Genomic DNA, 144,179 nt, shown 5'->3' with positions numbered 1-144,179 from the left:
TACTAGGTGTCAGCTGGCTTCATTGGCCACATAGACACCCAACCACAAGAACACACAAGAACACACGTATGCTCTTGTAGAGCCAGACCACCGCTCAAAATGTGTGGATGTTTTTTTTATGCAAGCAATCACCACCGCCTCCTTCCTAAATATGTTTCAAGAACTCTTTCAACATGAAGGATACCCCAAGTGCAAACTGTTGGGCAATGGGGTCCAATTCACTGTGGACTCAATTGCCTTATATCTTAAGAATTATGGAAAAGGCCGTAGAAAGTCGAACGGACAGCTTGACTGAATGATGGGTTCTTCAAACACTGCCTTTGGAGAGCGCAAAAAAGATTTAGGGCAGGTAGTGAAAGAAGTTGCAGGCATACACAGAGTGGCCCCACACTCCACCACAGGAGTTCACCAGTTTCATCTCATGAGAGGACGCGTGCCAAATACCAAGTTATGTCCAGCACAGAATATCTACTCCACCTGCCACATGTCACTCACTCCAAGACATTTACAGAAAAGTAATTGTGGTACAAGCAGGCAGAGGAAAAGGTTACCATGATTGCCATGCCACTGCGGCACATCCTATATGGAAGAGAGACTGGGTGAAAACTAAAATACCCACCAATCCAAAAGGCATAGTTTCCAAACACAGCTTACAGTGGGAATTGCAAAGAAGGTGCGACAACACTGTTCATCTGCAAAAGGAGAATGGAATATAAGCCGGATAGCCACAGTGAGACAAACGCGTCTCCTTCTATGGTTGTCCAACTCCAGACCTCGAGGGCCGGGATCCTGATGGGTTTTCAGGTTATCCCTCATTAATATTCATGAGGAAAATGTGCATACATTTAGAATCATCGTATGCAAATGCATCTCATGAATATTAATGAGGGTATCCTGAAAAACCTGACATGGATCCGGCCCTTGAGGTCTGGAGTTAGACAACATAACCAAGCCCAAAGCTGTCCATCAACCGTGCAGCAACCTGAGGCAATGGGAGCCCACAGAGCATATTAATAAGAGCACAAAGGAAACCGCATGCATCTCTCCGGAAAACTCAAGACTCTTTGAGTAAGAAGAAACCATTGTCGAAACCACACCACAGACTGATGGAGAAACGCAAGACCAGTGGCTCATCAAGGTAAGGGGAGATGAAGGATTGACGCATAATAGTGAAGACGGCAACGCTATGAAGGGAGCGACGAAACGGTTGATAGTTTATGGACTCTGCTACTGACTTTCTTTTTTCCCCTCGGGGAAATACTGTAGTATCACGCTTTACTGCGTCTGCACCTGATTTTCCACAGGCAAGTATATTGACAGCACAATATTATGGAGCGTGATTGTCCTGGGTGAGTTTGCAGTAAGAGAGTTAGGGGAGAGCAATCGCCCCCACCCCCACCCACCCATGTTCCGCTCTCTGTTTTTCTTCCCGCAAATACTTTGGGGAGCCCTATATTATATGGCCAGCAACCTGGGATGAAAATGAAAGCATCTTTGATATTGCTGATACAGTTGTACTTAGGCCACGCCCTCTAACGAGAGCCCTCACCTAAGGGGGAGCTGGTGAAAGAAGTAGAGCCTGGGCCCACTGGCATTGTTGCCTCTGATGTGCCCATTCTCTCCTTTTAAACTAAAGAAGTGGCTGGGTGCTCCCAGAACCGGCCCAAGGCATGGGCAGTGTGTGCGCTGGCACAGGCCCGACTGTCAGCAGCTGTCAGAGGGGCCCTCACAAGGCACTAGTGTCGGCCTCAACTACTGTGCACCTGCCAGGTAAGAAGCTCGCATGAGGTCATTGGGTCGCCTCCCAACCTCCTGGGAAAAGAGCTTTAAATTAGCTACATTCTTTTCTGATTTTCATATTTAACGCACAAAAAAGAGTTTATTTTTGCTAGAATGTGATGTTTTCATCACATCATATATGAACTCTTCATTTGTCAAACACTGAAACACAGTAATGTAACCTTTTCACACATTACATGTAGTAGTTATACGTCTTGAAAATACATTTTCAAAACCCAAAGGCCATTTGTTTGTATTTCGCTGAATTGCATTCTGGTATTTGCGGGATCCCAGTCAAGTTGCAGGAATAATGCCACAATTGTACACTTTTTGCTCAACGCATTTCTGTAATGATTTATAGATGATATAAAGAATACTTGAGTGAGTACCTTACTATTGTATGTCTACTTTTCAAGTATTCTTTATAAAGCAGAGTATTGTTGAAAGCCAGATGTGGGGCCGAGGAGGGGGAATGATGAGGGGGCAAGCGAGTCCTAAATATTTGTCCAGGATGTCCCAAGAGAGGTTGCAATCATGGAGACTGGTGCAATTATTTTTCCCTGATTGTGGCCATGTGCTGCTGCTTTTCAGGTCACAAGTAAAGGATACATGTGGGTGGAGAGCATAACTTTTATCAGAGGGAGGTCACAACCCCCTTGAGTGTTTTTAAGGTTGTCAAGCTTGCTCAAGCATTTTGGCTACCAGGATTTTACGCAGGTTGTCATGTTTTTAGTGCAGACACCCAGAAAACGCATCAAAGGATCATCAAAGCGCATGCTCGTATTGGGATTTTGTTTTCTAAGGAATATTTCACTACATATTGCTTTGTTAAAAAGGTGAGCACCTTTTATACTTGGCCAGCGTATCTAATGAAAAATGTCCTCTCTCAGGTTGTTTTTCTGTTGTTGATTACTATTTTTGAAAGGCCTATGCTCTTTTGTCTGGTGCACTTTCATCTAAGGGGAAAGGGCAATTGAACTAAATTTGTATCTTTCACTTTAAGATATGTTCACTTACTGTGCGTACATTCTTGGGTGCCAGTTTATGATTTTCGCCATGGGGGCAAAAGTTCCCACACCAAGTGAAGCGCAGCAGCCATACTCATCCCCATGTCAAAACACCACATTTTACAGCACGTTTATGGTTTTATGTAGTTTTACATTTGTAGAAAGCACACAAAGCCCTTGGGCATCTAGGCCCTGTTGCCGCGGGAATAGGAAAGAAGACATATGAATTACAGGAAGGTCTGAATGTATAACACCTCAGAAACAGTCTCCCAACGTGCTCATTTGCTTTTGCAACTTTCTGCTATTGGATCCCCTGCTATTCTACACCAGGCAAATAGTTTTGCCTGCTCACCCCTTCCAATCAAGTCTCTGTGGGTACATTAATGAGGTTCACTTTTCATTTTGTAGTGAGCAGCACTTGATAAACGTAGTTATTGCTATTATTTTGTAGGACAGCCAAAATAATCCTTATCTCTAGCTTCCAAAATAAACAAGATTAACAGTCAGGGAGAGGATAGTTATCAATTTATCATTCAGCCTAAAGTGTTAGATAAAGTATGTTTTATCACACATAGAACCCTTCTGGAGGCCCACTGTATTGACGTGGGATTACTTGTTAATTTTCGATTAGTGCATTACCTCAGAAAGATCCTGAAAAAAGGGGGATACCCTCACCTAATGTGAGGTGTCTGTCCCTAGGGGAGGGGTGGCATACAGTGCTGGGGGTGATAAGAACCTTTAGTGAAGGCTAAGCAGTGTCACAATCACTGGGGCCACATTTCTGTGAGGAACTATTTGAGTAAGGGCCGTGAGCCCCTCTGTCTTTATTCAACCTTCGAAGAAGTGTGTGGGTCCTAAGTTGTAGACTACTTGCTGCATTTAAAAGACATACATATAAGACAAATTAGAAGAAACCATGAATAATAAAAAGGCCCTTTTTAGTGAGGCCAGGGATTGGTTATGGCTGGATGTGCTCAGTTGTCCAGCCTTGGAGTGGTCTCACAGTGATGTTACCTATGGACCACTGATTATTTCAGAGTTCAGATGAAAATGTCCACGTTAGTAAAAGAGAGTTTTTGGAGAGTCCGTTCTCCATTCCAGGGGCATCACTTCTAGTTGGTATCCCTACATGCTCTTCGGGATATCCTGTTTAAAAAGGGTCGACCGGTTTCGATGACTTCCTAGTTTGATATCTTCTTCAGGACCAGGTGGTTTTGCTCTGTCTTGTGTGAGATCAATGTTTCAGGTGGATATGGGGATGCATCACCCATCTACCAGAGAAAGACCAAAGACTAGTTTTGGTGTATATTCATGAGGTAAGCATTTCTTCTTTTTGCATATTACCATACTTGGAATAATTCTCATATAGTAATGACTTCTAGTATATTACATAGGAACAGGATGAGATCAGTTGCCCACAACCCTTCATGCTGCATTGTCATTTTCATATGGTATTTTCACAACTCTGATTATAAGTTACCTTATACCCCAGACCAGATGGTTAAGGTCTATGTGCTGTTTTGTTGGCTGTCCAGTCATTCACAGGTCATCAGTTTCTGGAACAACCCCATTCTGGTCATGGGCCTCCTGGAGTGTAAAGGTAAACATTGATTGCCTATCAGATATCTGCCGGGGTGCCTACTTTACCATTATTTGCGTGTTATAGTCTGTGTCTAGTTCAAGTACAAGTAAACTCCCCAGTCTCTCCTGGTCATTTGAGTGCAAGCAAATATATATTCAACAATGGGCTGGTGGGAGAAAACAACAGTATGGACCGAAATCAACAGCAAATACACCGATCAGGTGGTCCTTTGGCTAAGATTTATTGATGATCTTTTTATCCTATGGAATGGAGATGACAAAGATTTGCTTGACTTTGTGAAAATTTTAAACATTAACAATCAGAAACTACACTTCACAGAAACACATAGTCGTGAGTCAATCATTTTTCTTGATGTTGTAGTAAAATCAAACAAACATAAAATAATTACTGAACTTCATCGGAAACCGACTAGCTCCAATATGCCGCTATTAGCAAGCACTAACCATCCTACTGCATTAAAATGGAGCATCACATATGGCGAGTTTGTTAGAATTCGACGAAACTGTTCAAATCTGGACTGCTTCGATAAAGAATGTAGATTAACTGCAACAAACTTCAAGAAACAAAGATACCCAAAAGCCATATTAGAAAGAGTGTATCCAAAGGCTCGAAATGTGAACCGAACAGAGCTACTTCTAACAAATCGAACTTTAGAAGAAACTGACAAAGAATTCGGCTCATCTTAACGTATGGCACACGTTCTGGTGCCATACGCAAGATACTCCAGCAACATTGGAATGTGCTGCGATCGGATGAAGTTTTGTCATCACACCTAGGAGAATGGATCAACATTACATATAGAAAGTCTTGTTCCATCAAAGATTTACATGTCAGCAACTATATGCCCCCTGTAACGAAAACATTAAACACCGGTACATGGCTAACTGGGAATGGAAATGGGTTCTTCAAGTGTTTAAGTGTAAAGCCTGTTAATATGCCATGAACAGTACCACTTATATACATCCAGTATTGGGCCATATAGTGGAATTCAAAGCAAGAATGACATGCAACACAGAATTTGTAGTATATGCTCTCACGTGCTCGTGCAAGTTATGGTACATTGGAAGTACCATTGGGAAGTTAAAACTGAGAGTTCTACAGCACATGAGAGCAATCAAGAATTTTGATGTTTCATACCCAATGGCAGTACACTTTAAAGAAGTCAATGGAGGAAAAATTGAAAGTTTCAGATTCTTTGGTTTACATCACGTGAAAGAAAACCCTAGAGGGGGCAACCGAGAATTAGAACTCCGACAAATGGAAACAAGATTCATTTTAGATTATGAAATGAAAAAGCCAAAGGGACACAATTTGGACAAAGAATTGTACACGTTTTTAGGAACTTAAATTGATATACAAGTCTGAAGCAAGTGTGGCTGTTATTAACATCTTTTCCCTAACCAGGTCTCTATTTGCGTCTACATATAGTATGGTTAAGAAACAAAGACAAAAAGTGTATCCTATCATCAAATAGCAAACTGATGCTAATGAAATTGTTAGAATTTTCCTTATAGTATGGTTGTAGTTTCACTCCAGAATCTACAGAGATTGCTGTACGCCATTCTCTGGTTTTAGTGGTGATTAGGTGGAGCAGCACAGTCTCGTTTTGGTTTCTTATTTGATTTGTCTACAGTTGCTAAATTAGAGTCATGACATATATCCATATGGTGGAGATGTATAATGCAGGTGATAGCTGGGATCCTGAGTACAAATATAGACTATTGTTGAAATGTCTAATGCACGCTTAGTCTATTCTCAGTTTGCCCCAAATATGGGGCATATGATACATACTACAGAAAGGCACTAATATAAGTATCATATGCTCCGTACTCAACTGAAACCTGAAACTGTTATTCATGTTTCAAATCTGAAATGCATTATAGAATTGGCATAGAGCATCCAATTGTGGCAACAACCCTCATGGCAACAATAATGATTATGCATGATGCATTGTAGGATGCAAATTTTGAAAGGAGGCACTAAGCACTTTTACAATCAGAAGGAAACAAATATGGGCAGCTATGTATTTACCCTTATGCATTAAGCACTTTATAATTGCAATGACAAAAAAGTGGCTGCTATGTTTTCATTAACGAACCAAGCACTTTTTCAAGCATTATGCATTTTATTATGCGATTGCTGCTGTTATGGTTCTGATGCACTAAGCACTTTATAATCTAAACGAAAATATGGACAGTTATGATCTTTTTCTTATGCATTAAGCACTTTATGATCACAAAGTAAAAAAAACTGCTGCTATGACCTTATTGACGAACTAAGCACTTTTCAAGCACTATGCGCTTTATTGGATAAATAACGATTATTGTTGTCATGGCTCTAATGTATTTAGCTATATAAAAAATGCCCTTTTTGAAAAACTGCATTTTCTCCAAAGGAAAATAGCCTCTTAAAATGGCCAATTGCGTTTATTAGCGACAAAGCATGCCACAATCAAGCTTACATAAGAGTTTTACAAGTATATCAGTAGTGATTTAGAAACCAGCTTAAAATTCCCGCCATGGTATTTGTGTTTAAAACATCAAACACAATGCATTGAATGTGGAGAAAAGAGGAAATAGAAATAGGACAACCGTGGAGTGGAAACCATAGAGACTTAGAGTGTGTAAGAGTATATGTATCAGCCTTGGTGCTTTAAACATTTGTATGTGAACAAGCAGCGAGCAAGCTGCGAAACGCGTCATACGAGCGTTCTTCTTCGCAACGCAATGGTGTGGTTGGCACTTCTGCAGGAAAAGCAAACTGTAGCTTCCTCTGGAACCCCGTCAAAGGGGTCACTAGAGGAAGTAACAGTCTTCAGCCACAACACTAGTTAGTTATTTATTTATGCAATGTTTGTCGGATACCTGCATCCGACAAACATTGCATAAATAAAGAAATACCACAATTAACATTGAAACTATCCCACACGATGCAGCCACCAACATGCTTTCAGAGGGGAGCTGCAGGAGCTGCGCCGGGTGTGGTTCAAGTTAAAGAAAACATTGCTTATGGCGAACAAAAATCAGCAGGTTTTAAGAATGAGGTTGCAGGACAATCCCTCAGTTTAAACCAGGATTTCCCCACAGGTGATCTGCTCTTTCACTATTAGCTGGAGCCATTGCTCTTCTTAATGATTCTTGCACAGTCCTCCTCTGCATGAGCTCAGATCGCAGTACAGACTAACATTGCTGTTGCTAGTTTAGGTGCACAGATGCCTGGTAGGTACGGTTTGCTCCCATGTACATGTGCTGTCGAACATCCTGTGTACTAAGCATTTGTGGTCATCAATATTAATGACACGTTACTTTTCAGGCAATGTTAGTATACGTTGTGATCCTTTGAAAATGCTGTTTGTGTATTTGGACATGCATATGTACACCTATTTCCGGCGAGGTCACTTCCCGTTGGCTATGCTAATGTGTCCCCCCACTTCTTTTTTTTTAGGACTTGACCCATGATTAACTCTCATATTAATCTCAAGAAATTACATCACAACGAGTGAGATCAAACACATTGATACTGGAAGGCATCATGTGAAGTCATATTACATGAAATAGAATCATAAATTGGCATCAATGAAAATGGATTATGACTATGGAAGGACCTGGCCTGTTATCTGACACACGGAAGCATCTTCAGGACCCACAAGGAGTTGGGGAAATTAATTTGAAGGGTAGTTGATGGAGACTGTCTGCAATAAACTTGGGAACTATTTTGCTTTTACTCATTAAAAGGGCTGGTGGATATTGCTTGATGCTTTCGGTGAAATTGTGGACTTAACCCTGTCGCACAGCATCCACAGAATCTTTGCAAGAGGGTGGGAAAAGGGACTACGCATGCACAAGGAAAGAGCTCGAACTCGAGCGGAGTCGCCGGGATGAGACTCCGGTGGTTCATGCCTTCTGCACTTCTTATGGGCTAATACTTAGGTTAATATCTTCCATACTTTGTAAAGGAACACCTGTTCCTGAGATTCTGTGTCTACCTTATCATCAGATGATTCTTGAATGCTCCAGGAAGTCCCGACCCACATTTGTCGACAAGGTCCAGTGGTCCATAAGCCTTAAACCTGCTTTCAAGATGGAAGACGCCTCTTCTCCATCGCCGTTTCTTCAGGTGTCTGGTGAGCCATCGATATCATGGGATCACTGGCTTAAGTTTTTCGCAGGTAGGTACCATAGAATAAAGTCTTGTTATTAACATCCTGGGGTGAAAGGACAGAGGGAAATTGGAGGAATGAACGGCGATACCTCCACCATGAGCAGCTGATGGCGACACAGAGGATCTTGAACCAATTAGGAGAGTAGCAAAGAATTTTATCAATAAAGAAAACATAGTTTTAGACAAAATCAGATTCTGGTCACGTGTGCTATATCCCGATAATTGATTGGATGACTATGTGGTTAAATTAAGAGAACTAGGGCTGTTTTGAAGCACTGAAGACAAGTTGGAGGCCATGATTACAGACATCCTGATCATTCACACTAACAATAAAATACAAGAAAACAACAGCAAGGAGAAGCAAGTAGAGACAAGGAGAAACAAGTATTGTGAGACAAGGCACTGCAAATTGCCAGATCGCTCCAGGAACCACTGTCAAGGAAAAAGGATGTGACCTCACCCCGCCACCCCTTGGAAATACAGGTCAAATCATTAACAGAAACGCATGATCTGTGGTGCAAGTCATCTCATCCCCGCAGGGAACCTGAAACGAAGAGTAGGCAACTAGTACAAGCAACTACCAAACAGCAACATCACATGTGTGGTAGTGAATATCACACAGCCATCGACAGCACGGGTCTGGCGAGAAGCAAAGACTGTGCGGTATGTGGCAGTGTAGGCCACCTCACCAAAGTATGACAACAAAAATCCCAAAAATTGGTTGCCGCTGTTGAAAATAGCCAACCACACATGGGCTACTCTAACAAAGAAGATTCCACCAAGCTGGCACTGGATCTCACTCACAGAAGAAGATCAAAACCCCATTGCACCCTTCAGTATGACAGGAATACCGTTGATCACATGGCAGATTCAGGCGTGTACTTGATGGTGATTTCTGAAAAAAAATATACAACCAAATGCTCAGTGGAGGTGAAGAAAATCATGGCCAGCCCCAGTGCATATGAGGGACACAAAGTGAATCTACTGCGATACGAGAGATGTCAGTTGGAATTTAAAGGTCAAACGTCCACCATTACGGGGTGCATTTTGTGACACGGTCTGGCTGTCTAAGTCTGGCACGATCAAGCCAAGCTCTGCATTATCATAGATCCCAACAGCGACCAGCAAGTAATCTGTGTAGATGGGTTCCAATGGGAGAATGTAGTGGAGAAATACAAATACTTGTTGAGTGGAAAGTTGGGGTGCGTCAAGAATGATGTCCAAAAAGAATAGAGCTACACCATGGGGCAGGCCCTGTTAAAAATAGGGTTCTCCCTATTCCAGATGCCACCCTAGAAGCGCTCAAAGAACTCCTACAAATAATGCAACAGGACAAATCCATTGAGCCGATGTTTGACCCACAGTGGTTGAGCCCAGTGGTGCTCATTAACAAAATCCAAAATACTCCATCTGTGCGTGGACACGTGAGGCTTAAATCAAGAAATCTTCTCAGACAACTATACCCATTAGCCAGCATATCCGAACTGGTTATGGAGCTGAGAGATGCGCGTGCAGTCAGAAAGCAACATCTGTGAGATGTATACCATCAAGTAAAGATCCATGAAGACACGCCATCCCTCATCTCATTGGTCACACCATTGGGCAGTTCTACATACACTATTTTGGTTTTCTTCAGCGGTGCCAGTATTTCAGCAAACGATGGAACTCCATGCTTAAGAATGTAAAATAGTTCACTTTCAGGATTATGTGCTTGTATATGGAAGACATGTCCACACGACAATGATTCGTTGGGACAGAGGCTATAGAGTAGTTGGGTACACCCTATTGGCTGAAGTCATAAACCCGTAGTTGAAGCTCCCGCGACCATGGCGGAGAAAGAGCTGATGTATTCCGGCCAGGCAGGATATTATGCAAAATGTAAATCTGACTTTTCTGAAAAGGCTGAGCAGCCCCACTCTCTACTCAAAAAGTGTGCAGACTTTGAGGAGATGAACAAACAACAAAGATTTTGATGTTGTAAAACCGCATTTGGTATCCAAGCTGGTTCCAAAATATCGACCTGTGGACATGGGATATAACTATGGGTGCTGCTGCTGTGCTGGGTGTGGGTGCTAAGCGTTGACAGGGAGGGCGATGCAGCCAAGGCCCTACAGGATGGGGGCGCAGCGGCACTGCACCCCCAGGAGCAGCAGGCTGCGGTGTCTTCCTTGCAGTGTTGCCCCAAAGGCTGGAAGCTGTTCAATAAGGAGGCTTGCCGGCAAGACGTAAGCTGCACACTTGGAATAACACCCTGGCAGTGCTCTACTGTTTACAGGATGCGCGTGAGGTGAGGTGTAATAGTGGTTTTACAACACTGCCATTGTTAGGTTTCGGGAATAGGTAAGGTCCATGTCGGTGAATTGGAGTGTCCGCTCTGAATCTGGGGTGCCAGGCATTGTATTGGGGTTGGGAGCTGCAGGAGGTTCTTTACATTTCCAGGAAAAGGCCGAACACCAGTGTGGCAGAGGTAGACTCTTGCCAGTGAAAATGGGAAGGCCCATTAGTCTTTTGCATCACAAGCCATTTGATCAATTGATACTGTCCTAGAGTGAGTTTCTTATTTCAAGTTTTAAGACTCACACTAAATGAGTGACAGATGCAGAGTCACTTCACTCATGATATGTGGTGCACAGCTTGTGGCATGGATAGCTACTCTCTATGAATTTAGAGTCACGCTGTTGCTTAAAGACATCTGAGACATCTCAACCAATGCATCAAAACAGGCGACCAGCACTGAGACTATGATTCCTGACCCTGAGGTGCTGTGTAGGGCAGCCTGCAGCCATCTGTCCAGCTTCGCTCGCCGAACAGTTTGCCGCCTGATACCTGCAGCTGTCTCCCATCTCGAACTCGTTCACAGAAGCTGCAAAGGGCCCTGAAACCGACTTGACCCTGTCGAGCACCAAGGACACCTACAAGCACAAGGTACATTGTGGTTCTGTCCCCCTGGTCCTTCTCCGAAGGCCCCTAGAGACATTTTAAGACCCATTATTCCCTTTGTGCTGAAGCCAAGTATCCTTGAACTGTTGCCATTATTTACTATACCAACTACCCTCCTGTCAGTATACAGAATACATCCCATTTCCTTCTTTAAAACTGTCTGACCTTTCATTCATTCACAGGGTGGGTTGTATTTCGTAGTTTTGCTAGAACATGTCTATGTGATAATCATAAAGTCGAGATTTTTATACAACCTTGACTGGGCAGTCCCTTTTATCATTGGGTATTAGTATTTTCGCTGTGTTGCAACTAACCAATGATCCACGTCCTTTCGGAGATAAGCCTGCCATTCTGTCCACGTTACCAACATTGGACAAGGAGGTTTATAATTTGATTGTGTTTCCAATCTGTGCGGATCCCTTATGGTTCACTAGAGGTGTGGGGCTGATTGATGGCTTAGGAACCAATATTCATCTCTGGACCACTGGTGCCCCGGAAGTTGATTCATCACAGGTGGGTGGGCGTGGCTTGATGGCGGCAGCTTGCCTTTCCTTTCCTGGCACTGCGGGAGCAAACACCAGCGCACCTTTCCCCGCGGGCTTCGCACTCGCGGGGGATGCCGGTGATATTCAGGAATCCGGTGTGGCGGGTGGGCAGGGCTTAATGGTGGCGGCATTGCTGCAGGTATGCTCCTTTCCTTTTCTGGTGCTGCGGGGAGCATACACCTTTTCCTCTGCGGGCTTCTTACTCATCCCTGTACTCCTGTGGAGCAGTAGTCATTTTGCTGCCACAATCAAGTAGTAACTAATTTAGTGAGATCAAAGTCAGAGCAACTGAAAAAGGGTGTAGTGGTTCCCCAGGGGCCATTTTAAGGGGTAGCAAACCAGGCATCTGCCTGAGGCACAGAGTGGGAAATGACACTGCAAAGGTGTGAATCAGTCCTCGGACTGATGTTGTTACCCAAGTAACATACTAATCAGGCAGGAACAAAAGACAGAGGCCTTGAAAGAAAGTAGGACAGAAACCTGCAGAATGTAATAAAGCGCAGTAAAAGGGGACCTGTAAAGAGCAGAGAGAAAGAGATGAAGGGACAAACAGAGACAGAGGAAGGCATAAAAGAGACAAGGAGAAATGGCGGGAGTGATGGTTGACAGACACTAAAGAAGGAAAAGCAGGAAGGAAACTCAGGGTGAGAGATGGGGAGAGTGGGGAAAGCCGAAGAATTGGGTAGGGAGAAAGCAGAGTTAGTGGTATGAAAAGGAGCTACGCGCGCCTGAGGGCAGCTGTGGTTTAGTGGTTTGCTCCGGGCAGCACATCGCCCAGAAGCTGCAGCCTGGCTTTCGCCTTCACTAATCACCAGACCAGTATCTTTGCCCACCACCAGGACTGACCATGAGGGAACGTCTCTCTGAAAGACCAAGGCAGCAGTCTCTGAGAACCGCCCATTCCTCTCTCAATTTCCTATGACAAAGGTTGTACGCTCTGCCTTACAAACAGCTCGGTTGGATACAAACAACTTTAATTCCATAATTCCAACTCATTTAGAATTGGGTTAGACAACCGCGCGACAGAGTTCTGCCTGAACCGTAGGTTGGCCCAAAGCGATGGAACATTGGAATTCCTGCTGCTACGCGACCCATGTTCGTTCAGAATAACAATAGTGATATGTTTGTTATCTCCCGAACCTCTTAATGGCAGTAATTAATTATTTTTTTTTATTTTTCTTGATTGATTTTTAATTCATTTGCATTTCATTTAAATTAATCTCCCAACCGTGTACATAACGAAACATTGATGACAAAGAAAAATAATTACAAGGCGGAGGGAGTGGTGGTCGGTGGAATGGGGGGTATTGGGGTGGCGGTACTGCTTTCCTACCTCCTTTGTTCATCACTTAGAAAATCCTCCAATTCCCTCCATATATTCTTTAGCTATATCAGGCTTCTCTCGCTTAATACTTGTTTTTTCGATATTATTATAATATTGGTCATGTCCAATTTAATCGCTCTACCTAGGTTCTGCGTGAAAATCCTGCACGTTGAAGGCCCTTCCATAAAAGGCTGCTTTTTTAGGCCGGTTTGGAGAAGCCTTCAACAAGCAGCAAATGCCGTTTTTGGTGGTGGCGGTTTACTCCCCAAACCTCCCCAAACCTCCTCCTTTGAACTTCTCCCCCAACCACCCTCTGCCTTCCACCCCACTTTTTTCTATGCATTTGCAGGACTTTCCTCTTATCAGGGAGTTTTACCCCCCCCCCCCAAACTCACCTTTTGCTCCTCTACGCCCTCCCTCCCTGCCACAAACACTGCACCCCCAAAAATGCCCACAAGCGCATGCATATAAACACACAGCCCATCCACCAACATTGCCCCAACAAAGAATCACAAACACGCATACATACACGCATCCCTGCCACAAACATTTCACCCATGCCCTCAAACACTCTCCGCATCTTCCGTCTTCTGGGCCGCCGAGTAAGGGCCTGCCAGCCCCTGCACAACCTATATACAGCGTGAGGCGGGGCTCTTCCACTGCAGCCCACGAGTATGCAGCCTTGCCCGTGATCAACAGACCGTTTATCCTTTCCCTAATGTTGGATCCCGCCTAGATGGATCGTGACAGGACATCACAAACACACACTACTACTCAGTTACCTTAGCTAGCTTGAATCGAGTGAGTCTCTCTCTCTAGTCTCCCACTCCCTCGATGATCAAACGCCGTCGCGAAGGCCGGCCCAGTTCTCAGTCAGCACACGTTGCTGCCTGGCTGCCCCACTTCGCTCTCACCTCTGGACAAATGCAGGTGGAGGCTGCACAGGGACACATGCAGTTTTTTACCTGGGCACGTAACAAATGCCAAGCGCGGCACACAGCAAGCAGAAGTACTTAGCCTGCAGTCTGCAGAACTTGTACTTTTGCACGCTGACGGATGTAGTCTGCAGAAGTATTTTTACACAATGCAGTCTGCAAAACTTGTACTTTTGCACACTGACGGATGTAGCCTGCAGAAGTATTTTTACACAATGCAGTCTGCAGAACTTGTACTTTTGCACGCTGACGGATGTAGCCTGCAGAAGTATTTTTACGCAATGCATGAAGCTGCAGACAGTGGCAGAGACAAAGCACACTGCGCACTGTGCAAAAAACGTACATATTATGGGGAAAATTACAATTGTGGGGGGGGGGGTTTGTCCCCTCTCCCCCCCTGACACGTGTCTGGATCATGGGGCAAGCTCAAGGAACAGAAGTTCAGAATCAGCACACCAGATCATTGGGTTGGTGTGGGTGGCCTGCGCCTCAGACAGCTCCATGCTGTGGTTATGTCTGCACTAAATCACGACAGGCTACTTCCCCTGCAGGTGAGTGTTATGTGTAGTGTGGCAGTGACCTTAGAGTGTTCAGTACAAGTTGGGTGAATCTGGGAGATGCTCGTCACTGGCTGATCATGGACAGCTTGTCTTTTTTCATGGGTAATGGCGACCTGGTCTCACACAATACCAAAGAAGTCGTGAGGACCTGCCTCTATGCAAAGGCCTTCCCTGTGTTGGTTAGGAAATCGGACGCGCATAAGCCTTGTATGACAGTCTATGCTGGACATTTGGGAAGCATCCCCATGGTCTCTTCGTGTGGTAACACACGTTCGCTATGCAGGGCGTGGGTCCCTCTTTCTATTGAGGGGACCAAACCTTTGGAGCTGAAATTCTGCATCTTTTAAGACTGTGTTGGTTGTGGGGCCAATGTCACTGCCGGGGAATCAGCAGCTGACCTGTACACAAGGCCTGAAGAGTGATGGGTCTTTATTACAAAGCAGAGGAATGCGCGGGAATTCACTAACACCGTTTGACACAGGGCAGGGCTGTTGGGGCTATGCTAATTTTGGGACTGTCGGGACTGGGGGCTCTCTAGCCTTTTTGGTTGCAATCCCTGAGCTTCTATCCGCGGCTACAACCAAAAGACCAGGACTATAGCCCCCACAGCCCCCCCCCAGGAGCGCCTCTGACACAGGGCATGAACGTTAAGAAGCAGTACTCATGCTTTCTGGAGGGCCATTGAGGATCAGTCCTTCTCATTGGATCCCTTAGGCTCTGTCCACTGGTGGTCAAAAGAATCACTCGGCCTTTTGAGTTTTAACCTCAACACTTCTTCTGTGTCACTTGAAGCAGTGTGATGTTTTTTCGTTGCACTTACCAGGATGTCACCTTCTCTGAGATCGGAAGTCACCAGCACCACCTTTGATATCCAACATAGTAAGCCCTTAGGCCCAAGGGTAGGACTGGGTGAACCTTGGCAGGGCAACTGGACAGTGGGTAGCCTTATTGGATGGGCTCTGCCACACACTTCCACAGGACCAGGATCCTAACCACCTGAACCCCGTCTTTTCACTTAGAACTCTTAGGGTTAATTTCTCTACTTTTGATGATACATGATGTGGTGCGCTTCGCTTCCTTCCAACTCAACTAGTCTTCTGTCACAACCACCAACCCCTCTATCTCTCTCGCCACCACATGGTGTAACTCTTGCCACTTACTCAGATGCATACTACACCACCACTTCTTTCGCCTTCTCCTCTTATCATTTCCCACAGCTCCTTTGCTTTCTTTATCACCAGTTCCTCTCCTTTACCTCTCTGTTCTCTCCTACTCTGTTGTTTCTCTCACCCTCACCTTCGCTGTTATACCCCCGTCATCTGTCTTCATCTCCTCCTTCTCTGTTGTTTCTCTCACTGTCTCCTTTCACATCACCTCCTGCCTTTCCGTCCTCCGTTGTTTCTCTCCTTAGGGTCTATCTATGTGGCCTCCATCCCCGCCTCCTCTTCTCTAGCCTCATGCTGCTTTGCCACACACTTTCTCCAGCTCCCTTTGTATCTGATGCCTAACTCCCACACACTTCTCAATTCCCAGGGCCTTTCTATAGATGAGTGGGACATCCTATAAGCGTTATAGTTGTGTGATAGCGTCCTGCTGAGGCTCCACATTGTGCAACGGCTGTGATTGGTGTGTTTACCCTTAAACCACGAAACCCTCACCTGTTTCCCATTTCCCAGAATTAGTCAATGTGGACCCATGACCCACAGTGTTATTGTTGGGGCTGCCATCTTGTTTTCATTCTCGTTTGGCGTCTGCATCTGTTCGCGACTCTGTAGCCGTTCGCCAGTGCAAGCATCTCCAGGACTATACCCGACTTCCTTCCAAAGTGACTTCCAAACACCAGCAAGAAGTTACCACATGTCATGAACAATTGCTGGCCATTGTGGCGGCCATGGCGGATGTGCTAGAATACTGTGCTCTCTAACGTGAGGCAGCATTCTAGTCTTTTGTCAAGATGGTGCTGCGCATCTTTAATTGCAGACACCGCATGAACGGAGCGTTGCAACCCTCACAGTTTGTGGGGTAAGACACTGTTCCTCTGCATTCTGTTTTGCTTTCCATTCTCGTGTCTATTTGACCACTCTTCCTCGCCTTCCCTTTTTGTCTGTTTCCCGCTCCACGGGTTACTCTTTTACCTGGCATTTATCGCACCTTTCATTGCCTTCTTCCTTGTTGCTGCTCATTGTTTTTCCCTGTTCTGACTCTTCCTTGCTGATGTGCCTGATTGGTTTTCCTTACCGCTGGAGACCCTTCCCCAGAACCCTTCTTGTCCAGCCTTGTCCTGTATATTGCTACTCTTTCCTGGACTTGCGACTTAATTAAACGAAACCTTTGGTAGGCTACACTGAAAAAATACATAGAAGAGCAGGTCCAGTCATACCATGTATGCTCTCAAAGCAAATACACAACTTCCAAACGCTTAGGGGCGCTCCAACAACACTCTACTCCCAAGGGACCTTCGTTGCATGTGTCTACCGACTTCATAGTGGATCTGCAACCTTCACTGGGCTGTACTGCTCTCATGGTCACCATTGATTCGTTTAGCAAGATGGCCTATTTTACACTTTACAGGAGTTCCATCTGCCCCACAAATGGTCAACATTTTTCTGAAGGAGATCATCCATTTACATGGGTTTCCCTTGACTATATTGTCCCGATAGATGACTTCAATATACTTCTAAATTTTGGAAGGCCCTTTGCAACCGTCTTGGCATAGAAAGGGCTCTCTCCTCTGGCTATTATCCACAAACCAATGGCCAGACGGAGGGGCTCAATCACACCTTAGAACAATACCTCTGTTGCTTTTCTTCTGTAAGTCAAGATTATTGGGTTGAACTTTTACCAACAGCATAGTTTGCATTCAACAATATAGTTCTCTCCGCTATGAAGATGAGTCCTTTCTATTGGACCACAGGCATTCATCCTCGATCTTTACCCTTCAACGTTCCATCCTTTACCAATCTACCTACCATCAATTCTGTTCTGGAAACCATATCATACAATCATCGTACCACTTACGCCAATCTAGAAGCAAGCAAATATAATAAGAAAAGGATCGCTGATCAACATCGAGGTATGACTCCTAATTGGGACATTGGAACTAAAGTTTGGCTGTCCACTAAATTCCTGCCCAGGTGGATACACCCATCTAAACTGTCTCCCTGACACGTCGGACCTTTTGAAATCATCACCAGGATTAATCCTGTTGCTTACATGTTATATCTACCCAGGTGTTGGAATGGCATCCACCCTGTCTTGCATTTTTCATTGTTATAAGAATAAAAACCTGACAAATACCACAGAAAGAACAAGACAAAACCTGTTCCTTCATCTCAGGAACCAGAAGAGTACAAAGTATCTATATTCTGTGATTCTCCAACTTTAGGCGTTCTCTTCAGTATCTCATTCACTGGAAGGGATATACTGTAGCGGAACATTCTTTGGAACCCTATTCCAATGTACACGCACCCTGTCAGGTGTGCCATTTTCATCTGCAACATTCATGGAAACCCAGACCCCCCTCCCCGGATAAAGAAGGGGGCATACTGTCACGAACAATTGCTGGTCATTTTGGCAGCAATGGAGGACCCCCTTTGGATGTGCTAGAACACTGCGCTCTGTAATGTGAGGTAGTGTTCTAGTCTTTTGTCAAGATGGTGCCGCGTATCTTTAATTACATACACAATGCATCTTTCAGAGCGTTGCAACCCTTGCAGTTCGTGGGGTAAGACACCGTTCTATGCACTACGTTTTGCCTTCCATTCTCGTTTCTACGTGACCGCTCCTCCTCGCCTTCCCTTTTAGTCTGTTTCCTGCTCTTTGGGTTACTCTTTTGCCTGGCGTTCATCGCAACTTTCATTGCCTTCTTCCTTGTTGCTGCTCATTGTTTTCCCCTGTTCTGACTCTACCCCGCTGCTGTGACTGGATGGTTTACCTTACCGCTGGAGACCCTTCCTTGGAACCCTTCCTGTCCGGCCTTGTCCTGTATATTCTTAGTCTTTCCTGGACTTCTGTTCTGTCTCTATCTGGAGATTTACCAGTCATTCAACAAACGAAAGGTACAAGTGCAGGTCATCTCTAACATCTCTGTGCCTGAGAGGTTTCAGCCTTCATTGGCTTTTCCCCCTGTTTTTTGGTTTATCTACTCGACATCCTCCTTGATCGTTCTGAGTGGCTACTGAGAGGGATTGACCATACCTCTAAAAGGAACGTAAGGCTTTTCGAAGCAGAAGGGAGAAAGAATCGAGTAAGGAAAGGACTCACTCTGAAGCACCAGGTGAGAGTTCTGACGAACAAACTGAGAGCATTGAGACCACAATGGATTTAAAAACAAGTGTTCATGTGGGTGTTTAGTGGCTTTTCGCAGGACGTGTTGTTTCATGAATCCTTTTACAGTTATTGTTCACGGTAGGGTGTATTTAAAATGGTTGCACACTAAATAACTCGGATGTTAATGAAGTTATGTTCGTCTGAGTTGGTTCTAAAGAAAAATTATGTTTTTGAAAAGGCAAATGTTTGACAAATTGATAAGACTTTTTTTTGCACTGTGTAATTGATGCAACAAGAAAAGAACCAATGATATTGAAAAATGTGTTAAATAGCATATAATCCAGAGAAATCAATTGGCATACAATACATCATAAATTGTCATACATTGGCATTTGAGTAAAATGGGCTCATCGAATTGTGTAAGAATGTTTATTTGAACCCCAAGTACCCAACATTAGGGGTTTCCCTTATGTAATGGGGTTACCATGAGGGAGAGCACAACATACATGGACAGTCATCTAGAAAACCGGGTACTCTTCTCCAAACGGTTTAGTCCATGGGAGTCTATGGCGGTCCCATCGATATGCAAACGCCAACATCCATGGCCATGAGCATAGTCATTTCTGTGAGTGGCCCAGTCTGCGGCTCCCATCAGTGGCACAAGAGCAGACATCTTCATTGGTCCTCTTTCCATTGAATTACAAACCCGGATTCCTTTTCCATTAGAGCCAACTTCTCTAGCCATATCATGAGAGGGTCTGTGACTGAAGCAGTGATTCTTTGTTGCTAAAGTTGGCAGCACTTGAAAATCTTGAAGGGCCGTTGGTCTCTCGTTCCCTTTTGCCATGGCCCAGGTAAGGTGGGGGGTCTTTCCATATCATCTGTCTAGTCTACTGCTAGATGTCTCTGGTAGAAATCCAGAGCTGTGGAAAGGCAGCAGGGGTTCTAGCTGGATGTCTTTAGTATCACGCAGAGACTGCAATTCAACAACAACCCGATTGACAAGGGAGCGCGGGGGAAACCGTGTGTTCTCCTCTGGACTCAACATCATGAAGCTTGTACTTTTCTTGGATCTATGCGATTACTGCGTGGCCCAAAATCCCACATATGGTTATTTCGAACGTGAAAACAGAGTCGCGCAGTAATCACATAGATCGTACTTCTATGTCCTTCTGCCCCAATCCCTTCCTTGTGACTGTGGGGAAAACCTCTGCAACCCCCGAACCCATTTTACCATACAATGGGAGTGGGGGACACCCCCCCCCAAAGCCCTGCTGCCCTTGTTCAGTATAATGGCTTGCTATTCTACCCTTTCCCTTGTCGTTTTTCCAGGCGAGTGATTGGGCCAGCTAGTTAAACCACCTTCAGGTGCTCACCTGCCACCAATAAATTGGGATGTGAGAGCTAGGGTGACGTCACTGCCCTCGGAGATGAAAATTGTCGGTGATTCCACTGTATACGTGATTGCAGGCATCTGCATTGCCACACACTTCGTAGATTTTCATTGAGGAATTTGTACTGTAACAGGTGAAGTATATTTTTGGGGGCCCACTGAAGAGTTTTGTGGGTCACATGTTGTATACAATTGTGTTAATATTATTGTCAACTATTTGCTGACATATTTTATGTGTGCATTGTGTTGTCTTCCTGTGTGTTAATGCTAAACGCAATATGTTAGTTGGGACTAGCGTTTCGATGCTAAAAGATGTTGGTGTCGGGCACTACTGGCAGAAAAACTGTGACGCCTGTGCAGTCTATGTCGAAATCATTGTCCGGCCTATATCCACAGCCTGGACACAACTGATTCATTCCAACCCCACTATTCATGCACTTTCCCCTTTCCAATGCACTTGCACGCTCTTAATGTTACAGGGCCTAGTAAGATCGTTGTTTTTGTGCTCCCCTCCCTTTGCCTGGTCGCGCTCTGGAACCTTTGTGTACGAGCGCGATATAAATATCATATCATATCATTATTATCAGTCGCATTTCCCCATCACATCACCACATTGTCATTTCTCTGTATAAACACCTGTCTCGTCAGACCATGCTCCTCATATCCCACCTCAGCAGCCCATCTTTCATCACATATTTTGAAATCCCTTTTTAAGAAGAACGTGTCTCAGTCCCCACTTTGGATCCATCCTCACTGGATCAGATGTGCCAATGGACCATCTTTGATCATGCTCCTACCTCTGCAAGAAGGAGAACTTCCCCCCAATTATCTTGGTCCTCGTGACTCAGGATCCCTTGAACCAGCATTGGTTCCTCTCCATAGGACCATCCTCTGAGGGGCCAACTCTTCGCCATTCACCACCAACGCATCGCCAGCTGAAGCTATGCCAAAGCCCTTTGGTAGGAGGGTCCTTTCGCCAAGTGTTATACTGGATAATTGAGCCTCAGAAGACCGCTCAAGTGGGCTGGGAGCTAGCGATTTGAGTCACATGTGTATCAGACTCAGAGCAGAGGCCAGAGGAGGAGAGCATGACTGTGAGGCGAGTCTAAAGGCTGCATGTCCCACAGGTGAGGTGCCTCTATTGTTGCCATTGTTATTGTAGAGGAGGCATGCTATTGGCACAGCCTCGTTAGCATGATACCCAGAATGACGAGGGGAAAATACTGCTGATTAGAATCTGCGAGGAAATTCCAGAATTAACCCTGCTTTGAGTATAATGGCATTGGCCATTTTGCAGTGGGCTTCCTAGTCATCAGCAGACAGAGGAGCCTTGTCGACATACCCTGATTTCTGATCGTGCCGCAGCATCACATCAAACAGCTCCCTCCACCATGGTAGGACAGGCCACTACCTTGCAGTCCCTGGCATTTCTGTTAGGGTGAGGAGGCAGGGTGCGCCCAATACTTTCAATACCTCATACTGGGCAGCAGAAGGCAGGAACACAGTTGATGTTCCATTGAGCAGTGGCTACTGAAAGCAACCCTGTAGTTATGGTTAAGTTGCCCAACTCATAGAAAGAACACTCTTGGGTGGCTTATAATTTGTGCGATGGTGTGCATGTGCAATACAGGTTTCTTAATAATGCATGGCCTAGAGTGAGGACTGCAGAGACCTCGAAAAGTCATAAAGGGCCATGGATTATGATGTTTATTGTATGCTAGAGAAAAGTATTTGGGAAAGAAAATTGTTTCTGTGCTTTTTTCTTTTTCTCTAGTATACAATTGTCCATTATTTCCATTAGTAGAGTACACAATGCTAATGAGAATGTTGGAGAATCTTATTGGGTCTAACTACTTTACTGAAAAACTTAAAGTAGATGGACTTAATAGGCTTATTTGTTTCTCTTCAATTTTTAAACTCTGAAAGGTGGTTCTGAAAGGACCCTTTTTTGTGTGTTTTGATTTTGTATTTTTTTCTTTTTTTTGCAGGAGAGGTTAGGAAGTAACGGGGGAAGGGAATAAGGGAAGGGACACCAACCACAGATATAGAGGGGCAGGTCAACAGGGGGCGATGTTGGGTGTGCCTTAATTTTAAGGTAGGGGGGCAATGTTTCTCATGCTCCTTGATTAGAGCCTTGAAAGCACTTCGAAACTGCTCCCACCTGAAGAGTGGTGTCTTGCAGTATATACACAGTACTGTTGTCTTGGAAAGATATGGGTCAACAGCTTCTTTTAAGGCTTGCAAAGTAGCTGGTGGGACTTTCTGCCCCAGAGGAGTAGCGTGTGTGATGGTAGTAAGATGAGGTAGAGGAAGACAATGTACTACTTCCTGAAAAAGAAACAGCCTTTTTGAGAGCATTCCGCTGGTTGGATTTAGTGTGGCGGCGCATGGAGGTGGTCCTTTAGGAGGTGGTCCTTTAGGAGCCAGGTTGTCCACAAATTAGTACAACGTTGCACTCAATGCATTTACCCTTGGTAGCCTTAGCCTTTGGTTCACCCCTAACGGTGGTCAAGAACTTCCACACCCATTATTCTCTCTGAGTGCTAGAGGTAGCCATTTCCTTGACTTCATCTTCCTGGTCCTCGTTGTTTTCTGCATGATTGCCCTTCTTCCGTTTTGTAGGCACTCCAGCTGGTGGTGGTGGTGGCTCCTGAGGTGAAGGGATGACAATAACTGATGCTATTTTTTTTTTTAAATAAATAGTAGTTCTGCTAATAGTCTCCCAAGCATGTGCTCTGTACTAGATTGCAAATGGATAATCAGTAAAAAAAAGCAGTCCAAGGGCTGTGCAAGGGTACATTTCCAGCTTGAAACTTCCTAGATTGGCTAAAAATGCAGTTCAGAACTGTTAGCGAAGCACAGACTTGTTCGCGAACACGCCATCATGCCGCACGCGAGCGCACGGTCATGTGACAATGCCCCAAAGTCTGCGATAGCATCAGACTTTTGTGAACATCGGCAAACACAAAAACAGTGGAAAAAATTGCAAAAGGTTTGTAGAAGTGTTAACAAGGCGGTGGGAAATGGCACAGTTTTAAGGTCAAACGTATGATATTAGGAAGTTGTAACAAATTAGGTTGCACTGGAAAAAACCAATGAAATTCAGTGAAAAATCTTTGTTAAAGGGACATCATGGTTACATGTACAACCGAAAACCCCCAGGAATCCGCCAGTCATTTATGATGTAATCTTTCATGTCCTTGGTGTTAGTCTTGGCAGTGCACGGTGGTGGCACGAGTTATGGTTGCTTAGCTTACCATAACTGGCGAATTTCTGGGGGGTTTCGGTTTTACTTGTAACCATAACGTCCCTTTAACAAAGTTTTTTCACTGAATTTCATAGGTTTCTATTAGTGCAAATTAACCATAACGTCCCTTTAACAAAGTTTTGTTCATTTAATTCATATTGTGGATGAAGGAGGCTGGGTGAGTTGAACAAAGTGAATTATGGGTTTAGAGTGTTGTAGTCTCCCCATCGTTATACTGGTACAATGAATCCTCTAAAACCAGCAACGAGAACTGGTTGTACCCACATAAACCCACTATATCCTGTCTTTCCCCGGCTAATCCTTAATTGTGTCTTCCTGTCTGTTCATGTGTGTGGATACGCGGACCTTTAGTACCATGAAGTATTGACACATCCTTATGGAATTCAGCACAGGTTTTCATGGAAGAACCAGATTTGTTCCACAGCCACGGTTGCAATCCCCATGGCTTACTTAATGGTTGCGGGGGCATGGGTCTCTTCTCCTCACCCTCCCTTCCCTTTTGCCTTTTGCCTACATTACTAGTCATTTTACTTACCTTTCTCTTCCAATGAAAAATTGGAAGTGACGGGAAGGGCCCCACGCTCCAAACCCACACCTGAAAAGTGCAGGCGGAAACAAAGAGGACCTGATTTTGAACTAGTCACAGTGCAAAGAACCACCTGAAAGGTCCTATTTTCTCAACCTTTTCCAGATCCTGATCTGGCAGGAAAGCTTGCACATAATATACAATAGTCAAATCTGTCCTGTATAATGTTTCCTGTGCAGACCAGTGCACACGCTCTTTCTTAATTTATTGTCACCTGTCAAGGGAAGCCTTGGCTTGATAGTTGCTAATTCATTTTCTCAAGTGTGTCATGTGGTATTGGGACCCCTAACCCAGCAGTTCTCAAAGTAAGTCCCAGTAGCTACATCTCACATGGTCCACAAACTTCTCTAGGTCTAATAGTGAAGCAATTACATTTTAGCCTGGGTTCTGACTTGGTGTGTTGGAACGCATGGTTCATGGTGGGTCTTGGTTGAAAGTGGGTCCTAGGTACTTGTTAACATTGCTATGGCTTCTGAAGTTTTTGGAATCAAATGGGGATTCACTGTAAAGGTAGACAGACGGGTGGACAGGCAGGCCCACTCTTATAGTAAGAGTGATGGCTCAAGGTTCAACTGACTCATATGACACACAGCTCCACAATCAATGGCAACATCTAATGTGATTCCTAGACCCATAATTACTTGTCTAGATGCTTGTACAGCACATGTCCATTGCTCATTTGGTGTTTAAAACTAATCAGAAGCACTGTAATCAAACAGAAATTAAAAAATAAAAAGCGAAAAGGAATACAAAACTGCCAAAATCACAGCAAATCCATTGCGGAACATACCTCAAAGACGTAAGAAGGGGGTATGTTGAGGGCATGCTTCGTCGTGGGCCTCAGATTCTATTCTCGTCTGCCACTCATTGGGTATCCTTGGCTGTCTCTCAACTTCTTAGCCTTTGCAGGTCATAGGCCCGATTCCTGGCTGCCAACCAGACTCACCTACACTAAGCACCTAGATCACACCTACTACCCCTACTCTACTCACATCTCATACTGTATCAACTGTGAGCCCCAGGATCGACGGTGGGTGGCTATATTGCATATGTCGACAGAGCCTTTCCTCATAGCTCCTGGGAGCTGATGAGCCTTCTCTGAACTGCTCAACGCTGCACTGCGGCTTTACATGCAAGGCCAGGGCGCAAATTCTGCTACAGGCCAATACCAGAGTATGTTCTTACGTGATACAGTTCCTTCGTAGCTTGCGCCACAGGAAATGTCTTCTGAGATTGTTGAAAATGGCTGCAATTATCAGGCTGCCCATTGTCACGAGACACCCACTTGGTAGTTGATGAGATGCATTTCTCTGGAAAAATATGCAATATGGCTCTCTGCCTCGTACCCGCTGCTAATTGTACATATAGGTTAGACCATCCTCTTCAATTCAGCGACTCCAGAGTCAGCCGATCCACAATTGGTTTTAGCAGATCTTGAGAGGTCTAATTGTCAGCACAAAGGATGCTGGTCTTTCCTTTTCAGTTTATGCCTTCAAAACTCATATGATGCATGTGGTGTTGTACCTATTGTTATATCTGAGTCCCAATTTCGATTGGGTAATAATAATAATGTATTTAAACATGTTCTATCTAAAGCGCTTTGGATAAAAGCGATTTATGAATAAAACGTTTTTATTATTATTATCTGACAAAACATAGGTTCCCGAAAATGTCTTCACATCTCAAAGTAGATCTCTTATGGCTCATTTGATGCATGGGCCACAGCACAGAGCTCATATAATGAATGGATTCCATTTCATAGATTTGCCGGGCTTCCAGCAATTTCTATATAGTCTCTTAGGTGCACATTGCTGCCATCTTTTAACGTGGCGTTAACACCTGATCCGGTGGGTCGGATTGGGTGTTATTGGCCCGGGGCCCGAGTTAAAGGTCCGAGCCGGCGTTCCAGAGAGGGTGTTAAGGCTTTAAGCACCCTCGGTTAAAAAAGTATTTTTCATTAATTGAACAGGATGCCGTGCGCCTCCCGTTGAATGAATGAAAAAACTGTCCCAAGATGGCCACCATGGATATGGAAGGCAGAGCGCCATATGACATCCCTCTTCCATCTCCATGCTGGCCATGGATCCAGAGCAGAAGCGCGGCGGCGGTGGCAGAGTGGCCATTGCAGCTGAAGAAAACAGGTAAGTGGGGTGGAGGGGTTGGAGGGGAAAAAAAAGAAATAAAGTTAAGGGAGGGTGGGTGAAAGATGGTGGTGCAGGCAGGGGAAGCAGCCTCCTACCTGATTAGCTGCTCCCCCCCCTCTGGCAGAACAATAGGCTACTGGGAGAGTAGCTACGGAGCACTGCACTTAGTTGGAATCATACAAATTAAAGACCATTCTGATGGCCCTCTAGACATCCCATCTGTCAAATAGGGCCCTCGAAGGCTTTCAGGGAAATCAGCCTCCTCAGGAGCTTAGGGCCCAGTGGTCCCAGCGGAGAGTGTGTTGTACAGATGCTTGCTCTGTTTACTGTGACTGTCTGAACCTTTCCTTTTGCTCACAGTACGGTATGCTGCAGGGTCCTCGTCATTCGGAAGCAGCCTAACAGCAGGGTGATAGCGCTATACATATATATATATATATATATATATATTTTTTTTTTTTAAGAAAAAAGGACAATAAACAATTAAAAGATAACTTTTTAATGAACCTTCATAGCCCATATAAGAATTTGCAGAGTGTGAAAGAAGAGTGTGGTCTGCTGTGGTCCGCGGTGGGCGGGTAGCGACACGCTTCAAACATCTGTGAAAATTGTTCTTTCCGGTGTGAATAACAGACTGGGTGGAGGTTACTCGTGTTGTTCAATCTATCACAAAGCACAAAGTACCTAGCTGCATGGAGCGAAGAAAGAACCCGCTCTTGAGCCTCCGCGAATAAGGGGCCAGCTGAGTCTCCAGAGTGATGGCAGCAGTACCAACTGGAGCATGTCATGTAGTGCTGTGCATCTGCGACCAGTGATGGAGAGAGACCGCAAGATCTCTAAAAAGGCCTCAGCTAATTCTAAATACGGGAAGTGTCTAGAACTTTTCAGCAAACCCCGTAGTGAAGTTCCACCTGAGACGCATACATCTATCAGTGACAGCCCATTCGTCGAGTACATGCGGGGGAGAAAGAGGAAAGGGCCACAACTGCCACCCCCAACAGTAGCGGTAACTCTTCCCTGTTAGTGCTGCCTAATAATGACATTCCCATGGGAGTGCAAAGGGACGAGAAAGTTGTGGTGTAATTAGGGCAGGGTTTCTATACTCATGCTGGTGGGTGGGAGAAAAGTGGAATGACCTGAGGGATCAGACCTTGCCCTCCTCCCAGCGACCTAATGCAGATCCTGATATGGACAGGACTTCTGACTCCATGCAGAGTCAAAGCATAACTGGGTCATTGACTCCAAAAGTGTGGTTAGCTAAGCTGACATGGTTGGGGCAGGATGCTAAGTCTAGCGATCCTCAAGAATGTTTGAGTGCTGATTTAATAGTTGACTCCAATATGTATCTTCAGAGTCTACAACCTAATAGGTTACCTACAAGGCCATCTGACCCCACTTCAAGCAACGTTTTTTTTTTTACAAGGGGGCTAAGACGCAATGTGGCAAGAGTTTGCCTTCGATAAAAATGACAGAGCCTTCAACTGACCCTCGAATAGGAGACAAAACAGGGGGTGAAATAGCTGATACATGTATGATAGAAACTATGGAACAGCTGGAGTTCTCTGCTATGGTTGAGGCGCTTGAAACCACTACCAACATGCAAAAGTCACCAATCACTTCTGAGCTAATTAGCCCCGAGTCAATCCCAGGCGAGGCAGACCAACATAAAGATCAAGTAGGGATTACCACAAAGCCATCAACTACTGGTCCTGGAACTCTAGCTGCCACCTTGATCAATGAAATTGTTAATATTTCAGAGCAAATTGAGGACGTGCCTTATAATAGAGCTTGTTTTGCCAATAAAAGGCCTGGTTTGGAGGAAGGTGATCCAGTAGCAGTGCCGAATTGGTCTACAAGGAAGAATTGTTCCACAGTTGAATAACCCTCAAGGGGCCGTTAACACCAGCACAATGTCGGCGTTACGCATTACACCGGCCCCCTTTTTTAAAGTTAGATAAATCTCTGAATGATACTTGTAAGGATCACTCAACTTTATTGGCAATGTTTCATTCAAAGTTAATTTATATGGAGGGCTTTTTCACTGCTGTCTAAGGTGATCTGGATAATAATTCAGATCAGACTATCCTTATGTTTGAAAGAATGCCGGAATCTATAAGAAACGAGCGTAATGAACTGAGGGAGCTTAGAAAGCGGTCGGAAGAGAGTAAATTGACTGAAGATATTCTGACATCGTCACTAAGAGAGTCAGAAAATAGAAGGTTGGCTAAAGTAGAGACACAGGAGGCGCACCGACAAGCTGCTGAAATTAACATGGCCATAGAAGAACAAACAGAGTAAGTCCATGATTCATCACCTGGGGAGTACTAGCTAGCGAGAGCTTTGATGCACAAATTGCCTTTCTCAGATGTATCCATGCAAAAAGTGGAGGAATCAATCCCAGCTGATTTGGTCATCAATTTGTCTACACAAGAGATTACCCTATCTTTGCAGGAAAAAAAATGTAAATTGAATGGGTCGAGGAAGTTTCTTAGAAATGTAATCATCCCAATTAGCCCGTGTGAAGCTTCAGCGAGTATAAGACTGAGGATCATTCCCTCCCAAGAAGAGGTAATCCTGGTTCAGGCATTGTGGCTGGACAGAGGGACTGATAACGTATTAAATGACTTGCAGACCTTGTCAATTAAGTTGTTATTGGACCTATCAACTCATCCAGTAGATTATGAACCATTAAGATCTAAGATAGAGGGCGGTAAACCAGTAACCCCTGAAGATGGGGCAGACCAGTTCGGAAGGTGGAATGGAGAGTTCATCCAGACGAGTGTGAGAGCAATATTTATACTTAATTTGGTATTTTTAACCTTAGAACAAAACATTTAGTAACAACCAAGAAGTTAAGGGAACAAGGGAATGTCAGGCCAAAAGATGCAAATACTGTGGGGTTTAAGGCCCCACACCAACAGAACTGAAGGGCCCACTGGAAAAATGACCTGCCAGCATTCAAAAATCTTCACACTGAAAATGGGCATATTTAGGCAGACTATATGGGTGTCGTTCTGCAGTTGAAATCCAGCGAAAGCTAAAGAAAAGAAAATCTAATCCGAGTGCAGATTGGAAAAGCACATCACATTGCTGGTTGAGAAGTAAATGCTGCATTTTCACTGAAACTGACACCCATCAAAATGTGGTGCACTGTGACAACTCAGACCCACTTTTCAGCATTAAAACAAGCAGCACATAATTAAAAATGTATTTAATTAATGACTGAAAGAAACAGCCCTGTACTTTTAGCTATTATATTAAAAAAAAACAATGTGTGAAAAGAAAGAAGCAATACATCGACGCAAAAGCAAAGTGGACACTGATCAGTACAACACACAGTATATCAAGGAATAAAGGCTGATGTTAGAAAATGCAATATGTGAGTTAAATTCAGCCAAGGACAATCGGTGGGTCTCTGGGCAGAATTCGCAAATGGCTTCCACCACTGCAAGCTTGGCTCGTGCATCCCAACTATTTACTTTACAACTGCAATAAAGTGTGGCCTGCCCTGAAGGGTGTTGAAAATATATGTTCCCCAGACCTGCTGTCTCTGAAAGCTCATTTCTGTGCAGAGCAAATGGCATAGCCAGTGCATGACTGGAATGTGGGAAGAGCTGCAATCAAGGCAAGCTGAACTCTGTAAAAAATAATGCAAGAAAATAGTAGTTTTTCAGATTGAAATGGTGGTCTACTTCAGATAACAGGGCAGGATGCCGTATATCAGCAGGGCCTCATGACATCACAGGGACGGCCTTGCTCGTTATCTGTGGTGGGGGATCTCTGTGTAGCTTTTGCATCCCAAATATTCATGATTTGCAGCCCACCAACTTTAAACAACAAAGAGGCTAATAAAAACAAAGTCCAGGAAGATCTGGTCACATGCTTGTCAGGAATGGCAACTAGCCTGGGGGAAGGTGAGCACAGAATTACATACACATGAAGATTTCCCATTGGATTAAAAGAATATATGCATTTTTCTCAGCAACCACAAGTAGTGCTGCATTCATTTATGTGTCATTTTTGAGATAAATTCCAGGCAATTTTGTTGAAATAAAATTAATCCACCTGTGACTTAGGGAATTCTAATGGCAAGCTAAAATGTGTTCATGGCTACTCTGAAAATGTCCCGAATTTAAGAGTTGGCAAACTAGTGGAGGGTAAAATTAGGTATTCAGAGAGTAAAATGCATGTTTATAACTATTATGCTTTTGTATGAACGGCAGAAAATTGCCACACCCCTGTGCAACATGTTGCGGGCCCGGCCGTTGCTTTATTGAATTCCCCATGATTAGCTGTAGCAGAATATATATATTTATATTATGGCAGTTACTAGTAAATTATGAAGTTTTGCCACATAACTACTTTTTGCCAAATAGTAGACATAAAAAAGGGGGATTTCAAATGGGTGTTGCCATATTTCAGCTCTAGGCTCCTAAACCAATACTTAGAGAGAGGCTGGACTTTGGAGGGAGAGTGAAGGGAAACTGTCGAATCCTGGTTGCGAAGATTCTTGCAGGGTACTGCCCAATATTGAAATCTTGATGGTGTCATCACTGGTATATAAAGTGGATGCGCTATGAGAGAAGGGAAGAGCTAGTAAAAATTACCAACTGACAGCTGCAAGGAAACACCAAAAGACATTGGCTGAATTTGCATCTGGGTGCAGCTGTCTATTGTTGGGGTGGCCTAAAAGCTCACTTGGCCCTATGATGAAGAGCTGCGGACCACAAAACTGTGTAGATCCTTATCCTATTTAACACAAAATATACATTTAATTAATTCCCCTTAGCAGAACAGCATGGGGTGATTTTGTTAAAATTCAAAATTAACAAAGCTCATTCCCAGTGCACTGAAAACTATAGACTGCAATGTAATTTGGTAATCCTATTTTTCCAGTTGATCCCACCTTCTTTAAGGAAGAGGGTTGTCCTGGTCCCTGAACTAAAATCCAAATTTTCTGTCTGTCTTCCGCAAAACAGTCCTTTAATTGGTGGGGGGTCTGAAATCCCAAAATTCCAAAATCATCCCATTTTTCAGTCCAGCTTCCCCAACACAGGCCTTTAAGTGGAGGGGGGTCGGTCTGAAATCCAAAATTCCTAAATCATACCAATTTTTATTTCTGACTTCCCCAACACAGACCAAATGAGGGGGCAGGGAGCCTGCAAAACAAACAGATATATCACCCTGTTTTTATTTAAAGCAAAAGTGTGGGTGAAATAATAATTACCTTCTGCATTTGTATAAATCTGTAAACCAAACTGCTAGCCTTTTAAGCATGCAGGAAAATCGAAATTGCACAGCATTGCATATGTAAATTGATGTTGTTCATTGGCCAGTTCTGATTATTCCTTGAAGTGAAATCTGTATAAAGTAAACTATTGTGATTTGTGTTTTCCAAACCAAGTTTATTTATGTAAAAAGAAGTTTAATTCTGAGCCACAAAGAAGGTGGGTTGTGCAGTTTTAATGCGATTTCCATAACCTGTCATTCAAATAAATATATTTTCTGTAAACCGGCCTGGTTCTTGTCTCATTAGTGGCATATGGGGAGGGATCCCAGGGGCATTATATAAGTCTGAAATAGGGCTGAACAAAGAATTTGTTCAACAGTTTGTTGTGTGACACCTTGATTGGGGAGGGTAGTAATTCCCTGTGTTGAGTGTGGTCTCTCAATAACCATTACAAATTGGGGGCTCGTGCCAGGATTTGGCTGGCTATCTTGGACTCATGACAAAACATTGTGACAGACTATTCATTTTGACATAATTGCATTAAGGTGGGGGGCAAGTCATTTTTGCTTTGTTAAAGTACCACAAGGACTTGATCCCTGAGTTTCAGGGAGGTGTATGGGTGAAACATTTAAATTAAGTAAGAATTGATTTTGATTTGACATTGTGAGTGACAATTAAGTGGGAACGTGGTGATTTCTGCCCTGTGCAAAGGAAGTTCTACAAAAATGGCAAAAAGCCATTTTAAAATTACTGCCAGAGATGTGGGTGATACCAGGAAACATCTCCTCACCAAGCTGTTCATTCATGGTGAGTGGACAGAGACAGATGACGGGAGCTGGCAAGCTAAAATGATACAAGAGATTACATCAGAAGGAATTGACATTTGGCTTGAATCTTTAGAAGCTTTAGAAGCTTTAGAGGCATTTTACATGACATTTTACGTGACCCAAACTACACATGAGGAACAGATTCAAATTGCTCAAGTCATGGCTCATTTATATTTATATTTACAATTAGCTGAAGATTGGTTGCAAATAAAAGAGACCAGTGTCTTGAGTCAAACTGAGGCCCTAAAAATGGCTCAGGAGTCATGTGAACAAATGAAGGAGAAATGGCAAAAGAGCCATATTTTAGTGGTGAAACATGAAAGTCTCATAGAACAACTGCAAGATGAGTTAAAACCCCATTACAAGCCAGTGCAGGGCGAGAAACAGTTTGCTCCACCCAAAGACACCTTTTTGGGGAGTGTGCATAAATGGTAAACCACAGTGAAGGTAAATTGAATGATCAGGTGGTTCATAGTAGTACATTGATGGATGAAATAGTTGCTTCCAAACAAATCATCAAGGAACTAAAATTTGAAAATAACCAGTTAATTATAAAAGGGGTTGACTCCCAGAATTAATTTGACCATCAGCACCAAGATTTAAAGGATTTAAAACAATAGAAAATGCAACGGGTGAAAGAAAGAGAAAGCTTGCAGTAACACAATAGTGTCCCATTACAAAAAAGTTAACCAATTAAAGATGAATACAGAAAAGGGGGATCCTGGGTTGGAACTCACCAAAGTGAGAGAAGAAAGAAATTAATTTGTAGAGCATGTGAGACAAATAGAAGCTGAACTATCAGAGGCAGCCCATTGTAGGGGTCTGCAAGAGAAGGAGATTAGTCTCCTGAAGGAAAAGCGCCTTGACTATACACGCAGCATGCAATGTGCACAGAGGTAGAAGAAGCCCTTCAGCATGAGGTGCAACAAACAAAAGATCGGTTGGTAGCGCAGAGTACGGTGCTTGAGACTAATCAAACCTTACTGTCTGAATTAAAAGCACAGCTCTCTGAGTACCAGAGGGAAATCTGGACAGAGAAAGGCAAGAATGAAAAAGTAAATGACGAAATTAGGAAATACAAACAGGCTCTGAGACCCCCTGACCAATCAGGATACGGGAGAAGGCCCATTGATTAAGGTGAAGCGGCCTTTCCATAAGGGGCCTCAGGCTGGCCATTTACAACCTCCCAGGTGCAAATAGAAACTGACCTCATGCATGCCTCTGAAAAAGACCAAGGGAACATGAGACAGTTGGACTTACCGGGTTTAGCCTAACAGATCCAAAAGGCCTCTCCCTGTCTGATCCTGATGAGTATTCATCTCTACCATAAGGAAGGGAAGGGGCCAGAACACTGTGTCCTGGGAGACTAAAAGGAATACTGTAAGTATTTCAGACCATGAAAACTCCTATGATGAGAAAGTCAGTGAGTTGTATTGGATGAGAATACAAAGAGACCACCTTGTGCGCTTGCTGGAGGAGAAAAGCCAGACCCTCAGCCTAGGCAGGGCATTCTAAAAAGCTGCATACATTCAGGGGAAGGGGGGAATTCCCCAGAATCCCTGGAAGGAGGGAAGATGAAACTGTATTACATCCTATGCCGAAAGGTAACTACAAGGGAAATTACTGTGAGAATTCACAACAGCACAGACAAGAGGAGTCCAGACCCAGTGGTTCTGGGAGATATTCCCAGTCTCATAGAGATAGGGAGCGCCTAAAAGAAAGGCAATGGAGTACCAGTAGCAGTTCTGAGTCCGAAGGTGAATGTACTCAGTGCAGAGGACGAAAAAGACAGGGAAACAGAGCAAGGGTTTCGTGAAAGACCAAATAAGACAGATCAAGGCCATAAAGAGCTTCCTGACCCCATGCCACAAGAACGCCAGGTATTCGATATGGGAGCACCTGGAACTTTATGAGCAGATGATGGCATCATTTCAGATTAGAAATTATGTGAATTGCATTGCATTTGCGAAGTAGAAATTCTCACCTGAGTACCCCGGTTTCTTTGCAGGACTGGAGGATCAGGATCCTTATAAATGGTCCACCTATAAGGACATTTCTCCTCACAGAGAAACCCATAAAAGGCTCGTAAGGCTGCATATAATTTGCAATACAGGGAGGATCAGGCGCCTAGGGAGTTTGTGCAGGAGTTAAAGCGGGCATTTGCTCAGACTTCACGGCGGGTGAACACAAATAGTAGGGAGTTCATAACTACATATTTCCATGCACACCCCAAATACTTAATGACTCAGTTGGTGCGTGATGTTCACAAGCAGAGGACCTTAGATTGGGTGATTGAACAGGCTGCCAGGATCGATGAAGTTTAGAAGCCAGCTGAGAGTAACCCCCCCAAAACCCCAAACGATCTAACACGCCTGTTGCTGTGAAGGTGCCCGAGGTAAAAACTATCCCTCCATTGGATCTGGAGACAGGGGTGCCTACAAATACAGAATAAAAGGCAGAGGTGACCCTCAGACCCAGCCCAATCAAAGGGTAATCAGGTGGGGCACAGAACAATGATCCCTCAGACCGTGCAACGTATGGAAGCCCTAGGTACAAGGGTACCAAGCCAATACTGGGGTATGTGTGCTGGGAGAAACCAGGTGTCTCACCCACTAGTCCCCGGGATCTGTCATCTAGGTGGCGAGGACAAAGCCATTGCTTTTGGATCCAGTTCCTGGGGGTGGACCAGTGCAGGAGGATCACCTGGGTGAAGGGTCTTTGGGGAGTGGGAGTGGGACACCGGATGGTGAGACATGGTATTCCCCTTCTCTGTAACACCTTTACCCCATCGTACCTGGTAGGATATTTAGAAACTTTGCCCCCCACCATTCTATTACAACTCAAACACTTTCTCACAGACAGCCCGCTATAAAGGAAAACAAACTTAACACCCAAGCCGTATACCTGACATGTCCCAATACTATGGTCAGGCGAGGTCAGGCAATTATCGACAATCACTCACACCTGACTTCTATTATACTTCCCCCCACTGATAAAAGGGGGAGCATGAGAGCACACTGAGCGAGGCAAAGCACGCAAGGAAACAGCAGTTCCGAGATGGCAGCTGAGCAAGAGGGGAAAGGTGGCAAAACCGAAGGGGATCGCAAGGTGGGAAATTCCCTTGACCTTTTTTGACAAGGAACCATTGCTTTCCAGAGACCTAGAGAACAGAAAGCGTAAAACCAGGAAACCATGCTAGAGAATCCTGCATTGTGTATCGGAGATACCAGGGGCCCTCCACATCAGTAATCAAGGCGGGGAGAATCACCAGCCGCTGTAGTACCGTACTTGGTTCCAGTTACAAAGCAGCTTCAGTGAAGTCAACACAGCTTGTGAGTTAGAGAGACCAATACAAGCCCGGTCAGTGTTGAAGCCAAGGTTGCAAGCAGCAACATTGTATGGCGAGTACTCGAACAAACATTGTTGACATGTATGTGATAAGAGGCGCAAGTGATGTTAAACTGCTGATAAGTGATTGAACTTTAAAGCAAGCTACCCTTTCATGGAGTGGTACGGCACCGCGTGGGTGTTTAATCAAAGGTTTCTGTAAGGTATCCAGCTGAGAAGTGATAACAGTAGATACATTTGGTACGAGCCCGGAGGAGGGAGACCAATTTAAAGAGAACGAATAACTGTGAATCGAAGTGGTCCTGCGATGGGTCAAGCTAAATCCTGCACATTGGAAAATCTTAGATTTTGATGAAATAGAGAAAGTTTGGAAAAGCATGTGAATTTGGTCCGATCCCAGCCGAGGGAGACCAATTGAAGGGTTTGTGTTAAAGTGGGTCTCAGCCCGGCAGAGGAGGACCCGGGGTGAACAGTAAATCACCCGAGAAATTGTATAAATGAAAATCCTGAGAAGAAAGTAACTTGACTGTTTTGTTGTGTTGCATCAGGACCTCTGCAATAAGAGACTTTGAATGACAAAGAGACTTTGGCACAGAATGCCCTGATGTTGAATTCTTGGACTGCATCCTCATGCTCGAGAAGCCAGATAGTGTGCTAAGCTCGAGTGTGCCACCTTGTCCTGTACTGAAAATATGGGGAAGGGGAACCAATGGCTTGAATATCCTGACATATCACTTTTCTTTTGTATAACATTCTTTCCCACACTATTGGTATTTAGAAGTAAGGATTGGCAAAATGTTTATTAGTATAGGCCCTTTTATTTTGATAAGACACCACTAGGACTGCGTTCATATTTTTTGATGGTCGTAGCTTGCTCCCATCTTTACACTTAAGATAACATTGGCGTTTTCAAACCCAATTGAAGTTAATAAACACCCTTGAACTGTGATCACTTGTGTCTGTCTTACTGTTTGATACCATGCCTTCCTTATAGTCCCCTCCCCCTTTCTGGGGGGCGGGGACCAATCAGGTAAGTACTGCCCCGGGAAACATCCCTCCAAACTTCCCCCAGGGGAGCAGTATCACTCCACCTCCTAATTGGAACTTTCGCCCCCAGATATCCCCTGATCTAGTACTTCCAAAATAATCCTCCTCTCTCTCTCTCTCTCTCCGTTTCTGGGACAATAGATCCCTGAACTCAGGAGAAGAGAGATTCAGGATGGAAAATTATGGGGAACATTTCCAGTACCTGAGCCACACTGGGAGAAGGGTGAAGGGACAGTTACCCTTTTTGGAAGCAGCAGAGGTATGACTCGAGACCTCACCACAATCCAGAAAAGGTCTTGCAGCTGGAGCGACAGGTCCAGCAACTGACCTATGACCTGGTGCACATGCTGAGGGCTCATTCCAACCCTCAACCTAACCCTCCTTCCCAGAATCCCCTACAGCCATGGCTGATGCTCTGGTTGGGAAATGATGGGAGGAAACATCAGACAAATCACAGGTTCCTGAGGTTGGGGCCCGGGTGGAGGGAATATGCCAAACCCTAGAGGAAGCTTTCTTTCTCACCCAGAGAGAACCCCTATAAACCTCTCAGCCTGCAAGTGAATCTTCTACCCGCGGAAAGTTAGAACCCAAAGAGCAAAGGGTAAGTAGGGGGGGGGGGCCAAAGAAGAACACATTTGGTGGAAGAATTCAAGATAATCCCCTTTGAAAGAGAAGAGTCTCTTGGGGGACTCAGGTAAACAGACCTTCTCCTTCAGAAATGGGGCGTTCCCTTCCAAAGAAGAATGGGTTCCAAAAGATCCTGAGTGGGACTGGGTAAGTATGGAGACCGACCCAGATCAAGAAACTATTCTACCACAAAAATGTAATCCAGATAAGGTAGAAATGGAGGTGTCCAGCTACCAAACAGATTCTGAGAACTGCCTCCAGAAAAAGAGGGACTGCAAAGAATCGGATGAGAAAGAGGATTCCCCCAAATACACCCATTAGTTATTTGTAAAATTTTCTTTAGAGATTCCTGATCTCCGACACAGAAAGTCACCCAAGAACACCCATTGATGGAGTTCAATATCAAAAAAATTACCACCGGGCTGTCAAATAACTCACACTTTCTTTGTACTTTGTAGGAAGGAGATAGAAGGCTGATTCTATGCCCCGGATCAAGATGCAAGGTCAGTGTGAATTATCAGCTCTGGTTGACACTGGACTCCATAATTTCAACTGGAATGACATTTCCATCTAAGGGATTGCGGATCTGGAAATCAAAATTGAATGACATTGATTAAAACATCTGGTGATATTCGTGACTCCAGAGGGCACACCTTGTTTACTGGGGAAGGATCTCCTGAGGAGGTTATCACCTCTGATCGACTGTGTAAACAAGGTTCTCTGGAGCCAGACTAACCAGCCTATAAAATTAAAAATGAGTACCAATTATCTAAGCATGAATAGTATGTGTCATTTGATTGATCGACTTTCTGAGAATGTAGAATTCCATTTCAAGAATAACCAAGTTCTAGACATCACTATAATTGTCACAATCACGGGTTTGGGTTCCGGTGGCCTGTTTTCTTGCCCAGTCTTAGTGCCCCAAAACACCATTCTAGTGCTCCAAAACACCATCTGAGGCTCTGTGGGTGGTCTCAGGTCAGGTTGCAGGCAGGGGCAAGGTGGATTAAGGCATGGCGGGTTTGGGGGCATACCAGAAACATTTGAGTGCATTGTTTAAATGGGGGCATTTCACTGACTGGCATTTACTGATATGCTTGGATTAATACTGAAAACTGAAACACCTTCTGGGATTAAGTAATCACACGAATCGTATGTATGCAGTTCCTGTGCTCCCTTTAGATAGGCACAACTTTTCTGTAGCAGGCCAGTCCCCTGGGCGTGGCTGCTGACTACTATAAAAGCCACACCCAGACCACGATCCCTGCTTCGCGTCGTTCTGCTTCTGCAGCAGCGTGACGCTCCCGGCACTGTTCTCTGGAAAAGAAACAAGAAAGGCATTATATTCTGCTCGTGCGCGGCCTCTGATTCCTGACAACTGCTACCTGCATTCTGTCTTCACCACAACACCCTTCCGGACCTTCGTCTTCGTCATCCAGGAATTCTTCTGGCTCTTCACGCATTGCTGCCCATCAGCTGCTTTCTCCCGCGGCCCTGTTCAGCTCCATCAGCTGTTTTCTTCCGTTGCCCATTTCGCTTTGTGAGCAGCTTCAGCACAGCAGTAACAGTAGTCAGCGCTGTCCCTGAAGAGACAAGAAGGTTAGTTAAAGTCTCGGATATTTTGTGCTCACACCCTCAGCGCCAAGAAGACACAATAAGCTCCTGCTTGTGAGATGACGGTAATTAGAGGCGCTATACCAGCAAGGGTATATTTGGACAAGCAGTGACATTTAAATTAAGTCGAGACTGCAGCATTGGAGATTGGTCTCCATAGACTCCCAAATAATACTGCATCATCATACTCTGAAACAAAAATCTGGTCTCACTGCTCCTACGAGAACTTTGTATAAACTACTGGGGAATCCGGTTTACAGAACTTACCACTGCCGCAGGTCTGGGCGGAACCCAGCAGTCAGTGAAGGTACTGGTCAAGCCCCACAAGCGCCCCTGTTGAGAGATAACAGGACGGAGAGCTTCCTGACACATTTAAACAGGTGAGAGAGAACTCCAGAGGTTGGGCAAAGGGTGGTACCGGGTGGTGGTTATTGCCTGAACACAGTAGTAGCTGACATTGTGCGCATTCTTTTCTAGATACACGCTTCCCTGTCCAGCACCCCAGTGCATACCAGAGTGGTAGCTGAGGTTTCCAGGTGCCCCTGCGGAGAAAAGGTGAGCGTTACAATCATCTCTGTAGGAGAACAGGTGATGGGATCCCTTCTCGATTCTTGAAAATCAGGCTTCCGCCCAGTTTTAAGTGACAATCCACACTGAAAGGGGATACATTGAAATTTTACACCAGTCCAAAATCAGAAGAAACCTTGAGTCCTGTGAAACCGGACAAGGAAGAACCTGCTGAAAGTCTGACAGACATTGAGAAAAAGGGAAAACTGTTTTTCCCCATTCAGTTAAATGATGGGGAGGTGCCAGTGCTTGCCAGAGTATGCCTGAATAATGGAAGGATTCTTCAGGAAACTCAAAAAACCAGACCATTCCCACATTTAAATTGATTGACAAATGGGGAGTAGGTCTGGAAACCCCAAACCCAAACATCTCCTAACTAGCAGGTTTATGCTAAAAATGTCCATTAGCAACAAAAGCATAGCGCATAATTGTTGGGTCATAAGAGATGTCCCTTCCGCTTTTCATCTGACAAGTAAAATTCTCAACCAATTTGCAACCACTTTGGACCAAATTAATAATAAAGCATGCCCCCAACTGGGGGGTAACCCTGTGGGATTTGACAACACTGAAAAAGCATTCCGGTCAGTTAAATTGTTGCCTTATGCTGTTGACTTTCAAGTACGAGAAGAGGTTACCATCCCAGGACAGGTGTGACAAATCAATATTCCCCTAAAAATTAGGTGGGGACAGAACCTCAAACATCAGGACGCCTACATAAATTTGAATTCCCATCTCCAACAACAAGGTTTGTATTTAAATTCGACACCTCTAGTACACCTAGAACACAACACCATTTAAATATTGGTGGACAACAGCCACCCTCGAAAGATCACTTTGGGCGCAGACACCTTTATTGGAATGGTTGTTGATACTCAACATTATTCTGTTGATTTAGGTAATTAAATCATGGGACCATTCCCAAATGACTGTTTCGACATCAGCAACGCTATTCCTTCAAAAAAGATTTTTACTAGGCATGGGGGGAATTCCATGGTGTACTTTTCCTGCCTGTACGGGATGGAATAGTTGACTTGTGATGTCAGGTGGGAGGAGGTAGTGTTCAGAGCCACGTATCACTACATCGATTCCCTTGAACCCTCTTTCGAGGTCAACACCATCAAAAGAGATCTCTCCACCTAACTGGAGCATACCGCTGAAATTACCAAGCTCGAGGTCTTTCCAGGTTTCCAGCAGATGCTCAAGGAAAGGATCAATCTTGGTGATGCCTGTGAGACCCAAGAGCCAAGACAAAAGATGAAACAGGTCTTCCAGGAATTCCAAGATATCTTTTCAGTGGACTCATATGATTGTGGACGCATGTCTATTCATTCAACCACCATACCCACGGACCCTGAGATGGCTCCGGTATTTGTGAAACAATACTAGTTACCTCTCGCATCCATGGAGTCACCGAGTTTATTAAGAACTTCGAATCCCCTGGGCTAATTTGTCCGATTCACAGTACCTTTAACAACCCGGTACTGGGGATACTCAAAACAAACTGCCAATGGAGACTATGTGCAGATCTGAGGGAGTTGAACAAATGGGTCCACATGTCAAGATGGCCACTTCCCTACATTGATATGGGCTGGCACAGGCACAAGGGTCAATGGCGTACACCACCATTGACCTGACCAATGGCTACTGGACAGTACCAGTGAGTAGTGAAGACCAGTGCAAGCTAGTCTTCACCTTCAGGGAGGCAGCAATACACGTGGACCCGAACCCCCTTTGGATACATAAACTCTGTGTGATATCTCACTGGCAGGTTTGGTCTGTGTGGCGCTATTGGAGGCGTCTTGCTGCAGTTCGTTATGTTCATAGCAAGATGGGGTTGCATTCTGCGAGCACTGTTCCAGGCATCCTGATCGAGTCAGCTGAGCCGACTCTGCCCACGGCATCGGACAGAATACATATGGCGTCTCCAGCTGCACATTCTTGCGTTGCTACTCCTATAGTGGCCGCGTTTCGTAAATACGCTACTCCTTAGATTCGAGCTCCCACTTTCAGAGTCTAATATCTAAGCTTTTGCTTCTCTCTCTTTCTCTCCACTTAGCTCCTGTTCATGTTCTGTGGCTTACCGTGACTTGCACACTACATAGTTCACTGTACGGCTTCCCGAGACGCCTGAGGCCTTCTGGTACTGTTTCTCGCTTTGTGTTCCCTTTCATCACGCCATCTCCTACGACAGACACTCACTCGTGTTTCCTGCTCTAGACCCCACGGATCATACTTTCAAGCCTCTTACCAACGGACGCCAAGAGTTTCTTCCCCGAAACTTACAACCACGGAATCACTCTCTCACGGCTGTTCAAAATATGTGCCCCCCAGCTTATTAATTCTGGTAGGAGACTCTCCTTCAGCTATCACGTTCGTTTTCCGTAGTTTTCTCTACTAACCCTCTCTTCCCTTTGCCAGCTGACATCAGGGGTCACAAGTTCCTTCCCACGCCAGCCATAGAAAGCCTTCCACAACGTTTCTGCAGTCCCTTCTTCTTCCCTGCTATGAAGGGTCATTTGCCTACTATAACTTAAGAACGGTTTTCCACTCCTTTTCCTGAATTAACCCGTTCCCTTTGCATCACAGAGTAACATCACATCCTCCCACAATTACACATCAGGAAAGGGACCTCCCACGCTGTCCTCTGAGCTGTTCCTGCTACCGGATCAGGGTTTTCTTCCCATAGAGGATTTCCCTGGAAGCCCTGCTCTTCCTGATAGGTTTCGCTGGGGAGGTGGAGGGTGACCAGGTGGATTCTCCCTTCGTCTGGACTGCTGCACCTGCTCCAGGTTGGTGTTTACCTTTGTGCATGTTGGTATATTGTAGTATTGCAGCCTTGACTTTTGACACTCTGGCAGAGTGACAGAGTTCAACATCTTTCTATATAAGGCCATGCCTGACTTGGGTGAAAGGGGAAACATGGCCTATGTAAATGATGTTCTGATCAAGAGTTCAACTGTGAACATATAGCAGAAATCTGCTTTGTTCTAACACAGTTGCAGAAAGCTTGAGCAAAATGTTCCTTTCAGAAGGCCCAGTGGTGTAAGGCCTGAGTGAACTTCTCAGGGTACGAGATCATCCCTGAGGGTCTTAATCCCCATGCGAAGAAGGTGGATGCCTTATTGAAATTAAAAGACCCTACGACTCACAGAGAATTAAGAAGCCTTCTTGGACTCACTAATTATTGGTGGAAGTTCATTGAAGACTTAGAAGAGGTCACTCGACTCATGTTCCATTTATTAAAGGTCGGTGTCAAGTGGGAGTGGTGTCAGGAACAAGCTGAGGCAGTTAAACAGCTGAAAAGAAGACTTTCCCAGGCTCTTTGTTTGGCTTACCCCATAAAGAACAAGGAGTTCTTCTTGGAGATGGGGTTCTTAGATACTTGCCTAACAGCAGTGTTGTATCAAAAGCATGACAGGGTCAACAAAGTAATCTCGTACGGGAGCAACACCTTTTCCTCTGTGGAGGATAAATTCAATAGCTGCAGGAAGTCACTCCTGGCAATGGTGTGGGCATTGAAAAATTACTGACCATTCATCCAGAGGAGCACATCATTGTTGAGACTCCTCACCAACCCTTGCAATATCTCCACAGTGACAGAATTTGGGTGGGGAACATTAGTAATTCCAGAATTACTTCCTGGATTCTGTCCATGCAAGGCTTTTCTGTGGAGGTCAGATTTAGTCAAAACAAGAAGAGTCCTCTAGCACAAGGGTTGGCGGACTTGCATGATTCTGTTCAAGAAAACTGTGTTGAGGTCGAAAGTCTAATGACCAACAACAACATGGATGTGTACTGAACTTCCCCACACAAGGTCTATGAAGAAGTCACGTGTCAGGGGATACCCACAGTTTATGTGGATGGGTGCTCCTACCATTTTGAGAACAATGGGGAGAAATAACCAGTGGCTGGCCTTGGGAATGCCTGAGTGAATATTATCCCGAACACTCTGCTGATTACAAAATAGGACTCTAAAGTAGGTTGCAGAGCTGATGTCCGTTCATCAAGCCACCCTCACTGCAGTGAACCACGAACTCAAGGAACTGGTCATAATCACTGACTCTGATTATGTCAGGAATGGGTTTGTGGAGCACCTGATTAACTGGAAGAATCAAGGCATGCTTTCTGCCAACAATAAAACCTTAAAGCATGCCAAACTGAAACTGATCCAGTCAATTGATGATCTGGTGACCTCCAGTGAGATGACCATCGATTGTAAGAAGATACGAGGTCATTCCAAAATAGAGGGCACAGATAAGACTGGAATGCCCTGGCTGACCTGCTGGCTACAACTAGAGCTCTGCAGGGTGATTTCATAGAAACAGAATTCCTGCTGGGGAAAATCCATATGGCGGCCATCATCGGGTCACAAACACGTGCGAACAGCAAACTCGGGACTGCCCAATGGAGTAAAGATTCCTCCGGATGCAGATTTGATCACTGCACAGAAAGAGGACCCGATCATTGTGAAATGTTATCGACACATTGAAGACTCTGTAAGCTTTCCTCTAACAGAGTAGGATTATACTGGTAACGAGGATCTCCGGGTGCTGAAGTTTTCCAAGATGTTCGGGATCCAAGATGGTTTGTTGGTAAGGAGAGCCCTATCTGGCTGGACCTCATTCGGGGGCTTCATTTTGTACCATGTCCCATGACGCAGCTACTGCCGGTAATAGAAGGTTTCACATAACATTAGAAATCTTGCACAAGTTTGCCTACTGGCCACACATGGGCCAGGACCTCGACGCTTACCTAAAGGGGTGTCTTGTGTGTACTCAGTTTCAACCCTGTTCACTCACACACAGAACTCCCCTACAAAAAAGGGGAATGGTATTGCCTAGTCAGATTTGTAAGTCGATTTCATTGGGCCAGTGATTCACTCCCTAGAGGAAACAAGTACATGTTGACTGTGACTTGCTTGTTCACAAAGTAGGTAGAGTATCTTCCAGCCCTGAATTGTAAGGCAGAGACAGCTGATGCACTAACAAGTAACCACATCTTCATTTCGGTCCCCCGCAAAGGATTGCGTCAGATCGAAGAAGTCATTTTACCAGTGAAGGGACGGCAAATATGTGGGAGATCCTAGGGGTAAAAAGAAAATTCCACATTTCCTACCAACTGGCCTCAAGTGGTGGAGTGGAGAGATACAACAGGACAGCTGTGAGTATTTTAAAGAAATATGTTGTGTAAAAAATACTAAAGATTTCTTTTCTTTCTATTGCTAGATAATTAACTTCATTCATTTCCAGCCTGGACGCAAGAGGGGAGTACAGGGAGGATCGCAGGGACCCCGGAAAGAAGGTTGAAAGAGGGTCCGTCTTACACACCAAACCCAAAGACGGAAGTGACGGTCCGAGTGCCCACTCACTGAGGAAGGAAATTGAGCTTGAAGGGCTCCAACAGAAAGAAAAAAATATCAGAAAAAAAGGAGGATTTCGGATGAAACACCACTCAGCCCTGCTCTTCCCCACTAAAGAATCGGGAAAGAACTTGGGGGGGGGAGGCATGTGGGGTATAATCAAAGGTTCCAAGCCAATAGAACTGGAGGGCCCACTGGGAAAATGATCTGCCAGCATTCAAAAACCTTCATGCTGAAAATGGGCCTATTTAGGCAGACTATGTGGGTGTGTTTCTGGAGTTGGAATCCAGAGAACGCAAAGAAAAGTAATCTGAGTACAGATTGGAATAGCACATTACATTGCTGGCTGACAAATGCAGCATTTTCACTCAAAGTGCCATCCATCAAAAGGTGGTGCACTGTGGCAACTCAGACCCACTTTTCAGTATAAAAACAAACAGCAGCTAATTAAAAATGTATTTTATTAATGACTGAAAGAAACAGCCCTGTACTTTCAGCCGTCATATTTAAAAATCAGTGCTATCTGGAAAGAAAGAAGAAATCCATCAATGTTAAAGCAAAGTGAACTCTGATCAGTAAAAAACACAGTATATATAAAATAAAGGCTTATGTTAGAAAAGGCAATATGTGAGTTTATTTCAGCCAAGGACAATCAGTGGGTCTCTGGGCAGAATTTGCAAATGTGTTCCCCCCACTGCAAGCCTGGTTTGTGCATCCCAGCTATTTACAAGTGCAATAAAGTGTGGCCTGCCCTGAATGGTGTTGAAAACATACTTTCCCCAGACCTGCTGCCTCCGAAGGCTCATTTCTGTGCAAAGCAAATGGCAGAGCCAGTGTGTGACTAGAATATGTGGGGGGGTGCAATCAAGGCAAACTGAGCTCTGTAAAGAAACACAAGAAAATAAGAGTTTTTCTGATCGAAATGGTGGCCACCCTGCAGTTAACAGGACAGGATGCCATACATCAGCAGGGCCTTGTGACATCACAGGGCCGGCTTAGCTCACTATCTTCAGTGGGGGATCTCTGTGTAGCTCTTGAATCCCAAGTATTTACAACTTGCAGCCTACCAACTCGCAGCCTACCAACTTCAAACAACAAAGAGGCTAATAAAAACACAGTCCATGAACTCTCTGGTCACATGCTGGGCAGGAATGGCAAATGACCTGGAGGAAGTGGAGCACAGATTTACATACACATGAATATTTAATGGGGAGGAAGGATAGCTCAAGGGCAACGCATTTGTCTTAGAAGCAAAATAACACAGCGCAACACAGGTTCGAATCCCGATCCCGCACTTAGAAACCACTTGCTGGTATTAAGCATGTTATAAATGAACAATAAATAAATAAAGATTTCCCATTAGTTTAAAAGAACTACCATCATTTAAGCATTTTTCTCAGCAACCACAAGTCGTACTGCATTCATTTATGTGTCATTTTTAAGATAAATGTTAGCTGATTTTGTTGAAATAAAATTCATCCACCTGCGACTTAGGGAATTGTAGTGGCAATCTAAAATGTGTTCCTTGCTGCTCTGAACATGTCCCGAATTTAGGAGTTGGTGAACTAGTGGAGGGTAAAATTAGGTATGTGGAGAGTAAATTGCATGTTCATAACTATTATACTTTTTTAATTAACTACAGAAAATTGCCACATGCACATGCAACATGGTACAGACCAAGCTGAATTTCCCATGATTAGCTGAAGTGGAATATATATACTAGTAAGTTTTGCCACATAACTACTTTTTGCCAAAGAGTTGACATTAAAAAAAGGTGATTTCAAATGGGAGTTGCTATATTTCTGCTCTAGACTCCTAAACCAATCCTTAGCGTGAGACTGGACTTGGGGACAGAGAGAGAAGGGTAACTGTCCAATCCTGGTTAAAGGAATTCTTGCAGGGCACTGCCCAATATTAACATCGTCATGGTGTCATCTCTGGGATATAAATTGGATGCACTATGAGAGAAGGGGGAAATCCTTGAAAATCCCTTGGGACCCGTGGTGCGGAGCTGCGTAGATTGCAGTCTGAGCAGTTGGCACAGTTGTGCCGTTGTGACGGTAACCAGTACACCTGGTAAGATCTTTGATTGACTGAGACAGTGCTTTTGGAAACTAGTACTAAACCGAGCGGCAAGTGTAGGATGCTCTCTTTGTCAAACGACGCGCTCATTACAGATGAGGAAATGCTGGCAGTGGTTGATCTCCCGCTCCCTCTTTCTCCGGAGATGACTGTACCTTCCTCCATAGTGTGTAGGGGGGCAGGGATTGAGTCTCTTATTGTATCGCCGGGCTAGGACAAAATGATCAGTACAATTGCTTAAGTTTTGTCTAAAACCTCTCTCGCTAACTCTGAGAGAAAGATTACAGCATGTTTTCCTTCCAAGGGACGGGTGGTTGTAAAAGTCATAATAGGGTCTACTTTTATTCAGCCAATGCAAGCTGTTTCCCAGGAGATGTTTGACCAAGTGGGATGTCCTTCGGCTTTGAACATTGACACTAATCAGCACACATTTTTGCACTCACCCCGTGTTAAGATGGATTTCTGAACTCTGACCTGGAAGGGCAGAGGTTCAGAAGGCCAGCCTAGTTTCTTGGAACAGGGTAACCTGTGGACAAGCAAGACCAATCAGGGTAGCGATGGCGGCAGTCAAGACTAAGTCTGAAGAGGGGTGAGGGAGACGGAAAGACCTCAATGAGCTCACAAAGCAAGGACACTTACAAATTACTCCAGACAGGTGTTATATTAAAAATATAGACACATTTATTACAAGGACTTTGTAACATCGACCATAGCAAAGAATCACAATAATACTAAAGTAAACCAACACATCACAATCAATACAGTACATATCCAAGACCGAGGGGTCTAAGGAGTTAGGAGCACGTAATACGTAGACCACCTAGATGGGGAGGAAAACAGGCAGTGCAAGTAATCATTAGGCCCAGTTCGACATCCGAAATACACCTAACTAGGAGGAAGTCCGAACCCTACGAAGAGAGGAGCCTTATGCTCAAAAGTACCCGCATGCGCTGGTGCCAATGGACAAAAGAGGGCCTCTTCAAGGATATCAGGCAGTTCAGGAAGGTGAATGAAGTCAAGCGGAACAAGTCCCCACTACTCAAGCAGGGCCTCCACTTGTGGGCAGAGGCAGGGTGAGAGTGCGGGATAGAGTCGCTATTTAGCAACAGCGGTAGAAAAGAAATGTGCTTCTGCACAAGGGGCCACCGGTTGGGGTATGGACTACTCACCGGTCCCCGACGCAGGCAGACCCAGACTTCTCCAGTTCAGTTCACAATGCTGGCAGGATCAGCTGCGATCATCAGGATGTCTCGACACTGTGGAGATTCTGTGTAGCAGGATGCAGGGTAGAGGGTGTCCTAAATGCAGCGGACGTGCACAGGTTGTTACCACAGCAGGGCAACACGGCAACCACGTTTACTCTGGTCCGGGCGCACTCATCTCACTTCAGACCTGGGAATGCCAAGTGTACGAAATTCAAGTGAGGGTGCCGTGGATGCAGAGCAAGCAGTAGACCAAGTTTCGAGGGCTTCCCCGAAACGGCAGCGGGCACAGAGCAAAGCGTCCTGCGTAAGCTGGTCAGCCCACTGGTTGGCCCAGGGACACTTCCGAATAGGCTTACTTGCAGGGTTTGATGAAGGTGCCGGGAATAGTTGATCCCACTATTCCAATGGGTCGAAGCGCCTTGCCAAACCTTCAGCAGGTCACCATCGGTTCCTCGACTCAGCTTCTTGTTGTAGAATACTTGGCTCCTTAACCCTTGTTCGGTGTGAACTCAGGAGATCGACATGGTAGTGGTGTTTCCAGCATCCTCTAATCCAAAGTTCCCTTCGCGCCAAAACGGAGAGGACTCAATGGGAGATCTGCTCACAAACACTCACACCAAACGTGGACCTATTACAGACCACGGTGGTCCAAGGCATCCAGGACACTCCAGATTCTCTGGCACCCAGGATGTGTATTGGGACCAGACATCCCAGGCCATATCCTGGAGGCACACACAAAGCATGTGGAAGCCCGCCAAAGCTTTGGGGTGTTGTGGGAAAGTGAATGACCAAATAAGGACTGCCCCGGGTCGGCTCGACCTGGGGGAAGGTGAAGGGGCAAGGCGGTCAGCAGACAGGACAAAGAACCTTGTGGCATGGCCATTTTGGGAGCCAGACCACCTATTTGTGCCAAACGCGGTAAGCTCGGATAACATGGCAAAAAAGGGTTCAACACACAAGAGAAACGATAGCTGCCACCAGTCCCGTCCGTGACACACTTGCACAGTTCATAATAAGTCCAGCGAGAGGTTTCTATGGCCTTTGGAATGACTAGAGACCCAAGAGTGCGGTAAAGTAAGTTGCAGTGCACTCTTGTTTCATGTTACACAAAAGCTGCAACATGAGAAAAGGACTAAGGGAAAACGAAGTCTCCCCGTACTGACTGTCTTAAGGGCATGTCAGTTTCCCCATAAGAATTGAGTGAATGCCTAGAGGAGTGCGGCGGAAGGCTGCGCTTCTCTGGCAAAGTATAGATCAGGGTGTAAAACAACAGCAAAAAGTTTGGGGGTTACCATATGGAGGGAAAATTACATACAATATGAAATATTTCCTTACACTCGCCCCTCCCAGACTAAGGACAGGGGGAACTAATCCACCCCTGGATGAGTTTCTTGTCCAGGTCGTTTAAACATTCTGGACAACCCATCAGCATTGCTATGTTGGACACCTGGCCTATACTCAATAGTGAAGTCGAAGCCTTGTAGACTTATGGACCACCTAAGCAACTTTGGATTCTCTCCCTTCATGTTCATCAGCCACTTTAAGGGCTTATGGTCAGTTTGCACAGTGAAGTGGGTCCCATAGAGGTAGGGCCTCAGCTTCCGTAGGGCCCACACAACAGAGAAACATTCTTTCTCTACTGTGGACCATCTGAGCTCTCTGTCCTTAAGCTGGAGACTAATGAAACCAGTAGGGTGTTCCTTACCCTTCTCATCTACTTGTGATAGTACAGCTCCTATCCCAGTGTCAGAGACATCTGTCTGCACAATAAAAGGTCTTTGGTAATCAGGGGCCCTGAGGAGAGGAGCCTGGCACAAGGAGTCCTTTAAGCCATTGAAGGCCTTCTCATACTCTTCAGTCCAAGTTAACTTCTTGGGTTTCTTCAGAGTGGTGAGAGCAGTCAGAGGGGCAGCTATGGTGCCATAGTCTACCATGAATTTTCTGTAATACCCCGTGAGTCCTAAGAAGGCTCTCACTTGGGTCTGTGAAGTGGGGGTAGGCCAGTCTTGTACTGCTTTTACTTTACTGGGTAGAGGCTGTATCCTCCCTCCACCCACTTCATGTCCAAGGTAAACCACTGAGCCTTGTCCTCCCCAGGTGGCACTGAAAACTGCTATATCATCCAGATATGCAAGACAGAATTCATCCAACCCATTCAACACATGATTCACAAGCCTCTGGAAAGTGGCAGGTGCTTTCTTCAACCCAAAAGGCATTACCCTGAACTGGTAAAGACCATCTGGAGTTGAGAACGCTGTCTTCTCCTTGGCATGTTCTGCAAGGGCTATCTGCCAATAGCCTGCAGTGAGGTCAAACGTGCTGAGGTACTTGGAGGCACCCAAGGTATCCACCAGCTCATCTGTTCGAGGCAAGGGGTGGGCATCTGTCTTGGTGACAGCATTCAGAGCACTGTAATCCACGCAGAACCTCAATTCAGAAGTACCTGCTTTTGGAATCAAAACCACAGGGCTGGACGAAGGACTACTAGAGGGTTCAATCACCCCAAGATCTAACATTTTGTTGACCTCCGTCTTAATGTAAAGCCGTACTTTGTCTGACATCCTGTATCCCCTACTTTTGGTAGGTACACTGTCTCCTGTGTCTATGTTATGTTTGCACCAAGGTGTCAAACCAGGGGACTGTGAAAACAGGGGGGAAAATTGCCTAAGCAAACTTTTCACCTCAGCCTGCTGATCAGAAGTCAGGTGAGGGGCCACTCGGACACCCTCAAAGAAGCTATCTGAAGAACTACTTTGAAACAGGTCAGGGAGAGGTTCAGACTCATCTTCCTCAACATTGGAAGCCAATAGCAGTGCTGCGATTTCAACCCTTAGGATGAAAGCCTTCAGCCTATTTACATGGAACACTTTTGGAGCCTGTCCAGGCCTTCCAAGGTCCACTAAATAGTTGACCTCACCCAGAGGCTCCACCACTGTGTAAGGGCCTGACCACGTATCCTGTAAAGTTCTAGGCCTATTGGAATTCATGATCAGGACTTGCTGACCAGATGTGAAGTTGATGAGGGAAGCTTTCTGGTCATACCAATGTTTCACCAGGGCTTGTCCTGCCTTCAACTTGTCACTAGTCAGACCCATCATGAGTACCATCCTTTTTCTGAGCCCTAACACATAGTCTACTATGTTGGTAGTAATAGGGGGAGTGAGCATCTCCCATCCCTCCTTGACTATGGCTAAGGGTCCCAGCACAGGGTGACCAAACAGAACTTCGAAAGGGCTGAAGCCAACCCCCTCCTGTGGTACCTCTCGGTAGGCAAACAGTAAGCATGGTAAAAGAAGATCCCATTTTCTTCTTTGAGGTTCTTCCAGAGCCCCAATCATACTTTTTAACGTTCTGTTAAACCGTTCGACCAGACCATTGGTCTGGGGGAGGTATGCAGAGGAGAACTTGTAGGTGACCCCACATTCTTTCCACATAGCCTGCATATACTTCGACATAAAGTTTCTGCCTCTGTCAGACACAACTTCTTTAGGGAAGCCAACCCTAGTAAAGATGCTGAGTAAAGCTTTTGCGACTGACTTGGCAGTCACAGTCTTCAATGGGATGGCCTCAGGATATCTGCTGGCATGGTCGACCAATACCAGGATAAACCTATTGCCTGAGGATGTTTGGGGGTCAAGGGGACCAACAATGTTGATCCCTACCCTCTCGAATCGTACTCCCACAACTGGGAGTGGTACCAATGGAGCTTGGATTGTTGAACCACCCTTACCAGATAACTGGCAGGAGGCACAACTCCTGAGGTGACTTTCTACTTGCACCCCCATCTTGGGCCAGTAGAAGTGCATGGATAACCTTTGCTTGGTCCTCTTAATACCAAGGTGACCAGCAAGGGGCACTTCATGTGCCAGCTGCAGGAGGAAGGGTCTTACAGCAAGGGGAACCACCAACCTCCTATGGTCTCCTTCTGTAGACTCTGTGGGCTCACTATACGGGAGTCCACCTTCCCAATAAATCCAATGCTTCCCAGGAGGTTCACCCTCAAGCTGGGAGATGGGCACTCACGTTGGCCTTTACTGAATTCTTCCCTGTCAGGACCACCTTCTACTAACACATCGTTTAGTTCAGGATGGTCATTGGGGTCAAATACTTCAGGCATCACCACCTCCTCGTCAGGTCCGGGTGATTGACTAACTACCTCCACCGCAGTGGTAGGTGAGTTAGGGGGAATATTCTCTTTCCCTCTTCTTGGTTTCTTGACTCCTTTAGCCTTGGGTTTCCCCTTTGGCTGAGGCAGGGCATTGGTCTTGGCCAATGCGGCCCTCGTTTGAGACCTTGTGCAGGGTCTATCAGCAGTATCTCCCACAAACCCTAAAGCTCTGAGATCATTGCCCAACAAGACCTTTCCTGGGACACTCCTCTGAATGCTCACTGGAATCCAGCCTGCTGTACCATTGATAGTAAGATTTACAGGTATTACTGGGAACATGAGAGGTGGGCCGTCAACCAATTTAGTGGGCATCAGAGTAGCTCTGGCAACTTCCTCTGAGTCTACCAAGGTAGAATCCACTACAGTTCGACTGCACCCACTATCCCTAAGAGCTGAAGTATCTACTCCATTGATCAGCACACTGTCTTTAAAGTAGTGCTTGGTGTTATCTGGAATCCTAGCATAAGCCTCTGCCACTTTAGTCTCCCAGGAACCCAGGGAAACTAAAACTACCTCAGCTTCTATCCCACTGGGGAAGGAGTCTGAGGAGAAGGATGCTCCGGTAATCTCTTCCTCCTCATAGGAGGAGAAGGCCAGATTAGCAGAGTGGACCCCCAAGGTTTTGACCTTACATCTGGGATCCCCTTCACGTGGTCAGTTGCTCCACAAGCAAAACAAGATCCATTGGGTCTGTTTAAATGGGGAGGCTTATTACAACCAGAGTTCGGTTTTGGAGGCTGACCTCCACTACCCTGTGAGTTCTCTTGTGTCTTACCCTTATTTTTCTTTTTGTGGCCCTTTTGGGAAGAAGATTTATCAGTTTCCCCACCCTCCTTATCTTTGGACTTTTTCCCTTCCTCCTGCTTACCAGGATGAGTCTTGTCCTTATGGGACACTTGATGTGACACCCATAAATCTGCTGCAATGGCAAGTTTCTTAGGATCTATCTCCTTTGAATCTGCCAAATGCTGCTTAAGATCAGGGGAAGAAGATTCAAAAATATGTTCCAGCATGACAAGACTTATTATACGTTCAAAGGTAGAAACCTTATAACCTTCGACCCAGCCAGTCAAGTTTTTTAAGGATTCAGTTACATAAGATACCCAATTACCACCTTCTTCTTTCTTATACTCTCTGAATCTTTTTAAGTATTGGGCAGGAGTCTTTCCAAACTTTAAAATGAGAGTCTGCTTCAACATTGCATAATCTGCTCTCTCAGCCTTCGACATTTCCATAATGGCACTGCAGCCAGAATGGGTCAGTCTGCTGAGTAACCAAGCCATTTTATCGGCATTGTCAACTTGTTGAACTTCACATGCATACTCAAATGTATTCAGCCAGTCCATAATGTCATTCTTTTCCTCATACACACTGAGCAGATCTTTTGGAAACCTTGGATGAGAGGAGGCCCCAGACCCATGTCCAGGACCCTTGGATCCATTGGCAAATTGAAGCTTGGCCAGTTCCAACTGGTGATCCCTGTCTTTCTGTTTTTCTGCCTGTTCGATTTTTAGTTTGGCCATATTGAAATCAAGCTCCTTCTGCCTAAACAGCAGCTCTTGCTTCTTGAATTCAAGTATGGCCTCCCCATCAGCAGTGGCAGAGGAAACATTGGACATTTCATTCTCCCTGTCCTCATGGTCGCTGTGGACCAATGCAGCGGCAGAACTGTCAGTTCTACCAGTGAGAGCAGCCCCACCTCCTTCTGCACTGTCCTCTGAAGCTATAGCGCTAAGCTGAGCTTCTTGCCACGCCATGATTCTTTGGATCATTTCCATTTTGGTGCCTTGAGAGGAGACACCTCTCTCAGCACACATCTTTTTCAATGTTTCGGATTTAGAAGTATTTAAAGTTAACAAGGTACTTGTTTCCATACTGTTAGATATGACTATGGCCTTTAAAAAGTTATACTACAACAATTCACTACGTGTCCCGTTAGAAAGAACTTGAAATGCCCTTGTTCGTGCGCAACACTGGATTCCTTCAGTCGTATCCCACCGCTGTACACCAATTTGTTAAGATGGATTTCTGAACTCTGACCTGGAGGGGCAGAGGTTCAGAAGGCCAGCCTAGTTTCTTGGAACAGGGTAACCTCTGGACAAGCCAGACCAATCAGGGTAGCGATGGCGGCGGTCAAGACTAAGTACTCATTACAAGGTTGGTGGTAAGGCAAAAACGATGCCGGTATGGTAATACCGGCATCGTTTACCGCTCTGGTGTATTCTGACCTGGCAACCCGGTATTAGCGGCACCCTAAATAACGGCGCCGCTAATAGCGGCATGGGCGCTTACACGCGCCCCTTCGGGGAGCAAATACCGGCATGCCGGTAATAGGGGAACATCCCAACCCACGCGGACATGCAAATACCGACATCGCGAAGCTGGTAATCACAGGCTGCGCAATGCCAGCCATACAGGCATCGCGGACCACCCGCAAACAACAATCAGGTAACAAGCAAACTGCCACAGGTGCACACAATCCCCACAGGTGGAGGCAATGGAGGCTGGGCCAGTATAAAATGAGCACACCCACACACCACACCCCTTCCAATACCAAAATGCCACCACTAGCTGTTGCAATCATGGGGCTGGAGGACATGCCAATACTGCTACAACTACAGCAACAACACCAACTACAACAACAACTACAGCAGCAACAACAGGCAGCACAGAGGAGACGCAGGAGGAGAAGGAGGGTGAGACAGGCCCAGCAAATACCACCAGCGCAGCCAGCAGTGCCTCGTAGGCAGCCACCAATCCCTCGCACCAGACCCAGCCCATTCAACCTAACCCCTGAGCAGATCCATACCCTGTACCGGTTGGACCGGGACACCATCACCACCATAGTGGACATGATACACAATGACATAGGCAGCCTCATAGAAATACGCATTGCCATCCCCCCGCTACTAAAGGTGGTGTCCGTGCTCCACTTCCTGGCCACAGGCACCTACCAACACACAGTGGGGTAGCTGCATGGCATTTCCCAACCACTTTTTTTACTCATGTTGAACCAAGTGCTGGATGCCCTCCTGAAGCACGCAAGCACCCACATATCCCTACCACGGACTGGCCAGGAGATAGCCAACACCAAAGTAGGCTTCCATGCACTGGCAGGCATGCCCAATTTTGTTGGTGCCCTGCACTGCACCCATGTTGAATTGGTAGTCCCCCATGCCATAGAGGTGGTGTACCTCAATCGCAAGCAATACCACTCCATCATTGTGCAGATGGCATGTGACTCCAGCAAGATCATCACACATTGCTGCGCCTAATATCCCGGATCAACACATGATGCCATGGTACTGCGCAACTCCACCCTACCCCGTCACGTGGAGCTACATGCTGGACCACGTGCCTGGCTGCTTGGTGAGTTGCACAACTGGGCCATGGCAGTGCTCTGGGGTACTGATGTTTAGGGATGCATACTCAACCTGGTTGGGAAAGGGGTGGGGGAATGCATACCCCACCTGGGTGGCAATTGCCGGTGATTGGAGAATGCATGCAGAGCTAAACACTCCAGACCTGAACCTCACAAACGGAACATGACACATCACTGGCACAAATTAAACAAATAATGCATATCGATGACAACAAGTAAGAGGCACTACCAGGCCACCATGGTGATGGCAAGCAATGCATGACGTAACAGGATGGCAACTGGGCCAATGTGGCTAGTGTGACCATGCATGGAACTAACTGCTTGAATGGGAGGCTAAACATTGTCGTATTACCACAGTGCATCCGCCTCAGCATGCATGATTACACCCTGCATCATCTATTGAAAGCCATCCAGACTACCACACCTCATAACAGTTTAGAATGCATCTAGGTGGCAATTTTGCATACGTACAGGGACATGTGCATGTCCACACCAAATTGATGCCGCCATCACTGTGCTTTCTGAAGGTGCCAACTCAGAGCGACACACATCGATTTGTATTTGCTTGCAGGTGACGGAGGATATCCCTCGAGGCCGTGGCAACTTACCCCTCTGCGGAACCCGCAGAACAGCCATGAAGAGGAGTACATTTGTGTGCACACCTACACCCGTGTTGTGATAGAGCAGACCTTTGGCCTGTTGAAGGCGCGTTTCCGCTGCCTAAGCAGGTCTGGTGGGGCACTCCTATATAGGCCTGAGAAGGTGGCAAAAATCACCATGGCCTGTGTCATGCTGCACAACATGTGCGTCCGGAGAAATGTACCACTGCCACCTGACATTGACATGCATGCCCCGGGTGAGGATGATGAGGATGGAGACAGAGGTGAAGTAGCCCCCCTGCTAGTACATGATGCATGGGATGGCCATGCAGTATGCCAAGAACAGATTCACGAATACTCCTGACCCACAGGGACTATGAAGGACATGTGTCAGTCAGACACTGAACCAATGTGGACATGCACACAGGGAATGTTGGGAGTTGGGCACTGAACACTGTAGCACATTAAATGGCTGCATACGAAAATAACAATGTCCAGCCATGGATTTTTCTTATCACAACGTGTGTATTATTTACAACAGCAAAAATGTGCCCACTCCCCCCTCCCTAACCCCCCCAACAAACTCCCAGACCCCCCAACAAACTCCAAACCCCCTCGACAAACTCCAAACCCCCCCAACCAACACCAATACCCCAATAGACTCCACAAGATGCACCCCATCAACCGCAACCTTGTGTCCCACTCCCATTGTCCGCCCACACTACTTCCGGGACTTCTTCCTGTCCGGAGGCGGCATTTCAGTGTGCCTTGCACTCCTACGTGTCTGGCGCACTGGGCTGGTGGGGACAGATGAAGCTGGTGTGGAGGTAGTAGGTGAGTCGCTGTCAGGTTCCACACCTCCTGCAAGCCGTGGCCGCTGCACATGGAGCAGCATTGAAGTCAGCACCTGTGTCACCGCCCCCAGGCAGTCCCTCATTAGCCGAGCCAATGCATTAACAGCGGCTGTGTTGGCTGCGATGGCCACTGTGGTCCCAGCAATTGCTGTGGCAACACCCCACCTGGTTTCCTCCCCCGTCCGCTATGTACTGGTGGAGTAGGTCTAACATGGCCTCCTGTCGGGCCTCCTCCGTCGACAATCGTGTCTCCAGGGTTTTGGAGGGGGCTGGAGTAGTGGGTTGTGCAGTCACGTGGACGGCATTTTCGGGACTGTACTCATCAGAGGTGGGTAGGTCACAGTCATGGAGGTAGGGATCAGCTTCACTGCAGGTGCGTGACTGCAGGTGTTGGGGCGAGGGGGTGGGCACGGGGCTCGGGGTGGCCGGACATGTCACCTCGGTGTCTCCCTCAGCCTCAACTGTGGAATCAAGTTCTTCCCCAGTGGATGCGGGTGCTTCCAGGAACTCCCCTTCAACAGGTGTGGGTGTGGCCTGCTGGGTCAGTGGTGTGTCAGGCACACTGGCAGCAGGTATTGCTGGCTGTGTCCCAGCTCGCACAGGCAGACTGGCAGTGGCTGTGGCCTGCTTGCCTCCAGCGGAGGTGGTGGTGCTAGCCCTCTTCTTAGGGTGTGAGGTGGATGCCCTTGCGTTGGTCTCCTGGGTTGCTTCTTCCTCATCGGTGCCTGGGGGGTAGAAGAGATGCAGGGCATCAGTGATGGCGTGACATGGCAGAGGCATACGATGGTGCTGTTCATTATTAATTTGATCATGCATTCATGTCTTACAGGTGTGTCACGCAGGGTATTCAGACGGGGCATGTTAGCATTCACTGCATGGCAGGTGGCATACCGTTGATATGGGGTTTGTGTGTTGGGTTACATGGGCACAGTCCTGGTATGTTGCCCGTATGTAGGTTATGGGATTGGAACTCAGCATGCATTTCTGTGTTGCAGGGTTTGGGCCGCAATCTTGACTTGGATATGTTGATGTGGGTGTACGGACATGCATTGCCTTGCCTAGTCTCACATCCACGTCACTAGTGCTAAGTATATTTTCCCCTACAGGGATGTGCAGGGTCACAAACCTCTTTCTGTGGATGATGCCGCAACCATCCCCATCTCTCCGTCTCCTCCCAGGGCATCAGTTTAGCAGGTGAATGTGGACCCCACCTGTCTCCATGGCCGCCCTCCTGTTGCTCGATAGGATGTTTTGCACCCTCAAGCGGAGGTCGTCCCACCTCTTGCGGCAGTCACGCACAGTGCGTGGGGTGGTCCCCAGGGCCGACACCTTCCGGGCAACCTCCTGCCAGATTTCCTTTCTCCTCATCTGGGCTTCTCGCTTCATATCATTGCTTTTCATTATGGCTGCATGCGCCGCCAGAGTGTCAGCAAGCATATTGAGCTCAGCATCTGAAAAACGCTTCTTCTGCTGCCAGGTGGTCGTCTTCCGGGTGGCCTTAGACATCCTCAGGGTTTTCCAACACAGCACGACACGAAAAGACTGGTGGTTAGGGAGGATGGCAATGGATTGTGTTTTTAAAGATGGCCGCCGGCCCATTTCCTGTTCCTGCACGATGACGTAATTTCCGGGTCCGGTTTTGTGAACCCGGTATTAGCATGGTGGTATTACCGGGCCGGTATTTAGGGGTTGCTCTGAGGCGGTGCTGGTATCGGCGGGTCCCGTGATGCCGCTATCGGGGTGTTGGAGGGCCTTTAGCGGCATGCCAGTATTACCATTACCGGCATGGGGGTTCGCGCGTGCTTGTGCACTCGTAATCGCCTGCTATTAGCGGGTTCATACGAGCACGGACCCGCTCTTACCGGCATGCCGGTAATGAACCCATTTTTACCGGGCTACTCGTAATGAGGCCCTAAGTCTCAAGAGGGGTGAGGGTGACGGAAAGACCTCAATGAGCACACAAAGCAAGGACACTTACAAATTACTCCAGACAGGTGTTATATTAAAAATATAGACATATTTATTACAAGGCCTTTGTAACATCAACCATAGCAAAGAATCACAATAATACTAAAGTAAACCAACACATCACAATCAATACAGTATATATACAAGACCGAGGGGTCTAAGGAGTTAGGAGCATGTAATATGTAGACCACCTAGATGGGGAGGAAAACAGGCAGTGCAAGTAATCATTAGGCCCAGTTCGACATCCAAAAAACACCTAACTAGGAGGATGTCTGAGCCCTACGAAGAGAGAAGCCTTATGCTCAAAAGTACCCGCACGTGCTGGTGCCAATGGAAAAAAGAGGGCCTCTTCAAGGATATCAGGCAGTTCAGGAAGGTGAATGAAGCGATGCGGAACAAGTCTCCACTACTCAAGCAGGGCCTCCACTTGTGGGCAGAGGCAGGGTGAGAGTGCGGGATAGAGTCGCTATTTCGCAAAAGCGGTAGAAAAGAAACGGGCTCCTGCGCGAGGGGCCACCGGTTGGGGTATGGACTACTCACCGGTCCCCGACGCAGGCAGACCCAGACTTCTCCAGTTCAGTTCACGATGCTGGCAGGTTCAGCTGCGATCATCAGGACATCTCAACACCGTGGAGATTCTGTGTAGCAGGATGCAGGGTAGAGGGTGTCCCAAATGCAGCGGACGTGCACAGGTTGTTACCACAGCAGGGCAACACGGCAACCACGTTTACTCTGGTCCGGGCGCACTCGTCCGACTTCAGACCTGGGAATGCCAAGTGTATGAAATTCAGTGTGAGGGTGCCGTGGACGCAGAGCAAGCAGCAGACCAAGTTTCGAGGGCTTCCCCGAAACGGCGGCAGTGACAGAGCAAAGCGTCCTGCATAAGCTGGTCAGCCCACTGGTTGGCCCAGGGACACTTCCGAAGAGGCTTACTTGCAGGGTTTGATGAAGGTGCCAGGAATAGTTGATCCCACTATTCCAATGGGTCGAAGCGCCTTCGCAGACCTTTTAGGACGATCAGATGCAGAGGGGCCTCGCAGGACGACAGCGGCTCAGGGTGCCAAACCTTCAGCGGGTCACCAGCGGTTCCTCGACTCAGCTTCTTGTTGCAGGATACTTGGCTCCTTATCCCTTGTTCGGTGTGAACTCAGGAGATCGACATGGTAGTGGTGTTTCCAGCCTCCTCTTATCCAAAGTTCCCTTCGTGCCAAAACGGAGAGGACCCAATGGGAGATCTGCTCACAAACACTCACACCATACGTGGACCTATCACGGACCACGGTGGTCCCAGGCATCCAGGACACTCCAGACTCTCTGGCACCCAGGATGTGTATTGGGACCAGACATCCCAGCCCACATCCTGGAGGCACACACAAGGCATGCAGAAGCCCGTGAAAGCTTTGGGGTTTCGCGGGAAAGTGCATGACCAAATAAGGACCGCCCCGAGTCGGCTCGACCTGGGGGAAGGTGAAGGGGCAAGACGGTTAGCGGACAGGACAAAGAACCTCGTGGCATGGCCATTTTGGGAGCCAGGCCACCTATTCGTGCCAAACGCGGTAAGCGCGGATAACATGGCAAAAAAGGGTTCAACACACAAGAGAAAGGATAGCTGCTACCAGTCCTGTCCATGACACACTTGCACAGTTCATAATAAGTCCAGCAAGAGGTTTCTAGGGCCTTTGGAATGACTAGAGACCCAAGAGCGCGGTAAAGTAAGTTACAGTGCACTCTTGTTTCATGTTACACAAAAGCTGCAACATGAGAAAAGGACTAAGGGAAAACAAAGTCTCCCCATACTAACTGTCTTAAGGGCATGTCAGTTTCCCCATAAGAATTGAGCAAAAGCGCAGGGGAGTGCGGCGGAAGGCTGCGCTTCTCTGGCAAAGTCTAGATCAGGGTGTAAAACAACAGCAAAAAGTTTGGGGGTTGCCACATGGAGGGAAAATTTTGGGAACGTGAGGAGGCAAGTTAAAAAATCCTAGGCATTTTCATGTGTATAATATGTGGGTTGCTACAAAAGAAGCGTGGAATGAGAAAGGCATATAGCCTGTTAAGAAAACGGCCTGACTTATCATTGGTCAATAGCAAGCTTTTGATAAAGGGGTTACGTCAGACATAACAGAATTGGCTAAGGCAGAGTCAGGCCCAAAGGTGCCTAAAAGGGATGCATAAACCATTCTCCCAATCCTAATCAACAAAAATACCTGGGTTTATTGGGGCTTAATGAATAACGTTGAATCTTCTCAGCGCTGTCATCAACTTAATGCAGTTGCTGAGTGTGACTGGGTGTCCCATTTTCAAGCTCTGTATTCCCGACCACCAGGTGAATCTATCAGCTTTTCCCCTGAGTGGGGGTGTGAAGATAATTTGAAATTGTCTTTGTTTGATCACAACACAGTTTTAGAAGTAATTAAGAGGATTAGCTCTTCTCGTGCTCTTGGCCCTAATCAGTTATCATTTTGTCTAAACAAGAGTCAGTGGTCTGGGCTACTACTTTGTCTACTCTATTTGAAAGTGTGGTGAGTACTGGTCTCTTTCCTCCTTCCTGGTCTACAGCTTTTGTAGTGCCTATGTTCAAAAAGGGAGTCAGATCTAATCCTCTAAACTACAGACCGATCGCAATACTGGATGCCGACAGTAACGTTTTTGCATCTCTATTACTGTTGAATCTTGAGATATAGGCGCTGGAAGTTGGACAAATGGCATATTGGGTTTGGCCGGAAAATGGGAACATCCCTTAACGGTCTCATTCTGAAGTGCATCCAGCATCTTGCTTGGGAAAGTTCCAATGGATCAGTGTTTATGGCAGCAATTGACATTGCTGCTGCCTTTGATGCCGTGGATCGAAATCTTTAATGGTCCAAATTGGAAGCATGTCGCATCCCTTCAGGCCTCTTAAGGTTGATTGTTGGCCTGTAAACTAATTCCAACATCCAAGTTCATTTAAACCAGGCTGGACAGTTCTCATGCCACATCACTACCTCTCGTGGTGTCAGGCAGAGGTGTGTGTTGGCACCCTGCCTGTTTAATTTATACGTGGCTGATCTAGGAGACTATCCGAAGCCAGCAGCCTTTGTTTCACGAAACATCTTCATGTGAGACCGTTTTGGTTGGCATATGCTGATTATGTCCTTATTTTTTATTGTACTTCTGTTGGACTTCGTCGTCTGATTAATGCATTTTGCGCCTTTGTCGATAAACATTCCCTGCAAATTAATTCTGTGAAAACCAAAATTCTCTATTGTTCCTCGGGTAAGAAAGTAGGTTTGTTTAGTTGGAGCATTGGGTCTGAGTTGGTGGTTAGAGTGGAATCTTTAGTTTATCTGGGGTTTCTGCTCTTCTCAAAACCTTCCTTAATTAAGCTCCAAGATTGGTTAAAGAGTCGTGCCCTGGCTTTCGCTAATCAATTGACCAGAATCGACTCCCGATATGGTAGGTTTTCCATTTGGCCGTGTTTAAAGTACTACGAAAGGAAAACTATTCCCAAGATCTTATTTGGAATTAATGTGTATCCTTTACCCATTTTGGAATATTTATCAACCCTGGAAGCACGTATTTAGAGAAGGACACTACATCTCCCTAACTCTATTCCTATATGTGCAATTAGATATGAGCTTGCTATAGTCTCTCTGAGGGCAATAGCCCATTGGAAAATGCTGTCACTCCTAAGTAAGATCAATTGTCCACTGGATGGCTCGCTGTTCGTTGATTTGAAGTTGATCTTGGAGGGGAATGGTAGTACCTGGTCGGGTGAGATACAGAGACTCTTTTGTGACATCCTTGCAGTGATGGGTAGTTCGCTGAGGGACTTAGTGGACAATCCAGTCAAAGTTAAAAAGCTTTTATTCAGTTATGATTGGATTGGAACCACAGAGAAAATGCATTTGTACCCATCCTTTAGTCATCTGCATCGAGACCATAAGAAGCTTGGCACATTAGGCCGCTACTTAGCTATATATCCTGCCAAATGTATAAGGAGCTTCTTCTTGCCTTTTCCCTGGAACCTGATCCTGACTAAACAGATTTTGCTAGGATTCGGGATGTTGGGGATGAATCAAGCAGCTTGTCGTGTTTGTAAGGTTGAAAATCAATGTGAAACGCTTGAACACTTGATGTTGTTTTGTCCAGCTGTTCGAGGCTTAAGAGGAACCAATTAAAAACACAAAAAAATGAATTTGTTGTTTTGGGAGACAAAGAACAGATTTGGTAAATTTGTTTGGCGGGCCACATTCCTCAACAGTTCTTGCAATGATTAATTTCCTAAAGTCTTTGAAATTGGAAATCTTTTAGAATGGTTGTTTTAAGATATATATGAAATTTTGACCATGGTATAGAAGGAAGGGAATTTAGTCAAGTTTTTTTGGGGGGGCCGGAATTATGTGCTATTGAATCTATGCCAATTCTCATTTTACTTCTTTCCTTCTTTTATTATAATGTTATGAATTGGATATATTGCGTTCCTTTTCTTTCCTTGTAATTGTATTGATGTTTGTGTATTGATGTATTTTTCGCTTTTAATGTTTTTTTCTTATTCTTTTGTCTTGAATGTGTTGAATGTTAAGTTCGCTTAGCCATGTAACAGTAAAAAAATTCAAACATTTAAAAAACATTTTTCTTTAATTTTAAGTGAACCAAATCCTAAAACGAAATATACAAATGCCATTCAAATTGTCTCTCATGACTGAGAAAGTGGACAGCCCAAATAAAGCATTTGCTAAGAGAACACATGTTAGTATTACACTGCAGGCTAAATATAAAAGACATTCATTTTAGAACAAAGAATCTTTAACACAAAATGTCAATATACAACATCTCAGAGGTCAGTGCTCTGCTGTTTATGTGGTCTTGTGGCTAAGTATCTCGTTTCCGAACCTTGCGGTTCCCGGCCGTGGTTAATTGAGTACATCTTTTTAATTACAATTCCTTACACACATTGGGGGGACGGGGTCCGCCCTTCCAAATAAGTGAGTTGATGTGGTACACCCGGCTGTTCCCTCGACTTGAGCCCTGAATCCCACCTTTTCGTTCCCGGTGAGGTACACCAAAAAACGAGACAGGCGGAAAAGGAAACTGCATCTGGACTCTTTCTTCACTCCAAGAAAGTACCTCATCCACGCTGAGCCAGAACAGTCGAAAAACCTCCCCCTCTTCCTTAAGTAGCAGGGTTTGTTCATGCAAAACATTTATCTGCCCTTACAACCACAAAGAACGAACAACAATTATACATTTCTGAGCAAATTAGAAGTACACCCCAGAAATTTCATATTTCCCGGGTATAAACCCTTTTACTTATATTTCTAGGATGACTGGTTCTTTAAAAGCCACACCTCTCTAGTTCTGAATCCGTGCTAAAAAGCTTCACTCGCAATCAGATCACTGCAGAGTGCACCCGACCATCCTAGCCACTTGGGGTGAAGATACCTGGCCCAGGCCCTATAAAAGAGGCTCTATTTCCTCAGTCCAAGTGAGTGGAAGTGGGAGAGTAGATATGCTATGAAGGGCAGTGAGGACAGAGTCCATTGATGGTCCAGGAAAGCTTGGAGGAGCCAGAAGGGCCATGGGCCTGGAGAGACTTTAAAGAACGGGGCACCATTCTCCTCATATGGTGGGAAGGGCACCCTATCCCTTGAAGAGTGAGCGATCTGGAAGCGAGTCAGACCCAGGAAGAGAGCCAGAACTGGGAATGCATGTAAACAGTGGAACAAGCCAACACAAAGAAGGGAGCCAAACTCTCAGAGAAAGCCAACCCAGAAGAGAGGCAGCCCTATGAAGGAAGCCCGCAGGTTTCCACCAAATGAGTTTACGATTCACGCCATATAATACTACGGCAAAAGAGTCTTCATGCATCCTGCGACAGCGCCATAGAAAGCTTTGTGCGAGAAGCAAAGAATCTTAATACAATAGTCCTATACTTTGTTGACAGCTAGTGCAGGGTCTTTTGTGACAGTTGTGATGTCTTCTTCAAGCTTTAGGTTGAAGAGAAACCTTGCAACATACTTCTGGACCCTTTGTAATTTGTTTAAGGCTCCTGCCGCTAGGCCTGCCTAGATGCTGTTGCAATAGTCAAGCCTAAGAAAGACTAGTGCAAAGGAGGAGGGTATATGGATATGCATGTCCCACTTGCCAATAAGGCGAAAGGCTCATGTTCGGCCACATTGGCAGCATACTTTCTTGTTGTCACCTAGATAATAATGTCCCGCTCATCCTGAATGCTGTCATTAAAAATGGCAGGTGGTCTAATCAATCTTCTGTCGAGATTTTTTGTCAGTTGCACCCGTATGGAGACATTCTTGCATCAGAACTGTTTGTACCATTCTAACACATCATTTCATATTGGCACCTGCTCGTTGGCTGTATTTCTGTATTTATTTGCGTCTTTATTTGTGACTTGCCATGCACTGCACTCAGCAAGGTTTGTTTCAAAGGTTAAATGGAGCACGTTTTTATTACTGAATGAATAACACACAAATACATACAAGGTGGGGGCTTCCTTGAAAAGCCATGCACTCTAATGTGTTTATCGTTTCCATTTGGAGCTAATCATATTCATTTGTGGGATGAAATGCAAATGCAATTATTGTGATACATTCAAAGAAGTGAGACACGAGGCATGTGTGTATCTTATAATGTGGGGTTCTCAAGCTTGTTTGCTATATTATGCATTTCCTATCAATCAAGCAAATATGAATAGTAGCCTTTGAAAATGAAAATGTTTTTCTGTGAATCAAAGACACCATAGAAAGGGGTATATTAAGACTACAAATGACGCAGAATGATCAACATTTCTCACAGGTGCTAAGCATGGTTGGTTCCTTTTCTTGTCAAAAATGTCTTTTTTCACAGCGAAGGTAAGCTGGGCTGAGCGTGATATCTCGTTTGATTAGTTAATTCCCCATTTCGTTTCCAAGGCTCAGACAAGAGTAAGAGACGCCTGCCACTTGCCGCCATTAATGCGTCTCCTGCGCGGGAATTTGGAAATGACCCCATTAATCCCTTTCATGAGCCGCTCCAGTAACTGAAAACAGGGGCAGTTGCTCCGGGCCAGAGATGGAAGGCTTGGGGACTGACACTGGGCTTCCAGCTGCCACCTGTCCTGCGCCTGGCCGTGCCGGGGGTCTGGCTGCTGACAGGAGACACCGCAGAACCATGATGTCAAACTGTCCAAAGAAGTCACAGACGAACTGGGGTAGAGGGGTCCTGTGGAGGGGGATATATATTGTATTCCCCAAAAGTGGTGGTGTGGGGGCCTGAATTCCTCCTAAAATTACACCCGATTCAAGTCACCTCAGAGTTCTTTAACCTTAAGAAGGCATCGGCATGTTCTTCTGCCTCTGTATGCCAGTATCCTGGTTACATACAATTGGGGTTACATTATGACACACATCTTGTTACCTTGGAGTACATACACACACATCCCAATGCACACTGCAGCCTAACACCTGCTAGCACTCCCACCTCCACACTAACCACAACAGAAGCCAGAGGAATTCTCTCTGCAGGTCCCAGCAAACCCTGTTCCCTCTACCACATGCCTCCTCTTGTTTCAGACCAGCAGCACTCTCATTATTTGGCAATGGTAGCTAAGTGTTCTTGGACTCTACTTGTATGGTTTAAAGAGCGGACCTTGCTCGAGAGCAGTACCGCTGTACAGAGAGTGGACAACGAGCATTCATGCTGGCATCTTTTAACCCTAGAGCAGTACTGTGAGTTGAGGTCTGTGCATCAGTATGTGCACCAGTTGGAATTAGCCCTTTCCTCTTATTATTATGATTTTATGATTGGTTATTTATAACGTGCTTGAGGTTTCTAAGCGCGAACCCGGGGATCGAACCTGTGGTGCTCAGCATCAGCTTGCTTCCAAGGTGAGCGCGTTGTCCCTGGAATGGATGGACAGACACCCAAACACCACTGCCGGAAATGAAGTAGGAGCATACTGGCACACAGGGCGTGGGTACTTCCGGCCTCCTCCCGTCAACACCTCAGGTTTCACATTTTCTTCTCTGTCGTCTCCAACTAATCCTCCTTCCCCACCCCTTCTCTTCCAGAACCATACACCTCAACATTGCCTGAATATCAGAAGCTGCTCCCTATAAGACCACGTTACACACATGACATGGGCGGCTGCATATGTCCCCACAGCTGCACGCTCGGTACACACGATGCAGACTGTAGCTCCACGGTTTATACAGAACAGAGGCCCCAGTGTTGCTGCTGCAGTGAAGCCCTCGTTTATTAACATGTCTCTCGGTAGTGAAGGCCGAGCTTCACTGAATGAAAGGCCTTTTAGTGACCGGATGACTGCCAACAATGGCCCCTTTCTTCCTTTCAATTTATTTTTTATCCAAAGATAAATGGATATATTGGAGAGCAGACAGTGAAAAGTGAAACATGCATGGAAGACGTCCAGTGTAAAAGCGAGAAACATAACTTCCTGGAAATGATAACTTGCTGAACACTTAGTAAAGTGATATGGTTGTCTCCAGCAGTCGCAGACTGGCAGTGCCACTTGAATGCACACCAGACGGGATGAGCACCAGGGACAGTGCGAGCTTGAAACTGAGGGAAAGGCTGTAAGCACATTGTGGTAGGGTAATCTCTGGCCGATAGGGTACTCTGGAGATTTCCGGGTAGGCCTCTGCACCCTGGGCCTCTTTTGTGTGTTATTTGCCAATTTTCTCATAGGAAAGGGTTGGGCTTGCAGAGAATGTGTAAAATAGGACCACTTTGAACATTATTTCCAAGGCCTCTTTTGGGCTCTGTTAATTATTTCCAGGGCCTCTTTTGCCCCCCAGTCCACTCCTGGCTCTGTGAGTCCATGATGCAAAGACAAGGGATGCAAGTAACACTTAGAAGTGGCTGCAATCCTTGACTACTCTATATGCCTATAAGGGGCACATCCCTTGTGACTCAAAATCTTTTTTTGTGCCACTGTCAGCTCTCCCAGAATGCCATTGATGTGGAAGGCAGGTAAAGTAGGTGTGGGTGCCTCCTGGTGGTGTGGGGCAGTCACTTCTGGGGGCGGGGGGATATTGGTAGGGATGGTGATACTCTGGGGCTAGAAGAAGACACTCTCTCTCTGATGCGCCCCCTACAAGTGGTACAAGCAGCATCGCCCATAGTCCAGCCAGCCTCACCTCTCGTTCTGTGCCCTAAGCCCCAAGGGAACATCCGGGCAAGGAGTTGACCATCAACACAGAGATGTGGGTCCTTGGACCGTCTGTGCTGGTCTTGCCCAATCCAAAAATGGCAGCTGGTGCATTTGAGTCTCCAGCCCATGTGTACACCTTCAAATAAACTTTTGAAGACACCTGGCCAGCGGAGAATGCATAAAACATTAATTTAATGGGGAGAAGTGGTGACCCATGAACAGGAGGTTGGGCTACAAAGAGTTAGCCAATCTGACGACTAATAGATAACAAGAAAAAATCCCAGGCACTCTGAACTTATGGAGAAGTTTGAATCCAGTAACACAGTATAAAGGAGCAGAAATATACTGGCATTATGCGATTTAGAATGGTGTTCCAGAGAGTTGGTACGTGTACAGCAGGGGCAAACGTTGCACTCGCCATCAGCCGTTGGCTAATGATAAATTACTTTTGGCGAGTAATAAATGGTGGGCTATGTGTACGTATACAATTGAGGCGGCAAGTGACTTTCTATGGCTGGCTAGTAGCTTGCAACTTGAACTTCTGCCCCCTGGGTACAGAGATGTCTGCAGCAGGAAGGGAGTAGAGCAGGTGACTATATCAGCTAGCCATGACCCTGAGCGAGATAACGCGTGCTGGAGCTTTTACCGAAACCCTTGCAAAAGTCAGTAGCCATGGAAAAGAAATGTATCAGCTTGCTGTGGCCACATTCCATAGGAGAACCTTGAATTTCTGAAGGATAAACTCGGAGCTTGGGATAGGTTCACATCTACAGAGGGGAACTGTAAAGACCGGAGGGGGTGTCTGTGGCAACACCCACTATATGGTTGGCGTAGAAGCACATAGGCACCCCAGCCAAGGCTCTCAAAGGGTAGCAATGGACCAGCAAACAAGGCTGAGACTCAAGGCAGGTGGTGCAGGCTGGTTCTTAGGTTCAGTGAATCCCCACAATGGAATGTCCACACACTATGTTATGTGCTACACAGTTCTTTTCTTAGATAAAATTAGGTTTAGGTTCATATATATGAGAAAAAAGACTCACTTTGTACTTAGAAATCTCTACTCCAACAGTTCACACAGTATATACAGTTAGATGAGGTAGCACAGTTATGCTTAGATTTAGTAATAATGCACCTACTGGTATATGTCATAAAATGCACTAAAATTACTAAGCACTGTTTAATTTAAAAACCACAAATGTAGAAATGCAGGCAAATTACTTTAGAACACTGGCAGAATACTTTTCAGGGTAAAATGCAATTCTGTGTGGGGATCCCCCACCTGGGCAACCTGCAAATAAAGGGTACGTTATACTTTGCTTTTATATTAATGCCCAGTCCTTAAATGTTCAGTAATGGACTGCTTTTCTCTTTACAGGTCCCACCACCCCAAAGTACCTGGGAAGCAACAGGAGAGTCGGGCCCAAGATGAATCTGAGACCCCTGGATGGATCCTGAGGTAGGAAGCCCCTCTTCCTCGTCACAGTACCTTGGGTGTCTTGGAAGGTGAAATGGTGCAGCCTCTCAACTTTACTCAATGATGCCCCATAAGGATGGAACCGTCCAGAAGAAAAAGTCACTGGGTCATCGCTGTCGAGCAGGAGAAGAGAATCAGGCAGTGTCGGAAAGGCAGCAGTGAAGGTCTGCCGTGGTGGTCTCCTTGGTCGGGTTGCTACGCTGGCTGTGGATGTCCCATAAAGCTGACATTCACTGTGGACCTCGACAAGGCTTGTGAGGTTAGGATGAGTCCTTTGGCTTTTGTCAATGACCACCAGTGCCGACGGGTGCAGTGACAGAAGTAGGTGTCGGGTTTTGTCGGTTCATGGTTTGTCGCCATTTGATTCTTTGGTGCGGCAGCCTCAGCACGGATGACAGGATGGCTTCTGGTGACTTGGACTCGAGCACTGGATTTATTTCTCTACAGGCCACCACTATGTTTGGACCTTCAGGACTCGTTCCTTGATGCTGAGTGGCAGGAAACCCACCGGCAGGCACTTCTGTGCAGGCGGTGACACTGGACTTCCTCATCCGCAGATGTTGTGGTGGCAGTGCACCTGAAGATTTTCTTGGTTGGTTGGATCTTTTCCAGCTCCGGGCATCGATCAGCAGTATGCTAGGGTACCCCCTTCCTTGGGTCATTACACAGCAATCTGGGTTTAGAATGGTCACAGGCAGCCTCTGGACTTTGGACGATACTGGGGGAGTACATACACACATCCCAATGCGTGTGTATGTACTCCACCAGTATTGTGGATGTCCCCTCATAGCCACTGGAAGAGGTTGCCTGTCTGGGTCCTCTCATAATGTGCATGATGTCCCCTCATAGCTACTGGAAGAGGTTGCCTGTCCGGGTCCTCTCTTGATCAGTGCTTGAATAAGCACAGCAGCCTTTGGATTTGATGGATTTCCTACAGCTGGATTCAGGATATGCCTCCAGGATAATTCCAAGCTTCTGACACAGAGGTAAGTGCAGGGACTTCTGTTATACACAAATCCCCTATTCACTGAGGATGAGCTAGGCTTCAGGTTATTCACCTAAAATCAGACACCCAAAACAATGGATGTGAATTAGGGGCAACTCCCAACCTTTCTGAGCACACACTTCATTCACTCCAGTTTCAGACAGGGCTGGCTTATGCAGAACACAGGAAGGGAAAGGCAGGAAGCCTATAGGCTTTCAGGGGCCATCTTGCCTTTGATCAGGAATCCATTGATTCTTATGGCAGGGCCTTGGTGTCTCAAAATGGAGGCGCCCCAGAGCCACTGCAGAGTCAGCATGTAGCTGCCACAAGCCCATACCCTGCTCTGTGGGCAACACACAGGTCCCCAAAAACACACACCGGGGATACAAATTGTACCCCTACCCATGGGTCCCATAGGGGTATCCCATGGGTCCTATTCACCAACAATAAAAATGAGGAGCTGTACTGCCAGAGGTCCAGAGTGGACTCCTGTGGCAGAGGAATACCCAGAAAAACACCAACAGGGAAGTAGTGGGAAAGGAACAAGGAGGCCCATGGAGGGCCAAAGCATTTTCAGTATCACAAGAGCCAAGAGCATGTGGCAATCTCACAGCTGCAGAAGAGGCCCAAGTGCCAGAGGCAGTGAGAATATCTTCCAGGATGTCAGCTTGTCCACTGAGTACCTGCAAGCAAGGTTAGGAAAGAAGCATGCTGGTGTGCTTTAAACACCCTAAGACTGAGAGTGAACTGAACTGAAGGACACTTCCAGGGTGAGGCAACCCTGTTATATTGCTGTGCGGAACAGGGAATCTAACATAAGACTAAAACAGCGGGTTCTATTAATATAAAGCACTGCACTTGCTTTCTCTTATACACCAGCCTGACCCCGTTGACCGTAGATCCTCCATTTTATGTAGGTGTTTCCCCCATCGTTCCTGCTAGTGTGGACTGGAGAGAGGATACTGCAGCAACAGCTGATTCCAGCCCGCGTTTCTCCCGGTAGAATGTGGAGAAGCGCGTGTTCCCTCAGCCGCCATGGACAGATGCCTTCATAGGGCCTTAATGCCTCACATAACTGACGTGAGTCTCATAGCACTCTAATATGGAAATTCCAGCCTAGTCTCTTCCTTGGAAGCTAGACCCATGCCCTTCCTGCACCCGCAAGCCTCTCGCCAGGAGAATATGTTTTGGGGACCATGTCCCAATAAGGACAGCAAGAGAAAAGGACAAAATCCTCTTCAAATTGTGGTACTTCAGAATCACCGTCTCCATTTTCCCTCTCCCCAGAGTTTGTTTTTAAATACTCTGCCAATGGCGCATTTCAAATCACATTTTGAAATTACAAAAAAGCCATGGGTTTAAGAGGCAGATCTAATGGGAGCAGCTGAAGCAGTTCAGTATTTGACCATCTATCGCTGGTCTACCCAAGAGCCCTACGTCACAGAAAATGCAGGTATGTGTGCATTGGGGAAATATCTGTTCACTATAGATATTATGTACGGTTCCTAGTGATAGCCCCGGCATCCAAAGCATCCAATGCAAAAGCCTTGAAAAAAAATGCATCGAACAAATTCATTTTTTTAAAAACAAATTTAATGGAGGGCCCCCCCCCGCAGCTCCCTTTTTTTTACCCCTTAAAAGCCATGTTAATAAATTAGAAAAAACTTTACCTACAAAAAAAATTCATTTTTTCAATGCATTTATTTCGAGGCTTTTGCATTAGATGCTTTATATTCGAGGGAATCACTGGATACCATTATGTACCAGTGCCCATGAAACACCCTAGAAACATATGTGTTCAGGCGCGTTATAAATGCCATATCATATCATATCATGTGCTTGATCAGAATGCCCGGGCCAAGGAAGGCAGAACTCGCAATACCATACCACTGCCATAGACTCCTCCAAGTTATTGGGCACAAGGTCAAAGTAGTGACACCCCTTGATGGTAACAGTATAACTGAAGAACTTCTTTTATAAATGCTAATGCCACAATAAATACACCTATACATATGTTACTCTGTGGGAAAATGCCTTATTCGGTTACAATCATTACATTGCCCCAGCATTCCTAAGCCCTTCTTCTGGGTCACTGAATGCCTGCCCGTTAGTGGGTCACTGAATGCCTGCCCGTTAGTGGGTCACAGAATGCTCCTTCATTTGCTATCCCTCTCCCAAATGCCTCCTCATCGGTTGCCATGAGATGTGTATGCCAAAAGATTCATGTGGCACAGACCATCAGCTGCTGTGCCAATGCAACCTTTCCCCTCAATTCCCAATTTCTCCCTAACTCTTCCCCATCTTCCACTGCCCTATCTCTTTCTCCATGTCTCTCTTTCTGTGTTCCCTGTCTTTGTGTCCCCCACCTCTATGTGTTCCCTACCGCTCTCTCTGTGCCCCATCTCTTTGTGTCACATTTCTCTGTCTCGCTCTCCAAACTCTGTTTCCCACGTCACTTGTCCCTCTCGGCACCCATCTCTCTGTGCCCCTTCTGTCTCTCTTCTCATTGTATTTTTTTTTTTTTGCAGAGCTTAAACTATTTGTCATCTTGACGCTATGAGACACATAACACAACTCATTCTCTTGACAATAAACAAGAAAAGAGCAAGATCTCCAGACTCGTAACTCAAAGGACAAGGAAGTCTGCAATGTTGCTGTCAATATCGAGAAGGCATGGCCTCCTGTCCTTGGTTTTCTGATTCATGGAATAAATAATAACAGTCATCGGAAGAGCATAATGTACACCCACCTACATACAATCTGCCTATTCCTCTATAATGTTGAGCCTTGGCAGGAACGTCATTTCACCAAAATGCCAGGGGTAACAGAAGTGACATCACACAACCCTTGACCTCTGATAACATCACAGGAAGTGATGTCATTTGACCACACCCCGAAGTGACATCACAGGAAGCGATGGAACACGACCTTTCTCCCCTTGACAAAACACGAAGTGGCATCACATAGCATTGTTCTCAAGTACACTACGGAAAATATGTTATGATGTCACTGTAATGTGATATACATTTCCTACAAGAATGGAGCACCATATTTATCGTTAATATCAGCGTGTACAGGCCATATTACAAAATTACTGTGAATGCAAGCAGGCGTCCTAGACCAAATGATAATGATGTGTTATTATATAGCACTTATGCTTAAGCGCTTTATATAGAACAAGTATACATACAATAGTACCTAACCTGTGTCGGTACTCATTTATCAACCTCAGAAGGATGAAAGGCTAAGTTGGCCTGCTGGAATTCGAACCTGCAACCTGCAGATCACACACACATCGCAGCAGTGAGCGCTCAACACTTCATGTGTTATGGTCAAATATTTCTACACTGTACACAAACTTTTAGGTACAAGGATTTGTCAAGTGACCGAGGACACAGAGATGGAATGTCTTGTGATGATCGTAACAGAGACAGGGGCAGAAAAAAACATGTTATAACTGCATTTTGCGAAAAGAAAAATGCACAGTCCGAAATGGATTCTTATTCTACTCTAAATGCTTTTCTGAGGTTTTTGTCTGCATTGTGAATTTGAGGTATTTAAGAACAGACTAAATCAGTGACTCAGCCCCTAAAGTGTGCCTGAAATAAACCTCTAATGAGTCTAGCAATTATTGTATAGAATTCCATAAAGACAAATGATTTGTTATTCCTATTCTTTCTTATTTAGGGTCACTGCTAAAAGTGTTACACTTGTGGAACACTCTGTTTTATTAAGAGGTCTGAACAAGAAAGTCAGCCACTCCAGAAACAAAGAGCCACCTGGTGCTGGCCACAGCCCAGGACCTTCAATTAAAAAAAAATAAAAAAATAAAATCTTTTTTTAAGAGGTGAAGATGGAGGTCCAAGCCTGTCCCCCATGACCCCCACATGACTCTTGGCCCGCAGACAGAGAAACAACCGATGCACCTAACTCTTAAGCCCTTTATCGCCATCATCAATGCATCGCAGATGTGAGAAACGCTACTCTCTCAGACAGTCATTCAAAGCATACCCAACCAATGATCTGGAGGAGGTGGAGATGTCATCAATCGAACAAGTTGACTTACCGCAAATCGAGTAACTAATGACATCATCACTGACATCACGATGTAGCCACACTTAGACATGCAGTACATAACCATCCATTCATAAAAGTTACACAAACATGCATTAGTTGGTTGCATATAGACACGAAACACATGCTTATTACTCACGCAGGTAGATGACTGATACACATACATATTGCTATATATGTCTATATCCTTCGCCAAAGCTGGACCGCAAGACGCCATGTATACATATACCTATTTCGCACATGCTTGATTGCCACTAAAATGTAAAGTCATAAAGATGAGTATTGAAGCTATAGGCACACTGAGGTTAACGGAAAGGGGGAGACAGACTTCGAATACATGGAAGGGCTGAAAAGATCGCTGCAGTCAGAGGTAGGCAGATGCAATGTACCCCAGCAAAGGATGAGGAGAGATGGAAAGTTCCTGGTTACCAAAAGGATAAACCACCTGCAATAAATTCAGGCTAAAACCCTCATAATTACAATCAGGAGAACTCCATTTGGTGGTCTCAACACATGTGACCTAGCAGAGTAAGACAATGCCCATTCAATCAAGGTAGACAGAGATAAGTTGTTCCCATCAAACCAGAGGTGGAAAGATACAAGTGTTGCTCACGAACCAACAACTGAATGCACTCTCCCAGGCTTAGGTGATCAGAGATTGCAACATTAGGGAACACACAGCACCTCCGTGTTCATTCTCATTGCCTCCAGAAGGTACAGCAGGGTCCCAGGTCTGGGGGGGATACATTATGCCCAATCCAGAGTCACCTTTCACGGAAGACATAACATGTTGCAGGATCCAATAATCTCCCTACGGTCCTGCAGCTTTGTATTTTGTAGAATCTAGAGGTAGTCGCAGGAGGAGCCACCAGATATGGCTACTCAGTAGTAGGACTAACCCTTATAAAATGTGTATATAATTCGACTAAACTGACCAATCTGAATGCCTGATAGGTTTTGGGGACGGAACTTGATTTTGTGATGTCACTTCTGGATAAAACTGGGTGACACACGCTCAGAAGACGAGAGCTCTGGAGAATGTATGTTTTTCTGATGTGATCCTTGTCATTTTGTTAGATAAAAAAGACAGTAAACCTTTCCCTATGGCTCTGTCTTCTGTTATTGTGGCACAGAGTTTTTGATTTGCCGAGTGTCTCTTTGCTGGTAATTGGGGTGACTGCTATAGAGCCTCTGCCGTGCCAATACAGGGGTAGCAAGGGAAACCACAGGGTTAGAAAGGGAGACCTCGGGAGTCACAGGTGCCGCCCCTGGTGACCCACAAATGACGTCCCTGAGCCATAATGCAGGCAAAGTATTAAACAGACCATTTTGAATTGCACCCGTGCAACCAATGTACAGGCCACTAGTCAGGGGTTATGTGTTTGAATTTTCATTTTCCCATCAGAAGGGGTTGGGAAGCAGACAGCATGCTCTACAATATATGAAGTAAAACTGTTTGGGGACCCTGAAAGATACTATTTGCTCATGCAAGTGCAAAAGCACAAAGGCAATCACTGCCTGGTCTCTTCCAGGTGAAGTGAGAAACTGGAACATTATGTTTATGCAACCACAGTTTGCAAAAATCCCTGTTTGGGACTACTGCTATCGGAGTAGTTTTGGAAAGATCATCATCAAACCAAACATAGTCACCCAATTATGCTGCCCAAATAATCTTGAAAATAAAATGTGCATTGTGATGAACTGTTTCTATTTCAGTTGTTGAATATTTTATAGCAATTAGACACGTTGTACGCTTTTTCGGAAACTCTGGGTTGGTGATCCTGAGCCTACAAAATCAGCCGAATATAATTGGAGCAGTTTTATATGTCTTTGCCAAAGGATCTAATCAGTGTAATCTGCTGAGTAAGGTAAGCATTGATCAGGCAGGCAACAGCGTTCATCCCTGAGGGACTCCACCCTCCAGTTTCCATGGGCAAGCACATTTCTAGTAATCATCCAGAAAGGGCTGTGTCCACTTCAGGGCAAGGTGGAAGAGCAGAAGGGAATGGCTGACCATGCTGAATGCCAGAGACAGGTGCCATAAGGCCAAAGCTCTACACCACGTATATAAGCCTTCTGTTTGAGGTCAAGCATCAAGACTAACACAAACTGTGTTCTGTGGGTGTCCAGTCGTTAATTAGAAAACAAAAGGATTGAATGCAACACATTCGAGTCAAAAGGACCGGAGAAAAAAAGACTGAATACCTTTTTTTTAATGTCTTTCTTTTGGGGGGTTTTGGTATAGCTAAAATTAATGGTTTTTGGCCAAAAAACAGGGGATTGGGGGGACCCCCCCCCAAAAAAAGGCATTTGGTCTTTTTTTCCAGTCCTTTTGACTCGAATGTATTGCATTTCGACCCTTTGTATTCGATCCTTTCACCCACAACCGTTCTGTGGAGTAGGCCAAAGCCCACCCAAACCCACTCTACACGGTGCCCTGTCTCCACACATCTTTGCCATTGTGAAGTGAAGGTGCGCTCCAGTTGCTTAGCGGGTTAGGCGATTAAAAATAGGCTAGCAGTTAGCTAACTCATCAGGGTCAGCCTGGGGGTGTTCTCCGCAATGGTCTTATAGGCTATTTCAACGGCCAAAGGAACAGTCCCTGACAATAGGAGCTGTTCAGAATATTTAACTCATGTACTGACTGATCGTTGGATGTTTTGTCAAAGTTTTACAAATGCCTGGTTGGCAAATCTCCATGGATGAGTCCGAGCATTTGCTTGATAATAGAATGACCATAAATTCTTCATCCTTAAGAGACTTGGAAACCGAAAGCTTAAGAGACCAAGAAGACTAAGTGTAATTATGTCTGAGCATATACTGACTTCTCCATTTGTCTGGGATTTTATGCTGTGCTGTCAGGTTTCGGTGTCTGTATACTTTGTTTTGATTTAAAAAAGGAATAAAGTGGGATACATTGTCACAGAGGGATTACGTTGGTGTGATAGTCATTTTTAAAGCAAAAGGATTTCAAAATAGAATTTCGTTTTAAACCGTTCTCTCCCTTTTGATTTCATTGTCCTGTCGTTCTCCCGCTCTTTGCCACTACACTCTGTGTGTCCCATCGTTCTCTGTCTCTGCACTTTCTCCCTATGTTCGGTCCTCTCCCCTTCTCTTTGTCCAATTTCTGTGGCCCATTTTGTATCTCCATTCCGTTTCTGTGTCCCACCCCTCCCACTCTCCCCATCCCTCTCTTTGTCCTGTCGCTTTCTATCTGTGTCATCTCCTAGTGTTGCACGAACTCCACCTCTCTCTATAACCCTGCAACCCATCTCTCACAATGTATTTCTCTTCCTTTTTTAGCACCTTCTCTTTCTGCCCCTTCTCTGCGTCCCCTCTCTCTCTCTGCACCCCATCCCGCCATACATTCTCCATCACACTCTGCGTCCCATCTTGGTGTCCTATCTCTCTGTCAGTCATTTTTTCTTGCCTAATATTTCTCTCCCATCTTGGTGTCCTATCTCTCTGTCAGTCATTTTTTCTTGCCTAATATTTCTCTCCCATCTTGGTGTCCTATCTCTCTGTCAGTCATTCTTTCTTGCATCATATTTCTCTCTCAGCTCCATCTTGCATCCTGTAAACACCAATGGGAAAAAAGAGACAAGTGCACTCTCTGCAAGATCATGACACAAGTGAAGCCCTGGCTGACCACTCTATTCCATGGGGACCAAACTCAAATAAAGAAGGACTGGACAACTCTCGCCTCCCCCATATCCGGTGGAGCTAAGGCCCTTTCTCGCTACTATAAGGGACGTAATATGGCTCTGTGATTTATACACAAGCACACTCCACATTGACTACAAGGGGCAAGATTACAGAAAAGTTGCACCGGTGCAAGTGCAAAGGTGCACGATATTAGCACTAGCTTATTCATTTCATTGTACATTTATAACGCGCTTAATATCAGCGAGTGGTTTCTAAGCGTGGGATCGGGATTCGAACTTGTGTTGCGCCGCACATTGTCTTGCTTGCAAGACAAACGCATTGCCCTGTGCTATCCTAGGGAAAAGATTGCCCTATTTTTAAAAACACTGGGACGATTAGAATACAATTGCGCCATGACAAGTGCAGTTTTGCATAGTATAATGACACGGACAAATATTGCCCTAGTGGAAACAATATACATTTTTACTGCATTTTTGCACCAGGGCAAAGTTTGCCAAAGTGCTAAGCACTAGATCAAACTTTGCCCTGGTGCAAACATGCATCAAAAATGTATCTTTCTTGCACTAGGGCAATTTTTGGCCTTGGTGCTAATACCATGCCAAACTGCACTTGTCATGGTGCAATGGTTTTGTAATATGTCCCAGTGTTTTTGGATATAGGGCAAACTTTATACATAAGCGCACGTCTAGTCTTGTAGATTCAAAGAGAACTTTAATTTTAAATTAATCGTATCCTCTCAGAGTATTATTTCATAATTTTCTATAGCGGACAGAATTGACTCACTCCTCTGTTGAAGGGAAAAGAGGATGAATATGCAGACTGCAACTTCCACTCCATCTAGTTTTATCTGACAAATTAAGAATTTAAAATTACATTATTCCATATCACTTGGATACAGCTAACATCGCTTTATTTAGCAAAATATATACAGGAATATACATAGATGGAAAAAACAAGGAAAGGTGCGCACTCCAGTTCTCTGCATAACCTTCCAGACCACTGGTATTCTCCTCCGACCGGGTTCTGTGCCAATACACGTCATCAGGGAGGCTGTGTTAACTTGCAGCTCACCGCAGGTGCAGGTGATAATAATCTGCTGCAAGGGCTTCTGGTGGATGTAGTCATCAGGTTAGCAAAGAAAACGCTCACGCCCAATCCCACAGTGGAGAAAGGGGGAATATACATAGTTATGTATGCAATTCGCAGCGTTTAAAGGTTAACAAAAAGAGAATCCAGGGCACTGATCTTGTGCAAAACACATCCGTAATTTATTCAAAGATCATGGGCATCCCATTCATTAAAACAAGGACTTACTCAAAAACATAGTCCTGGAGTCAATACTCCGTAAACAACGCGTTCATCCCTTCACAAGGATTTCGTCCGGTGAAATTCAATAAAATAAAGTTATGCACCATTTTAAAAATATGCAAACTGTCACAAGATCTTTTGTTCCCATCATGTGATACACAACTAATGTGAGCCTCAATACGTCATTGGTCAGCGCCATCTTGGAACAGTGTGTTCACTATATAACATACTGTTACTTTTACTAGGATTCTGTGTAGAACATCCTATTTTATAAACTAACATCACTCTTATGACATCGGCATGTGTTGTAAGTCAGTATTTCTGTGTCCAATGCCCTGGCTTTGTATCAATGTTTTATAATATCATCATAAAAATCATAATGTCGACACCCTTCTCTGTGGGTCTAGGCAATTCCTCTGGTCTACCATCTCAATTTATACGGAAGCCTTCATCAGGACATATGCAGATGGGCATGGCTGTCTCCAAAATCGTGTCCGGGTCTGGGCTCCCTGAATGGGGAAATACCGGGCCATTCCGAGTTTGGAGGGCCCGGTATTTCCTCCTTCAGGGAACCAGGGCCCGGTCCTTCCCCATTCCCATTCGAGCCCCCATAGGGCTTAATGGGAATGGGGAGGGAGCTAACAACGGGCCTGTTAATAACGGGCCCTTTGTTAGCTCCCTGGTCCCCTCGCGGGACCCGCTATGGACATCTGGAAAAACCAGACGTCCAGAGCGGGTCCCGCGAGGGAACCTCGTAATAGTGCGGAATGGGTTTAACAACGCAGGCACCATTACCGGCGCCGTTAGACCCATTCCGCACTACTTGTAAAGAGGCCCTAAGTCTACCTCCCACATTAGCTATGTTGTTAATATGGAATTCAGACTATCCTATTTAGCTCAACTCATTTCTATCTCAGTTTTCATCAATACTGAAAATGGGCGACAGATGTTTATTACAACATCATGTTGAATCGGGTATACTACTATCATTTGGTATACTCACTCTCTCCCAACATGATAAAGGGTTGTGACTACTCATGGCCACAAACACTCACAATCGTCCTGCTACAGCTACACGAGGGCTCCTTTATTTGTCGCCAGACACTCTTTGTTACATTTCAGCAATAGAAATAATGAAGGTAAGACACTTTTAAGTGACAAAGGATGTTATCATTCATATCATAGTAGGAAAACACAATCAGTGGTTTTGGAGAACAAGTTAAAAATCCCAACTTTATGTTGAATGTTAAGATCGAAAAAATGAACGCTGTCTACACCCACATTGATGGTAAAATGTATGGCTTGGTGTAATATATCAGCCCAAGTCATGAAACCCGGGAACTAGGGAAGAGCCTATCGCTGTCCCAGTCCCTTGACTAAAGAATCTCTCTTATAACTGAAAGTCATTATATGTCAACCCAACTTCCAACAAAATGATAAAAACATATGATAAACCTCAGTTTTAGTACCTGACTGAAACAATTTGGTCCAAATACCCGCATCATGTAGATTATTTGTATATAAACATAAGCATTCTCGCCAAGCAACAGTTGGACCACTCCTTCTGGTGATCACCTACATTTTCCAAACAATGGAAGATGTCTTCTACATAGCCCCCACCTAATAGAACTAATCGCTGTATGAAATGATCAATACGTTCGGCCAAAAGGCTCAAACACACTGCTCTTTGATTGACAATGGGAGGCCGTCTGGGATATGCCAATTTTAATTAATTTTTGGTAAACAGTAAATTGACAGAATCAAAGAATTCCCACCCATGGGATATCTGTCTGTAGAATCAGAGATCCATTTATCTTCAAAAGATAATGTTACTGCTTCTTGAATGTGATAATTTGCTCATTTTTCATAAACAGAATCCTCAATTAGCTGAGCTGAAGTTGCATTTAGTTTAGATGTTGAAATATGCCCTGTACAACAAGTGACCCGCCCTCTTTTGCAGGCTTTTGTTTTTTCTAATGTGCAAAGGGGGATAGAAAAAGGCATGTGAATGTGTGCACATTTTTTTGTTTGGTGCAAGTGGTGTGATGTGCTAATGAAGGATAAGAGAGGGTCAGAAAGAAGCCCAGGATGTTGTCTTTGGATGCCTGCTGGCATCAAGGTACCTGATAACCTAGAGAACGCATCTTGAAGGACGCGAGTGCTGCCATGTTTCTTACGCTTGGACGTTTTCCCATATAAAGCAGGGATTCTCCGATCTGTCTTGAATCACTACTTCATCACTCCTGAAACACACATTACCACACGCTTTCTGAATATGTAGAAGCCTAACCTTAGCAGATCATTATTTCTCCAAACCGCATGGGATCACGCCTTTAGAAACAAATATCTTGTGCTCTCAGAGCTCTCAAATGTCGATTTCAACTCTCCTTCCGTTCTCATCCTTCTTAATCTTTCCTCTGCCTTCGATATGGTCAATCATGCCACCCTTATAAAACGGCTCAGTGATACCCTTGGCATTACGGACCTAGCACTGGACTGGTTGACGCCCTTCCTCTCTGACCGACCATCCCAGGTTCAACTGGGCTCTTTTCTCTCCTCCATCACACTCTATACCTGCAGCGCCCTTCAGGGCTCCATTCTCTTGCCATGTTCTTCAACATCTACCTTGCCCCTCTGTCCCATTTGATCTCAGCCTCATCTCCTCACTTCCAATGTTTTGCAGACGACACGCAGCTCTCCTTCAAAATTTCCTCCACTGGCAGGGAGGTTACAACGAACATCAACGGACGTACTCCTAGTCTCTCAATGATTTCCACAAAAAATACACTTCATTTACTTCATTATGCGTCAGAGTGACATCATACTACGTGGCAATAGTGAACAACCTATGAAGGGTCGGGATTGGTTCAGGGAAACATCTAGATATACAATTATATCGGAGCTATTATTGTTACTGCCTGTTCTTTATCTGGTGGACAGCTTATGCCTACCTCTTCAAACATGTAATTTAAGAAAAAATAGTTACACTGTGTTTCATTGTTCTACTAAGCTATAAGGTCCTTTGTTATACAGTCTATATATAATTGGCTGGCACGCTTGTGCCATGTCTGGAACATTCGGTTAATTTAGCACGTAAGCCAAGGCCCTGTGCAGGGAGATAGGCCATGAAGCTACCGCACCACCTAATTAGCCCAGCATCTCGCAACACCCATGCCTTCTGCTATGAAATTGTCTTTGTACGTTGGCCTTGCAGAGTATTCTCGTCCTGAGAATGCACGGAAGTGAAGGCAATCGATATCGTGTCTGGAACTCCAAGTCCTAAATCTACCTGCCTATACTCTCGCCCTCTGCAACTAATCCAGAACAGGATGGCAAGCCTTATCCTTGGCCTCAAGCCCAGGTACCGCATCTCTCCAGCCCTAACATCTCTCCACTGGCTCCCGTTTGTTGTGAGGATAAAATTCAAGACCCTATGCATCCTTCACAAGGCTGTCTGGGGCCTGGGACCCCGCTACATCCAACTCTCTCTCCTAAATACCTCCCTCCTACAGCCCTTCAGTCTTCTAGCTCCAACTCTCTGCAGATCAGATGCTATTCCAAGGTGAATGGCCTCCCTGCCCATCTCAGGCTTGAGCCAGATCTCCTTAAGCTCCAGAAGCTTCTCAAGACCCTCTTTGTCTGTTCTTCCTTCCCTTTCCCCCTTCACCTGCTATTATCCCCATCTGCTGCATTCTGACTGGCTGCCTGGTACCCTCTGAGTCATAGAGGGTACCAGGCCCTCCTCGCCCAGTCGTCCCCAGCACCTCGGTTGCCCCTGACCCCCAACTCCCACACCTGCACTTGCCCTATCAGACTCCCTCCCTGTGTACTAGCCTGGCGGGGCCTACCCCTACAGAGCCCGGTCCAGCCCGGTCCTCGCACTTTGCATGTGGACCTTCATTCCCCTGCACTCCCTGCATTCCCCTTGCACTTGTCCACCTGGCCTCCTTTAGCACTCGCCTAGCCCGGGGCAGGGGTGTTGCTAGGTCTGGAAAATACCCGGGGCTATGCTAATGTCAGAACTGTCGGGACTGGGGGCTAACTAGCCTTTTAGTTGTAGCTCCTGAGATTCTATCCGGGGCTACAACCAAAAGACATGGGGCTATAGCCCCCTTAGCCCCCCCCCTAGCAACGCTTCTGGCCCAGGGGCCTTTCATCCCCCCCCCCCGATTCCCTCCCCCAGCACTTGTGCGCTCTCCACTGCATTTCCCTTACCACCTATTCCTCCCTTACTAGCACTGCCCCCGCCCTCCCCACTCCCCTTCACTTCTTATTACTGCACTTGCACGATCTGAATGACACAAGACCTTAGTAGGACCGTTCTTTGTTATACTTCATCCCTGTTCCCCCCTCACTGTTTGTCTTGTTGCGCCTTGAAACACCATTTGCTTTATAGGCGCATTATAAATACACAATAAATAAAAATACTTATCCCACTAACTCTTACAGAACCAAAAGCGTTAAGAGCACATGCCAGTGCTGAATGTAGTGCTGTATTAGATGCAATAATATGGCAAACCTACTCTCCTCTCACTCTCTCCCGTTTCACTCTCATTATCACATTTTCTCACCCTTTACTTCTCCCTCCTCCTTTCTACCCCTTTAAACTCTGCCTTTACCCTGTCCCCCAACCCCCTCTCTCATGTCTCTCGTTCTCTTCTCTTTCTTAGTCTATTAACTCTCATTCTTCTTCCCCATTCCACTTTGACCTAATACCCCCGCTCTTCTCCCTCTCCACCAACCCACCCCTCTCTCCCCACTATCACTACCTTCTAACCCTCCCTTCTCTCCTCCTCTAAACTATTTCACCTCTCCTCCCTCACCCCGATCTTCCTCGAATCCCCACCCTCTTTACTTTAATCACACTCTGGGCCTATATCTCCCCCTGCATCACTCCCTTCACCCTCTCCCCTCTATCCCCTTCCATATCTCCCCTCCTCTACTTCCGACCCCTCCCTCTTTATATCCTCCATCTCTCCACTTCCATATACCTCTCTCTACTTCCACTCCCCTTTCCCTTCATCCCCTTTCACTCATGTCTCAATTCTCTCAGCCACCCGCTTGCTTCTTTCTCTCCTCTTGCCAATCCATCTACCTCCACCGCCCACCAGCACATTGCATCTCTCTCTCTCTCTCTCTCTCTCTCTCGCTCTCTCTCTCTCCCCATCTCTCTCTCTCTCTCTCTCTCCCCCTCTCTCTCTCTGTCTTTCTAACAAACCCAGGAAGATAAAAGACTGTGAGGGGCTCTATGGGTATCCTGCTAACACCACCCCATCCTACATCACATGTATACACAAAATGACTAGGAAAACTGATGGGGTTGTTTAGCTCACAGGCCTTTCATACCGACACCGCAATATACAGGCAGGGATTTGGAAACACCATAGGTTAAACCCTCCCATGCCACCGACACACACTAAGTACACTCCTGACCCCTATGACACACGCCATCACATTTCCCATTTCTGAGACCACCTGACAGTACGTGCACATACCAATAAACACACACATCACCTCAACCAACCCACATTGGAAGGTAAGGGGAAGGTAAGGGGGAGGGTGGTTAGATTTCACATTCCCCTGTCAGGACCACCTTCTCACAAACCCAAGACTGGATAGTGACGTTAAGGGCCATTAAGTAACCCCCCTGCAAGGACTTTCCACCCTCCTACCCCCATCAGATAAGCATCATGTCTTCCCACAAAGGTTTAGGATTAAACTATCACACAAGGAGATCATCAGTGCTACATGGCCATGTACATAGCAGAGATGTGCTTTGCAACACCCCATGCAACATAACAATGGGTACATCAAAGAACGTTCCTACCTAATAAACGGACAGACCATTGAACATAAATGGAGTAAGTGCAGCCTATATGTGTCTTCTCAATGCACTAGCATGACTTCTGGAGGTGCATTTTCAAATGAACCCAGCGCCAAACCCACTCCCTCCTCTCCCTTCTGCTTCCCCCCTGATCTTCGCATTCTGATAGCCAGGGCTTGCAACCTTGGGGGTCTCTTTGAAAGCAACTTCACACTCCACCAGTTCTCTAGGGCCACTCATGCCAGGAGTAACCTTCTCAATATAGGGAATACTTGTCCCAATCTAAACCAAAATGTGGCTAAATCTCTGATCTCTGCACTGGTTCCTCTGAACACTGAATATCTGTCCAAGCCTAAGACTTGGTATTTTCATCTACACATTCTCTCACCGCAGACATGTGGCAACTTCACTACAAGCACTGTCAGTAACTTACCCCTTTCTCCCCCACCTCTACATGCTCACACCACGCAGGGGTGGCTGTCAGTGCCAAATCGCTATTCCTTTATATCCTACTCCTTGTCATCAAATCCATCCAAGGTCTTGCTGCATTACCTTGCTGGCTGCATATCTCCCAACTCTCCCTCTGAAACTCTGCAATGCTCCTCTTTCCACAACCTTTCCTTCTCCCAGCCCCCACGCCTCCCACCTAATTCCTCTCCTCCCTCTACTTGTCCCTTTCCCCTGGAATGCTCCCTGCGCGCCATCAAAGCCAGCCAATCAGTGGAGGTTTTCAAGACCCGACTCAAACGCCACTTGTTATAGAGTTAATGGTTCCTCCTACCCCCTGGCCTATACCCCTCTGATAATGTATAACATTACAAACACACCAAGTCGATGTCCCTTTTCGAACTGCAAAAATAACATGTATAATACTCTGCAACTACCACTAGATGCTGGCCTATGGATAGCATGTGAATCTAAGCAGATACAAATATCAGAAATACGATTACGGTAAGTAATCTATGCCATATTGTTTATATCTGGATTTATATCTGGATTCCGACAATAGGCCTTCAATGTGTTTCTTATTTATGTCTTTTACTTTGGGCTATGAACTTGTCCTTGGAAATGTTCCTTCCTACTGAAAAATTCAGGGGACTGAAGGCAAACTCTGCCCTCGTGCGTAGGTGTGATCATCATGCTCATCCAACTTCTCCTCCCCACGTGACTAAAGACCACGAATTTGAGATTTCAGTGTATTAAAAGTCTATTTTCCAATAGACCTCTGACGTCTTCTTGTTCTCCTTCATGCCTTCTGAACAGGAAGCTTCGCTCTTTCACACGATTTGTATCCAATGCCAGCTCTCCCCAGTCTGATAAGGCCTTTGCTCATCCAACCTCACCTTTCTGAGTTTTCTCCTATAATTCACTTGTTTTTTAACTGTGTCACACGTGGAAACTGGAAAAAGCAGCCTTCCTTCTTTTGCTCAGCACTGCTATCGTACGTAGTGGGAACATCCATCTTCTACTGATTCCAGTATATATATAGATATATACATGTTGGCACATGCCGCACTCTACCATAAAGCTAGCCTCAAGAATACTTCATCTGCTTGCATTTCCTTGCATATTTACATGTGTGAAATTGCTTGAGATCTTCATCGTTTCTGCAGCATACGTTTCTTCATCTTGATCCCAAGATGCCCTTCATCTCAATACTTTCTTGATGCCTTATAGAATTTGTCTATATACGTCAGCTTTGCATTTGTATGATGTCATTATTTCTCTTAATTTCTTCAATTGGTCCTACTTTCTTCCGGACTATCACTCGGACAACCATCATACTGTCTCATATGCGGGTATGGTTGTCTCAATGGGAACCTTGCTTCCAGGATTCTCCTTGGTATCTGTAGTTCAAAGGGCTTTGTACATGTATCGCATTCTGGTGTCCAGCAGATAGGCAATATGGGTGAAGTGATTGAGGTGGGGGTACTTAGCTTCTTCTCTACACTATTACTGTTGTTAGTGGAGACTGTGGTCGAAATGAGATTTCATGGCCACCCAGTGCTGCATCGATTAAGTCTCAAGCTGTTATATCGAGAGCACAAACTCCTGGTTGTATCTTTTATGTCCATGCCTTTGGAGTAAGCAAATGCCCTGTGGGCAAAACCACTTTTGAATGGCTGAAGCAGCTGCTCCATGGAAGACCCAGATGCAAGAATGAAAAGGGCTATTTTACTCATCAGCTCATTGAGAAGCCTCTTTCTACTCTTCAACCTCCTGGTTCGGGCAACGCGTTTGTCGTGGAAGCAAGATCCCATCAGCGCTAGCCAGCATAGTCAATGCTGAGGGATCATGGGAGTCGTAGTCCAACTCATCTGGGGAGTTGCAGGTTGGAGGCTGCTGCTTTACTGTATACGGTATGCATGTTTACCTGGTATTTTTCATAAAGTGAGCAGCACAATGTCCCTGACATGTTTTGCCATATCTGTCATCGAGAGTCATGGGTGGCAAAAGTACAGTTTCCAGGTGGGACACTTCACTCTAGGACGACCCTTTTTTCGCTGCACCTCCCCTACACTGAAATCTATACTAGTATGGCTCAGGGTGGGGGGATTCGTGTCATATTGTCCTTTGTTTCCCTCTTTCATTCAGCATGCAGCCAACTCTTGGCTCTGACACCGGTCTGCAGGCGCAACAGTACTAGGTTTATTAAGTACTCCCCACAAGGGAACATATTACGAATACCTGGTTTTTAAGCTCCCGCAACTGACATCTCAAAGCCATCCCTCGATTTTACATTATGCATACAACACATGGCACTGCTAGCTGACAAGATAAGTGAATTGTCCCATATTGACAGTTCTTAATTAGTTTCACAACCTCTTTTGCTCTAAACCCATACTACTATACATGCATCCCTTCAATCACTATCACGCAACCTTATGTTATCTTTCCCTTTTTGTTGTGACCTATGTCCGTCTTTTCTGTTGTCAGACTTTCTCCCTGTTTGCCGTTTCCTGTTTACCTTTTTCCCATTTCAGCTTAACTCCACAGATCTAGGCCTGGTTTAATCCCGGGTGGGATCACAGTTTGCCCAAAAAGACATGGTTTTGGTGCTTCAAGACTACTGCAGTGGTGATGTGCACAGTAAAAAAGACAACATAAGAATGGCGTATATGGAGGAGTTCAAGCCCTCTCCAATGTCAGGTATGATGAGCAACTCATTGGCCCTCATTACGACCCTGGCGGAATTCGGAAAACGATGGCGGAAATGCAATACCGCCATCGAATAGCGCTCGGTGCGACTATGACCCATCACCGCAAAGTACGATGCCATTAGCGACACCGTAGTGAACGCCAACGCTAACTGCACCAAGCACGCGCGCGCGCGCCATGCCAAACCGTAAACACCACCATGGCGCAACGGTACGCCAATTCCGACCCTAGCGGACATGTACCTAACGCCATCAAGCATGGCGGAATGCACCATTCCGCCATGGTGAGAAGTACGGCATCGCGAATCAACCGTAAACGGCCCCACTGAGTGCCCGTACACCGCTCCCTGCCCACAAAGTACAACTCCCCGTAGGTGCAATGAAGTCACAATGCAACCAGTGAAATGTACAAGTCACCCATGCATGCCAACGAACAAAAGAAACACAACAGGGGCCAATGGGAGCTGCAGGGCACAGATGGCACGAATACAGAAGCCATCCCAATGGACATGACCACAGTCCCCCACCAAGAAACGCACGCAAACACAGGCACCTGTGACCAGCAATATTCAGAAAATCACATCATTCCACCAGTCCACCTGGCTGACCGGCATCTGTTACACAAAACCCAATCCCCCGCCCCTGAGCATGACAACATTCAAACTGTCATATTGGCAGCCCCCATCCCTGACCTCACGGGCTTCGTAGGCAAACGCGCCCAGTACAGTACCACGCAACTAAACTCCGAAGCTGGAACCCAGTGCAGATCTCCTCACAATACATCGCCCCCCAAATAGGCATATGCCACATCACTTGCAAAGAAGAACGCTACACGGGCCAAATCAGAATAGAAATTTAATGCACATCAAAATCACCAAGCCCATACAGCCATCAGGCCATGAACTCCAAAACACATTTCACCATTGTGGGCTGCATCCGCAAGAAATGACCAGCCACTACTTGTGTGACGCCCTGTTCCCTCATGGTACACAGAGCCACATTCACGTACGAAAAGGCAACATGGAAGCGCACAGAACCGCAGGGCCGTCCCAATGGGGAGGCACTAGTCCAGCTGAAAGGCCGAAATGTTGCTCCGAGCCACCAGTACTGCGTAAGGGCATGTGGCCCATTGGCGATCGTCCCATAAGATCGTAATGCTGCTCCACTGATTAACACGAAGCAGCAGGTGTCTGGAGTAAAACCCATCTGCAGGAGTGGCATACAGATGGCAGTGGCAAAAGGGGAGGAGATACCTGTCAACCAAAAGAAAAGAAAAAGAACAGAATGGCCATCAGTACTACATTCCAACAACTCACTGCAATGATCACACTAAATCCACAGCCACATGCATGCTAGCCCACTCCAAAGGTCCATCACCACCCAAAAACCACTTGCGACTCATAACTATCTATATCGAGGTGTAAACACCATCACAAACGAGTGTACCTGTGCATGCGCCTGTGAAAACAGAATCCATCTGATGGGATTGGTAACGTGCATGGACACAAGTGTCTGAGGGCGCGTCGAGACAGGGAGGGCTCAACAAGGCCAGATAGACGATGGCCCCACTATGGCAGCCCTGCATCACATAGCGTAGGGGAGGCGGATAGATCCCAAGAAGCCCTGTACATGGCAAACTCTGTATCAAATCACCTGCCCATGCATCCATTCATCATTCCCTCATCCCGGGATTAAAACGCCTGAATATTTACTCACATAACATTAGAAATATCCATTGAGTCTGTGCGTTATGCAGCCTGCAAAATCCACAGTGCCCCAGCCCGTAATTCCAGTGTAGTGAAGTAACATGTATTTGGGAACGTCCTGCCTTATCGTCCACTATGCTATTGCGCATCCCATACTATTCATATCAATCATTGCATTCTCGCCATGGCCCCTGTCCCAAGGACATTGAACAATAGAACGTTATATTTGCAGTCAGACCTGTGGGCATCTCCTCGCCGCTAGCTGAAAACCGAAAGCGCCGCCCTTCGAATTCCTCATTTGCAACATCACGTCGAAGAGGCATCTGTGGCCGTTTGAAAACACTAATTAATCCATCGAGTGCGGCTGTGTGTGAAAATGGCAACTGCCTTCACCCACGAATGGGACGCCCCGCCCGTCGTTGCAACTCGGTACAGTGATGAATGAGGGCCCACCGTTACTCGAGTACTACGTTCCACTGACCCTTCACAACTCTATTCGCGACTGCACAGATAGTATGTGAAACAATGGGACCACAGCAGAATGAACATATCAACCAATGTTACACGGCCATCGGGTACAAATACATGATTGCAATAGCAAGATGCCATTCCACGAATTGCAGCGTTGTGCGCGGGACGTGCTCGGCCAAAGGGGAGAGCAGTTTGCACAGGTGGAATGAATCACCACAGGTGGAGGCCATTCAGCCTGAAAACACATAAATTGCACAGCCAGTCTCCTCCCACAACCACACCGAAATGCTACCGGCAGGACTCGCGATGTTGGCCCTGGGGGACCTGATAGCACTGCAAGTACTCCAACTCCAAGAAGAAGACGAACACCAACTACAACCGGCCGCACGGAGGAGACGCAGGAGGAGGAGGAGGCCAAGGCAGGGCCAGCAAGGGCCGCCAGCACAGCCACTACCACCACGCAGGCAGCCCGCAATCCCACGCCTCCGAGCACATCCGTTCAACCTCACTGATGAGCAGATCCACACCCTCTACCGTCTGGACCGGGACACCATAGCCGCCATTGTGGACATGACACAGGCTGACCTTGTCAGCATGATAGATAGCCCAACTGCCATCCCACCCCTACTGAAGGTGGTGTCTGTACTCCACTTCCTGGCAACAGGCACCTACCAGCACACAGTCGGACAGTTGCATGGCATTTCTCAGCCACTGTTCTCACGGACACTATTGCAAGTGCTCGAAGCCCTCCTGCAGCACGCAGACGACTACATCTCCCTACCACGCTCGGAGCAGGAAATTACCAACACAAAAGTGGGATTCCATGCACTTGCCGGCATACCGGGTTGCATTGGTGCCATCGACTGCACCCATGTGGAATTGGTCGTCCCACATGCCATGGAGGCCCAGTACCGCAACCGAAAACAATTTCATTCTCTGAATGTACAAATGGTGTGTGACTCCAACAGGATCATTACACATTGTTGTGCCCGATTCCCTGGATCAACCCATGATTCTATGGTCTTGAGGAACTCTACAATACCACGCTACATGGAGCGACACGCAGGGAACAGATCCTGGCTACTCGGTGAGTCTCATTACATGCATGATAATGTGGGGTATGTGATTCGGCAATGACCTGGCAGGAAGGGGGGGGGTGTGCGTACGTAGCAATGGCATTCCACATCATACGTTTCTCGTCCACATACAGGTGATGCTGGATATCCATTGAAGAGATGGCTCCTCACACCAGTCCGGAACCCACGGGACCAGCATGAGGAGGACTACAACCATGCCCACTCACGTACCCGTGTAGTCATTGAACAGGCATTCGGCCTACTGAAGGGTCGTTTCCGCTGCCTCAGCAGGTCTGGCGGGGCACTCCTGTACCGCCATGAGAAGGTTGCAAAGATGGTGATGGCATGTGTCATGCTCCACAACATGTGCGTACGTAGAAATGTGCCCATGCCCCCTGACGCAGAACTGCAAGCACCTGATGATGGTCATGATGAGGGTGGGGATGTGGCAGCACCTCAAGGAGTCTGCGAGGCACCGGAGGGCCGTGACATTAGTCAGCATCTCATTGATGTATGCTTCTAGCACTCACGCCTGGTGGCTGATACATGGACGCGGGACTCGTGGCACTGTGTGTGTCTGGGACATGCACAATATGGACTGTACGCCTATGATGGCCTAGTACACAAAGATCAATGTCCACACATCTCATTGGTTGATCGTGCACTTTTTATGGCATATGTGATATCATGTTGTACACCCTATCGACCCGCCACCCAAGTGAGCCCAACACACCCCCTCCACCCTCCTACCTCCCCCCCGAACACCAGTGTCCAAAGATGCTCATTGTCAGTGGGCAGTCGCTATTGCAAGCCCCCTCTGCGGGTATCAGGGGCACCCCTGCCTGTGGAGCGCAGGTTCCTCCCAGATCTACGTTGGGGGCTGCCCTGGACGGAACTTGCAACGGATGATGTCTCTGCCTGCTCACGTCCATGCATGTCCCTAAGGGTTTGCGAGAGCTCAGTGAGCACACGGCGCACTGCGGCAAGTTCGGCACATACGTCCTTAGACGTCGCATGCAGTTCCCCCCTCAGGCTCTCGGTGCTTCTCTCCATTTGTGCCCTTAGTGTCTCTGTACCTCTCTCCATTTCTGCCCTAAGTGTCTCAGTTGATGTTTCTATGTCTGCCTTAGTGCCCCCACATTCATCGGCATGGTCCTTGAGGAGCGTGGCCAGTTGCTGCTGTTGCACGATTAACTGGTCGAGGGACTGTTGCCTCTGCTGGGCCATGGCCATTTGCGGGGGTGTCACAGAGGGGCTGTTGTCCTCATGTTGCCTTGCCACAGGGCTTGTGGGGGATGGCCAGTCGTCGTCTTGTGGGTGCCCCTGCGTGGTATCCTCATGTTGTACGGGATGGGACAGACAGGGGGATTGGGACAGGTCATGGATGGATCTGACTTCGACATCCCCGTCTTCTGTGTCGGAGCATGCTGCCATCAATGGGGTGTCACCTATGGTGCTGCTGCCACCGGAGGCAGTGCCTTCTGTGGCATCCGTTGGGGGGACCTGTGGTGGTGGTGTTGTGGGCATGCTGGCTGCTGGGGTGCCTGTTGATGTTCCCTCCTCTGTGCTGCCACCTGATTTGTGCTGCTGCCGTGTCTTGATGCGTGCAGCTGAGGTGGAGGGTCTTTGGCCGTTGGTCTTGGCCCTCTTTGCAGGTGTGCTGGTAGGGGTGTCCTGAAGCTCGTCGTTTGGATCGGACCCTGTGGTGGAGTAAAGTAGGGCGAGGGTTATTGATGGGTCTGTGGGAATTGGAATGGCATTGTATCACATGCATTGGGGTGGTACCTGAGGGTGATTTGGGTCGGGGCCTTGGAGGTGCTTTCATTTGTGTGTGGAGTGAGGGTGCAGTTGTTTGGCAGCCTGCAGTTAGGGTGTGCCTGCTGCACGTGTAGTGCGTGTTTTAGGGGTTTTTAATTATTTATGTATTTATTGTGGGTTTTAACGTGCGCTATCAGGCCGATGTGTGTGGACGTTCTCCTGGACATGTGTTTCTGTTGCACTATGTGGACGCATGGTACTTCACATGGATGGACTTTGTGGATTTGGCATTGTTTTATTTGGCCCACCTACCTGAATCTTCGGATGTCTGCACTCCTTTCTCCATCCCTCCGACTCCCTCTATGCTCTCCATTCCGATGGTGGAGGCACAGATTTCTTCCCAGGGGGTCAACTTGATGGGTGATTCAGGACCTCCCCCGGTGGCTGTGGCAATGTTGCGGTTGGCAGAGAGTATGCTGCGGACGCGTATCCGCAGGTCGTCCCATCGCTTACGGCATTGCTGTGGGGTGCGGGGTGCGGTCCCCACCGCACTTACCCGCTGTGCCACCAGAGCCCATATGGCCTTCTTGTTTGCAAGTGCCGTCCTGGTCATTTGCGTGCAGAAGACGACGGCAGCATTCTCCTGGAGGGTCTCTGTTAGCACGGTGAGTTCCTCACGGGAGAAGTGGACCTGCCGCTTGCGGTCGCACGCTTTCTTCGCTACTTTTCCCATTTTTCTTGGTTTCGCTAGGGTGGATGACGGGTTGGGGTGTGTCTCAGGGTAGTGATTTTAGTGGTTGTGTGGTTTTAGTGGTTTTATAGGTGTACGGCGGGATGTTTCCCGTTCCGGGCCCATGTTTTAACTTCCGTTTCCGTATATTTCCGGTCACCGTACTTTCCGGTAGGCGCACACTGCGGTGTCCGCTGTGATGGGTGGCGGTATTGCACCTAGGGCGCCGTACGGCGGCGGTGTGGGCCGTTTTGGGGTCATTTCCGCCATCGCGGACTTTGCACTTCCGCCATGCCGTGGTGCTCGTGCCCGATGGGTCGGAATGGGCCGCACTTTGCTCCTTCGTGCAATGGCGGAAACGCTATTTACGCTGTGGCGGTCCGGTCAGTCACTTTCCGCCAGGGTCGTTATTGTGTGCTTTTTTTTTTTTTTAGCTATTAGGTGGCGATAATGCCACACTATAAGCCAAAACTATTGCATTAGGGTACAGCTATGGAGAAATGGCATATGAGGAGGACACAAAGCTTGTAGGTGTTATTTGGTTATTTACCCACTCATTAACTGACAATGGCTTGCAAATCACCATGGCCATCCCCACTCGCTACCTGCCCCTGCCAGCAGAAAACACAATCTCCTGTTATCTCTTTGAACTCATTTTTATCAAGCCTTACAATCAAACGTTGTGCTTGAAGTGCCTGCCAGTGTTTTTTCAAAGCAGGCTTCTGAAAGTTAATGAATTAATTGGAGTTCTAAACGCACTATTGGTGTAATAGAAATGCCCCAACCAGGTCTGCCTTCTGCCAATCGATTTATAAGCACTGCACTATGCATGTCCTTCACTGAAGTCCTGTTAAAAATAAGCAATTTTGTCTTGAGTATAAGCATTAGGCATTTGCCAGGCACTGCTGTTATTTGCCAAGGTATTCACACCATTTTGCAGCTGCTACCATTGATGGCCAGTTAAAGGGAAAGTTCTCTCAGGAATTGTACTGGCCCAATGGATCGGGCATGTATTTTTGAGCATATATTGATCGATCCTAAATTGTTTTCCAATGCATTTTACCTTGAGTTTTCTCACATTTACAGATGCAGAACTCACGGGCCAGAAACTGCCATCTTGTGCTAATCTTGTCTGTTGATCCTTCGTCCTAAGCTCAAGTGTCCTCGCAGAAGTTAATCACATCACCAGCCTCTAAAGTTGACAGCTACATGTCAAACCAATATGCTCCACCTTTTATCATGAAGTTGGTGGACAGCGTAGCTAAACATACCCTCTCATCATCTACGTCATCACGTTACCTAATGCAAGCGTGACAGCTTACGCTCTTTTAACAAAAAGAAAAAAGCAAATTACAAATTTAAGAAAATACTAATAGCGGAGAATTTACCAAGTCCTTATATTTTTATATTCAATTCAGAATAGATTATTGCATCCAAAGAATCATTGAAAAACATTGCAAATATTATGATTGCAAGAAAACAATGTTTACTATAAGGGACAGTTCCACTGTTTCGGTCAACAATCACATTGCGTCAAATGTTTCATCAATCGATTAATCCATCTACTTGAATTGTGAAGTTAAAATTCAGTGTGGTGAAAGATAATGCAATTGTGTTCCATCTTCGATTTAATATCGAAGCACATAGCATTCTGTTTCTGGTAACAAAGGTCTTCGTTCACATCGCAATGCAACACTTTGCCATCTGCAACTTTTCATACCATAAAGGGTGGCATTTTGCTACAGATCACTGGCAGTGCAAATGGGCAAACTGGTGCCTCATGATCATCCCAGAATATGGCTATTACAGTTCTGTCACTGATGGTTATTCGCAAATTCTGGTTAAAGAACCCATCCATGGGAAGATTGTATCCATGGCACACGCACATCCCAATGATGTAACTATGTAAATTTGGGAAGGCAAAAATATATTTCAGTACCTAATTAGACAATAAATCAACATGTTCTCAAAATGTTTCATTTTCGGTAACATATTTATTTAGAATGTCCAGTCTTTTTGGCAACTTGAATATCAATGCGGCACATAGCTCATCACCATGCATACAATTGCATACATATCATGTAAAGGTTTCCTTAGATCATCTGCTGATTTGCCATTCTAGTAATATAAAGTTGAAGCAGCTTCATACGTTATGTTTCATTATGGTAAATCTTATCATTTCTTTGTGGTTACTCGCCACATTGTGTCCTTGAAATTGTTAGTACTAGGGAGTCATAGACAAATAACAAAGATACCCTGTATTGTGTGGTCACATTGCCAAAGGAAGGTTTCGTTTTCGGGAACAAATACCTCAGAAAATAACACAATTATCTGGCACTTTCAAATGCAAGCTGAGCAGTGAAAATAATAACATATTTTCACTATTCAAAAAACAGAATATATTTTCATTTTTCTTTACTGTAAATGTTCACATTCTTAATCTACCCTTTTTTAAATTATGAGATAATTTTAATGTCCAACAATACATGCAGGCGCAGGAATGTTAATCTGCTCAGCTACAATGCAAATAGATTATAACTTGTCTTCAAAATCACATTAATTTTGGTACAGTCAATAACGACTAGCTTCTTTCAACCCAATTCAAACGTGTCCTACAACAGAAATTATGTCGAGGGATTTCTGTGAGTTTGACACAATAGTAACCAGTGGCGTCCTGAACGGGGACAGTGGGGGTACTGCTTGGTGTACCTATGCCAAGACAATTACGTTGCTATCTGAGAAGGAGCACACCAGAAACAGGCGTCAATGTTATGTTATGCTATGTTATTGTGATTTATACAACGCAACAATGCTATTTTAATAGTCTTCAGGCATCCTGTCCCACCACGCTGGCATGTAGGATAATGCTTGATAAGGTTTGTCATAGATGCCCAGAAGGGAGGCCATCGTGCAGCAGTGAAGGGGTGGGTGCTGGACTGTCTGCCTCCAAGGTTCCAGTCTGGCTAGGTGGTGGCATGTACCATGCTTGGATTAAAGTAAGCATGGTGTGCGTTCTTGCTTGGCTGGAGTGCAGTTTTTGGCTGCCAGTTCAGCACTTTCTTTCAGTGTCCTGATGGCTTCTCTTTTGGACATCCTGTCCAGGACAGCACTGTTGCCATGTGTTTCTGCTTGGCCTGGCTGCCTGTTGAATGGCGGCCTGGAGCATGACACAGACAGCATTACGGCTGTATGCTCCTGCTCCGCACCCCACATGCACAATGGGTGGCAGAACAGGAACTACTTGTGTCACACGTATACTCACCGGCAGCAAATGCAGCCAGCTACATGCAGGAGAGCCTCTTCCTGTACCACAAGGCCACAGGGGAATCACCACAACAATGGGACACCGCCAAGACCTATTGGAGCCCTAGGTAGTCCCTCGGGGCTTTGCACAAGAGTGGCAGGGCGCTTCCACAATTCCAGAATTTGTACCTTTTTACTGAAGTTTCAGGATTGAGGGGCTTGTGTGACCCGAGCATCCTGAAAAACACGTTATTTCATCAGGGTCATACTCTGCAACAATTGAATCCTAGTATTCCAAAATGGCCGCCCCATTCATTGCTGTCGGACTCTTGTGTGTTGCACCCCGATGGTGCTGTGATTGGCCAAAGCTCACTACATATTCGCCAATCAGGTAGCCGGCAGCCGAACGCCGGCCCCCTTGGCAAAAGCCCATGAACAAAGGAACCTTTCTGAACCTGTCGGAGCATGATGGGCATGGGGTACCTCTTCCTGAAATCTTCTGTGACCTCAGTCCTAAGAAACTTGCAAAGATCTATCGCCAGCCCTAGTAAGCTATCTTAAGGCACACTCTCTCCTCCTCTCCGTGACACTACCTTTTCTGACACCTTGGCGTTCTCCTTCACGTTCCCACTTTCTTCTATTTCCACACAGAAGAAGTAATTACCACCATGTCTCACTTGTCTCTAAACACCTGCCTAGCCAAAACATTTCTTCTAATGCACCTTACATCTGTACTGCCATTTTTGTTTTTGTGTGTTAAAAGTGCCTTGTGTCAAAATCGATTTAGGTGCCCTTACATCTGTGCTGACAATTTCGTTTTGAGTATTCAGAGTGCCTTGTAAAAAAATTCGAAATTAGGTGCCCATACATATGTTTTGTGTGGTTTGATTGCTATTTCAGTACATCTGTTTCTTGCTTCCCTTGGCTACTAGGCTGCCTGGTGAGTTTGTGCTCGTATTGTACTGTGCAGCCCCTCCTAATTCCTCCTAATATCCTCTGCAACTATGGCACTCATCATCTCCCCTATCTTTTCTAACTGCTACACTATCACCTACCCTCCCTCTCTCACAAAGTCTGGGGGAAACAAAGCTTAAAAAAGACATCCTGACCACTAACCCTGGCCTACCCATCGCAGACACCTATGTCAGTGCAACTTCCAGACAAATCTTTACTGATAGCCTCTTCTCTGACCCTTCCCCAGATTTATGTACTCCCCATCTCATCTCTACTCTCTCTCCTCTTACATCCTCATCCAATAATGGTGGCTCCAAATGGGAAGTCCTCTTGGCGGGCTTTGTATCATCCAGGTGTATCATTAATGTCTGTCACAATGGCTATGAGATCATCTCCAAGCCTCGCCCTAACCGTGCAGGCAGTGGGATTGTTTTTATCTTCCCTGAGTGGGTCCTTTCTTCCCTCATACCCACCCAGCCATACTTTTCCTTCAAGAGCCTGGTATGCAGGATGCTGATTTCTCCCACCTCCTCTCTAATAATTTCCACCATCTACAGGCCACCTGGCTCTATCACTCTGCTCCTCTCTGAATGGGCTGATTTCTCCTACTCTCTCCTCATAGCCACCACTAAACTCCTTCTCATCGGTGATTTTAACATCTACCATGACTCCTCAGTCATGGTATCCACTCTCTTTCATGACCTCTGCACCTCACTCTCACTCTCAATTCTCCCTTCTGGTCCTACACACTTGGCTGGACACACTCTTGATGCCTTCATCCACAATGGCCTTTCACTCTCCTCCCCACTGATCACCCCACTCTCCTGGTCAGACCACCCTCTCCTCTCCTCTCACCTGGGTCCTCTCAGCCATCCGACCGTGCCTCCCTCAGCCATGCCAACCTCATTCACGAACATCTGTCCAATTAAATGAGTGTCAGCTGCTGTCTTCGCAGCTACCTTCATCCCTCCCTCTCTCTCCACTACAGACTCTAACTCTTACTCTGCTCTCAGCAACCTCCATCTTGAGATTACTAATACCCTTGAGATTCTTGCCCCAGTCAATAGGATCCCCCTGAAACATGCCTCTAAGCGTAACACCTGGTACAACTCCGAATTTTCAGCTCTAAAACGCAAGTGCAGAGTTGCAGAATGGAAGTGGCAGATCTCAGACTCACCCTCTGACAAACTGGCCTGTCACCTGCTCCAAAGGTAATACAGACTCTCCATCCACACCACCAAGAAAAGGGCCCACATCCAGGCTCAGTTATTGGGTGCATCCAACAATCTGCAGGGAACTAGCCAATCCCTCTGTAGTCTCCTCCTCACCTCTTCCCTCACAGGCCCTCTGCAACGCACTAGCCAGACATTTCACTGCAAAAACTCAGGACATCCTGTGCACCCTTATGTCCCTCTCACCCTACCCCCAACCCTTTAACTCACATGGCCACCCATCCCCCCTCTGCTTTTCTCTTCTCCTTCTCTCCTATGACACCGGATGAGGTCACCAGAGTTGTCTGCTCTATGAAGGTCTCCTCCAAGCAGGTTTCCCCCTGCTCCTCCAGAACCATTAAGGACAATATTGGCTCCCGTGCCCCAGCACTCGCTGATTTCTGCAACCACTCTTTTGCTACTGGATCTTTCCCCTCCTCCCTCAAGCACTCCCTTGTACGCCCCCTCTTGAAGCAACCTTCTGCAGACCTGTCCTGTCCAGCCAACTACCGCCCCATATCTATCACCCCCTTCCTTGGGAAACTGTTGGAGAAGCTGGTCTTCCCCCAACTGACCCAGCACACTGAACTTGTCGGTTGCCTCCACGACCACCCATCTGGATTCCGAGCATCCAGAGGCATGGAAACTGCTCTTCTGAACACCCGTGAGGAACAGTTTGCATCTCTTGATTCCAACTCTCCAGCTGTTCTCATGCAAATTGATCTCTCCTCTGCATTTGATACAGCAAACCACTCCATCCTCATAAAACGGCTACACGATACCCTGGGTATCTCGGAGCAGGCACTGAACTGGCTGACCTCCTTCCTCAGCGACCGTCCGTCCCAGGTTATTCTGGGCTCTTTCTACTCCTCCACCTCTATCTCCACCTGTCGCATCCCCCAGGGCTCCAACCTTTCTCCCTGGCTCTTCAACAAATAACTTGCACCACTTGCACACCTCATTTCCTCCTTCTCCCCAAACTTCCAGTTTTATGCAGATGACACACAACTCTTCTTCAAACTTCCCTCTGATCTCTCCTTACCTCCTTCATCATTACTGAAGGCCTATATGCCATCCAGTCCTGGTGTACTTCCAATGATCTCTGCCTCAATGCCAGCAAGACTGAGATCCTTCCTATTGAGACTCCTACTCCCTCTTTCTGTCCCTCACTCTGGCCTTCTTCTATGGGATCTCCCCATTCTCCTTCATCTGAATCCATAAACCTTGGAGTCATCTTCGACTCCTCTCTTCTCTTCATCCCTCACATTCAGGACCTTGCCAAGAAGTCCCACTTTCGACTCCACCTCCTCAAAGGAATTCTTATTTTCCTCACTTTCCCCCAGAAGCTCAATGTCTCTAGAGCTATGGTTCTCTCTAGACTACTGCAATGGCCTTTTCCTTAATCTACCCTCTTCTTCTCTATGACATCTCCAGCTAACCCAGAATAGGGCTTCAAGACTTATCCTTGGCCTAAAGCCCAGGGACTGCATCTCTCCAGCCCTAAAAACTCTCCACTGGCTCCCGGTTGCTGCAAGGATCAAATCCCTCTGCATCATCCACAAGGCTGTCAGAGTCCGGGGACCTTGCAATCTACAACTTGCTCTCACTAAATGCTCTCCCTCCATTGCTTTATGTTTCTCCAGCACCAACTCTCTGTGTGTTAAGCGTTTCTCTAAACAGCGAGCCTCCACTTTCCTCTTCGTCTTGTACTGGAGCTCCTCAAATTTCAGAAGCTCCTAGAGACTTTCCTTTTCACCTAATTTCCTTCCTCCCTCCTCTGCTAAATCCCACAGTTGCTGAGATTGGTGGCCAGGGCCCTTATCTGGTCTGCCACAACAAATTGCCAATAGCCTCTACACCTTCCAGCACTTTGCCTTGGCACCCACGGGCCTATACCACCACAGGCCTGCACTTAGTTATTGTTGGCTGACCACTCCACCTAGGCACTTACAGCTGCTCACTCCCTAGCACATTTCCCTCTTGATACACCTAGCACTTACCCCACCCCCCTTGCACGTTCTGAATGCTCACATGGCCTAGTAGGTCTGCCTCTGTCTTGCATTGTAATATTTGATTTTCATTCCCATGTTCCCCCCATGTTGCCCTGCGGGCGCTTTGAAACTCAATTAACTTGTATAAGCGCCTTAAAAATGCACAATAAATACAAAATAAAGCACTTCAGGACATTGACAGCACTGTAGGCCCAATAAGCTAAGCCAAATGCACAGCATGAGCACACAGCTGTATGTCCCACCCATGTCCGAATGTTGCAGGAAGAGGGTACTGAGTCAAGTCACAATATAGGGAACAGGAATGATTGAGTGTGCGTTTATCATTATTTGTCGAAGGTGCCTTTGATGGGAAAACTAGCACAACTTTCTTTGTGGCATGCCTCCCCAATCTTGCAACACTGGATAATACCCTGTTAGTAACGGTTTGTAATATACCACCAACACGTACATCCAGGAGGCAGATATTTGCATGTGTTTCCGTACTTGCATCATCTCTGTGGAGATAGCCAGTATCAAACACTGTGGGAAACTACTTATGTTCTTACACCTAGGCACCAATAGGTGCCCAGTAGTGTGTTTCTACTCTGGCTGTTGGGTGGCGGTACTAGGGTCCCACACATGGGTTTCGCAGTCTTGTTGATAGTTTTCAAGGAAGGAAGAAATCAGGCTTGTGCTGTGTGTGTTGGGGAGGCTGAATTTGAGCTTGGGAGTCTTGGCATTGTTAGTTTATTTATTTGTTTACTTTTGGGGATTTCCCCTACTTACTGTGAATCTATCGATCATATAATGGCATTACTGCGGTAAGAGCTTTTACAACAGGGTGCCAGCCTTTCTTCAATGTAAAGTCAAGCACCCCATCACAACACAACAAAACCGTATCACGCCTGGGCACATCAAACCCACCTTCACACTTTTCAATATACACTACTCGATTACACACACTGAAAACACACATCGTTACCTCAAACCCAATACAACTTCCCACTTTCTATGCTGGATACAAAAGTACAAACTCATTTTACAGACCTTCTCTTCACGTCTCCCATGACTGACTATCGTCTTGAAAAGGCTGATTAACTGCACAGCACCTCTTGGCCACACCAATGGCATATTAAATGATGCAATACATCATATATGGTTGAAAAACACAATACTACAGACATACAGAGAACAGAAAGACAAACATATAGACAGAGGGTGTGGGCTACTTCTTTAAGTTGGAGAGGGTGTGGGATCTTCTTTAGGTTGGAGAATGTGCTATCGAGCTACAGAGTTTGACAAAAATGTTGATAGATCACCAGACAAATGTATACAGATATAAACAGATTCATGCCTTTCGTGGTTTTATTGATACTTTTGATTTGGTGGATAGTTGGAGATCACTTCACCCCACAGAGAAGGGTTTTTCATTTTATTCTGTGGCTCATCATACTTATTCTAGACTGGATTATTTGTTGATTTCTGATAGAATGATTGATGTTCTTAAGAAGGTGGAAGTTGGGAAGAGGTGTCTTTCTGATCATGCGCTGGTAAAGTTGAACATGGATCAATCTCTACATCGTCCTACCGGTGTTAAATGGAGACTTAAGACTTTCATACTACAAGAGGAGAAAGTCTGTGAGGCTATTAATGTTTCCATCGTTCATTTTTTTGAAGACAATGTGGGTTCAGCGGACTGTATGATAGTGTGGGACGCGTTTAAGGCAACTATAAGAGGGGATTTGATCAATTGGACAGCTAGAGTAAGGAGGGAGGGGGAAATGAGTATTAGAGGGCTGGAATTGGAACTCAAGGCACTACAGCGGGAGTATGCTCTATCTGGTAAAGGGGAGGATAGACTGAAGATGGAGGGTGCTAGGAATAAATTAAGAAAAATGGTGGAGGAACAAGCTGAGAAAGGTCTATATTTCATGAGGCGGAAATATTGGGAGAAGCGGGATAAGGGAGGGTGATTGCTTGCTAGGAAATTGAAAAGTTTGTCGGATAGGTCGTTTGTGCAGAAGATAGAGGATGCAATTGGGGATGTGAAGGTTAGAAGTATTGATATTTGTGAATGCTTTAGAGCCTATTATGCTTCTCTTTATGTGGATGCATCGCAAGCTGAGTATGGTAAGCTAGTGGAGTTTTTAGACAGAGTAGACCTTCCTTTTTTTACTGAGGAAGGTAGAGAGGCGCTTGATGCTCGGATTGTGGAAACAGAGATTGTGGATGCTATTAATCACCTTAATATGGGCAAATCTTCTGGTTCGGATGGGTTGCCAGTTGAGTTTTATAGAGCGTTTAGTTCAGTTTTAGTGCCTAGATTGTGTGTTTTATTTAATATGTTTCTTTCGGATGGAGTATTATGTCCAACGATGCAAGAGGCGATTATTACCCTCATTCCAACACAGGGTAAAGATTTGTCAAGATGGGCTAATTATCGTCCTATTTCTTTGCTTAACGTGGATGTAAAAATCTTTGCAAAGGTTATGGCAACTAGGTTGCAAAGATTCATGGGTGAATTAATAGGCAGTTCACAAGTGGGGTTCATGGTTGATAGATATGGCTATGATAATATTAGGACATTGCTGAATGTAATGGGGTTGTCCCGTGCTAAGGAGGAAGACGTTTTTTTTATTTTCTTTGACGCTGAAAAAGAGTTTGATTGTGTGAATTGGTCGTTCCTGAATTTTACGCTGCTTCGAATGGGCTTTGGCCCACAGTTCTTGAATGCTATAGGTGCGCTACAACATAATATTTCGGGTAAAATTTTGATAAATGGTGTTTTGTCTCAGGCTTTCCGGTTGCATAGGGGAACTAGGCAAGGGTGTCCTCTTTCGCCCCTTTTGTTTAATTTGGTTCTGGAGCCGCTGTTAGTATATCTTAGGCAGGAGCAGAGCATCTGTGGCTGGAAGCTGAGGAATGATGAGGTGAAAGTCCTAGCATATGCTGACGATTTGACGGTGGTCTTGAGGAACCCAGAGGTGGGCGGACCTTTATTGAGAAATATGTTGCAGGAGGTGGGAGAATTGTCTGGCTATAAGGTAAATTGGAGTAAAACGATAGTTTTTCCACTTCGGATGAATCCGTTGAATAGGAGGCTGTTGGATTGGAATTGCCAATGGGCTGATGTTTCGGTAAAATATTTAGGAGTCTACTTAATGCGCGATGTTAAGAGAATGGTGGAATACAATGTAGAAAAATTGAAAGAAATTTTGCTGAAAGATGTGCGGAAATGGCAAAGGTTAACTCTGAGTGTTTGGGCAAGAATCAATGCTATCAAGATGATATTGTTGCCAAAGATTCTATATTTTATTCAATCACTCCCCCTTAAGTTTACTAAACGAATGCTCTGGAGCATTGATAGGATTTTCATCGACTTCCTATAGGGGAAGGGTAACAAGCCGAAAATTCCAAGATATATTTTGGTGTGTGAAGTTAAAGATGCCGGATTTGGTTATCCGATATTGGAGAATTATTGTAAGGGCTTTTTATTAAAGAAAGTTTCTTATTATTTTAAGGAGAGGCGGGCATCAGACCCATATTGGCTTTTAATAGAAAGGGAACTGTTGTCTCCTTTTTCTTTGGATTGTTTATATTGTTATGGGAGACTGGCGAATTCTAGTGCTAAATTGGAAGCTCTAGTGGTTTCAAAGTCGGCTTTGGTTGCTTGGATTCTGGGGTGTGGACAATCTTTGTACTTGTACGCTTCGGCTTCTATTTGGTTGAATCCGGGTCTAACCATTAATGATAAGATGCTTAATTGGAGGGGTTGGGCTAATAGGGGTGTTCTGAAGATCGGGGATGTCGGAGAGGGGGAAGGATGGTTCAGTTTGGAGAATTGATTAATTGTTATGGGTTGCATAACAGGGAGGCGGGTAGGTATGGGCTTTTAGAGCGGTTACTAGTAGAAAGGATACAAATGTTGAGGGAACCTTTAGGTGGTAGTCCTCATATTTTTGAGATCTTCGCTATATCTCCTCAGACGGTTTCTTCATATGTTAAGTTGATACCTCCGCAGGATTGTATGAGGAATTCATGGAACCAGTTGCGACTGAAGTGGGTGTGTGAATTGGGAACTGACCTTTCTGAGAATTTGTGGGATAATAGATGGAGGGCTTCGGTGAAGGCCAAGGTTGATTTGAATCTGAGGTATATTCACCAACGTCTTTTGGGTCGTATTTCTTGGACGCCGGTGAGGATGAAAGGGAGAGGTTTGACTGATGTGGACTTATGCTGGGGGTGTGGAAGCTTGAGAGGGACTTATCTGCATATGCTCTGGGAGTGTAGTAGAGTGGTAGACTTTTGGCGAGAGGTTTTAGGTAGTATTGATATGGTAACTGGTATGTTCTTGCCTCGTACCTTTCTATCAGTGATTTTCCTTGGGGGCGTGGCCAGCGCGCATGCAGTGAAGTCGGCTTTTCGAGGAGCTCCTGCCCATGATCCTGAAACATAAGTAATTGCGGCTAAATACTAAGGCTCCGGAGCTGAAACTAAACAGAGCCACAGAAGAACCTTTTAGGCACACTCGACCAAAACCGGGAGAAAAATCGGCGCCGGCAATGCCAGAAACGAGGCGCCCTAAAACTCCCCCCTGCGGCATCCAATATGGCGGTCACACCAAGCGGCCCGTAGTGGGGAAACCCACCGAGAGCTGCGGGGCCAGAGAGAGGACGACAGACCTCCGCAGATTGCCACAGCGACTCGTCTCCGCCGCGGACAAGAAAGACACCCCCATCGGGCTCCCGCTGATCCGTCCTGAGGCGAGAAAGAAGGGGAATACTCGCGACGACCTGAGAGCAGCAGGCGCAAGCGGGACCCAGAGGGCCCCGGACGCAGAAGCCGCGCAACACAGGCCAAACCGCTGATCGCTATCCCCGCCAGCCCTTCCGGAGCGGGCGCCGGCTCCCTGAGGCGGCTCTCTCTGGCACGGCTGAGGGACCACGCTGGAGACTCGCGAGCCCCGCTGAAGTCCGCTCGAGGAAGATTTCTCCTGGCACATGATACGCAGGGGACCGGCCTGAGGACCGAAGAGGAGGATTCACACACGTGGGCTGTTCCGAGCGGCCGGGGACCCACGCAGAGGTGGGGACAGCACCCACGAAGCATACGCACCTGGGAACTCGAACCAGACAATACCCGTGGGCCCACCTGATCTAAAGCGAAGTAAGTGGCTACCCCCCACATAGGAGCACACTGCTCCACTTTAACATCCACGGGACAGGGGAGGCCAACCGCCTTGCGCAACCCACGGACAGGGAACTGGGCACTGCGCCATTAACTACACCACAGCTATGCCTGACCACCATATACGGTCAGCCGTAGAGAAAACGGATCAAAGCAGGATCCGGTCACACGGCCGCAGTGACCCCCAGAAGCGGGCTCCCCAAAACTAACTAAAGCTACAGACCGCAAAAACTAGAGCTAGCATCACGCTGGACGGAAACTGGAACCCCTGTGTGGTGCAATGTCTCCCCCCAAAAATAGGTCCAGAACAGTAACGATGGACTCATTCACCACATCCCGGCCAAAGCCACAGACACCACAGGAAGAGAACAGCATAGTCAAGCCTCCAACCCCGGTGGTTGACCCTCGTGACTCCCAGATCCTTCAGGTGATTGCAGCACTGAGAACATCTGTTGAGGATATGAGAGGAGAAATAAAATCAGACATGCAACTAATAAGGCAGGATGCCCGTAACCTGGCCGAAACAGTCACTAACACGGAAGCTACCCTACAGGAAACTACAGAGACCACACAAGAGCTAAAGGCAAAAGTTAAAGAGCTGGAAACAACAGTGGCTCGATTAGAATCACGTTTTGAAGACGCGGAAGGCCGAGCCCGACAAAATAATGTCCGAATCCTGGGAATTCCGGAAGACATGGAGGGTGCTGACCCCACAGAGTTCATAGAAACACTGCTGTTACAAGACATCTGAGCAGGCAATCTCACCCAGGGGTTCTCCGTTGAGCGAGCCCATAGATCCCTCCAGAAGCGACCACCCCCCGGGTCTTACCCAAGACCAATGATTGCGAAAATACTGAACTTCAGAGACTGAGAGACAATACTGAGGTTCTCGAGAGAGGGTGGTGAGATTAAAAGAAACGATGCATCAATAGTCATGTACCCCGACTATACTCCCGTGGTGCAGCAAGCTAGAAACTCTTTTATTCCTGTAAAGGCCAGGCTGCGGAAACTTAACCTTAAATATATGCTGCTGTTTCCAGCAAGACTCAAAATAATCTATAAGGGAAAGGCCATTTTCCTAGAGACCCCGGTTGCAGCAAACCTATGGCTCGAACACAATAACCTCGCGGAAGACACTGAGGAATTGGCGAAAAGCAGCAGGTGATAATTATGTGAACAGGTACCGCATGTGCAATTAAATATCGCGACCGAATCCAATGCCGCATCAAAGAAACAACACGACTGGGCAGGGAATTGGAAGCCAAATCACAGACTGCCGATGACCCCCCCCCCCAACCGAAATGGTGTAGGCAACACACCTACACATCGCCCAAACCGAAAGACCTGGAGAGGACTGGAAGGCTCGGGAGCCCCCGAGCGTTGTGAGTTTGAAACGACTGCTGGGGGCAGTTTCTCGTTGCTGTTTTTTCTGGTTAATCCATTCCATAGTTAAAAAAGTTAGTAAGTCTCCAAACTGTAAAATGCAATCGGAGGGCTGGTGGGCTAGAACAAGGGTTGAGATGAGTTGGAATCCACGAGTTAGAGATAACCTTGGGGCCCTACACGTGATCACAAACGCTTCTCGGAGAAGCGAATGTCTCCCGAAACTATCCTGAAACCAAGATGGTTATGCACATTAAGGTAATAACTTGGAATGTTACAGGATTAAATTCTACTTAAGCAGGAAAAAAGTGGACATTGCCCTATTACAGGAGACACACTGCACCATAGAAGCAAACGCAAAACTGAATGAACACTGGGGGGGGCAGGGCTTCGGAGCACCCTATTCCAAATACGCAAGAGGGGTTTACACCTGGTTCAACCCCCAAGCACCCTTCCACTTCAATAAAAATGGAAAAGGGCCCACAGGGCAGATACCTAATAATATGGGGCACTTTCGAACAAAGAGAGATTTGCATAGTGAATTCATATTTCCCCAACAACAATATTCCCGCCCACCTGAAAGCACTGGGCGCCAAAATGGTGCAATTCAGAGATAGCTTTTTCTTGTGGGGTGGCGATTTTAACTGAGTACACAACCCAGAGTTGGACAGATCCTGGCCTTCGACGAGAGGTCCCTCAGCTGCCACCATGTCCCTAGCCACCCTGGTCAAGGAACTGGACCTAACAGATGCATGGCGGGAACTACACCCGGACGTGAGAGCCTATTCGTATTACTCATCCCCCCATAAACTCCACACGAGGCTAGATTATTTCTTCATTAGTAGGGAACACTTGCCCCAAATAGGAGGCATGCAATATCTAGGGAGGACTATCTCCGACCACTCCCCACTTCTGTTAGACTGGCACCACAACAGCCACAGACCACCCATCCCCATGTGGAGGATGCCTGCTGAGGCCCTGAAAGACCCAGCCTTTAAGGAGGAATTGCAAGAATCCATAGAGAACTATATAACAGAAAATTCTGGTAGCGTTGAACATGTTAGCACGATATGGGAGGCTCTAAAAGTAGTTACGCGAGGAGAAGTCATTGCGAAAGCAGGGGGCATCAGGAAAATACTAAGAGCAGAGCTCGACCAGAAAGAATGTGAGATCCTAAAGCTAGAGGCCACCCCGGTAGACACCCCAAAGAGGGAGGACGACCTTAGAGGTCTCAGAGAGGACTGCTCCGGTGCGTGGAATAGACTAGCCAAATTCGATTTTAGTGCCAGAACAGATAGAACACACGCAGAAGCCGATAAACCCGACCGGTTACTGGCCTGGCTATGTAAAAGAGAGCACCCTAAACACATAACCACAATATTACGGGATGAACAAGGTACAGAGCACAGAACCCAACAGAGCATCAACGACACGTTTAAACACTACTATGCACAACTTTACTCTCATACAGACAAAATCCCACTTGAACAAATCACAGACACCCTAGAGGAAATAGGTCTACCCAAACTATCGCCAGCACAGTCTGACATGTTGGACTCAGACATCACACCGGAAGATATAACAGAAGCTATCCGATCCCTGGCCACGTGTAAAACTCTGGGAAGTGACGGGCTCCCCACAAGTTCTACAAAGTATTCGAATCCTCCCTGACGCCCTTACTGCACCAAGTTTTCTCAGAGACATATGAAAGAGGTATCCTACCAGACAGCATGAGAGAAACCCTAGTGATCCCAATGCTAAAGCCCGATAAACCTCCCGACAAATGCGACTCCTATCGCCCACTAGCCATGCTTAGCTACGACGTTAAAATACTGACGACAATTCTAGCAAAACGACTATCCAGAGTGATAGGAGATGTAGTACATGCGGACCAGAATGGGTTTATACCCGGCCGCAACACGTCCCTAAATATGCGCAGGCTTCAACATATTATAGCCCAAACCGACACATGCGACGAACGGCTTGCACTACTATCCTTAGACGCCATTAAAGCTTTTGACTCCATATACTGGGAATGGCTGATAGCGGTATTGGAGGGATTTGGAGTTGGCCAGGGCTTCATCAGATGGGTCAAGATTCACTACAATAAACCGAGGGCCAGACTGAAATCTGGGAAGTATGTGTCAGAGGCATGGGACATTCAGAGAGGTAATAGGCAGGGCTGTCCACTCTCTCCTATGCTCTATGTTTTAGGATTGGAACACATAGCAATTTATTTTAGGCAGCAGTTTTTTGATGCAGGGATCAGATTAGCAGGAATTGATCATATCATTTCACTATATGCAGATGACGTTCTAATATATGTTAACAACCACCATCTCAATGTACCGACAATACTGGAAGTCCTCGACAACTACTCCAAGGTCTCTGGCATTAAATTTAGCAAAACTAAATCCTGCTTGTTCCCTCTGGCAGGACTAAAAAACAGAGGCACTAAAGAACTCCCCCTGATGGACGTCAAGTGGCAGACGTCCTCCTTCCGTTACCTCGGGATCCAAGTAATGCACACCCCGGAGTTGATGCATGAACATAATACGAAGGCCGCAGTACCCACACTACGCAAATCCATAAGATTCTGGGCAAAGCTTCCACTGTCCATGCTAGGAAGGGCTTCAATAGCCAAGATGATTATTCTTCCCCGATTTCTGTATGGATTCCAAAATGTGCACTTCTACATCACAAAACCCTTTTTCCAACTCCTACATACAACATACAATACAATAATCAAAGAATTCATATGGGGAAACGGCAGACACTGTGTGGCCCTGTCCACCCTAGTCTTACCATACAATCAAGGCGGGATCCAACTACCAAGCTTAGAAAAGTACTATCTGGCAGCCCAACTAAGCCATGTGTCCAAGTGGCTAGCAGATGAGGCCACCCCGGAGACCCCCCTGCTACAGGCCATGGTTACCCCAATTTGACTGAAAGAATTAATCTGGGCCCCTCAGAAACTGATGCACAGACCACCATTTTTGGCAACCCTGGGCAAGAAAATATGGCACAGAAGCACAATGCTCCTGCGCCTGGAACAGCCATACTTCCAGGAAGTGCCAATTATTTCGGGGCTCGGTAAATCAGACACCTACCTACACAACATCAGGATATGGGAAAAGAAAGGGATATATACTTCGGGTGACTTATACTCTGATGGTATTTCAGAGAATTCGCTGAGCTGCAGGCGGAAGAAGACATTCACGCCAGACAATTTCTATGGTACCAAAAGATCTGCAGCATAGCCCGCACGAGATGGACTACCTGGCCAGAAGAGCCTGAGACTGACCCCTTCTTGACACTGATGTATAACCTGAACGAAGGGGGGAAGGTGATATCTCAAATAGATAGGGCCTCATTACGACCCTGGCGCTAAGTGAAAAACGATGGCGGTAAATGGTTACCGCCATCGTTTTCCGCCAGGTCCGATCATGACCCGTGACCGTTAACTACGATGCCATTAGCGGCATCGTAGTTAACGCTGCCGGTAACTGCGCCAAGGGCGCGCGCACGCGACCTCCCACACCGTACTTAGCGCCATGGCGGAAAGGTACGCGAATGCCGACCCAAGCGGACATGCACCTAACGCCATCACCCAGCCCGTTAAGTACCTTACCGCCATGGTGCTAATTACGCCATCGCGAACCAACAGTAAAGGGCCATGTAAAGTGAATGCAGCTGCCACAGGTGCACAGAAACAGCACAGGTGAAGGCAATACAGACTCAGGAAGTACAAAAAGAGCACACCCCACCCCTTCCCACACCCAGTCACACTCCATAATGATACCAATACGACTGCAATGTTGGGGCTGGATGACCTGATAGCAATGCAAGTGCTACAACAGCAACAACAACAACAGGCAGCACAGAGGAGACGCAGGAGGAGAAGGAGGGCAAGGCAGGCCCAGCAAGCCCCACCAGCACAGCCAGTGCCACCACGCAGGCAGCCCCCAATCCCACGCATCAGAGCCAATCCATTCAACCTCACTGCTGAGCAGATCCACACCCTGTACCGTTTGGACCGGGACACCATCACCGCCATCGTAGACATGACACACAACGACATCGTCAGCATGATAGAAACTCCAACCGCCATCCCACCCCGACTGAAGGTAGTGTCTGTACTCCACTTCCTGGCCACAGGCACCTACCAGCACACAGTGGGGCACTTGCATGGCATTTCACAACCATTATTCTCACGAACACTCATCCAAGTGCTCGATGCCCTCCTCAAGCACACAGACGACCACATCTCATTACCACGGACTGCCCAGGAGATTGCAAACACCAAAGTGGGTTTCCATGCACTAGCCGACATACCTGGTTGCATTGGTGCCATCGACTGCACACATGTGGAATTGGTGGTTCCACGTGCCATGGAGGTACCGTACCGCAACCGGAAACAGTTCCACTCAATCAACGTGCAAATGGTCTGTGACTCCGACAAGATCATCACACATTGTTGTGCCCGATTCCCCGGATCAACCCATGATTCTATGGTCCTGAGGAGCTCCACAATACCACGCTACATGGAGCGACATGCAGGCCCAAGATCCTGGCTACTCGGTGAGTCCAATGTCATGACCATGGAAATGTGAAGTGGGTAGGTGAATGACGTACCAATGCATACTCCACCTGGCTGAAAGGGGGGGGAATGATGCATACTCCACCTGGCTGAAAGGGGGGGGGGAATGATGCATACTCCACCTGGCTGAAAGGGGGGGGGAATGATGCATACTCCACCTGGCTGTGAGTAGCAGAGAGAACGGAGACAGAGGATACCCTAAAGCAACCCATACTCCACCCAACACCAGTAAAGCCAATACCCAATGTATGCAGCCCTACCATGTGAATGAGGTCGTGTCCCAACCATGACACAACCATCTGCAAGTGCATTCTACCAAATCAGACCACATTGTCAACAATGAAAAGCACCTACATGCACGTCACCAAACACCATCAACCGATAGGCCTGTCCCCCATAACTGCCCACGAAGGAGGCACATGACGGACAGAAACATCAACACACCATTACACAGACAGCAGGGCCCCCAAAATGTCCCTGTCTACATCAGCATTGCTCACTGGGGTCATGATGAGGCGCACAGCAATGTTGCAATGATGTGCGCATTGCCATCACAGGACATGTGCCAGGCCAACTAACCAAACGGCATGAACGGACACAGTGGATGGGCACTCACAATGCACTCCACCCCTCTGCATACATTGGGTGATGGCATGCAAAACAGGCCATGGGAGCCATGAGCATATACTGGTTGCATTGTGTGAATTAATTAGTGCATGTAGAAGTGAGCCAAAGTAACAGTTGGATGCAAGCCATGGTGGCACATCATGTTCTTGATCAGACGTCATGACTGGCACATACATTCTCGCCTACATACAGGTGATGCAGGCTATCCCCTGAAGAGGTGGCTCCTTACACCAGTCCGGAACCCGCAGAAACAGCACGAGGAGGACTTCAACCGTGCACATACACGTACCCGTGTGGTCATAGAGCAGACATTCGGCCTATTGAAGGCACGGTTCCGATGCCTCAGCAGGTCTGGTGGGGCACTCCTGTACCGCCATGAGAAGGTGGCAAAGATCGTCATGGCATGTGTCATGCTACACAATATGTGCGTCAGACGGAATGTGCCCCTGCCCCCTGACGCAGAACTGCAACCACCTGACGATGAGGATGAGGAGGGTGCAGATGGGGCGGCACCCCATGGAGGAGGCGATGCACAGGAGGGGCGTGCAATGCGCCAAACTATCATCGACCACTGCTTCTAGCACACACCGCTGGTGTGTATCACATGGAGACTGCACTTGGGGCACTGTGTGTCTCTGGGACATGCACACTGTGGACTGTACACCAATAAAGCACACATATGCAATGAACATGTCCACACATTTCATTTCGGAAAAGCAAAAAGTGTATTTCAATCATAAAACGTCGTGACACACCCCCTCCCCCCCCTCCCCCCTGCACAACACAACACACCCCCTCCCCCCTCCCCCCTTCCCCCTGCACACCCCAACACACCCCCTCTCCCCTCCCCCCTCCCCCCTGCACACCCCAACACACCCCCTCCCACCTCCCCCTCCCCCTTGAACACCCCAACACACCCCATGTAAGTGTCAACAAATGCCTGTGACAGTGGCCACAGGCTGTTACAAGCCCCCTCTCCCGGCCCCCGGGGCACCCCTGGCTGTGGAGCGCAGGTTACGCCCGGAACGTCGGACGGGGCTGCTCTGTGCAGAACTGGCAGCGGAGGATGTCCCTGCCTGCCCCCGTGCATGCACGTCCTGTAGGGTGTGGGTGAGCTCAGTGAGCGCACGACGCAACCCGGCAACTTCACCACAAATGTCCCTAGACATGGCCTGCATGGCATCCCTCAGGGTGGCAGTGCTCTGCGCTACTTCGGCCCTTAGGGTCTCCGTGGCCTGTTCAATGGTTGCCCTAGCCCCCACACATTCCGCGGCATGCTCAGTCAGCATCGTGGACAGATGTTGCTGCCGTTCTATGATGTCCTCGAGGGATTGCTGCCCCTGCTGGCCCATGCCCAGTGCTGGTGGTGTGATGGAGGGGCTGCTCCCCTCCTGTGGACTGAGGACTGGGCATGGGGTAGAAGGCCACTCCTCTTCCTCTGTGTGCCCCTGTGTGTGATCCTCATGGGGGCTGGCGTTTGACAAACAGGGGGAATGTAGAAGGTCAGTGGGGCTTCTGACTTCGTGCTCCTCAATGTCAGAGTCTGAACATGCAGCAATTGCAGCTGTTTCACCCATGTTGCTGCTGGCCGCAGACCCGGTGCCTTCTGTGGCAGGCAATGTTGGTACAGGTGGAGCTGCTGCTGCTGGCCTGCTGCCTACAGGGGTGCTTGCCGGTGGGCCGTCCGGTTTGCTTGCAGTGGATTCTGCTTGTTCTGGGGTCTGCCTCACTGCAGCTGAGGTTGAGGGTGCGGGGATGGTATTATTGGCCTTCTTGGCTCTCTTCGTCACAGGGGTGTCCTGGTCCTCGGGGTGTGAATCTGTGCCTGTGGTGGAGCAAAGGAGGGAGGGCGTTATTGATGGGTCTGCGGACTTTGGAATGACAATGATTGACATGATTCTGGTCAGTAGATGAGGCAGATTTCAGGCAGGGCCATGCAGGTTGTCTCCTTTTTGTGTGGAATGTGGATGCAGGTATGTGGGTGCCAGCAGTGTATACAGGATGGTGCTCGCATGTGGCTATGGGCAGTGTGGAGCTAATGTGTTGCATTTACACTCTAGGGCAACCTTGTGCTACACATGAATGGACTGCAGTGACTATGGCATGTCTTGTTTGAGGCACCTACCTTCATCGCTTGATGTCGGAACTCCCCTTTCCATCCCTCCGACGCCTTCAATGCCTTCCATGCCAATCGTGGTTGCACAAATCTCCTCCCACGGTTGGAGTTTTAGTGGGGATTCCGAACCTCCACCGGTACCCAGGGCAAGGTTGCGGTTCGCAGAGATGACGGCTCTGACCAGTATGCGAAGGTCATCCCAGCGCTTCCTGCACTGCTGTGGGGTGTGGGGTACGGTCCCCACCGCGCTGACGCGCTCGGCCACCAGGGCCCAGATGGCCACCTTTTTTGCTATCGCTGGCCTGGTCATTTCCGGCGAGAAAACGACAGCTGCGTTGTCTTGCAGGGTCTCCGCAAGCATGCAGAGTTCCTCCCGGCTAAATCTTTCCTGGCGCTGGCGGTCACAAGCCTTCTTAACAACTTTAGGCATTTTTGGGTGGTTGGATGGGTGGGTGATTGGTTGGGACAGGAGTCAGGGTTGGATCTGGTGTTGTTCGGAAGGATGGCAATGGATTGTGTTTTTAAAGATGGCCGATGTGCTGTTTCCCGTTCCGCCGCGATGACGCTATTTCCGGTTCTGCTTTTTACGGTGACCGCTAATTGCGGCCACCGCTAATTACGGTGGCCGCTAATTACGGTCGCCATGGCGTAATGCTCGTGCGCGATGGGTCGTAATGTGGTGCTCTTTACGCCATCGGCCCACGGCGTAAACGCTCATTACGCCATGGCGGTAATGTCGGCAGATTACCGCCTGGGTCGTAATGAGGCCCATAGTCTCCTAAGGGACACCCCCAACCCCCGTAGTGCTGTACTAAGGATATGCTGGGAAACGGACGTGGGACAAGAAATGTCTGATAATGAATGGCTCAGAGTACTGTCGTTCCCAAAAGAAGTCTCTAGAAACCAGAGATTCCGTTTAATACAGATTAATGTAATATACCACACCTACCTAACCCCAAGTAAAATAGCAAAGTTCAACAAAACTACTCAGGCACAATGCACTTGGTGTGGGGTGGATGGGGCAGACTTGATCCACATGCTGTGGAACTGCACTAAAGCACAGACCCTCTGGTTGAAAGTAAAACAAACCTGCGAAGAAGCAGACGTTATGAGGTACAAATGGACTCCAGCTGAATGCCTCCTAGGCAGTTACCCCAGGCTGGCCAAACACAAATATGCTGTAAAACTAATGGACTTGCTGTGCATAACGGCCAAGAGGACTATAGCCATGGCTTGGAAAAAGCCCGCAGGCCCGAACTATAAAGTATGGCGTAAAGAATTGGAAAGGTGGGCAAACGCAGAAACCAAAGCCTGGGAGGACAGCGTAACTAGATCCACAGAAGACTCGAGCATGGCACTAGAGGCATGGAAAGACACCATGTCTAAATTGTTCCGATCCTCTGACGACAGCCCCCCTTGAACAGCACACCCGATTATCCTATCGATCCACACAAGAGTACAGAACATTAGGTAAGAGACCCCCGCAACCCCGAACTAAAACAGGAATGATTCCTCCCACTCCCCTGAGGACAGAACACCCGCCCTACCCGGAAACCTGCTAATCATCACCTGCCACTTGTAAGGAGACAGTTAATGTTAATTTGTTGTATAAGCACTGTTATTTTAGTTTAAAGACAAGGCATAATTGCAGTAAATAAGTCAGATATCCTGAGCAAAGGACCTGACCAGTAATAATGTAAACTGCTTATGATTACAAATGCCAATAAACAAATTTTAAAATAAATCAGTGATTTTCCTTTCGACTGATGGTTGGAATGTGGAGTTGTGGGACTATTCGGATTGGATTGATAGGGCATTGTTGATGGCCATAAAACAAATAATGAAGGTGTGGAAATCTAGGAAGAAGCCGCATTGCGAGAATTGGGTGTCGGATATGCGGACACATTCTTGGTATGAGAAGACTCAGGCAGTTCGACATCATAGGAAAATTGAATATGAGGAAAGGTGGGGGTCATTTCGTGATCTTTTTGGATAAGGTGTAGGATTTGGTTTTTCTGTTAATGGATTTTGAGATTGAGGGGGGGTGTAGGGGTGTTTGTTTTGTGCTGTTGTCGGTCTTGTGGTTTTGTTTTGTGTTGTTCTGTCTTGTTATGGGGTAGGAGGTTGAGGATGATTTTTGATTTTCTTTTATTTTATTTTTGTTCTTTTTTCTCTGAAAGGCTGTTCACTTAGTGTGTAATTTATATTATAATGAACTGCTGTATGTGATGTGTTCTTTCACTTATTCTCACTCTGACATTTCTGATGTTACTCAGTTGTATTGTTTCATATAAATTTATTAAATAAAGTTGGTAAAAACATTTTTTTTAAAAACAGATTCATAGAGTGATGCATAGATAAAGCTGCTGACAGAGAGACACACTTTCAGATCGGTGTACACAGACCAATCGATAAAGGCATATATGGAGAAGAATAAATGTATATAGATAAAGTGCGATCAATCCATACATTAATATATATGGAAACGCATAAATATGTGTATGGGCTTTGGGATGATTGTACATTGACTGATTGATATAGACCTAAGTATGCATAGTATGCAGAGGCACAGTAGGATGTAGGTAGATGGAGGGATTCATATACATCTGTAAAGATCATTAGAGATGTACACAGATGAAATGATGCAGTGTGATGTAACTGGTCATATAGCGACATGCAAACACACATCAACAAGGACAGACATAGATAGATGCATACAGTGCAATATACATCTGCATCATACTTTACAATGAAGTGCCTGTTTGTTGCATGATAAAAGCCATATATTGTCAGCCTCTTTGCTGTGCATTATGCAAAGTCAGAGCATGAGGCACAATTAGTATCAACCACACAACAAATTCTTCTTTTCCTGTCAGTCGATGTCCTGTCTGCAAAATAAATCCTAATGTGACCATAGGGTACCATATAATATTGAGTATAGTTGTTATGGAGGTTAGGGATGTAGGATTTTCCATCTTATGCCACTGCAGAGTCATCATGTGAGGAATTCGACTATCCACACAGTGGGTGTGCGCTCACCTTGTCTTTTTTGAAATGTTATATGAAATTGAATGATGTTCTATCAATCTCTGGAAAATGCGTGGGTCGAATCTGCACACATTTTCCTAAGCTCACTGCATGACATACATATAGACCTGCATACTCTGGGTGAACACAGCCTACAGGCACAGTCCTCCCTGTCACATGTAGTTGGCATGCGACACCCACAAGTACATCAAGGCATCTCAAAAGAGGGAGGGCAAAACCTTCCGTCTGCCATGGCCAGCATAATTAAATAACAAAGGATCCATGGATCCTCTGTATCCTTTGTTGGCCCTGCTGGTGTCAGTGACGCACACTGATGAGAGTTAATTTAAGAAGGCATACGAGAGGCCTGGTCCCAGGGCTAACAAAAGACAGAAAACCCCAACACCTTTCATATGCATCTGTGCCAACCTGCCTCTAAGTATCAATGACAGTGAGCTGTCATGTCTGGTGCATGTGTTTACAGTAGGCAACACCGCAGGGTGACCTCATTCAGCGGGTGGAAGTATGTGATTTGATGGAGACAGAAAGTCTGTTCTCACCACAACTTCGAGGGAGACCTGCCTTTAATCAGGAACCACAGAGAGCTCAACTAACCAGGGACCCTTTGATCCACAACAGACATGAAGATGGTTGGGACCTTGTTGCACATGTTTTCAACCCCTTTACCATTCCTGTTGCAAAGCACTCTGGTTATGACCTCACGCATAACAGAAAATTGTTGGTGGGAACTCAGGATTGGTTCATCAAGGTAGGCTTAGCCTACACCAATCACTGGGGCCCATTTGGCTTTAAAAGAGGGTTGAGCCCCTCTTTTGGCAGATCATCTGAAGACTTTGCAAGGAGTAAAAAGCAGAACTCATTTGGGCCCTGGCTGAAGGTACAGTCTTCCTTACAAAAGGCCATGATTTACAAAGAGGGAAGCAAGATCCCTCCCCTAAACATATCCCAGGGAACAAGGGGACATACTGAATCCAGAGGACCCTCAAGCAGTTCCAGAACTGCTACCCAGCCAGAACACAGCATGACCTGCTTGGCTCTGCAAGCTAGCTTCCTGGGTGCGAAGTGCCATAGAGTCTCTGAACCAAACCAAGGATAAGACCGTTACCTGCAACACTCTCATCAGCTTTGGCCCATCTGCCTTAAAGGATGACACAAGCCCAGCGAAGACGCTAGGAGGAGTGCACCGATAAGCATGAACCAGCATCCACCTTAAGGATATTTTTTAGCCAGTCGAGCCCCTCCAGCTGCAACCGACTGCACTTCTGACTGTTGTCACACCATAGTCGCTAACGTCATCCAGGACGCCTTGACCAGTGCTTCATAAATGCCACCAGCACTGAGACAATGATTTCTGACCCTGAACCGCTGTGTAGACCAGCCTCCAGCTGTCCATCCAGCCTCGCCCACTGAATTTCCTGCTGCCTGAAACCCGCAGCTGTCTCCCATCTTGAACTCTGTTGCAGAAGCTGCAAAGTGCCCTGAAACCAACTCAAACCTGTCAAGCACCAAGAACTTCTGCAAGCACAATATACATTGTGGATCTCTGCCCCTGGCCCTTCTCTGAAGACCCCTAGTGACATTTTATGACCCATTGCTCCCCTTGTGAAGCCACGGTAGCCTCCTCCTCCTACCCCCACCTGCAAGGCTAAGAACCTCAGGGTTATCTTTCACTCCACCCTTTCCTTCTCCGCCCACATCTCTGAGGTCTCTAAAAAGTCAAATTTCCGACTGCTCCTCCTCAGAGATACTCTGCCTTTCCTCTCCTTCCCCCAGAAGCTCATGGTATCCCAAGCTCTGGTTCTCTCTAGCTTGGACTATTGTTACAGCCTCTTTCTAAATCTACCTTCCTCTACTCTCCGCCCTCTGCAACTAATCCAGAACAGGACTGCAAGACTTGTCCTTGGCCTCAAGCCCTGGGATCGTATCTCTCCAGCTCTGAAATCTCGCCATTGGCTCCCAGTGGATGCAAGGATTAAATTCAAAACCCTCTGCATTGTCCACAAGGCTTTCTGGGGTCTGGGTCCAAAATACCTTCAGCTATCCCTCCACAATACCTCCCCTCTCGAGCTCTTCGCTCCTTTATCTCCAACTCCCTCAGGGTCAGTCGTTTTTCAAAGAAACGAACTGCGGGTAGATCTCTGTCTTCGGCTGGGGCCTCCCTCTGGAACAGCCTCCCTGCCACTCTAAAACTTGAGGAGAACCATCTCCGGTTCCGGAAGCACCTCAAGACCTTCCTCTTTTCTTCTGCCTTCGCTCCCCCTCTCCCCTGCTTATCTGTTCTCTCTTGGCACCGTGCACCTGGCCACCCTCTGTCCTTCAGGCCCAGGTACCTGCTCACCCTGCCACCCTCCCGCACTGCCTCTGGGCCAACCCTTGCACTGGGGTCTGTATCTGTACCCATACAGCCCCCCCTTTTTCTTCCTGCACTTATCAGACCTACCCTGTCTGCTGCCTTAAACCTAGCACTTGCAAATTGCTGGCTGCACTACCACTGTTTGTTGCCTCTATTATTTATTTATTGTTATTTATCTGTTTCTCCTCTGCTTCACACTTTCCACTCCTCCCCCTTCCATGCACCTTTCCCCTCCCCCTCTCCCGTGCACTTGCGCGTTCTCAATGTCACTGGGCCTAGTAAGATCGCTGTTTGTTCTCCCCTGTTTTCCCTCCCTTGCCTTGTCGCGCTCTGAAACACTTGTGTACGAGCGCGATAGAAATAAAATATCATATCATATCATAAGTATCCTTGAACTATTCAGATTAATAACTTTACCGACTACCCTCCTGTCAGTATCCAGAGTGCATCCCCTTTCCTTCTTGAAACTGTCGGTCCTCTGCATTCCTTTACAGGGTGGGTTGAATTTTTAGTGTGCTAGAACTGTCTGTTGAATAATAATAATAAAGTAGATATTTGTATACAACCTTGACTGGAGAGTCCCTTTTATCATTGGGAAATAATTGTATTTTCGCTGTGTTGCAACCAGCTACCGATCCACGACCTTGCGGAGATAAGCCTGCCATTCCATCCATCTTACAGAAATTGGACATGGAGGTTTATAATTTGCTTGTGTTTCCAATCTGTTCGGATCCCTTCTTGTGTGCTAGAGGTGTGGGGTTGATTGATGGTTTAGAAACCGATACTCATACCCGGACCACTAGTGCCCCGGAAGTTGATTCGTCACACACCATCTTCAACACTATTGTAATAGCCGCAATTTAAAACATTATAAGTTATCTGTTGGATATGTGGAATGACATTTAACTATTAATGGATATATATTTAAATGTTGGTAAATTAATCATATTCTGTTCTGTTAACATGTATTTAGAAATTGCTAAACAAAAAAACGAAGGTCACATCTGTCACCTGTCTGACTATTAAAATTAAATTTTAGCCGTGTGGTCCTTTCCATCTATGTGCCTTTTCATAATTTCAACAATTTAAAATGACCTTTAACAATTGAAAAAATATAAAATAACCATATGTACACATCATTTAAAAAATAAAAATACTTTTTTATTGATTTTGCAAAAGAGGTACAGACATACAATACTGCCATTTTCATTGTTATACTATCAATAATACTACAGAGGTAAATAAATAATGACAAGGTCATTCAAACAAATTAGTAATAAATATTGAACAACATTTAATTAAAAAAAACAGTAAATAACTCCCCCAAAATTCAAAAATATTTAAAGTTCTTGTTTTTTTTACAAATCATTGTTTTAATCAATACAGTTTGAAAGCATACAATTAATGATTCAAACTTGCTTTGGATTAAATTGTATATACCACAACACTTCATTTGTATCGTGAAGTCAACATTTCTACAAGTTAAAATTTTGGAGGACGAACCACATTAGCAATTTTCTGTTGCCCAGACTGGCCATTGGAAATAATTCTGGTACCAGACTGTGTGTTTGCATGGCCAGCCCAGTCGACGTCAGATCTTTCACATAGTCAAATTCCATCTACTGTAATATTGGCTTTGCCACCCATTGTTTTCTTTCTTTTTGTAAACGCCATGGTGTAACAAAGCGTACTTGCAGTTCTAGTGTCACACTACGGCAGCAGGGGGCTCTCTGTACTCTGTTGCGTTCCCATTCTTTACGGGGTACTACAAGTTCAGGGCATTCGATATGGCATCGTTACAGGTTGTCATGGAGACTGGGGAAGCCACTCACACGTTCTTGTCAGCTGACAAGGTTCGGACGTGCTCCTCGTATATGGAAGCCATGCCCCCTTGCAGCTTAAATCCTGCGGCTGCGAGATTCTCATTGCTGCTAATTGATACGTTACAGTGTGTGGCCTTTTGCTAACCTCGTTCTTCCCGGATCACTCTCCGCGGCTTATATCTTGAAACCCCAGGTACCAGAACTCTTTTCTGCTTATTGGATTGTTACGTGGACTTTCCCTTTTTGGTTTCTGTTTGTTCCGTACTTGGGTGCGGAAGTCCTTCGCACGGCTGATCCGAGCCTCCAGCCCTGCTGCAATTGTCATCTCTGCAAGCGGGACCGAGCCTCTGACTCCTGTTCCGCCTGAACTCCTCAGCACAGCTGATCAGAACACCAACTTCGCTGCAGCTCTCATCCTCCGGCCCTGCTCCGTATTTGCTGATCGGTGCTTCCAGCCTCGCTACAATTTCCTCTCACGGATTGACTAGAACAATAAGCGTAAGTCTTTATTTGTCCATTTATTTTACTACTATCCTGCAGCATCTCTGCAGCCCTCCTTAAGGTTGTTTATATCGAGCAGACCTACAGCACGCTTTTTTGGATTCCTGGTTCCCTCTCCTGCAACCTGGAAGTTTGACTATAATCATTTCCTGGAACTTGTCGCTCTTGTTGTACTAGTGCATTTGAACGCTTCCAAGTACATGCACCACCCCGGACCTAGCGCGACCCTCGTGCTGATCGGGTTTTGTCACCCTATACTACCTTCCCAGTTTGTTGTTTTATCCTGCCGTTGTGCTCTACTTCTTGCTCCTCCATCAGTTCCACTTCAGGTTAGTGTACCCAAATATATACTCCATAGATAGTTCTGAATCATACAGGGTTCCTCATTTGGGGTATTTCTATTATAGGTGCAGGGTTCCGGTTCAGTCCCTATCCTCCTACGTTAAAGTCAGGTACCAGTTATTCTAATTAGAATTGCTATTAAACCTGTTTTCATTGACCTAATCATTTATTGTATTTCCTTGCAGCATTGGTTGGCGGTGCATGCATTCCCCGCTCTTTTATGCGATAGACAGCTCTGACTGTTTTTATCTAAACAACAGAGCAGTATATCGTAAAGAAGAGCCCCCTCACTACGAGGAAGCCTGATCCTTAGAGATCAGGGGTTCTAGGATTCTGGAGACTGATTACTGCTTCGTATTCCACTACTCATCTTGGGCGGTCGCATCCTCCCTTCCAACGTGGTGAGTAACATCTAGATTGTTGCCTACCAGTGTCCTCATTGTGTGAAAGTACTACCAGATCGTTCTGGCTTTCATACCATCTATGCTGAAATGCAACCTTTTAGGCTTGTACTTTAGGCACACATTATGGAAAACCTCCAAATCAGCAGTGTGGCAAAATTCTGTCATGCCCTTCACATTTCTGGTCAGCGTTTTGTCGCAGACAATCTTTTCAAAGGCTGTGTGAGGAGGGGAGCCTTGCACCAACCACTTCTTCTGCGTACGTGCTCCTCACTCAAAGGTCCATGTACACACTCGTGAAAATGCTAGATTTCCTCCCAAGAGTGCAGGTTTGAACAATGGTGGAGCATTGAACACCACTTTTCAACACGAATATCTATGGAAAACTCACAAGTTTTTTAACTCTACCAAAGATGGTTGCTGATATACGGTGACCATTTGAAAATGTCTTCTGAACCCTTTTATTTACTAGCAGCTGTTATCTTTTGGGATATTGATTTTGTGACATGCCATACATCAAATTGATGTTTTATGTGCGGGAAATGCTCTTACATGGCCTTTGCTATTCCAACGTGCCTGTCAGTGGCTATCAGTTATACTTGCATTCCCCTTCATTACAGAAGCTCAATGGATTTAATGAAACCATGTTTCTCCATGGCAATAGAGGATGTACATTCAGACACTTGCACCACGACAAAAAACACTATTTTGTGTGTGTCCATGTCCTGGAAGTATCATGTGCAGCACTTGGCAAAAAAACAAGGACTGTCACATGTATCTGGCCAGACCATCCCTTGTTACCTTGTAGTGCAACTGAATCAACCGGCATCTTACATTGAAAATCCCCAAACTAAAGTATGGAGCAGAAATTTTAAGAGTATTGGTCCCCAGATTCTGAAACCATGCCTACAGAGCATCACCGACTCCTTCGCAGAAAAGGACAACTGCGATACCTTGTGGGAAAAATATAATAAACACATGCAAGAACTGGTAGAGGAGAAAGCCCCACTTAAACACAAACTGGTGAGAAAAAATAGTAATCACCAGATTTGGTATAGCGAAGAACTAAAGCTAAAACAGTAGAAGAGGGCCAAAGAAAGATCATGGCGCCAAATCCCACTTTAACAAACAAAGATGATTGGAAAAAGGCCGATTACGAAAGGTATCAGGGAAGCAAAGAAGAATCATTACAACAAAGAAATAGAGGCAGCGACCAACACATCCAGTAAACTCTTTGAAATAATTAAAGGGATTGAAAAGCCGAAATCACTCTCCCCTCCACATACTCCCACTAGGGAAGGATGTGATAGGGTACAAGAAGCTTTCGCTGCCAAGATCTCTAAGGCTCGAAATAACATCATTGCAGCCAGAAGAGAAGGAGAGCCCCTTATCCTTCCAGAGGAAATAAGTAACCAGGAAGGAAGAGAGAATGTCAGCTTCCTCCCTATATCTGAGGATGAGCTATGTAGAGTGTTGGCTAAAATGAAACCCACCTCCTGCGCAGAGAATATTCTGCCTTCCAAAATCATACGGGACAATAAAGACATTTTTGTTCCAGTACTGACAAAGATAGTTAATGCTTCCTTTAGGGAGGTGGTAGTACCAAAGGAAATTAAGAAGGTGACTATTACCCCATTAGTGAAGAAACCAGGGCTGGATCCGAAGGACCCCAGTAATCTGAGGCCCGTAATGAATTCAAATTTTATCCTGAAGGTCCTAGATAAAGTTGCCACGAGCCAACTACAAAAGCATGTAGAAGACTGGAACCTACTGCATGAATAGCAATCGGGATTTCGAGCCTCCCACAGCACAGAATCAGCTATGCTCGATCGTCAGACCCTGATAGACAAGGGCAGCCCTTGTATCCTTATGCTGTTGGATCTCAGCACGGCTTTCGACTTGGTAGATCACCAGCTCCTGCAGGAATCACTGGCTAAAACAGTTGGTTACACGCCTAAGGCGTTGGAGTGGTTAGCATCATTTTTGAAAGGCAGGAGTGCTAAGGTCCACTGGGGTGACACATTCTCTGAAGCTGCCCCTATCTTGTTTGGTCTCCCCCAGGGTGCTAGCCTGTCACTGCTGCTATTTAATTTATATATGAGAAGTCTATGCGAGCTCCTGGAACAAATCGGTGTGTTCTTTACTAACTATGCCGATGACACGCAGCTCATTTTTGAACTCAAGGAAGAATACAGCATCGACAGCGCAAAAATATCAGAGGTTTATCGCATTATTGACATTTGGATGCAACATCATTGGATGTGTCTTAATAATGCAAAAACCGAACTGATGATTTTTGGGACGCAACAGGCCAGATCCAAGTTAGGGACAGAATACCAGACCTTCACTATCAAACAGGCTAAAATTCCAGTGGTGCCCCACGTAAAAAAACCTAGGGATGGTTGTGGAATCATCAGTAGGATCCGAGGCTCAGGTTAACTACCTGCAGAAAAACCATGCCTACTACATGCGTCTCATGAGAGCCATAAGGCCATTTATTAATGAAGCGAAGGCAGCAACTATAGCAAGAGCGGTCATTCTGTCACGCCTTGACTACGGTAACGCCTTACTGATAGGAGCCATGAAGATGGATATACAAACGTGTCAGGTCATGGAAAATGATGCAGTTCGAGCTACCAAGAGAATCAGAAAAAGGGAGCATGTGACTATGGGGAGAAGATCCCGTCACTGGCTAAGAGTGGAAGAGAGAGTACACTTTAAGGCGATGACCATAGTTCACAGATGTCTGTATGGAGAAGCCCTGAGATATTTTAAGAAGCAATTTTCTTTGTACCTGCCTCAAAGACACCTTAGATCAGAGGATAAGGCTTATCTGAATATTCCTAGAGCTAAACATGTGCAAGAGCGGGGGAAATCTTTCCCAGTGAAGGCAGCAAAATGCTGGAATGAATTACCACTAACTCTACGACTAGAAGAGAACTACCGGAGTTTCAGGAAATTGTTGAAAACCCACCTCTTCCAATGATAATCTCATTATCATTCCGCAGACCACCCCCTACAGCATGTAATATTATGCACACTGAATTACCCCGACACTCCCGCGCCCTGATGCCTGTGGGCTATCGTCGCGTTATAAACAAACACATAACATAACATAACTATCCAACACCAGAAAGCCTGACCCTTTTGCTTGTGAGAGCATTGTCTATGGATATCTGTTTAGGATTCCAAGTCTGACTAATCGCATGGAACGAGAACTTTCTCTGATATTTGTAATATGCGTTTTTCACATGGAACTCAAGTCCTAAAATGTACAGAAACTTTCAATCTTACTGAACGTTGATCCACTAAACAACAGAGCAGAAGAACAAAGTACATTTGATCACAAAAATGTGTTATGTTGGTGGACACAGCTACCCTTGATCTTCAGGTTGGTGCCTTTGACTGCTCAGGTAAAGTTCACCAATGGCTCCCCACAAATCCTTCTACCTCTCCTATAGTTACATTTCATCATTTGTATAATCTGTAGCAGGCAGCTGTCAAATACAAGGTATTTTGGCTCCCTTAATAGCCAATCGTCCTGCAATACAGTGGTTTGCGATTCTATGGTGGTGGATAAGTCCTGCGTACTAGGAATAGTGAAGTCATGAACAAAGTCGTTGATCAATTCAGAAGATCCTTCAGTGATTTCAAACTGTGATATTTTGGGATTTTCAGAATGTATTGGGGAAACAGGGAATATCTTGTCTTTCTTTGATTGAAATTATTTAGAGAGTGTGCATTGTGTGAGAGGATCTGCAAGTAATGACAAAACATCTTCCGTGTTGTCTGTCATTTCTTGTGGATGTTACATGATGTAACAATGATTCATTGTCACTTTCCATGGTTTGCTGGTGAGATTCAGTTCAAATTCTGACCACTGTACATCAGCATCCAGGCTCTGAACCTTCGGATGAGTAATGTCAACCTCAAACATTAGTTGCTCCCAATTGACATCAATTTGGCAAGCAACATCATTTGGTAGTGGCGTGGTCTGAGCCTTGCTGTTTTTCTTCTTCCTAGGCCTCTAAAACATTAAGAAATATCAACCTTACAATCTAATACCAATTAAATAATTTCTAAACAACCACTTTAAAAAATACTGAATACCATGGATGGTATTTACCCTTGTTTTCTGAGTATGCTTTGATACAGTCAATCTAGAGTGGCCGATTTCATCAACCAACTGTAACAGAGCCTTCACAAAATGTTTCAAACAACCATACTACTCTTCCTTTTACAAGAAACAGATCAACAATTACAACAAGAACTTAATTTCACTAAGAAAAACACTTCACACACAATATAAGTTACATTATAGATACAATATTAGAAAAAGTATGACTATCATTATTATTTGTATACCTGTGAACCATTTGTCTCTTCCATCTCGAGAGTTTCAATAGTAAACTACTTGTAAGTTAACGCTTTTGATCACAAAGATTACATCATCATAAATAAAATTGCATAATTGTTGACTTTCCACCACAACTTGTCCACACACCACAGAAAAGGGATATCACGTGAAGACATTTTTAGTAAACAAATCTAAAATAAAAATAGTTGTTGAAAAGAAAAAGTCTAACATTGTAAGCAAATATTACAATTTAACAATAATAGATTTTGAAATGTACCTGCTGAAATTCAATGATGTTGCAGGGAATTTGCGTGAGAGTTAGCACTATACGGTCATCCTGCATAAATATAGAGAATAAATAATTGACACTAAAGAAATGGTGCATTATAATGTTGATTATCATTTATTGCACTTGTGATGTCCAGCAACAGTTTATTAATACATACATAGCCCATTTTGAGAATAACATATTCCATGTAATTCTTCTACAATCATAACTTTTAGGATGGATTGCTGTCAATGTTGCATGAAGAAAGGTAAATGACACAACACGATTGATGATTGCATACATTCTGATTTCTTGAATGTATTATTAATTGTATACAAATGATCATTTATGTTATTACTTGGAATGAAAATATAATTAACCATCAATCATTAATATAATTCAATAAAGTATCACGTGCCATACTTCACCCGCCTGACCGGTTGCAATAGAAGAAGAGTATGATGCTGAAGTAGCTGCATCCCCCTGTATATAATATATATTTTTAGGAATTAGAATGTAGGAAGAGAAATATAGCAAAATAAATAAAAAGAGAATAGATACTATGAAAAGATCCTACATTGTCATTTTTAACAATAAGAAAAAGAATCAATAGTAATTAGCAATTTTTTAAAAAGTTGAACGAGACCTTACACTTCTATAGTATAGACGCATATGAATGTAGAATAGAAAAAAGTATTACTTGAAAGGGAAGTGAGCTTGATGTTAATTCCAGAATAGTTGTTGATGTTCAAGCTTGTTCCTTTATTCAATGTATACATTCAAAACAATTGTCAATAGAAAAGATATATTAGTAATACAAAATAGACAATTTTGTACACTATAAATCAGTTTACGTGCATGTCAATTGGGCTCACTGTTTGTGTATTTCAAGTGTCTGTCGTATCCTCAGAAGTAATGGCCTGGACTTCCATCAGTTTGGTCTACATCATGAGAGACATTGTAACCATCAAATTCTTAAAAATAACTAATTTTCTGATACTTCTATTAAAGCTTTTGAAAAGGCACAGAATGCAGTGAACTTTTTGTGCATACCAAAAGTAGGTATTTATTTGAGGACAAAGTGTAACATTTAAATACATGTCTAAAGTTTAACTTAATAGGGAAATTGTACATAACATATCTATACCAATATTGCACAGAAATTCCAATACTTTCATCTAATTACCTATTGGCACACAAGTTAAATAAGTTGTGCGATCATGTTTTTGAAATATATATATGCACAAATGTGTGTATATGAACATACATTAATGTTACAATAAATGTTCACTACTTACCTGACTCAGTGTGTGCTGAAATAAAGTTGGAACAGCATTGGGAAGTAATTTGCAAAGGAGTCTGGGGGGGACACTTTTTAGTGAACTTTGATGGTTCGTACATATAATCCGAGAAATGCATGCTGCAGGCATGGATTTGATTTCCCCTCACATCCTCCAAGACATCCTTGGCTCTACTGTCAATCTCGGATACTGGAAATCCACAATTAAATAACCATGTTCTTATCAACAACAGATCCTTTGGGAAAATATGCATAACTGTCCACAGAGTTTTAACATGGTTGATATCAGGGCACCCCAAAATTATACGTAAAGGCACTGTTTAATAGTATGGAAGATCTAGAAAAAAATATTAAATGGTTAAATTAATGAAGTATGTTAGTGATTAATTCAAGCAACAAAAAGCTTGCAAAGACAAACTGCTGTACAGTTTGGTAACTGCCTTGTAACCTAGTCTGATTAGCCAGACAAACTAAGTATGTTTAGGTTCATTGATTTGTCACATAAAGACACATATTACTGGTACATTGATCATACTTCGAGCCACCAAAGGAAAAGAGGGATGACAAAACAGTACAATTTAAAAAGAAATACACTATCATGTGCTGTGGTAATTCAAGCTATCATAATACTTAGAAAGGTTGATAAAGGTGAAGTCATTGAGATTTGTGAACATATAAATTGGATGGAAATAGAGTAAAAAGCACTATAAAAGTACCAAGCTGAACTCAAGGACCCTTCAATGAAAAATCATTCAATCACCTGCAATAGGAAGAATTGACCAGGTGATTCATCGATTAGGATAACAAGCAGTGCAATGATGATATCCGTAGTAGACAGCAGAGATGTTTTCTTGCTACATTTTAATGTGTTTATAAATGCCCGGAAAGTGGGTGTGCATGTGAATATGTAATGTGAGCGAACTGTCCCTAAATTTAGTTGGTCTTTCTTTTTTTTAGGGGCGTGATGTACTATTGTTACATAGCCATATTTTGGCATGTTTAAAGATTGATGGCGGTTAGGGTTTAATGCATCAAATTCCAAAGAAGAATGTGGGCACCTACAACTAACTATTGCGAGTGGATGTGCATAAGGATGAAACGAGTGTAAGAGCCCAGGGCCTCGTGAATGGTCACATACATATGTTGATTACAGGGACAGGGTCTTCAGAGGGATGCACAGAGACACTAGGTCTGAGGTGGCCACGTGGCCAATGGTCCCTAGACGCAATACCCCTTTGAGTTGTACATGGTATTCGGCACCTCATGTCTTCCCATCAACCTAGCCACCTTTGCAATGCGTGGAAACTGGTGAGTAGTGCCATTGACAAAGGGAGGGGGAGCATGTGGATAAGGCGAGCTCAAGAGGCCTGACACCTAGTCAAAGGACACAAAGATATGTTGATTGCAGGAAAGGGGTCTTGAAAGGGGAGCATGGAGACGCTGAGTCTGGGTTTGGTATGTGGCCAATAGTGCCCATGCTTTAGACCCTTTTGAGTTGTGTATGGTATTCAGCACCTTGTGCTTTCTGTTATGAATCTGATGATGTCATCACTCCTCTCCCCGGATTAGCCTCTCTCCATGTGGCCGTGGGACGGCAGCCGATACCTGATCCTGACCCTGGGGGTGGCTATTTGAGGGAGGATCAGAGGAGGGGAGGGGATCATCAAGGGGAGAGACAGGCATCATCAGGTGAGATTTGGTATAGCTCAGATATTCTACAACATTCTCTACCTCCTGTTAGCCCCCAAATTCTTATGGCATATTGTCAAACTGAAGTAGAGACTGTAAATGAGAAGAATTGCCCATTTCCTGCATACTTCCCATTTGGAAGTACAGAGAGGAGGAAGAGGAACGGAGTAAGGAGGAATACCAGAAACAGAAGACCAACGCAGTGGTCTAGTGTTTGGAAGCTGCTGCGTTGTGCCAGGAAATTTAAAGCCAACACTGCTGAAGCCGAAATTAGAGAGGAGAAGGAAACGTCACAGACGTCGAAGGAGAAGCTGCTGTGAGAGAAGGAGAAGCAGCAGAGAGAGAGGCTGCAAAAGAAATGCAGTTTGTGTGAATGCAGAGGTATCCGCTAGGAGAAAACCATCAGCTAATGTCCCTGCAGAGACTGATATAGGCAGAGTGAACGGGGGCTGGGTCAGAGGAGTCAAGTCACATTTGCAAAGTGGAGTACATAAATAAAGTCCTGGCAGGAGAGTATACCAAGAAAAGTCAAGTGTGTTAAGTGAACTGTATAAAGAAAGTCCTGGCAGGGTAGTATAGCAGGCAAAGCCAAGTTTGTGAAGTGAACTGAATGAAGGGAGAGTCCTAAGGAAGACCCATGCCCTTCGGACTTTGAATTACATTGGATGTGGAAAATAACCTGGCAGGGGGGTACACCAGGTGTTCCATGAGTCTGGGATCTGCACCCAGGTTATGGTATCCTGAAAAGAGAATCCCAAGGAAGATACAAGCCCTTAGGATTTTAAATTGCATTGAATGTCAGAAAAGACTTGGGCAAGGGCTTCATTTCCCCCAAAGTGGATTGGAAGACCAAGAGGAGAGAGGCATCCTCTTGGCCTTAAAGAACTTGGTTATTCTTTGGAAGATGTGTTTAGACACAGAGACATCTGGGGAAGGAAGCCATCCCTAGGAACTTAGAACATTATCCATTTGGAACCTCTGTTAGATTATATCTTGTCATTGAACTTGAACATTTGTTCACTTTTAAAGCAATAGACAATGCCCTTAGCACCTTAGAGTTCGTTTTGGAATGCGAGGGCAAGGATAGGATTTCGGACACAGGATATTTTTGCTTTGGACATATTGACACAGGACAGACCCTTAGTTTTGGTTGAGGTAGGGACATTCCTCCTAGATTAGGGAAAGTAAGGCCTTTTCCAACCCCTGTATTGTTTAATAACATTATTTAACCAATACCACGAGTCCTCTGTGTCCGCATCTCATTCCTGGCTATTCACAGTACACACACACCCACCCCCATTGCAGTGCATGTTTCCATGTGAAAACTGCCACTGATACGGGAGGGTGGATGAATGTGGATGAGGTGACCGCAAAAGGCCTGAAACCTATTCAAAGGACACAAAGATATTTTCAATGCAAGGATGTGGACTACCGAGGGAAGTATGGAAAAAACAGGTTCTAATTGGACAATTGTCAGTAGACGCTATAACACGTTGTACATTCACTTACACTGTGTTCAACTTGCTATCCCAAAAATAAAACATAAAAATATAAAGGCTATGAATAATTTAATGCATTGATAAGGGATAACTCTGTTACGTTATGATATACTACAAATTAAATATTGGAAATTATTGATGGCAGTAACAGTGATCTTTCTTGATCTTGATGCTATAGCATACATTTTTTAATAGTATACTTGGAGGTGTTGGTGACTTAGAAATCATTTTTATTCACCTGTCATATTACCTGATTGATGTTATATATGCAAATAAATAATAAGGATATGATTTTTAATTGGCCTTTTAAAGCAAGTACAGATTATTATTTATTTTCACTTTAGTGTTGTGCCTTGTATGTTGTTGTTGAAAACTTGAAATTTGAAAGGACAACTAAAAACTTTAAGGAAAAAGCACAGTAAATTGAAATAATTTGAACAACTCCAATGCAAAATTATTATATACATGGGCCCTCATTTCGATACTGGCGCTAAACCGTGGCGCTATTAGCACCATGGTTGGTGCCGGTATCGTAACGAGTCTGCCAATGTTCAATGGGGAATTACCACCCCATTCCAAGGTTGGCGGGCGGTAATTCCCCATTGAACATTGGCCCTTCCCCATTCCCATGTTTGCCCCATAGGGCTCAATGGGACTGGGGAAGGCGCTAATTACGGTACCGCAAATTGCGGTACCGTACTTAGCACCAAGCTCCCTTTGCCAAAATAAAGAAGATACCAATTATATACTATTGAGACATAGCGCAACACGAAGTGCACACGCTACAGGATGAGCGCTCTTTAATTTCGTAATAAGCATGCTTTCTACCATTTGCATGCAACCAGTACTAGCAGAGACCCATACTATTAACAGGACGATTAATGTTATAACAACCTGTTATGCAGCACGATACGTAAGTATTGAAAAGTGAACGCTTGGCAGTTTTGATTATATGTATAAATCCTTGCAATGAATGTAAATATTGGGAATAGGAAACATTCATATTTACCGAGCCAACTGCCAGCGTTTTCGCTCACAAGTTAGTGTCATGACAGAAACGCGCTTGTCAGTCTGGTGCTGACTAGCGTGGCACAATCTTCCAATTGCCTTTTCACATAGAATTTGGTATTTGTGTATCTGACAATGCATTAATTCTCTACAGGGATTTAACCCTTGAAATTGACGCATGAACAAAATTATATGACAAGAACAATGGTAAGGAGACGACTATTTACACATGTCTTAAATCATACAGTATACATTTATCGGAATGAGCATATAATCTAGCTTGAAATGAACTACTATTTTTTATGATACTCAAATCATTTATAAAAATATCATATCACTTATGGAACTGTAATATCATTAAGATTGCCATACCCAAGTTAACACCAATGTTACTATCTTACACATCAATGTGCAAGCATGACTAGATTATGCATCTTCAGAAGCATCATACTAATAATTTTGAATTTAGTTACCCCGGCTCAAAAGTATTCAATATGAATTTTAAATAGCATTTATTACTTGGAACTTTGTACTTTTCTTATAATTTTGATGTTTTATTTCCTATTTCTTGTCTCTCTCTTCAAACCTCCTAACAATCCTCCCCTATACCAACCCATGATTTTCTGTCACACAAAAGTATCTAAATATGTTTGCTTCATCTCTGTAGAATATGTTCACACAAAATTGATGTATTGATATACTTGACAAGAACAATGAGTTTCTGTTGTTCAGAATAGGTATGTTACATGCTCTGATTTGATAAAGGTGTATGCCGAAACCTGTGTCATCACTAAGGGCACAGTGAAGTGACTGCCTCACATTAAACTTCTTTGTTCTAAAACTCAACTGGCGCAGATCTACACAAGTATTTGTGTTGTTCTAACTATTCTTGGCGGTTAATGTCTTTTCACTGCCTTACTCATCCAAGTAGCAACTGGAAAGGTGTCGCCAGCTAGACCAGTCTTTAAAAAGCTAAGGATGTAGTTCCAGAGCAAAAAGAAGTCATTGAGGCTTGGTATTAAATAGACTGATACAAAATCAGCAAAAACTCCAATGTTGTCTGATCAGAAAGGGTTTGTTGATATTACCGTGGAGACACATCAATAGATTGTGCACAGAGGACGTTCGATTGAGACATGCACTGGCGTTTTGACAAGGTGCATAAGCATTTAGCAATATCACTAAACTGATTGTTTATAGCGTTACATGTTGTCTGCGCCCTTAAGCCCCGGGCCTTGTGGTGTGCGTTACAAATGTTTTAAAATAAAGTAAAGTCAGCTTGAGGGGCGGGTGATCTGATTTTCTGCTGCAAGGGCATTTGAACTTGGGCGATGGATCAACAGATAAGATTAGCACAAGTTGGCATTTTCCGACTCGTGAGTTTCACATGGGTAAATGTGAGAAAACCAAAGATAAGATGAATTGGAAAAAAAAGGATTGGATCGATCGATATATATGCTTGAAAATACATGCACAATCCCCATTGGGCCAAGACAATTCCTGCAAGAACTTCCCCTTTAATACCACTACGACAGTGCCTGGCAAATGCCTTTCCCATGCCTATACAAAAGCCAAAACTGTTGGCATTTCCAATGCTGGTCTTACTTGCAATTTAGTACAGCATTTATAATAGGAAACCAAAAGCAAAACTGGGTACGAGAACAGAGGGGGCCTTCAGATGGAGCCAATTAGGCGCATCTAATTACATCTAAGAAAGGAAACTGGCCAGTGTTTTCCATGAAGGAGTGCCCCCTGTCTACCCACACCCCCAAGGAGAGGAGTCCACCGGCAGGCCCATGAGGCCGCTGGGGTGCAAGGAGCTTCTGGGAATGTGCCCTGGACAGCCTCTGTCTAATAGTGTGTGTCTTCTCCCCTTACCGTGTCCCAGTCAAACACCCAGAAAGCGGTGCAGCTTTCTCACGACTGGAGGAAGACATAAAGTGACCACTGCGATGGCCTATCTTGCGTTCCCACCCATATACCGTGTGCCGTCAGCTCAGGAGCAGATTTAGACCTGCCTACATTTGAGAATCAAAAAGCCTGAGATGGCTGTGGCCCGGGGTGTGCGCACACCTCACAGCACTTATAAGTACTAGACACTCTTTCCTCACCACACCTTAGGTTTTTTATATATATATATATATATATATATATATATATATATATATATATATATGAAAAAAGTGCCTTTTGGAAAAAGACAGCAAGTGGAGTGCACTCCAGAGAGCAGCTGCAATAAAGAACCAGTATCCTTGCAGCAAAAGAAAGTGGAAAGAAACTCCTCAGCACTCCTGGCAACACGTTTTCTTTATTGGTGTGAATACATCAGGAAGGAAAACAAAAACAACGCGTTTCGCGGTGCACAGACCGCTTGATCACGTGGGTTTGCCAACAACACAGAGAATGGACTACAATTTATCCCCAGACTGACTCTCTGATTTTACATAGAGAGTGTCCACCTGCTATGGACCATTCGTTCATCATGTTTTGTAAGGCAGCCATATTGGAACGGTTCAACAGTATATAATTACTTATGGAGGAGTTCTAACTTTATCCTCTAATATGTGCCACATGGATTACTTTCATAATTTGTAAATGCATAAAAGACACAAAATGTGTGATGTAACAAAAAATGCATTATTTTCACAAGGCAATCATGTGTTTTTCAATTACAGCAATATGCCATGGTTTTAGACATAATTTATATGTCTAAGAATGCGTTTGACAACGTATCAGAAAAGGAGGAATTAGTCTGATGTAACTCCTAGCTGCATGATCATAAATTAGCAATGGTGACCTATGCAAAGTAGCGTCTAGCGTACTCAAATAAACCTCGGACTAGGTGCATATAGACGGTATATGATATGTGCAAAATTGCCAAGTATAAAACATTTGGATGTCTGTGCAAAATAGCATTCTAGCAGAAAAATTACATGCATAGCAGCAATAAAATAAAGTGCATAGTGCTCTCCGTCCATGCACATACCTCTCTTATTCATATAAGCCTCTCAACTTTATGCTTTAATAAATGGATACAATATCTGATATATGTCAAATAAAGTGAATCTTCTATAAATTTAGATTTTATCCACATTCTGAGGTATGTGCATGGACGTCTGCTCTATTCATCATTCCGCAAGAGTTTCCTCTTCGTAAAGTGCAAAGTGCGTGCAAACTATTGCTAGATCATAAAGTGCATAGTGCATAAAACATCCAAATTCATAATACTAAAAAGAGAACCATATTGATCGTATAAAAAGTAAAGAATGTGTCTCTTTCATATAAACTTATATATATGCATCAAAGATTTTATAGGGGAAAGAGTGTATCAGCAATAGAATATAGATAAAACCTTTCTATTATAGAGTCCGTATAGGATTATCATCAGTATGACGCCACAAAACAGGTAAAGTCAAGTTAAAAAATCTCTGTGTTATAGCAACCGCTAAAAATAAAAACCTATATGGTTGCTTATTAAAAACCAGTGTTTAAAAACTGCATCACAGCTATGAAAGCAAAGTACCAACCCAATATTTCATAAATAAACATGTGATAATTCCATTTTTACTGATAACATCAGAAGTCCACTATGGGACATATACTGAATGATAAGAGCAGGTTAGAGACATTATAAACTTGAAATTCATGTTCCCAGGAAGGTATATAATTCCTCATCTAAATTGTGACCCCTGGGTTTCTTGGTCTCTAAGTCCAAGATACACCTGGTTTCCAGCTGTCGTAATGCTAACTCGCGATTGCCTCCTCTAAGTGGTTTGGTAATTGTATGTATGCCGAAAAAAGTAAAGCCCTCCAATTGGCCCCCATGTTGATGCTTAAAATGTAGAGCCATAGGGTAAGTTGGATCGGCATGCTTAATTGCCCTGATATGTTGTAGTACCCTTAATTTAAGTTGTCCTTTGGTGCTACCAACATACCACTTGTTACATGGGCAATTCAACACATATACCACATACTCAGTTTCACAAGTTATTCTGGACACAATCTTAATGTTCTTCCCTAAAATAGGATGTAAATAACAGCTAGTATTAACTGCGTAGGTACATGCTTTACATTTGGAACATTTTTGGAAGCCCGGTCTCTTGATGTTCATCCAACTGGCTCCTGATTGTTTAACCAGAGGGCTCATAAAACTAGGTACCAGGGTATCTTTCATTGAAGGTGATCTACGGAATGTAATATTGACTTTGGGTGCCAGGATCTCGCCCAAGTGTTCATCTAATCTTAGAACATGCCAGTGCTTTTGTAATACTTGGCGAATGTTACGCGCCCCGTTACCAAAAGTCAAAATTAGACGTGTATCTGTGTTCTCCGTGTTTTTCGTTTGCACAGAATTAGAAGTCAGTAAGAGGGAACGGTCCATGTCTCTAACTTTTAGAAATGCTCTTTCCAATATTTTGATTGGGTAGCCGCGATTTTTAAATCTCTGGGCCATCCAGGCACATTCACTGTCAAAGATGTTAATATTTGAGCAATTTCTACGTATGCGTATAAATTCGCCATACGGAATGCTCCATTTTAGGGCTGTGGGATGGCTACTCTTTGCGTGTAATGGTATGTTTGAACTGGTTGGCTTTCTGTGTAGGCTGCTAGTGAGTTCTCCATTAACTACTTTAATTGCAATATCCAAGAAAACTACCTCAGTCTTGCTATGGTTCTCAGTAAATTGGAGGTTTAAATTATTAATATTTAACATCCTCACAAAGTCTAGCCATTCTTGATCATTGCCATCCCAGATCACAAACAGATCATCAATATATCGCAGCCATAGGATTATTTTGTCTGTGTATAAAGTGTTGCCTGAATGCCAGACAACAAACTTCTCCCACCAGCCCATGGTTAAATTAGCATATGAAGGAGCAAACGTAGTGCCCATGGCAGTGCCTTGAAGTTGAATAAAATACTCCTTATCAAACAGAAAACAATTATTGGTTAAGCAAAATCTGATCATCTCCAATATCATAGTGCCATGTTGCATGTAGTTCAAAGACCTGGTGTACAAAAAATACTCGCAAGCTTTAAGGCCATCTTCGTGTCGAATTGAGGTGTAGAGAGAGACCACATCTAGAGTTGTTAACAAATAAGAAGTTTCCCATGGAATACCCTCTATTCTGCTCAAACAATCTTTAGTGTCCCTTAAATAGGAGGGCAGAGTGGTAACAAAAGTAATCAGTGTTTCATCCACAAACCGCGATAGGTTTTCCAACAGTGCCCCACATAGTGTGACAATAGGTCTGCCTGGAGGTCTTGTCAAGCTTTTATGTACTTTAGGCAGAAAATAAATCGTTGGAATAGTGGGAAATTTAGGTTGTAAATATGTACACATGTCTTCGTCTAGCAGGTCTCTCTCCTTCCAAGTCTGTAAAAGGTCTGATAGTAACACTCTCATGGTTTCAGAAGGGTCAGCTTGTAATTTTGAGTAACAGTTTTTGTCTGTTAGTTGCCTATGAGCTTCCTTGATGTAATCAGTCCGGTTCATCATGACTATATTAGTCCCCTTATCTGATGGTTTAATGATATACTCTTTCATAGCCCCAAGTTGTTTAAGTGTGCGTTGTTGGGCTGGGGTCAAGTTTGTTCTCACAGGTTGCCGTGACTTCCGAATTTTTTTAAGATCATTAATGACCAGGTCCTGAAATGCCTCAACATGGCCTCCCGGATTGAACATGGGGTTAAATTTAGATTTTATTTTGAGCGCTGTTTTGCCTGGCCAACTTGTATCTGCATTAGTAAATTCCAAATCTGTGTTAATCATCAAATCTGTATTTTCAAATTCCAAATCTTCAAGGATGCGCAGAGTGAGAGTGTCCTGTATGGAAACATCAGTGCGTCCTGGGTGACAGACTTTGGTCTTAGGTTTTGGCGGGAACATGGCAAAGAATTTTTTTAATCTGATTTTCCGCATAAATTTATCAAAGTCTATGCGGGTTTCAGCATAATCATAGACAGAGGTAGGACAAAAGTTTAATCCCAGTCGTAAGACTTGATTTTCAGCCGCAGTCAGCTCATGGGAGGAGAGGTTGATTATGGACATATCGGGTAATTCTGTCGTGGTTAAATTCATTTCTTTATTCCAGAGCGTGTTAAGCGCTCCGGTTTTTCCATGTTTGTTGAAGATCCCGCGTCTTCCCCTCCTTGTCTTTTTCTTCCTCTTTGATTCGAAGCCTTGCCTCAGCCTCTGCCTCTTGTTTTTTTGCCACTGTTTAGTCTGCCATCCATACCCAACAGCTTCATTTCCTCTAAAAAATTTAATTTTCTCAAAGGTTGTTCATTCTCACTCTCAGTAGTGTCAATATCTGAGGATGATGGTTCTATCGAACTGGTATTTGTGGACACTGGGGCTTGCAAAGGAAGTTTTTTCCTTAGTGTGTCAAAGCGTTTGGCAAAGGTCAATACTCTTCCTTGTTCGTAATCATTTCTATCACGTATGAATTTCCTCTGCTTACGTAATTTGATATCATCCTCAAACATTTTATATCCCTTTTCCATGTTGATGCGTAGATTTTTCCCCTCTTCACTTTCCTCTAGGCTCTGCAATTGTTCTGTGACTTCCTTTATTTTATCCAGTATTTTGTGTCTGTCCATTCTGGCATATTTAATCAAGATGTTAAGGAAGTTAACTGAGCAAGCATTACTAGACTCTCCCCATTCTTGTAGCATAGCAGGATCTTGATCTTCGAACGAGGGTGTGGTGAGGTTACGTAAGCCTCTTGGAATACGTCCTACATCAATGTAATTTTGTAGAGAGGATTCTTCCCACCATTTACTGATCTCTCTTTTACGTAGCTTCTCCAGTTCTCTTAGAAGTTTCACCTCATTGCTAGACTGTGTCTCTGACATCTGCTCCTTGGGTGCATCTTTATTGGGTATGGGTTGCTTTTCACAAAAAAGTGACGCAGCTTGTATTTTTCGAATGTTTTCCCTTTCCTGTTGTGTTGCCATAATCAATACAATGTATTGTTGTTGAGGTGTTTGACCACTTTATAGCTTGAACAAATGTTCGCTCTAACGCCAACAGCAAGCCACAATGTGGAGATGCTGTAATTACTTTAACGGACTGTCCTCGGACCATACGAGACTTGAATAGATAGGAGAAACAGAAAAGAATGGAACGTTCACAGACCTGCTGCAACTGATGCGGGCTCCACGTGTCCTCCGACGCGCCGAACTCGTCATCCGCAGTACAGCAGGTAGCCGGCCCGCTCCTCCTCCCTGTATCCTCACGATGCGTGGTTGCTGTGGACAGACCGGAGCACACAAAACAGCTCCAAAGACGGATCAAATGGACGGAGTTGTGCGCTTCTGTGAAATGTGCGGGTGCAGATTCCAGCGCCGTTGAGCCTTCAGCGCGATAATATGAAAAAAGTGCCTTTTGGAAAAAGACAGCAAGTGGAGTGCACTCCAGAGAGCAGCTGCAATAAAGAACCAGTATCCTTGCAGCAAAAGAAAGTGGAAAGAAACTCCTCAGCACTCCTGGCAACACGTTTTCTTTATTGGTGTGAATACATCAGGAAGGAAAACAAAAACAACGCGTTTCGCGGTGCACAGACCGCTTGATCACGTGGGTTTGCCAACAACACAGAGAATGGACTACAATTTATCCCCAGACTGACTCTCTGATTTTACATAGAGAGTGTCCACCTGCTATGGACCATTCGTTCATCATGTTTTGTAAGGCAGCCATATTGGAACGGTTCAACAGTATATAATTACTTATGGAGGAGTTCTAACTTTATCCTCTAATATGTGCCACATGGATTACTTTCATAATTTGTAAATGCATAAAAGACACAAAATGTGTGATGTAACAAAAAATGCATTATTTTCACAAGGCAATCATGTGTTTTTCAATTACAGCAATATGCCATGGTTTTAGACATAATTTATATGTCTAAGAATGCGTTTGACAATGTATCAGAAAAGGAGGAATTAGTCTGATGTAACTCCTAGCTGCATGATCATAAATTAGCAATGGTGACCTATGCAAAGTAGCGTCTAGCGTACTCAAATAAACCTCGGACTAGGTGCATATAGACGGTATATGATATGTGCAAAATTGCCAAGTATAAAACATTTGGATGTCTGTGCAAAATAGCATTCTAGCAGCAAAATTACATGCATAGCAGCAATAAAATAAATATATATATAATCTGGTGGTCGCCGCACTATAGTTAAGGTGAGTGACATGAGCCATAGGAAATCCGAAAAAACTATTGTTAATAACTTTTGACTTGCATGATGGATTTGACTGATATTTTACAAACAAAAAGTGTGTCAGAGCCCCCGCCGCCAAACCTCCCCCAGACTGGAAATAATGGGGATAAAATATAAAAGTTATAAAGAAAGCAAAAAAGCACTGTTTTCAGCCTACTCCCATTCATTTTCTCATCGAGAAAAAGTCCACATTTTATCAAGCAAAAGCTTTTTTCTTTTTGCTTGATGCAAGTGATTACTGTGGTAGTATCGAGGGAATGCAAAAGTGCAGAAAAAGCTATTTGGAGGTGGAAAAGGTTGACATTGCATTAGGCCGGAGGTTGGGAGGGGGAATGAGGACATCATGTGAAGTTGGGGAGTTCAGGGTGGTCTGGGAGCCAGTTACAGTTCGGACATTTTTGTATTATCAGGGGAATATCGGGGGAATCTCGCGAGATTACCGCAGTAATAACGCAAGGCATGCTCGGAAACGAAAATGTGTCACACGAACCAAAGAGAGAAAGTAAGTAATGGGAGGGGCCCAGGGTGATACAAATAAACTGAGGCAGGTGGGGGACCAGGGGAAAAGAAAGGAAGGAGGCACATGTGGCTTGCCTGTGAGGCCTTTTTAGTTTTTGTGCGTTATCGTGGTAATTAGGGCAAGATTACTACAGTAATTATCAGGGGAATGGAAACTGAGGGGTGAAAATGGGGGGGACATCTGTTGTGATCACATCTACTAGGCAGGGGGAAATGGGTCTTTTTGCCCAGTGGCACTAGTCAGTGGGCCCTGAAGATACCTATTGGTGCAACATGTGCAGCGGTCACGGACAAAGACCGTGGCCAAAGGCCATGACAAGTGGACTTGAAAGAAACCTAGTGTGTTAAAATATACAGTGGGCATGGCTTGTGGGCCCCCAGGAAATCTATAGGTGGAAAATGTACAGTGCCATGGCTGAAGGCCCTGGCTAGTGGCTGTTGAATAAAGTATAGTATGACAAAACCCTTGAAATGATTTGAAAAAACTGTAGTAAAGGGACAGTGAAGGTGATTTAATGCAACAAAACCCTTGAAATTCAGCGCATGTGGGAAGTGTTGACCACCTTAACTCGGCGTCCCCTCTACTGCAAAGCCCATGAGCACGGACATTACAGATGGGATTCCCAATGACATACAAAATCTGAGGTTTGGGAAGATAGCTCAGTGGGTTGAACGCTTGCTGCTTGCAATCTGTGTGTGATCTGCAGGTCGCAGGTTCAAATGCCCGGAGGCGCAAACTCAGCCTTTCGTCCTTCTGA

The sequence above is a fragment of the Ambystoma mexicanum genome, chromosome 1q (assembly GCF_040938575.1).
Source record: "Ambystoma mexicanum isolate Mex_15411 chromosome 1q, UKY_AmexF1_1, whole genome shotgun sequence".
NCBI classification, from domain to species: Eukaryota; Metazoa; Chordata; class Amphibia; order Caudata; family Ambystomatidae; genus Ambystoma; species Ambystoma mexicanum.
The sequence above is the reverse complement of the archived record's forward strand: the minus strand, read 5'-3'. Positions refer to the sequence as shown.